The sequence below is a fragment of the Vipera ursinii genome (assembly GCF_947247035.1).
Source record: "Vipera ursinii genome assembly, chromosome: 11".
NCBI lineage: Eukaryota > Metazoa > Chordata > Lepidosauria > Squamata > Viperidae > Vipera > Vipera ursinii.
In genome coordinates this window covers 7557783-7678209 of record NC_139524.1, presented here as the reverse complement: position 1 = coordinate 7678209, position 120427 = coordinate 7557783, and the positions used below count along the sequence as shown (strand labels likewise).

At 42.7% G+C, this 120427-nt stretch overlaps 7 protein-coding genes across 9 annotated transcripts; 4 read left to right on the top strand and 3 right to left on the bottom strand.

Moving 5' to 3' along the window:
- Positions 1–913: 913 nt before the first annotated feature.
- Positions 914–10700, top strand: PDCD7 (programmed cell death 7). Of its 3 annotated transcripts, none has more exons than XR_014493525.1 (6): positions 914–1890; positions 4114–4252; positions 6712–6948; positions 7283–7370; positions 8446–8632; positions 10478–10700. XR_014493525.1 is itself a non-coding variant. In XM_083371357.1 (6 exons), the coding sequence occupies exons 1-6, from the start codon at positions 1132–1134 to the stop codon at positions 10129–10131; spliced, it is 1353 nt and encodes a 450-aa protein (XP_083227483.1). In that variant the 5' UTR covers positions 914–1131; the 3' UTR covers positions 10132–10418. The 3 variants fall into 3 exon arrangements, 1 of the variants encoding a protein (XP_083227483.1); XR_014493526.1 differs by lacking the exon at positions 10478–10700 and adding an exon at positions 10116–10418; XM_083371357.1 differs by lacking the exon at positions 10478–10700 and adding an exon at positions 10116–10418 and having other exon boundaries at positions 8446–8559.
- Positions 10631–30860, top strand: UBAP1L (ubiquitin associated protein 1 like). The gene is made up of 6 exons (XM_083371359.1): positions 10631–10830; positions 13203–13350; positions 17210–17971; positions 24836–25048; positions 28821–28922; positions 30648–30860. The coding sequence occupies exons 2-6, from the start codon at positions 13225–13227 to the stop codon at positions 30780–30782; spliced, it is 1338 nt and encodes a 445-aa protein (XP_083227485.1). The 5' UTR covers positions 10631–10830; positions 13203–13224; the 3' UTR covers positions 30783–30860.
- A 3328-nt stretch (positions 30861–34188) lies between these two features.
- Positions 34189–35900, bottom strand: KBTBD13 (kelch repeat and BTB domain containing 13; the record flags this gene model as incomplete). Its single annotated transcript, XM_083371458.1, has 1 exon — positions 34189–35900. The coding sequence occupies one exon, from the start codon at positions 35898–35900 to the stop codon at positions 34539–34541; it is 1362 nt and encodes a 453-aa protein (XP_083227584.1). The 3' UTR covers positions 34189–34538.
- Positions 35901–41215: 5315 nt separating this feature from the next.
- RASL12 (RAS like family 12) lies at positions 41216–59984 on the top strand. Its single transcript, XM_083371397.1, has 6 exons — positions 41216–41337; positions 46657–46783; positions 47420–47476; positions 52955–53028; positions 54400–54590; positions 58094–59984. Exons 2-6 carry the CDS (start codon positions 46666–46668, stop codon positions 58455–58457), a joined length of 804 nt encoding a protein of 267 aa, XP_083227523.1. The 5' UTR covers positions 41216–41337; positions 46657–46665; the 3' UTR covers positions 58458–59984.
- A 4203-nt stretch (positions 59985–64187) lies between these two features.
- On the bottom strand, positions 64188–67838 carry SLC51B (SLC51 subunit beta; the record flags this gene model as incomplete). Its single annotated transcript, XM_083370978.1, has 3 exons — positions 67461–67838; positions 66209–66299; positions 64188–64407 (listed from the first exon to the last, which is right to left on the bottom strand). The coding sequence occupies exons 1-3, from the start codon at positions 67654–67656 to the stop codon at positions 64188–64190; spliced, it is 507 nt and encodes a 168-aa protein (XP_083227104.1). The 5' UTR covers positions 67657–67838.
- A 10799-nt stretch (positions 67839–78637) lies between these two features.
- MTFMT (mitochondrial methionyl-tRNA formyltransferase) lies at positions 78638–87863 on the top strand. Its single transcript, XM_083371457.1, has 9 exons — positions 78638–78838; positions 80416–80628; positions 82504–82626; positions 83433–83535; positions 84102–84177; positions 84513–84604; positions 85699–85780; positions 86769–86851; positions 87290–87863. The coding sequence occupies exons 1-9, from the start codon at positions 78666–78668 to the stop codon at positions 87476–87478; spliced, it is 1134 nt and encodes a 377-aa protein (XP_083227583.1). The 5' UTR covers positions 78638–78665; the 3' UTR covers positions 87479–87863.
- Positions 87864–89687: 1824 nt separating this feature from the next.
- CILP (cartilage intermediate layer protein) lies at positions 89688–109856 on the bottom strand (the record flags this gene model as incomplete). Its single annotated transcript, XM_083371320.1, has 8 exons — positions 89688–92237; positions 93116–93273; positions 95543–95651; positions 97341–97655; positions 99570–99755; positions 102799–103068; positions 105613–105696; positions 109793–109856. 8 exons carry the CDS (start codon positions 109854–109856, stop codon positions 89923–89925), a joined length of 3501 nt encoding a protein of 1166 aa, XP_083227446.1. The 3' UTR covers positions 89688–89922.
- Positions 109857–120427: the final 10571 nt, after the last annotated feature.

Below are 120427 nucleotides of genomic sequence, written 5' to 3'. Positions count from 1 at the left end.
GCTTTCCATCGATTTCTGACCACATATTCCTGGTCCAATGTACAATAATGAAATTATGATACAGAGGCTATTTGTAAAAGATACTACTAGGTTTCCAATAGGGGAATATGGCTTTACATTTCAGATAACACGGTGCGGGAATGGCCATCAGCGCAGGATGCCAATTATCCTACAAACAAAGTATTTAGAAGATTGAAGATACAGCATAGCGGTCTGGCAGATGCTTGCAGTGGCGCTGTACCTGGTTTGCTGTTTTAAGGCAGGACAGTTCTGCTGTCCTGAAAAGCTATGTCACCTGGAACATGCATTTATGTAAATGGTTCATTGTATGTATGTGTTTGTTACAACAGATCCAGTAATTCCAGCGTTCCCCCTGGCCACGACTGAATTTGCAGTTAGGGATTACCCAAGCTGGTGGTGCCTGTGTCAAAAGAAATCCAGCAGAGGTTTTAAATAGTGAAATCTCTTCCTGCAAGAAGAGAAGCTTCTTAACCTGCTCTACTAACACTGCAACTTGGGAAGACTTGCGCAGGCTTCAGCTCTTATCAAAAGCTGGACTCCCTTGCTTTAAATCCCTGCCTCGCTGAGGGTGCAAAAGACAGGGAAAGAATTCCTTTCTCTTTACCAAACACCCATTCCTTTTTTCCCCCCATCTTAAAATGTTCTGCTTGAGGAATCAATGGAAAAAGAACACTTTGGTGATCCAGCTTTTCAAAAACAAAATCACCCAAACATCACCCAGATCCCAACCTGGGCAGGTCACAATTAATCCAAGAGGTTTTATACACTCATCTCGTGGCCATACGCAAGAAAGACTCTGCAACCTGGAGGCTACCAATGGGGGTGTGTGTCTTACTTGGCCCCGCTTTCCTTACGACCCCACCCACCCCTACCCCGCGTACTCAAAGGTGCTTCTTCCTCGAAAGGCAGCCAGACTTGGTTTTTTGCTTTGGAAGAGGTTTCGCTTCTTCATCCAAGAAGCTTCATCAGTTCTGGCGCAAAGCATCTCCAGCACCGAGAAGCTCCTCCTCCTGCTGCTGACGCTCCTCCCAGGCTGCAGGGGGCGCTGCTCTTCCCCCAGCCAGGAAGAGGCCTTGTCCAGAGGGGGCTCCTGCGCGGCCTGCTCTGATTATGGCTCAGCCGCCGCCGCCGCCTCCCTTCGGCTCGCGCTTCGCGGGGCCGCCCCAGCGCGCCGCCTTCCCGCCGCCCGCGCTCCCCCCGCCGGGGCCTTTCCGGGGCCCGCCGCCCCAGCCCTTCTCGCGGGCCCTCTACCCGCCGTTCCCAGCCGGGGGCCTCCCGCCTCCCGTGGGCCCGCCTTTCTTGCCGCCGCCTCCAACCCCTCAGTGGCCCCCGACCCTACCGGAGCGGCCGCCGTTGCCATGGAGACCGGAGGGCCCGCCGCGGCCTGCGCCCGAGGCCTCAGACGCGCCGGGCGACGAGGCCTGCGACCGCGACGAGGCCTGGCTGAGCCGCTTCGCGGCGCGGCGCCGCCCGCCCGTCTCCGCCGGGTCTCCCCGTCGGGAGCGCGGCCTGACGGCGGACGAAGCGGCGCGGGCGGCGGGCGAGGCGCTGCGGGCGTTGGCGCGCGTGGCGGGCCTGTGCGCGGCGTGGCGGCGGCGGGGCGATGAGGCGGCGCCGGGCGAGGTGGCGGCGGCCGAGGCCGGCCTGGAGGAGCTACGCGCGCTGGTGCGGCCGCTGCGCGATCCCGGCGCCTTGGAGCTGCTGCGGGGCCGGCTGGAGCGGGGCCGGCGGAAGAGGCTGCGGCGGAGGCAGCGGCGGCAGGAGGCCCGCGCCGCCCGGCAGGAGGAGGCGGCCCGCCGCGCCGAGCGTGAGGCCCGCGTCGACCTCTGGAGGGCCCGGCGGGCCCAGGAGGCGGAGGACCGGCACCGGGTGGGTCTGGGGGGGCCGACGGGGAAGAAAGGCGGTCACGGGGAGAGGGGAAGCAGATGGCAGAGGCCCTCCCGATGCTCTGCTTCTTTCGGTGCATGGATGCAGAGAAAATGCAGGCAGTCCTCGACTTACAACAGTTATAGCGGCACTGAAAGAAGTGACTTATGCCCGTTTCTCACACACACACACACAACCTTTGCAGCGTCCCTGTGGTCACGTGATTTACATTCTGATGTTTGACGACTGGCTCACATTTATGACGGTTGCAGTACGGGGTGGGGGGGGTCACCTTCTGCCAAGCAAAGTCAGCAGGGAAGCCAGTTTCGCTTAACAACCATGTTATTAACCGCAGTGATTCACTTAACAAATGTGGTAAGACAGGTCGTAAAATGTAGCCAAACTCACTTAACTTATGTTTACGTTTATGTTTATTGGACTTATATACCGCCCTTCTCCTGTAGGACTCAGGGCGGTTCACAAGGAATTTAAAATAACAATACACATTACCAAAGTTAAGAACAATTAAAATAATTAAATATATAACATAACATAACAAATGTCTCATTTAGCAACATAAATTCTGGACTCAATTGTGTAAGTCGAGGACTACAATACCTGCAGAGGTAGCCACTCTGCTGCTATCACTGCTGAACACCTAACCTAACCCACAGCCCTGTCTAATGCCTAAAGATATTAAACCATGTATTAGGGCTGTTATTGCTTCTATACTTCTCTTTCTCATTTTCCCTACTACCTTCTCCTATTGGCATCTTATGATTTATCGCTTGTTGTTTGTATCTTATGATTTGCAATTGTAACTAGGATTTATGATCTATAATTTACCACATTGTTGTTTGTATGTACAGTGAGGGCTTATGCACCGGAGACAAATTCCTTGTGTGTCCAGTTACACTTGGCCTACCCTTCCTCAATTTATTTATTTATTTATTTATTTAGATTTATATACCGCCCTTTCCCGAAGGACTCAGGGCGGTTTACAGGGTATTTAAAAGAAAATCAATACAAAAGTTAAAACAAATTTAAAAAGATTAAATGAAACCTTGAGAAAAAATAAAAAACCCAGTTAAAATTAAAAATTAAAAAATTCTCAGCCTGGGCCAGAGAGCTCGAAGAGCCAGGTCTTCAGGTCCCAGCGGAATGAATGGAGGTTGGGGGCAGTCCTAAGCTCCGCGGGCAGCTGGTTCCAAAGGGCAGGCGCCCCCACTGAGAAAGCCCTACCCCTGGGTATTACCCGCCGGCAATCTTTAACCGGCGGTACCCTGAGAAGACCCTCCCTGTGGGAGCGCACTGGACAAAGGGATCTTGATGCCGGCAGCATGTTTATGGAGCAATGGACAGTGAGTGCACACGCCCACTCTCGTATACACTCACCAGTGAAATATTTATAATTTTACAATACAGCTTATGATGACACCAGAGACTTGCTAATACAAGCATCTATGGTTTTGCCATGGCAATAGGAGCAAAAAAAAAAGAGTTTTACTGTATACAAGTAGTCCTCAATTCATCTAGTGACTGTTCTAAGTTACAGCAGCACTGAGAGGAGTGACTTATGATCATTTTTCATACTTATGACCGTTGCAGCATTCCCACGGTCAAGGGATCAAAATTCCCAGGCTTGGAAATTATGGTGATTATGCAATCACCATAAATAATGGTGATTGCAGTGTCTCAAGGTCATGTGATCGCCTTTTGCAACCTTCTGCCTGCCCCCAATGGGGAAGCCAGATTCAGTTCCCAACCTTGTTACTAACTTAGTAACTAGTGATTCACTTAACAACCGTGGTAAGAAAGGTTGTACAATGGGGCAAAGCTCATTTAATAACTTTCGTTTAGCAATGGAAATTTGGGGCTCAATTGTGGTTATAAGTCAAGGGCTATCAGTCTTTACTTATTTTATAAGTTGTCTTGTAAGTATCTCTTATAGGAGAAAGAAAAAACTGTAAGGTTTTTATTTCTGTGCCATTGAGTTGTACTTTTGGGGTGAAGGTAGCATGTGCCAGAGAGCTCTCAGTCGTCTGTTCATTTCTTTGCTCATATATTATCTTGAACTTCATACTGTGTTGCCGAGCAAGAAGGTTTTCCACAAAGGTTCCCCTTTTCTTGCCTTTTTGCGCCCAGCAGGCCCACTTTTACCTCCTGTTGGCAAGGTTTTTCTGTTTCTCCCTGCTCTGTTTTCTAATTTACATTCTTTTCATTTAGGAACAAGAACTTAAAGCTGCTGCCGATAGTGTGTTATCAGAAGTGAGAAAAAAGCAAGCCGACACAAAGCGGATGGCCGAAATTCTGCGTGGCTTAGAAAAGCTTAGGAAACTAAGAAAAGAAGCAGCAGGAAGGAAAGGTAAATTCTCTGGATTTTTTTTTTATTATCGTTCATAATCGTGACTGTGTTTTGCTTTGTGTTTTCTCCTTTTGGGCTACAGTACGCGGTGGCTCAGTGGGTTAGGACGCTGAGCTTGTCGATCAGAAGGTCGGCAGTTTGGCGGGTCGAATCCCGAGTGCCGCGTAGCAGAGCGAGCGCCTGTTGCTCGTCCCAGCTTTTGCCAACCTAGCAGTTCGAAAGCACGTAAAAATGCAAGTAGAAAAATAGGGACCACTCCGGTGGGACGGTAACAGCATTCCGTGCGCCTTTGGCGTCTAGTCATGCCGGCCACATGACCACGGAGACATCCTCGGACAAGCGCTGGCTCTTCGGCTTTGAAACGGAGATGAGCAACGGCCCCTAGAGTTGGAAACGACTAGCACGCATGTGCGGGGGAACCTTTACCTTTTTACTCTATATGGTTGGGAAACTTTGTGTGAAAGTCACAACATTTCTGCCAGTGGGTCTTTACATTGCTTTTTTTTTCTTGTTAAAATGTGCTTTATATATTAATTATCATTATAAATTTAGAAGACTTGCATAAAAAGTCATGCCAGTCAGAAGAGTATTGAAACGGTTGCTTTTCTGGCTTTGTGACTGTTTCCCTATAAATAGCTAGCATATTTCTGTGCAGGTTCTGTTTCCTGCCTGCCTGCCTGCCTGGCTTTCTTTCTTTCTTTCTTTCTTTTTTCTTTCTTTCTTTCTTTCTTTCTTTCTTTCTTTCTTTCTTTCTTTCTTTCTTTCTTTCTTTCTTTCTTTCTTTCTTCCTTCCTTCCTTCCTTCCTTCCTTCCTTCCTTCCTTCCTTCCTTATTTCTTTCTTTCTCTCTCTCTCTCTCTTTCTTTCTTTACTCACTCACTCACTCACTCACTCACTCATCCAATCTTGAAGCATAGAGGGTAAGAGGAATACTAGTAGTCCTTCACTTACAACCACAATTAGGATTGGAATTTTGGTTGCTAATCGGTGTAGTCATTAAGCGAGTCATAACATGACCAGACCCAATTTGATTACCCTTTTTACTGAAGTTGTTAAATGAATTACTGTAGTTGGCAAATGAATCCAGTTTCCCTTATTGACTTTGCTTGTTGGGAAAGTCGCAGATTGCAGTCATGTGACTGCAGGATGCTGAAGCATCGTAAATGGAAGCTGGGTGCCAAGAGCTCAGATTGCAAGCACATGGCCACAGGGGTGGTGGTGTAACTTTGAGGATGGGTTATAAGTCACTTTTTAATTGCTGCTGTAAATCACTGGTAAACAATCATAAGTGCAGACAGCCTGTTCAGTTATTCTGCTACAAATAATTGAAGAACTAAGAAGGGGTGGGGGGAAAAAATCCCAGATAGCATATTCACTTTTTCCAAGGTATTGATTTAAATCAGGGGGTTTTCAAACTTGGCCCTTTTATGACTTGTGGACTTCAACTCCCAGAATCTCACGTTGGCTGAGGAATTCTGGGAGTTGAAGTCCACAAGTCATAAAAAAGCCAGGTTTGAAGACCCCTGATTTAAATCAAATTCAGAAAGCTAGATGGGAAACAAAGTATGTTATTGAAATAAAATCTATTGCAAATGTGGCTCCAGACTCTATTAGATACGTGGTTACACCTGCCAGGTATCTTAGTCAGTTGGAGTCGGTAAACCACCGGAAAGCATTCTCGCTTGCACGGTGCCGTGCATTTCCATCGGCCATCCTGTACGGCAAGTACAAAAAGACACCACTGTCTGAAAGACTCTGCCCCTTGTGCCTCAGGAGAGGTGGAGACCATTGGACACATACTTTGATGCTCCTTCTACAGTGCCATTCGGAAAAAAACATGTCCTCCCCATAATTTATAGGCATCCTGGTCGTTGGGAAAGTATTTATCTCCAGTGGCTGCTTAAGGATGAGCAGGCAGAGATCACGGCGTGCAGGTGGCCAGATTCCGTGCAGCAGCATTGGGGATTCACCAGAAACATAAATAAGCATTGTAGATCTTTTTAATAATATTTTGTAATTTTATTATGTGTTTTATCCAGTTTTAGAGTATGCTCATTGTATTTTTATTGTCAGGCCAGTATGATTCAGTTTTCTGAAGATAGCTTGTATTTGATATACTGCCTGTAAAACTAGCCAGACCTTGGTCGCCTATTGATTGCATCATGGATTGTGATGTTTTGCTATGTCCTCTTGTGATGGTTCTGTTTTGTTTTATCTGGACGTTTGATTTATGTGTGGCCTTTGACTGTAATAATAAACTGTAAACTATTGCAAATGAGAAAAGACCCCCCTAAACCATAGAAATGTCCTTCTTAGAAAGAATTGATTTTTTTTTCCTTTCATGGTGAGGCCTAGCTTGATGGGATTTTAGTTTGGAAAGATTGAGAACTACTGGCCTATGACAACTGTGGGATTCTTCTGAAACAAAAAAAGAAAATAGCCTGTGTGTGTTTGGTGCAGGTGTTTGTCCGCCACCAGCTGCAGATGAAGCCTTTGAAAGTGAAGTTCAGAATTTAAAAGCATCGATTAAAAAACGCACTGAACTCTATGAAGCTGAAGAACGAGCTCTCCGAGTCATGCTGGAAGGGGAACAGGAAGAAGAAAGGAAACGGGAAATGGAGAAGAAGCAGAAGAAGGAAAAGGAAAAACTCCTGCAGCAGAAGCGCGAAATGGATTCCAAACTGTTTGGGGATCCAGGTAATTTTCAGAATGTTCATGCTTTATGCTTTGGGAGAAGGTGATTTACCCTTGAAATCCAGGAATGTTCTGTTTCATTTACGTAGCCACTTTGGGGTGGGAATAGTTACATTAAAAGTGTTTATTTTTATTTCAGTTCCAAACAGTAAAAAAAAAACTATTTCCCAAAATATTTATTTATGTAGTTCTTCTGTGTCAACACAAGAACTGGCTTACTGAATTTAAAATAAAGTTTCCTCCTAAAAAGCAACCATGGAGATCTATTCTTACAATTAGTGGAGGCTTTTATTTCTCTGACTGTAAAGATATCCTTACTTATTATTTATATTTTTAGAAGAATTTCCACTTGCCCATTTCTTGGAGCCGTTCACACAATACTATTTGCAAGCTGAATGTTCCTTGCCAGCTCTCATCCAGATCAGGTAAGAGTCATTTGTTAGTAAATAAAACAAATTGAGTTGCTGGAGTATGTTGTTTTACATAAAAGCCTGGGAATTCTCAGCTGTCTTGAATTCAGGCTGCCGTATGAATTCTTTGTTAATCCATTTGTTATAGATGTTTATGTCCAGTTGCAACTGTTAACTCTGCACAACTCAGATTGTATATCTGTCAGTAGCTGTGTAAAGCATGTTTTATTGTCCTATAAAGCTTTGCAACAAAGTTGTCTGCTGAGGATGCTGTAATGAGAAATAGTAAATTGTCAGAATGATTTATAGCCCTGTTTAATAAAACCTATTGAGGTTTTAACTAGATCCAGAATCTGGAATGAATGGAGGGAAAAGACAATTGTCCTGTGACTTCCTTCCCATCCAATTTCCTTGTGTGCTTCCTTTATTTCCCTTTAAATTAATTTTTGTGATATATAAACATTGTTCTAAGGAAAGATATAAACCCTGTCTCTAGCATGATTCAGCCTCTTTGGCTATAGTAGAACCGGTATTGGTGTCCATCACAGATCATAATCTGGAGTTTTTGATTCAACTCACCATCCATGCTCACCAGGTCCCTGAAAAACAGTGTTGCATTTATGCCATATACTGAGCTAAATTATTTATAAACCTAACAGCTGTATTTGCACAACAGCTAAGTTTGGCTAGTACTCTATGACTTGTTACACAACTGCCAGCCATTTAATTTATAGTGCAAATCCATAAAAGCAAGTTAACTCAGGAACAGGGTAAACCGGCTGTGTGAATCTCTTTTAATTAATCTACCTCACAAAATAATTGCGAGGATAAAATTGGAGTGGATCTAATCTGTACCGTTGCATGCTCCTTGAAAGAAAGATGGAACATTAATAGAATAGCTTTTTTAAGGGTCCCTTGAGTAGCCACAGTTCATTCAAATCACCTATAGCCAAGTTCCTACAATATTTTGTGCCTGTTTGTGAACTCTGTATTCAGCTGCAGTTGCCCGCGTACCTGCTTCGGGTGAAACAATTTAGACAAGGAACACATAACAGTGCTCAGTGTGTTGTCTTAACTTTTTCCATTAAAGGCACGAATGGGACCAGTACTTGGTGCCTGCAGCTCACCCTGAAGGAGATTTCATCCCACCAGGATGGGTCCTTCCCAGTCCTCCCTCCAATGACACGTGGGCCACTGCTGTCAGGTGAGGACTTTGAAGCACCATTGAAGACGAGACCCAGCACAATTTGCCAGTTTTGGAAGGCTGAAGTAACAATGTAAGAGTTCTTTGAGAAGACCAGTATTGTCCTTAAAGATGCTGTTAAAAGTATGGCACTGATACTTACAATAGTGCTTGCAAGTCCCCTCTAGCATCTGGTTATACTTCAGTATCACAGGATTTTGATTACGAAAGAAGTATCAATGAATCGCTGCTGTGCATGTATTGGCAGTTTGTGGGATAGGTCTATACTTTAAAATGATTTTCCTCAGAAATTTATCCGAGTTTACCTTAAATGGGATGTAAGTGCTACCAAATCAGTGGTGTAATCCCGGAGATAGAGAAGTAAGTATGCCGTGGATCTGCAGGGCGACATTGGCAAACAGAGGCCAGATACAAAGCTCAGCTTATCTATGGAGTTTATATAGTTCAGAGACCATGGAATTAATACATCAGCTAAATATTATTGTATGTGTTCTTAATGTAAAATAAACTGGGGGAACTCAGAATTCACTGCCCGAGGCAACATCAACATTCTTTGGAACAGTATCCAGATGTTCAAATATCCAGCTATCTTCCAAAACACCTCTGTGGTTATCTTGGCCTTACAAGTCAGGAATTAAATGAATTGACAGATGGGGCTGATAGTGCTTTCCTTTGAAGTTTGAGTGCTTGGCTTTCAAAAATTACGGCGCTAAATTGGAGTCGTATAGAGTGAATTAACAGTAGCTTTTCCACGTTGCCATAAAAAGTGCCTTTCATTTATACACACATACTGTATGTTACACATACTTAGGCGAGCATTTATTTTGTTTTGTTTTTCTCTTAAAGTAGGATAATTAGAATAGGAATATGAGTTAAAGGGTTTTTGCCTCTTTATATTTTTTTATTATAACATCAAAGCATAGTTTGGTGTTCAGGAAAGGAATCTTGAATTTCTGTGTAATCCTGCTCTCCTTTCTGTGTTTTAATAAACGACCCCTTGCCAGCCTAGTTTGCAACCCTAGTTCAAGGGCACATTTTCAGTTTAAATAAATGGCAAACTGTAGTTTGTACAGAAACATAAATCATTCCTTGAAGTGAAAGAATATAAAGAAGAACCAGAGAGGGATTTTGTTTCCTCTGAATTACTAGCTGTTCAGGAAATCTATATGTGCTTATATAGATTTTCTGTATAAAGTTGTTAAAAACAATACACATTCTGCATATATTCTGTGATTCATAAATTGCAAAAAAACTAGAAATTACTATTGTTGAACAAAATTATTCATACCAAACATTTCTCCACTGCTGAGCAGATGTTGGATATATTATACTCACTTGCTCCTTCAGATCTGTTTACTTCTGAAACACAAAGTCCTAAGCATTTAATACCAGTTGCTTTAGTTCAGCATTATTTATACTGGAAATACAATGTTCTCTAATCTCATACTTCTTCCTGTATTTCTTTAAAGTATATTATTATTATTATTATTATTTCAGTTTAACACATTTTATTTGTATAACTAAACCAACAAACCCTGTTGATCATCTTTTCTCAGACCTAAGAAAAATTGAAACCTGAGGCATGGCTGTTAATGGCATAAAAGAGCATGTTGTACCCAAATTGCTAGTACAAACCATAGCTTTTGTCTGGTACATATATGCAATAACTAGACTTGTTCAACTTTTGTTGCAAGATAATTGTCAAAAAATCTGCAAAGCATGGTTTATTGTCTTGTAAAGCTTTGCGACAAAGTATTGGAGATGCTGTGACGAGAAACTGTAAATTGTCAGAGTGACTTATAGTCCTGTTTAATAAAAGTATGTTGCCTTTTGTTTGTACTTAATAAATTATTACCATTTCACGCTTGTATCTGGCTTTTTTTCTTCTTCTTCCTTTGTGGCACGTGGGCACGCACAGAACGTTCAAGCAAAAGGCCACAAGATGCAGCAGCGGCTGCTGCTGGAAACAGAATTGTTGTGAATTTTTCTTCATAATATTACTGAAAATACGGAGCCCAAAAACATCTTCTCGGTTCCAGAAGTTTTCAGTGGAGACAGTCCTGATTATATGTTTTCACTGGGCACGGCAACCTATATATGGATTCTAGAGCAGATTAGGCTGCTTACCCCATTGGAAAACCTGACGACGGGCTTACTCAAGCAGCTCTAATCATTAGACTTGGCCAGGGCTCCCACTTCAACTGTGGAGGTCACAGCCAGCAAGACGCCTCTGTCTTCAACTGGCAAATGCCTTCCTAATTCCTTGCTAAGGTGAGTTTTCCTTTACCTAAGAAATAAAGGTGTGCAACATGGAAAGTTGAGTGTTAAGCTGAAGAAATAGATTGGGGTTCATAGGCGGGTGCTCTTGTGTGCAGACAGAGATGATAACATTTCTTTAAAGAATAATTTTTTTAGCTCAGGGATTCCAATCCTTACGAAATAATTTAATGTACTTCTTTATTATCAGTTGTTCACCAATGATATACTGAGCACTAAGTACACACACTTAGTAATTCCTTTCTCCACTCAATAGATTTCTGTGTCATTTTTTTCTCTCTTTTTGCTTGTATATTTCTTGTTTTTTTAAAAAAATATATATTAAGATATCTATCCATAGATATAGATATTAATAATAACATGTTAATATATTAATGCCACTTAAAACTGGCATTTTAAACTGCAATCCGAGATAAATTAATACACGCCTAATATTCGTGATCAATTCTGGGATCATATACTTTCTAGACCATTCTGGTATCTTCATAAAATCTAATATCTTTTGCCATCTAGGAATTGTTAAAATAGATTTTCAGTCTTATATCTTTCATCTTAATTCAAAGTGACAGAATAAAAGGATTCTATTGCCTCTATAGTTTTAACTGGCACTTTTAAATCTATCCATATTCAGCTGTCAATCTCAAAATTACTCTGGGGCAGTTTTTTCTTAACTTGATGCCTTTCACATCACTCTTCTTAGATGTTATGGGAACTGTTGTGCTGAGTTTGGAGGAAATAAGACTGCTTAATTCTGTTCCGTGTTGCTTTACAGATAAGGATATGAAAATACTACTTGTTAAATGTTTTACAAAGCAAAGTTGTCATTGTAAAGCAATTACAATATTTAATAGATACCCAGAAAGAGATTTCTGGAAATTGACAATTTTGTTTCATTGACTTGAATCTTTTATAACTTCCATTTGAAGTCATTAATTAACTGATTTTCGTGTCTAATGGTTCCTTAAGATGATAGTTGATTAACTCAAGATTGATTTTGTGTGCTATATGCATCTGAGTTAGGTTAATATATGGAATTCTCTGGACTTACGGAGAACTAAGTTCTCATGTGTTAGTTTCTTCTCATGTTGCAGAAGTAACTGCAGACCATGGCACATTAGCCTCTCTACTCTGAAATAACTGGAAATTGTATGCCATGCCAACAGCCTAGAACTTGGGAATGTCTAATCCTGGCTTGTTGACAAATACAGATGTGTTGCAGATGGGAAGGAGCTGTACACAACTTTTTCCTTTTGCAACATCTGTTTTTATATACCAAATTGTGAATGTGGAAACATAAGTACAGATGATCTGCAATGCAGCCTTAGTTGTAATTTCAGTCTTTATTTGTAAATTCAGTCCCATATTTCTGGTGGGAAACAGACCCCATTACCATACGTGAAATACATATTTTTTTAATTTTGCTTCTAAATTGAAATTTACAGTTAAACTCCTGACCAAAGCAAATAGATTGATGGAGGCTGTCATCCCTTAGCTGATTCAAGACGGGGCAAAATAAGAACATGATTCATCACTTCCTGCTTAAGTTTGTTCAGTCCCTCACCTTCACATGACACTTGGCTTAATAAGTCTCTTGTGTTAGAGCAACAGATGGCTTATGTTCTGAGAATGCGTGCAACAGGGCCACATATGGAGTGAATTAACAAAAGCATACGTGTAGCATGCTAAAGCTGTCCGTGGTCCCCCTAGCTTCCATGTTAGCACTAAGTGATTCAGTCTCCATATTAAACATCTGGCAGTAAGTCTCTATGGAGGCTCTCAGTCATTCAGGTCCTGGTTGTCCTAAAGGTGCTTTTTCAGGAGGCAACTGGACTTCCTTGTTTTTCTTTGAAGACATTTTGCTTCTCATCCAAGAAGCTTCTTCAGCTCTGACTAGATGGTGGGGAATGGAAGGATTGTTATTCCTTGAAGACAGCTGGTCACTAGCATTCTTTGCAGCCATTTGCACTTCAGTTGGAGACGTAGACAACGCAGACTCATCCCCAACAGCCTGCGCCTGTCTTCAACAGTGAAGGGACACAGGGCAGCTAAGAAGGCCCCCGCACACATTTGCACTATTCAGGTGACCCTGAGGACACAGGTAAACCTTGTGGCCTCAATGACTCTCTAAGAAAATGCAAATGAGCAGCTGTCTGCAAGGAGTATAAATCCTACCATTACCCCACCATCCAGTCATAGTTGAAGAAGCTTCTGGGATGAGAAGCGAAAAGTCTTCCAAGAAAAATAAAAAGTCCACTTGCCTCCTGAAAAAAGCACCTTTGGGAATGGCCGTAAGTCCTCCAATATAACCGGTATCAATTAAACGGGTCTTGAAGTGCTAAGTACGCCTTTTGATTTCTTTTCATTAGACTAACATAGTTCAGGGACGTAATGAGCTACTTGGAAGATGTGCCTTTCAGAGTGACCGTAAGCTTTGTGGATGATCCTGTGGGAGACGCCAACTTTGCTGACCAGATTGAGCTGCCCGCGTGTGCAGAGGTCTTATCATGCACAATGGTAAACAGATTGATTGCTGTAACTCCTTTCACTTACTATGCTGAAAACAATGACAAGAGCGTAGAATAAATGTTAACGTTTACCGGAAAAGAAGATCATCAAAGTATAATAGGGGGAAAAAAGATTGTAAGCACATTTGTCATACCAAGCTTCTCTTTCTTGTAAGTGTGGTTGACAGCTCTTGCTGAAGCCAATCCTTTTCCCCGATAAATTATGTGTATGTATGATATACGTTCATCAGAATCCGTGTTTCCCCATGGATCAAAACAGTTCATTTAACGAAAGCGTTTAATTGAATTAATAATTATTGTTTGCAAAAAAAAATATTGAGGGGTCCGTGGTACACTCTGAGCTTGGCTGTTTTTTGCAGACATTTCATGACCCAGCTAGGTAATATCATCAAAGCTAGAAGGCGCTTGTATATAAACAGCGAACACACCCACTCCCTTCTAGCACTGATGATGTTACCTAGTTGGGTAATGAAACGTCTTCAAGAAAACGACCAAGAGAGCACCACAGACCCCTCATTTCAACCTGAGCTACAAATTTTCTCCTTTATTGATACAATAAATATTCTCTATGCTGCACTGGATGGACACGGTCACACACTGCCATCTCCTTCCCCCCTTCCAGCAGAAATTGCAGCAAAGGAGAAAAGAAGAATGGAAATGAGAGCCAGTTTGGTGTAGTACTTAAGGTGCTGGCCTAGAAACCAGGAGACTGAATTCTAGTCTTCTCTTAGATATGAAAGCTAACTAGGTGACTTTGGGCAAACCCCTCTCTTTCAGCCCAAGCTACCTTACAGGGCTGCTGCGATGGGAAATATAGGGCTAGAGTATTAGGTATATTTGCTGCTTTGAGTTGACCAGTTCATATTTATTTCTTAAAACGTGAAAAAAAAAGAATCTACTAATAAATAATAAAAATGGGTTAAGGGAAAAGCCGTTTTGGTGTAGTGGTAAAAGCGTCATCTTAAAAACTGGGTGATTGTGAGTTCTAGTTCCACCTTGGGAATGAAGCCAGCTGTATGACCTTGGGCCAGTCACTCTCAGCCCTTGCTAAATAACAACACATACTTTCTCCATTTGTCCAAATTTACAAGCAGACAAATATTTTTGCTGTACATAATAGAAGTGATAATCTCAATTGATGTCTGGATTCTTGCAGAGCAAGCTTCGATCGTAGTTTGTGGGGTTGAAAAAGCTAGTTTGTGTTGGCTTGCCTTAAAATCAAGAAAAAGAGAGGCTGAATCGCCAAAGGGGAAGTGGACACGAATCTGTACAAACCAAAAGTGTTCTTCACAGCAGAAAGATTGTATTTCAACTAATCCTAAAAATGCAATTGCTAGATTACTATCAATGCTGTACATTTCTCTTGTTTTTTTTCTCCATTATACATGCAAGTCCATCTGCAAAGAATTAACTTTCTCCTGAGCCTTTTTGAAGTGTGTTTCCCTAGCAATCCATGTAGCACTTTCAAAATAAAATGCCTTTATTTCTAATTGTCTCTCTCTGTCTGGGAGTGGAAGTCCACAAGTCATAAAAGGGCCATGTTTGAAGACCCCTGACTTAAAAAGCAACCTAGAACTAAGGAGAAACTTCCTGACAGTTAGAACAACTAACCAGTGGAACAACCTGCCTCCAGAAGTGGTGAATGCTCCAACACTGGAAGTTTTTAAGAAGAGACTGGAGAGCCGCTTGTCTGAAATGGTATAGGGTTTCCTGCCTTAGCAGGGGGTTGGACTAGATGACTTCCAAGGCCCCTTCCAACTTCTTCTTCTTCTTCTTCTTCTTCTTCTTCTTCTTCTTCTTCTTCTTCTTCTTCTTCTTATTATTATTATTATTATTATTATTATTATTATTATTATTATTATTATTATTATTATTATTAAAACTTGGGCTTGAACATTTCAATACTTTACTTTTTCCTGTTGTGTTCTGTATTCAGAGCATTCCCACCATCAGAGGGCACCATTGTATTTTTGGAATAAGACTTCTTCAGAAATCATCTTAACATTCTTTTTGCTATTAAACTGTAGTGTAAATTTTCAGAACCCCTTTCCTTCTGTCACTTCGTGTGTTCATTTGCTTAGGTTTCTCAGGCTTCCTATTTAAAACACTCAAATCTATTAATGCACAAAATAGGGAAAGAATCGGTGTTTTGGATGGCCCAATCCAGTGGTGGGATTCAGCCAGTTCCCACCACTTCAGGCTAATTTTTTTTGTTGCCCTGGCCCAGAATGGACTTCCAGAAGCGGCATTCACACAGGGAACTGATTGTTCACATATCTGAATCCCAATACTGGCCCAATCTATTTTGTATGTTGAACTATGAGGGTGAATTTGCAGTTGGGAAAATATATACCGGTATTTATCTTCAAAGCGCCAACCCAGAAGAAAATCATCAAGTTGAAAATTGAGATTGAGTGGGACTTTATTTGAAGGCAGAGTTGTAACATTCAGGATTTGCTTTTCTAATAATAGACTACAGTCACACAGGGCAAAGGTACTTTGCAGAGGTACTTAAGTACAAAGGTTCTTTGTACTTCACCGTACAAAGGATAAACTTGAGTGGTTAAAATCCATTGAAAACAGCTGGAACACTTATTAATTAATTTAAAAAGGTTTCCTGAAGAAAAAGTCACTTTATTTTCTGAAAGAAGATTGAATCAAGTGGGAAAGGGGAACAATTCAGTAGCTATATGAATATCCAAATTCTGGGAGCTTTGCAATGATGGGGAAAAAATGACTCAGGTTTCTAAATGAAGCAGCTTTATTTATTATCATAAAAATACAGCTTCAGTATGACTACTTGATCCTGTGTTAGCATTTTACTTTTTCATATCTACAGTATTGGCAGCAGAATTCAATTTAGTCAACTTTAAATTTGCTTATGATCTTCTTTATAATCATTGGCTTAAGTTTGTCTTGGGCGGGATCATACCTACAATTCCACATTCATTAATTCATTGGATCCTTGCCTGCTTAAGAAATGTACGTACAGATAGAATAATTTTCAGATCGATTTTTCAATCTTTTCTGCGCCATAGCAGTTTATGGTGCTCATTATTTTACTCTTCATTAATATTTTTTAGAAAGTTTTAATATTTTCAGTAACATTCTAATCTGCCAATAGAATTTCAGATACTGGATGAAGTAGAACCATCTACGGTATTTCTCGACTTATTTACTGACCATTCAAAGTTACAACAACGCTGAAAAATGTGACTTATGACCATTTCTCACATTTACGACTGTTGTAGCATGCCCATGACCACGTGATCAAACTTCAGATGCTTAGCAACTGACTCATATTTATGACGGTCGCAGTGTCCCAGGGTCACGTGATCCCCCCTTTTTTTCTTATCTGACAAGTAAAGTCAATGGGGAAGCCAGATTTGCTTAACAACCGTGTTACTAACTTAACAACTACAGTGATCCTCTTAACGTCTGCGGCAAGACAGGCTGTAAATTGGGGGCAAAATTCACTTGACAAATGTCTCGCTTAGCAGCAGAAAATTTGGGCTCAATGGTGTTCGTAAGTCGAGGACTACCTGTACTTGGAAGCATCCCAAAATAATTACTATCGCTAGTAGAATTTAAGAGACATTTAGGTCTCAGTCAAAATGGTTGCTTTAAGGGTGGTGGTTGTTTTTTTAAAATCAAAGTCCTATTTTCAAGGTGACCCCCCCAATGGGTTTGATGGACATAGATAGTTTAGGATTTGGACGGAGTAAAGAGAAGCTCCAGATGTTGTGACACTGGATCTGGAGTTACATCATATATTCTGTCTCGTTGTCTTTACGTGTTTAGCTTGGCTGGGGAAGATGCTAACGTTTAATCTTCTTGCCTTTCGACAGCATGATTTTTCACTAGAGAAAAAGGTCCTCTACTGGATCGACTCTGCCTCACGGCAAGAGATCCCCTGGTTTAATGTAACTGCTAATATGTATCCCACGGCCCCTCCATGCTGGCTCCTGTTGGTGGACGCTAAAGAAAACGAGGCCATCAGCCCCAAGGCGACAGGTGGCAAATCCAAGGAAAGGACACCTATCCAAAGCTTTATGAATCTGGACACCGAATTTGAGAGGCTCCACCGCCCTGGGAGTGGAGGGAAGATGGCTGAAAGGGGGAATTTAGAACAATGTCCCGAGGAGCAGGAAAGTTCAGAAGGCAAGGAGTCTCCCTCAGCCACCTCTGAAAAACAGGACAGTGAAGCGCCGGTGCCTGGTGCTCTACTTCAGCTTTTCGATCTTCCCCAAAGCAGACCCAAGACATCACCAGGACATCTAAGTGGTGCGTCAGAAAGCGGTTGCCCGAGGTCACTTTGGGGCAAACAGAGGCAATCCACGTATTTTTTAAGCAACGTGAAGAATGAGTTGGAAGGCGCCAAGAAGAAGCTGATGGCCATCATGCATCCCTTGCACCCAACCACCACAGACTCTGCCTTGCTTTCCAAGGCCTTCTCTCTCCACCAGCACTCCAGAAGCAGCAGGAGCTTCAGATTCGGACCCGGTTCCCCACCTCGCTTAGCACAGACTTTAAACCCCACCCCACCAGCTACTTCCCTACATTCAGCAGGGCTTATCCGTCCCATCCAACACCATAAACCTACCGTGGCCGTAAGTAAGAATCTTTCCTGTCTTTTGTTTTTCCCTTCTTCCTGAGTCCTGCTGTTATAGAATTACAGGATCTGGGAGCTGAGCATCTGTCCTCCCCCATCTCCCCCTCACTTTATGCTTTTCATAAACCCTGCATTTAAAATGGCCTGATTTGCAAAATGGCTTGCGGGCCCAGCTACGTACAAGGAGCCCTTGACTTACAGCCATTTCTTTGGTGACCGTTCGAAGTTACAACGGCGTTGGAAAAAGTGACTTATGGCCGTTTTTCACCCTTACGACCGTTGCAGCATCCCCCGGGGTCAAGTGATTAAAATTCAGATGCTTAGCAACTGACTCGTATCTATGATGGTTGCAGCATCCCTAGGGGCACGTCATCACCTTTTGCAACCTTCCGACAAGCAAGGGCGATGGGGAAGCCAGAATCACGTAGTAATATCTGTGGCAAGAAAGGTCATAAAATGGGGCAAAATGTACTTGACAACCATCTCACTTAGCAGCAGAGATTTCGGGCACAATTGTAGTCGTTAAGTTGAGGACTTATCTGTATTCCAGTCTCTGGCGCAATTCAGAGGCGGCAGTTTTAGCAGGAAGTCAAACTACACAGAACAAGCAAGGCAACCCACGTCATTACAGTCGTTAATCAATTAAAAAGAAAAGAAATTCCAAGATGGCAATATAAGAATCGTAATAAAACTTAATCATAAAACCAATCTGGACAAAGTACAACATGTTTTACAAGCAGTGAAGGAAAGCGCAACCGCGTTCAGAGAAATAAAATTGCATTGATAGCCAGTGGCAACTGAATGAAATGAATCCAGGAGGCCTGCAAATCTGGCTAGAGAGGCAGTTATTAGCAGCAATCAGTCCTTATAATAAGGACAACATAGTGAAACGTGGCTTAATATTTGAGCAATTCCTCCACCGCAGGTGCTTGCTCTTTATTCCAGTATACCTTGTGATTTCTGTGAAAAACAGCATAAAATAAACAAATCTGTACAAATTGGCAAGAGCGAAGCCTAGTTGCAAATATGGACATCAATTGTTTGATTTCTCCAGCCTGCTGAATAGTAGCCAAATGCATTAAATGTTACAAAACGCTTTAAAGACAGTGTAAGAGAAACGTATAGGGCATTCTGGATTATATGCAGTTGTCAAACAGTGTTGATCAACACGTGTGCATGAACGAGCCAGCTCGTAATTCAGACACTTAAGTTGAGATTGTGGCTAAATCACAGCCCAATCCAGCGTCGCTCCTATTACACAAATGCACGGTTAACTGGAATCAGAATGTCTTGTTTTGTACTAAAAGGGGATCTGCTTAAAGCTGAAAGTGGCAATGTGAAAACCAGTGATTCCCAGGCTTGAAAGGATCATTGTTTAAACGTCTCAGCGGCCCAAGGGAGATACCAAATATCCACGAGCTTGGCAGCGCAGGAGGAAGAAACTTAAAAGCTGCAGGATAGACATATGAAAATTCTGGTCTCTTTGCACTGATATGGGCAGTCAGCCACTGTGCTATGGCTTCGTTCTTCTCTGCAATATAAAAAAAAATTTTTTTAAGTGATCTATGGCAGTTTTCTGAAAAGTCTAGCCAAGAGCTGACTAAGGATTAAGTGTCTGGAGATCTGTAGTTTACTTTCTAGCCTGGATATGGAATCTTGAGTATTGTATTAAAAAGGTTGAGTGTTACTGACTTGGGTATAGCATAAAGGCAGAGATGGGCAACCTTTGTGGGCAAATATAGGGCATTTCAACCTCACAAAATGACCACTGGCTTTGACTAGTTATAAAATACCCACTTAGCAAAAACCTACTGGTGAAGCTGCTGTCTACAAAATGTTCTAGCTCTTAAAATATATCACATTGCCTTGTTGTTTGAGCTAAGGGTCACTTTTTTATGGCATTTGTTTAAATGGGTGAGTGGCTGAATAACTTAGCGGTTACATTATTGTCCTTGGTCTAGGACAGGGGTAGGCAACCATGGCTCTTTTATGACTTGTGGACTTCAACTCCCAGAATTCCCGAGTCAGCCGGCTCCTCAGGAATTCTGGGAGTTGAAGTCCACGAGTCATAAAAGAGCCAAGGTTGCCTACCCCTGGTCTAGAAGGCCAGGGTTCAAATCCCAGCTGCTCCTTTTCTCTGGAAGTTGTGGGTGCTCCATCGCTGGAGGTTTTTTTAAAAAGAGACTGGAGAGCCACTTGTCCGGAATGGCATAGGATCTCCTACCATGGGCAGTGGGTTGGACTAAGATCTCCAAGGTCCCTCCCAATCCTTCTATGTTCTGAATATGAACGTTGTTTGAAGATGGCTTCTTTCTTTCCTGCATTCCAAGTTATTTTAGTTAAAACCAATGAAAAGAAATTGAAGTCAGTTCCACTGGTGATTGTGGACAACTGGCCTAGACCAGTGGCGTAGCGTGGGGGGTGCAGGGGGGGCCGGCCGCACCGGGCGCAACATCTGGGGGGGCGCTCCGATCCGAGCCGCCAGGTCACCGCCCACTGTGGAGGGGGGGTGCAAATTACTTGCCTTGCCCCAGGTGCTGACAACCCACGCTACGCCACTGGCCTAGACTGCTTCATTTTGTACGCTTCCTTATTATATATGCATATTGTGGGTTGATTAACACACGGTAGGGAAGGATGAGAATTTGTAACATATCATATCTAGTCCCGATGAATGCCATTCAAGAAAAAAACATTGTCTTTTGGTCTTTTCCTTCCTGTTTTCTTAAGCCATTAATGAGGAGTTGATTCTGCCATGAATGAGCGGCTGTGGAATCATCTTTATCCCTCAGCCTTTATCCTTCTCCGTTTCCAAAAATCCACAAACGAGATAAGCTTCAAAGAGGCTTTATGTTTTGATGACTTTTTTCAGCATCTTGGGGAAAAAAATGAAGAGCTGATTGGGCAACTGCTTCCTTTTCCTTACCTCCTTGGTTCCTCCAACCCAGATACAGGGCTTATTCTTAATTTATGCCTGGAAACAATTTATGCAACACATCAAATTTTTTTATTTTATTTATTTTAATTCCATTTATATCCCGCCTTTCTCCGAAGACTCAGGGCGGCTTACAAGCTTAGCAGTAGCCTTCATTCTATGTATACAGTATGCCTGCTTGTTAGGGCTTTCACACCTCCCCCAAGCGGCATTATTACAAAGTCAGCTTATTGCCCCCAACAATCTGGGTCCTCATTTTACCTACCTCGGAAGGATGGAAGGCTGAGTCAACCTTGAGCCTGGTGGGACTTGAACCTGCACTAATGGCAGGCAGCTGGTGTTACTTAAGGAGGCATTAGGAATGGCTTTGACAGCCTTGAGATGGTCTTGATTTTAGTTCTATCCAAATTAACATCTGTACAATATTTGAAACTTTCTCCCTGACAGTGCTGAAAGCTCTCTGCATATGCTAAAAATTCTGTTGGAAAATAGAACATAGAATAATAACAGGGTTGAAAGGGATCTTGGAGGTCTTGCCCTATCCTAGTGGTCCCCAAAAATTATGGTGTGGCGGCCCGGGGGGGTGGGGAAAAGGTGAACTGGACTGCCACTTGTGCAAGTCAAGTTACACGCATGTGCTCTGGCCCGCTGCTCACATACATCCAGCTCCATGCGTGCACCAAACAGGCCAGGGCACGGTAAAGGACCGCAGCCCAAGGGTTGGGGACCCCTGTCCTATACCATTCCAGACAAATGGCCGTCCAATCTCTTCTTGAAAACCTCAAGTGATAAAGCACCCACATCTTCCACTGATTAATTCTGGTCACCATCAGGACATTTCTCCTTAATGCTAGATTAGATCTCTCTTTAATGCTCTTCCACTTCTTGTCCTGCCCTCAGATGCCCTCAGAGAATAAGTCACCCCCCCTTCTCTCTAACAGCCCCTCAAATGCTGGAGAGGGTACTATCATATCACCCCTAGTCCTTCTCTTCATTAAATTAGACATACCTAGTTTCCTATTAAAAGGGACGTGGTGGCTCAGTGGGTTAGGACACTGAGCTTGTCAATCAGAAGGTCGGCAGTTTGGCGGGTCGAATCCCGAGTGCCGCGTAGCAGAGTGAGCGCCTGTTACTCGTCCCAGCTTCTGCCAACCTAGCAGTTCGAAAGCACGTAAAAATGCAAGTAGAAAAATAGGGACCACTACGGTGGGAAGGTAACAGCGTTCCGTGCACCTTTGGCGTCTAGTCATGCCGGCCACATGACCACGGAGACGTCCTTGGACAAACGCTGGCTCTTTGGCTTTGAAACGGAGATGAGCACTGGCCCCTAGAGTCGGAAACGACTAGCACGCATGTGCGGGGGAACCTTTACCTTTACCTTAGTTTCCTATTATCTTCTCATATTACGATGACATTTCATATCCCCAAGGAAAGTAGCTTAATTCTCTGTAGGTTATTTAGAGGGAGGCAAGAGTTAAACTAGGGTGGCTTAAGGTAATATAAACATCATTTGTATGGTGCCAAACTATTGGACTCTTATCAGTTTAGCAGGAAGAATGAGTGGGATGGAATATTTTAATTCTATCTAAGTCCCATCTTTCAGAATTTTTTGTTTTCATTTTGCCGGGGGTTTGTTTCATGTGGTTTTGTCTGATGAGTATCTGGCTGCATTGCTTATTGTTAATGTGAACCAGGAGCTGTTAACATTTAGAGAAGAGTCCCACATATTTTGGGACGTGACTGCCAAGCTTCAATATACATAAACAAATTAATGTTTCAGTCCCATAATATAAATAATATGTATGAGATGTATTTGAGAGAGGGAGGGAGGGAGGGAATCTAAACATGTGTAGAGTTTGCATTTTAAGATTTGATTTGGGTGAATGTCCTTGGCTTGCTTTCTTGAAAGAACACGGTTTTGCAAATTCCGCTCTGTAAAATTCTTCCTCTGTTTCTCCCTAGTGTGTATTAGAAATTTGAAACATGTTATCAGGATAATCCATTTGTCTATGTGTGTTTCCACCACCCAGAAACATATCATATAGACAGAAAGGGGAAAAAGCTTAGAAATTTATCTCATCCACAAAACTAATCTTAGATGTTGGTTGAATTGCTTATTTCTCTTTCTTGCCCCTTTTTCACAGAAAACTCAAAGTACTCTAACTCAAATGCACATATCAGCAATCCATTGCTGCAAGCCAGGTATATACTGTATTTGTCCTTCCAATGTTGTATAATAATTATTTTGGCTGTGTCCCATGCACCAAAGAGCCACAGTTCTTGATGTCTTGATAGATTCCAAAACATCACAATTTTTTAACCAACCAAGATTGATCTAAATTCTTGTTAGCAATCCTGTGGATTTCTGCCCAAAATGTAACAACAGTCAGACATATCCAACTGTATAAGTTAACGTTCCAATGTCTCAGTTGCAATTCCAGCAACAACTCTTGAACATTTTTAGAGGTATCCATAGCAAATGAAATAGAAATTTGTATTATATTACCCGCTTGTTTCATAAACCTTGCTGTATAAATTCAGCAATGATGGAGACTAAATTTGCACTTTGGGCTCCAGCCAAGTCAATTTGGTAGATTTAGGAGCTTGGATGGGATGAAATTAGATTAATGGGTAGAATCCATTAATTAATAAATTAGTGGGCGGAAGCTTGTTAAAGGGAGATCCAACCTAGAAGTAAGAAGAAATTATCTGGCTGTGAGAACAATTACAGGTGGTTGGTTTAGTGACCAATTTTCACAGTTATGATCTCCGAAGAATCCCCAAGATCACCTTATCAAAATCCAGATGCTTGGCAACCGGCTCACACTTACAACCATCGCTTGTGCCCCAAGGTCACATGATCGCCTTTTGCAACCCTTTTGACAAGCAAAGTCAATGGGGAAGGAAGCCAGATTCACTTCACAACCATGTTACTACTACCTTATCAACTCTGCAGTGATTCACTTAACAATCATGGCAAGAAATAGTCGTAAAACAGGGAAAAACTCACTTAAGCAATGTATCACTGAACAACATAAATTTTGGATTCAGTTATGGTCGTAAGTCAAGGACTGCCTGTCACCAACAAAACAGCTTGCGTCCAGAGGTTGTGGGTGCTCCATCACTGGAGGTTTTCCAAAACAGACTGGACAACAATTGGGTGGGATGGTTTAAGGCTCCTCATTGAGCAGGGGGTTGGACTACAAAACCTCTGCGTTCCCTTCCATCCCTCTCGTTCTATGTTCTGTGTAGATGTCCACCAGATAGTCCACACACAGACCAAGAGCAGAATCACCCTCCCATTTTTTATATACATGCAGGCCAAGCGCATCCACTGCTTGGAACAATATCCCATGGCTATCATAGCCAGAGATAGCCTAAGAGGGTTTGAATGATGATTAGAGAAAAACAGACATGGAAGGACTTGACCACCATCTGAAAGGGGAAAGTTTCCCGACACCACGTCAAGCATATCTTCCAATGATATAAAGATGTCAGGGGGTTTTTTAAGTTCAAAGTGTCGACGTTTTATTTCCCAGGACCCAGCTTTCTTGTCTTCGTTATTGTTTTACCAGCCTTTGTCATCTCCTTGGAAACATAACAATTTTTATTCCAAATCAGGATTGGTTCTGAATCAGCTTCAGAGAAACAGAAATGAAAACAGGATGTTAATAGGGGTGGGGGTGGAGTGGGGGAAGAGTGTTCTAACTATGGGAATTTTCCTGGCTCACTTTATGGCTGGCCTAATTTAATTTTAACATGATGAAGACTCGAAGCGCGCGCTGCCTTGGCATACCCACAACACTTGCCCGTATTCCAGAGGAGAACAGAATCCTTCTGAAAAGCCTCAGGAAAGAGCAGACGGCTAATAAAGATCTCTCCCCGGTTAACTGACATTAAACGGCTTTATTTTATTTTATCTTTCAGGCTCTCAGCCCGTATTCCTGCCTCCCACCCGCTCCAGGGACCCAGCAACCTCGGTGTCCCCGTGGAGCTCGCCCTGACTACACCACCACCGATCTGCTCTCGGTGCTGAGCCAAGAGGAACGCCAGTTGATCGAACCGGTTGTAGCCTTGGGCTATCCGATCCGCCGAGCGATCCTCGCTCTGCAGAAGACGGGGAGACCAAACTTAGGCCAGGTCAGACAGAGCTAGGACTGGTTTCTCTTCCCAAACAGGGGACACGTGTCCTCTCCTGGTGGCGCAACACGATTTCCAGAAGGCTATCGTGGGGGGCACCTGATTGTCGAAAGTGGAAGGAATGAAGCTCTGCAGAGGCTTTGAGGGTTGGGTTTCCCTTCTCCAAATAAGAACGGGGCAAAATTCCCCCCCTCAAACGTGGGGAAGGTGCTTTCAAAGTGTCCAGGTCTAGGAGAAGACTTTCCTCGGAAAGCATGACTACATTAAGTGCTGGTAGGGTGGGAGCATCCCTTTCATGTATTTTTTTCTCTCTCTGGTACTCCCTTCCTTGCCCACCCAGATTCTGGAGAGGCAGATCCTTCTCCTTTTTTTATTTTTTGCTGGTGTTTTGATACAGATATTTGAAATTGGGCTGAGGTGTACATATGGCTTTAGGGCAGAGTAAAGAATGTTTCCCTCCCAACCAAAGTAAAAGTAAAGGTTCCCCCGCACATGCATGATAGTCGTTTCCAACTTTAGGGGCCGGTGCTCATCTCTGTTTCAAAACCAAAGAGCCAGCGCTTGTCCGAGGACGTCTCCATGGTCATGTGGCCGGCATGACTAGAAGGCGCACGGAACACTGTTACCTTCCCACCATAATGGTCCCTATTTTTCTACTTTCATTTTTTGTGTGCTTTCGAACTGCTAGGTTGGCAGAAGCTGGGACGAGTAACAGGCGCTCACTCTGCTACACGGCACTCTGGAGACACGGGGGAGGGGGAGGCAACGTTGCTGGCTCTTTCTTGAAAGATTTGATGGAGTAGTTCTTAGCCATGGAAACTTATTTGGGGTAGTCCGTTTTCTTCATCCTTGGGGTTAGATACCATCCGAGCTGCCTCAAAATAACAGCAACAACCACAGCAACACTCCAAGCATATTGGAGATGCAATGCAACCAGGGGTGGGGAGGGTAGTCAACAAAGATGGCAACTTTGACCACACAATCCAAACTCTGCCCTTTTTTACATCTGCTCCATTGTAAAAAAAAAAAAAGAGTGGGGTTTTGACCGTGTGCTGGTAGCTACCGTCTTGACTTTTTGGACTTCTTCCACAGCCGCTTCTGCTTTGCCACCCAAAGAATAGTGAACTATAATATTGGCTGAGATGGGCAGCTATAGAAATTAAATGAGTGGATTAATTAATGAGTGAAAACCTCGAGAACAGAAATCGTCGATAGGTCATTCTATTTTGGTAGTGCAGTTTTATGCCAGACATGCATACTGCACCACCAACTCCGGTCAAGCTGGATTCGGGTGATTTACAACAATCAATATGTGACCAACAATAAAATAACATGAAACAAATAGCATAGTCAAAAGCACAGCCAAGAAACATTTTGAGAGGCTCTGGGGCTGGGAAGGTGGAGATCGAAGCCTGCTCTTTTCCTTGGTGAAGATGGTCAATGATCTTTCATTCAAGGGAGCAGTTTTTATTTACAAATACTTACTTACAAAACAAATACTTGCATATGAACCTGCATAAACCCCCAAATCTCACCTTTACCAGGATCATTGTTGTGATTACCTGATTTGCATGTGTGCCTATTATTTATGTTAACAACTTCTAGAAGGGCAGAAATTTCACCCAGTTTCATTTTACCTTCTGCTACCGCCCAACAAAAGGAAAATGGTTCAAGGTCAGAAGATTTTGACCCCATCACCATTTGCATGCCCCCCAAAAGGATACCCATCCCTCTTAATCAAAAAGAAATATGAAAATAATATTGCAATTAAAGGAAGGGATAAAAACTAAGCTAGCTGAACGATTGTACACTTCGGCTGTATTAAAATTTCTCCTTAGCCTTTGAATAATTGTTCCTCTCTAATATCAACATCATTTATCTTCCATAGTTCATATTTGGAAGCTATTTGTTTTTATTAGCTTCCATTTGAACCCCAGGTTTATCTCCCTCGACAGCCACTGAGTTTAAGGCTGATTTTTAATCCCCAGTTCCCCAAAGGAGACACTTGTGCGCTTGCTCACAACTTTTTCACCAATTTTGGGAATGAGGGTGGAGTTGAGTGGGAGGGCCTATGGCTAGGTCCCTTCGCTAGCTGTACCCATTTCTGACCTGGAAGAACGTTCTGTTTCCACGAAAATGGGTTTTTAAAAATAGGATGGAGACTTTGGCTCACCAATCACAGATTCCCAAGGGACAAATGGATGCCGTGATATTTAAAGGAGAATGCTTTGGAGAACTATGCAGTCAGTTCTCCAAGAGTAAAGTCAAAAATAATCCTAGTCTGTCTTTTCCATGACAAGAGTCCCTTTCTCAGACTCATAAGAAGGGGACTTTTGTTTGGCCCCAATCTCTTCTCCCAAGGTGCTCAGTTAGTCTTTCCTGGATCTGGAGAGTCATCTAATCAACCAAGCAGCCTTAGCATTTTTCTGAGACCTTTGCACTGAGAAGCTGAAAGAGTTTGTGTCTGCCTTTACAGGAAGCAGCGATTAGATTTATATCCCTAAATGTGCCTGTCTTCAGATTCCTCACACATCAGCAGACATATTTGGACCTTAGTCCATGTGGGCGAACCTTGCCAAACACGGCTTATTCAACAACTGAAGATTAATTTGACAGAGGAGTACAGCCTGTAATGTATGAATAGCCAAACTCTTTCAGGCATTGTGTCGTATTGCTGCACCATTTTAAAAGCTTCGGCAAGCTTCTCCCTATTGTTGCTCCAGTCTTTTCCTCGCCTGTTAAAAATGTTACGTGAAGGTCAAATGTTTACTTTACGTGACACCGCCGCCCCCCCCCTCGGTGGTGAAATCCTGGAGCTTTTCTTCAGAAATTCAAGGCTTAGAAATGGTTTCTCCATTGCCAGCCACGAATTGTGTCATCTTGAGTCTCCCGGTTCTGACATTCTGCCTTCAAGATAGATAACATTCCAAAGGTATAATGTCCTTCATATTTTTTTTTCTGCCAAAACAAGATGAAAGAGGCCACCTTGAAGCCTAGAAAGAAATGTATTAGTTGACAGTTGTAATCGTATGCGTGAAGTTTTTTTTATTTTTTATTATTAATTTTCTATTTTTTTCGATGCGTGAAGTTTTGTTCTAAGTCTTGTTTCAAGTTATCCTCTTAGTCCTGGGAAGAAGCCCAGGGTAGCTCACTTCCAGAATTATCGCCAAGGAAACCATAGGGCTTAGCCAAGCAGTCTACATTGACTTGGAAGATGGAAAAAAAATAATGCTCCAGAAAAAGAAGCGTTTTATAGACATTAGAATAGATTCCATATACAATAGAAGACAATCTATGTGTAGCTCGGGGTTGAATTCTGGGGTCCTTGGTGCTCTCTGAATTTGGTTGCTTTTCTTTGCAGGCATTTCATTACCAAACCAGGTAACATCATCAGTGCTAGAATAGACAGCAAACTCCAATCCCTTCTAGTACTGATGGTGTTACCTAGTTTGGTAATAAAATATCTGCAAGGGAAAACAAGCTTATAAGAGCACCAAGGAACCCAACGGTACATATATATACTCAAGCACGGTGGCATAGGAATTAATCAGGAATGTTTTAAAAATGTGAAAGTGACCACTAGCTGCATTGGAAAAGACTCGTTGAGTACGACGTAGCGATTCTGCATCCGTGCCCCCAAAATTCTTGATGGTGACTTGACGGACTTTTCTTTCTCCAAAGTGGTGGGTTTGCGTGCATACTTGCCTTTTTAGTCTGGGAGAATTTGCTTTTTTAATCAAAGCCTTTAATTTCTTCTGCTTTCCCCTAACAGTTTCTCAGTTATCTTAGTGCCTGCGACAGGCTTCTGAAACAGGGTTATGAAGAGGCCCAGGTTATAGAGGCAATGGAAATGTTCCAGAACTCAGAGAGAAAGGTGAGAGCCCAACTTTGGTTGGAAAGTTGATCAAATTCCTTTGCTTACAATGCGGTATCAGTCGAATGAATGATAAAAATGGCTGTCTCCACCTGCGTGGAGTTTGTGGTTTTTTTCCCCCCTATGTGTGTGAACGTCATTAGCAGTTGATAGAGAGCATAAAAACCTAACACAGACTAATATGGAGGGGAAAAGGAAGGAAGAAAGAAAAGAAAGAAAGAAAGAAAGAAAGAAAGAAAGAGAGAGAGAGAGAGAGAAAGAAAGAAAGAAGAAAGAAAGAAAGAAAGAAAGAAAGAAAGAAAGAAAGAAAGAAAGAAAGAAAGAAAGAAAGAAAGAAAGAAAGAAAAAAGGAAGGAATGGAAAGAAAGAAAGAAAAAGAAAGAAAGAAAGAAAGAAAGAAAGAAAGAAAGAAAGAAAGGAAGGAAGGAAGGAAGGAAGGAAGAAAGAAAGAAAGAAAGAAAGAAAGAAAGAAAGAAAGAAAGAAAGAAAGAAAGAAAGAGGAAGGAAGGAAGGAAGGAAGGAAGGAAGGAAGGAAGGAAGGAAGGAAGGAAGGAAGGAAGGAAGAAGGGAAGGAAGAAAGGAGGGAGAGGGAGGATCTGCATAGTTTCTAATTCTGTTCTGACAGTGATAAAGCCAAAATGACTCACAATAAGAGTGATGACAAAACAAAACTAAAAAAGCAAAGAAAGAAAAACAGAACACAACCAAGTATGAACATGCAAGAAAATCAGCCTGACTAGAGTTGGGAAGAATTTGAAATCAATTTTTTTAGAAGAAATGGCCTTTGCCTTCAGGTTAGAAGGCAATGAAGCGGTTTTTTCTAGCTCCTGGGCAAAAGGCTTGAGGGTGGCTTTCAGTGTCACTCTCTGTGAAGATCTAAAGGTAAGCCCCTCCCCCCTCCAAAAAATAATAATAAGAAGAAAGCCCCAAGTGGACTTTCTTGGGGGGGGGGGGTTCTTCGAAAACTTCTCATCCAAGAAGCGAAATGTTTTCAACAACAACAACAAAAAACCCCGAAGAAATTCTCCTTAGCTTTTGGGGGGAAAAAAACACACTTTTGAGACAACCCTGGCCTAGAATGATTGAGTATCTCCATAGACATCTAAAAGTAGCAAGTGGCATTAGGAAGACTTGGAGGGGATTTCTCTCCCCATCATTCTGCAGCCTCCCAGGCTGCCCAGACTTTTCAAAATGCAAAGTCCTTTTCAAAGGACTGCGGGAGAACCAATTCCAAATGTAAGGAAGCTGCAGGCTGCAGGGAGAACTAACAGCCTGGAGATGTCCCCAAGTTGAAAGCAAGGTCCCTTTTTTTTTTTAATGGGAATGCTAGAAACACAATGCAGGAGTTTGGAAGCGGGTGGGAGGGGAGGAGGGGGGGAAGAGAGGGGAAAAACCCGACACAACTTGCTAAAAGCCACGATGTTTTAGCCACAATGTGGGCTCAGCGTTTTTCCCATGTTTGCTTATTGATAATTCACTGACATTAACAGATCAGTTCGCTGCTTTTTTTAAAAAAATATGATATTTCAATACGGATTGTTATTCTTGGCAAGATATAGCCCCCTAGGTTCATATTCTTGTTATTCGGAATCCTGAAGGCTCTATTCCTCATGATTTTTATAAAGCTGGGCTTCTTTCTTAACGGGAGTTTCAGAACACTTGTAGAAACGTGCGCTTCCTTCCCACCGTGGTCTCACGGTCCCTTGTGCTTCCTTCCCGCGACAGGCAGCAGAATTTCTTCGCCTCTTAGCCCAGTTCGATGACATGGGCTTCCGACAAGCCGACATCAAAGAGGTCCTCCTGTTGTGTGAAAACCACCGAGACCGGGCCCTGGAGGAGCTCATGACCCAAAGCCAATGACAGCAAACCAGCATCCTCCCCGCCCTTCCCCTCTCCTCCCCTCCTCAAACGAGTCTGTAAATATTGTATTCTCTCCAACCTTTATCTTAGGATTCTCTTTAATCACCATTTGGAAAGCCTTTGTGATTTGATCTAAGCTTTTTTTTAAAAAAAGCTCCTTGTGATTGAGCCAACCCTGGATACACATGGGGATGTACAAGCCAGCCTGGATGACTTAATTCTAGTTGGTTCATATAGTGCCTGAAAGGCTTTGTTTGTTTATTATTGTTGTTGTTGTTGTTATCATCATCATCATCATCATCATTACTATTATCAAACATTTTAAGCTGACACTTTTGACATTTTTAAAACAACAACAACAAAGTAAGGAACAAAACCAGGTGAGTTGTAATCGTTCCCAGCAGGGCCAATCAGAATAGAGCTGGAGAGGGGCTTGGAGGTCCTCTAGTCCAACCCCCCTGCTCGAGCAAGTGCCTCTGCGCAATTTTAGACAAGGGGCTGTGCAGTGTCCTTCAAACACTCCAGGGATGGAGCACCAGAGGTGGTTTCTTACAAGCGCAACCTTCTCCCTGTGATATTAAGTTTTCCGCTAACGTAGATGAAATGAGATGCTTTGATTTGTTTTGTTTACTTATTAAATTTGCAGGCCACCTGTCTCGCCGAGAAAGGAGACTGTGGATCTTGGATCATTTCACAACGTTGCAATATTTTCCCGTTTCTTGGGCAGTGCTCATGCTGGGCACTTAATTCTTCTATTTAGAATCATTGGGCTAGAAGGGTCTTCTAGTCCAACCCCCTGCTCAAGGCAAGAGACCTTATACAAGGGGTCTTCAAACTTGGCCCTTTTATGACTTGTGGACTTCAACTCCCAGAATTCCTCAGCCAGGCACGTGTGCCTGGCTGAGGAATTCTGGGAGTTGAAGTCCACAAGTCATAAAAGGGCCAAGTTTGAAGACCCCTGCCTTATACCATCCTGGTCAAATGGTTGTCCAGTCTGTTCTTGAAAACCTCCAGTGATGGAGCACACACAGCTCTGGAAAGCAAGCTGTTCCACTGTTCTCACTGTCAGAAAAATCTCTCCTTACTTCTAGATTGGATCTCTCTTTAACAAGCTTCCACCCATTACTTCTTGCCCTGCTCGCTGGCGTTTTGGAGGATAACTCAGTCCCCTCTTCTTTGTGACAGCTGCTCAAGTACTGGAAGACAGCTCTCGTCTCCCCCCCCCGCCCCCCCATTCCTTCTCTTTAATAGGCTAAGACATACATATTTCTGTTGCAAGTCCCACGGAAGTGTTTCACGCTGTGATTAGATCCCTCTCACCTCCAGCCTACGACTCCAGTTTTACCCTTGCATCAGAAGCTGGCAGAATCCACTGTGTCCTTTTAACAAGACCGTCTGGATTGAACAAAAAATCATTTAGTGCAAAAGAATAAACCCTGCTCAAAATTCCTCTCCAAATTGGCTCATTTTGAAACTTATTTTGAAATCATTAGTCCCCTACCCAGGGCCTATTTATAGCCTGCCTCAGCTTTAATTGCTGAGAATATCAATCCTATAAACACATACACAGATCTTGTTTATATCACCACAGGAAACAGGGGTTGCTAGCTGAAGGAACAATCTTGGCAAGCGTTCCCCAGCTCCATGCAAGGGCAAGTGTTTTCCTCCGAAGGCCCGAGACTTAAAATACTTCACATTGAACTGAAGTCCAACACACTGCATTCAAAAGGAATAAAACCAGGTTCAACTTTCCCTAACGTTTAGCAGGTTTCTTCCTGGTACACTTTTAATTATTATTATTATTATTTTAAAAAATAGTATTTTACATTTCCTGTGCTCCGGTTGAAATGCTCGAAACACGCCCTGCTCTAAAAGCAGGGTGCTTAATGTTGGTGCGATTCAGTTGGTGAGAACCCAGAGCAGTTAATCCGTCTCGTTTTTCAGCAGATGCAAAAGACATAGAGAAGGTCCCAAGTTCAAGCCTCCAGGTAAGAGTCGGGAAAGTTTCCTGCCTGTGACTGGAAACAGCTGTTTCTTCTGCTGAGACAAACAGATCCGTGAGCTGCAAAAGGCACTTTTCTCCCCGATTTAGGATGAAATAGGATGAAGCTATTTCATCCTTCCGTTCGGAGAACACACCAAGAGAGATTTAGCCTGTCCAGGAAGAATGGTCTCTTCTCTGCAAAACTTATTTAGCGCTGTGGAGGAGGCCTCATCCTCAGTATCCTTCAGGGGTAGAAGATATTTCGGGCAGGCAAAAGTCTCAGGATCAACTCCCAGCATCATTGGCAGCATCTGGAAATGTTCCTTCTTGAAGCCTCCGAGACATTCAGGGGGTGACATAGAGGGACCTGCACTGAGAATGCGATTTATCCAGACCTAGGGCATTTCCTATGCAACATCTCCACTGGGTTTTGCACTACATGCTAAATGGAGATCAGTAGTTTTGGTTCAGTGTCCTGGGTACCCACCATAGTGCAGAATGAACCTGGCTGTTGCCTTAAGCAAAAAAAAAAAAGCTTAAAATTCAGATAGGACACAGGCTAAGGAAAGAGAACTGCATCTCTACCCGTGTTAACCAGGGTTAATTTTAGCTTCATTTTTTTTAATGACTCGATGAGTTGTACAAATCCAGCCTATTTGTTTGATTTCTCTCGTGATTATGCATGTCTAGAAAATGGATTAAATCAACAAGCAAATTAAATGTATTGCCTGAGCCCAGTCAGTGTTAGCCAACTTCTGCTTGCCAGGTGATGGGGCTAAACCAGGGGTAGGCAACCTCGGCTCTTTTATGACTCATGGACTTCAACTCCCAGAATTCCTGAGTCAGCATAGCCGAGGTTGCCTACCCCTGGGCTAAACCAACATGGCCAAAATTTCAGGAGACCATATCCTAAATGTACTAGATCCCCATTTCTCTTTTTTCCATATTTCCCCTCCGGGCATCCCTAGCTTTCTGATGGATTAAAGCAGTGGTGGCAAACCTATGGCACGTGTGCCACAGTTGGCATACAGAGCCCTCTCTGTGGGCACGCGCACCGTCGCCCCAGTCCTAGGCCTTCAACTGGGTTTTATAAAACTTTTTCACTTTAGGCCTCCACTGCTGTGTGCAAAAAACCCCAAAAATGTTCAATCGATTCAATTTCAACTTCGTGCGGGGGAAAAAAATCTCGCAAACTTGGAATTGATTGATTGAACTTTTTAGTCCCACCCAGTCTGCCGTTACTACCGCAGCCACGCCCACCCAATGGGCATGCCCACCCGGCACCCGATGACACATAAGTCCTTCGGGAGAAGGGCGGTATAGAAATATTAATAAACTAATAAACTAAAATAAGTGGGTTTTGGGTTGCAGTTTGGGCACTCGGTCTCTAAAAGGTTTGCCATCACTGGATTAAAGGCTTTTTCTGCTTATAGGTCTGTCCCATCTACTACCTCTACCAAGGCCTGGCCTGTCAGAATAATCTTATTGCCACTAAGGGGTAGATGAAACCTTCATTGCTCACCATTCATACAGCCTCAAGCCCAGCTAAGTACCAAGAAGACAAGACCATGGTTTCTGGTGCAATTGCTGAAGTTTGCCCTAAGTATCTTCTTGGGACTTTCTTCCCTTTGCATGAACCATCATGATCCTATAATGGTTAGATCTGGCTGTATCACAGGAAGTCTGGAAAAATTAAAAAGCGGACTATCCAGAAAAGTCCAGATGTGATGCCAGATGGCCACCGCTCCATAATCCACGGAGCTGCCAACGTTTTATGTCGCAATACTGTGATCTGTTCTCGGAAACCTGAGAAGGAAGGTTTGCAGAGATCCACTTCTTGGGAAACCAGCCTTCTCCTTTTTGAACTTCCACGTGCTGTCCTCTATGGTGTACAGCAAAGTCAACATCTTGTTGACCGTATAAACCGTGTCCCCCTTGATGATGGCAGTGAAGAGTGCTCCTTTGCTGTTCATGTACTGGCCAGGTAAAGATGTCCATTGCATCGTACTGAGATTGAAACGGTCTATCATACATCGCAGGAAGTCATCGAAAGGCCCATTGCGCATGATGTAGAGATTGTCCCTATGAGACACCATACAGTGGCCGTAACTCTGAGGCCGAGTCAGGGTCGATATGGGAAGCCATTCATCCTTCTGGGGCAGATACTCGTAGATGATTGTGGTGTCAAGAGGTTTCCATAAACAAACAAAGATCCGTCCCATGGCTTGGGCACAGGGTACAGCCGCTGCCGCTTGGGGCAAATCCGACAGGAAGTCCCACTTGTTGGTGGATAGATTGAATTTTTCTACTGATTTCAGAGGTGTCTTCTCAAATTCACCACCAATAGCATAAAGAGTATCTTCCAGGGCTGTCAAGGTGATATCGTACCGAAGTTGCTGAGGGCTAGAAAATTGACTCCAGAGGTTGGTTACTGGATCATAGCAGAAGCTTTGGTCCACCACCTGCTTGTTATACCCGTAGACCCCACCCACAATGTAAATTTTGTTATCTAGGGTCGTCATGCCAGCTAGAAAGGTGCTGGCAGTGAGTGGCAAATAAGAAAGAGTCCTCCAGGTGTTGGTTTCCTCCTCCAGGTAGCAAATGGATCGCGAGACGTCCTCCAGGAACTCGAAGGTGGGTGTGTGAGCTCCCACAGCCACAAAGCTACTGGGGAGAAGAGACTCGACATAATCCAACAGATCCGGAGAAAGGCAGTCCAGATATTCCTCCAGATCGGAATAACTATCTCTTATGTAGAGGGCAGCTTTATGGAAAAGGTCCAGAAGGCCGAACATTGCAGCAGCTTGGTACAGGATGATGCAGTTGTCAGAATTGATGGACACAATCAGGTACTTGGCCAGGGCTTTTACCTGCAAGAAGGAGGCACATTCTACCGCTTTGAGGTTCTCCTCACAGCTCAGCAGTGGACATTCCCCTTCCAGAACTTTTAACAGGATGCAAAATCCAGCGGAACTCAGATTCCTGATCTGGATCTCCTTTTGAGTGCTCTCCTTCATGCCGGACTGGAAGAGAGCACGGAAATATTCGCTGTGTTCCACCAGAAGATCCTTGTCCACTGAGAAAAAAGTGTCTTCCACCTGGATCCGGACACGATCCACAAGTTGTGACTGCATGGCTCTGTTTTCTTTGCCAGGATTGTTTCCTCCCTAGCCCATCCACCAGCGTCTTGCCAGGGATATAGCAGCGGTCCCTGTTAACTTCTAACCTCCTGTGCTGGCTTGAGCGGCTAAGGTATGCTTGCACGCTCTCTATATATAAATACGTCCTGCTAAAGATAACTGGTCTCCATGTGACCAGAGCAGCCAGCAACATGAGCAGGATCAGATCCTTCCAATGCATTTTGCAAACTGATATCAGCAGCATTTCTTTGGTTCCGTGCAAAGGAGAGAGAGAGGCTGAAACAAAACAAAAGAAAGACAACAAAACGAAACTCTCTTTCGATCAGACAGATCTTCAAAGGTCACCTTCGACACAAGGTGATTGTGACGCTGAGCACAACGGCCCTCCCTGCCTCTAGAATGGGGGTGCCCCATTTTCTCTGGGGTACAAGGGCACCTGGCTTGTGGATGGAATGCCAGGGGCCACACTTTGAAAGTGATGAGACAGTGGATGATGTGGCTGGGACAGGACAAACCCTACATTTGATTTCCGTTGGTTTACGCTCTAGCTGAGGTTCAACTTAAATTTCTTTCCGTATCCAGGCACATATTTAATTATTTCTTCTCTCTTTCAGGTCAAACAATTGCACATTTGATATAGCTTTTGAGGATCAGTGGGGGCTGCACCTTAGTCTGGAGCGGCAGGAATTTCCAAATGAGGTGACACTTTCTCTTGCAGCCTTTGGCGGTTGGAGAGGGTCCTTCAAGAATTACACAGGGCAGTGTTTCTCAGCTTGGCAACTAAGGCCGACGGACTTCAGCTCCCAGAATTCCCCCACCAGGTTAAAGTTGCCAAGGTAGAGAAACATTGGGTCAGAGGAGTCTAGGATTACATCAAGGGGTGAGTACATCTGGCTTCCAGCTGATAACAGGAGATTCAGGCGCACCAAGGACTGCAAGGGCTTTGCAATCTGTTCCAGGAAGGCTTATTCTCCAGAACTGTTTTGTTTTTGTTTGTTTTTTTATTGTCAACTATTTTAGCAGTTGAGCAGCACCAGGGAAGTGCTGGGGGGGGGGGGGAAAGTCAAGATGGCAGTAGTACAGTCAAAGCTCTTCTTGTTTTTTTACATATGTCATATGCTCTTTGGTTGCACCATCACGGCCCATTCTGACTTTTTCCCCCAACATCCTATAGAGGCCTCTGTAGGAGAGAAGGGAATGAGTTTGTCTTCTGCAGGGCCTGGAGGAAGAGCTGCTACCAAGATATACAACACTGGAGTGGACCCTGGGCCAAGAAAGTAACTTGAGAAAACATCTCACCCGGTTCACAGTTCCCATAGGGATAAAGGGAGGGAGAAGGAAGCACATTCAGACTTGCAAGATTCTGTGATGATGATGATGATGATGATGATGATGATGATGATGATGATGATATCCATTCAGTCTTGTCCGAATATTGGCAATTGTGTGGGCCAAATCTCTCCACATCTTCCAATCTTGCACTACTTCTTTGAGTTGTTCTATGCTCGGGCTGATCTCAGCTAGGATGGTGTTCTTTGGTGGCCTGGTTTCCTTTTACCACTAACTCTTCCAAACATAATTGCTTTCTCTGTTACTGTGGTTCTCACATACTGTAAAAGTACTCCAGACCTACATAGCATTGCTTGCTTAGCCTGTCTACCTTGCAGGGCTGGCATTGAGTGAAAAAGTGTTTCCAAAATGCAAGAGCAGGGATAAGAATAGAATAGAATAGAATAGAATAGAATAGAATAGAATAGAATAGAATAGAATAGAATAGAATAGAATAGAATAGAATAGAATAGAATAGAATAGAATAGAATAGAATAGAGCTGGAAGGGACCTTGGAGGTCTTCTAGTCCAACCTGCTGCTCAGGCAGGAAACCTTATACCATTTCAGGCAAATGGTTTTCCAGTCTCTTCTTAAAAACTTCCAGGGTTGGAGCATTCACCACTTCTGGAGGCAAGTTGTCCCACAGGTTAATTGTCCTAACTGTCAGGAAGTTTCTCCTTAGTTCTAGGTTGCTTCTCTCCTTGATTAGTTTCCATCCTTCGCTTCTTGCCTTGCCTTCAGGTGCTTTGGAGAATAGCTTGACTCCCTCTTCTTTGGGGCAGCCCCTGAGAGATTGGAACACTGCTATCATGTCCCCCCACGTCTTTCTCTTCATTAAACTTGGCATCTACTGTAAACTTTAGACTTCTAAATCGAAAGCCTCTCCTGACTGAACCTTTGTTCCTTGAGCCTTACAAAGTGCAATATAGCACAAAGCGAACACCTAAGAGTAGAGGTGACCTGGGTGAACCAGCTACCCTTCGGCATCTTCTGCCATGATCGATTTCCTTGGTGAAGCATTTTGGCTTAAGGAAGAAAGAAAAGCAAGGGACCAGAACTTGAAATCTCCTGCCCAATCGCTCTGTGCTGAGGGTGCAAATGAATCAACTGTACTTCATTTTTTTTCCCACAGCGCTGTTTTCCCTACATTTCCCCAAACTCTCATTGCATGGAAAAGATAAAGTGTTTCTGCTTCGTCCCTTTCATACAAGAAAGTTTGAGGGTTGCAACATGAGCACACACTCAGGCAAATCTTCCAGGCTTGAGCCTCCTGTTTAGGAGGATGGACGTTTGCCAGAACCCAAGTTTACAAAAAGTAAAGTGCAGTACAGTGAAGACCTGTTATTTTCTCTCGTCCCATTTCCCATTTGGATCTGCTTCCACGTAACTTGTTTACTCTGAAACCCATCGGATTTCATCACTCCTTTATTACAGATGTATATGTGTGTGTGTGTGTGTTTCTGTGTGTTTGTGCACACAGTAGCTCATGTGTATGGAGCTGTAGTCAGATTATCTGAAGAAGCCGCTACCCAGGTCAAAAGCTGTCCCTTAAAAAAGGTAAGTGAATAATGCTCAGGATCCTGCTGAACACATGAAGTTGTTCAGAGATGAAAGAATTCTAGCAAGTATTCTTTTGGCATTGGATTTGCAGTTTTTGCCCCAAGGAATTTGTGGCAGGCAGAATGAACACATAAAGTCCAAATAGAATCTTCCTTCCTTCCTTCCTTCCTTCCTTCCTTCCTTCCTTCCTTCCTTCCTTCCTTCCTTCCTTCCTTCCTTCCTTCCTGTGTCTCCTTTCTAACTTTTACAATGTCTACCCTATAAATTTGGCTGCAATATTTCTTTTTTTGGGCTCCTTTTCCCTCCTGGAGTAATTGCGACCTGAATTTTTGAGGGCGCTTGCCTCTTTAACATAGCTGTATGTAGGGGGGGGGGAAATGCACAACACAGAATCTAGTGTTATAATGCCCAGAAAAAGCCTCCTGCCAACCTGAGTTGAACTTCTAAAGTTTCATATCTGCATGAGTCTCGGTATGTTTTGCAGAAAGCAGCTGCCAGGCTGCAAAGCAATGCAAGAGAGCCTTCAATGTATTTTTCATTTAGAAGAAAGTTTGGAGTTTCATACAAACAGCCCTTTTCTGTAACAACATTTCTCCTCTCCCTGCAGATCGTGAATATAACAAAGGCAGTCAGAGAACCCAACATCATTACTGCGTGCCATAAATCCTACCGTACTAAATGGGAATTATGGCTAAGTCAACTTACTCAAAGCCTTGTCATGAGTCCACTATCCTCAGCCTGAGAATTGTGGCGGTTAACACATCTCGAAAGTAGCAGATTAGGTATTATGGTTTTAATCGTTCTCAACAGAAGGATTTCTCAGTCTAGTTGATCAACAGGACTGCCTGTCATGTTTAAACAGCCCAGAGGCAGAAAGGAAAAAATAATAATAATACACAAGTTGGTCTGAAGCACACTGCGTTGGATTCACCTTCGAACATCTGCGCTTTCTGGGTAGAAGCTCCATGTCCTTCCATGCCTTCTACCCTGGGTTTATCTCAAAGTATCATCTGGCTAGATTCATACAAACAGCCAAGCGAAGAACAAGGAAATGGCAGAGTGAATGTCCCATGGGTGGTCTTTTCAAGAGGCAACTGGACTGTGTTTTTGCCTTGAAGACATTTCACTTCTCATCCAAGAAGCTTCTTCAGTTCTGGAACTGAAGCCAGAACTGAAGAAGCTTCTTGGACGAGAAGTGAAATGACTTCAAGGGAAAAAAAACCAAGCAAAATCCAACTGCCTCTTGAAAAAAAGCACCCATGGGACAACCGTGGCCTGAATGCCTGGAAATCTCCATAGATATAGTAGATGGATTCGTGCAATTTCTGAGCAATCATGTCATTTGCTAGGGTGTGGATTAACCGGTTAATTAACCCACTATAGTGGTTTCTCCACCATGATTTATGTTTCAGTGTCTTAAGGTGAATCCAGTCCATTACAGTTCGTTCAGTACAACACAATTAAACAAACAACAGCTTGATGTGTTGGCTGAATCCTACCTCTTACCCAGAATGGTGAGAAATTGATCTTGGTTCTATCAGAGATGGTGGTCAAATATTTTAGGCAAGACCTTCCACTGGTGCAGGACTGAGGTCATTTTAGGACCTTTAAGGAAACCTCTTAAATGCCAAGTTCCTCCCTTTGATTGTCAATGTTTGGAGGGGTTCTGGGTTACACACAAGACTTCAGGGTCCTGCATCCATCCCTAGTCTCGCAAATTCAAGATCCAGGCTGGGGTGGGCAGTGAAATTAGAGAGGTGCCAAGTTAGGTGTCAGTCCAGGTCACTAGCGATTGTCTGAAGATGCCAAATATGGTGCCCGCAATGCCTCTTGAAAGAGATGCTTCTTGATGCCTATATTTATCCCAAGAGCAGGATTAGGCTGGTCGTCGCCCAAAGTCTCCTTCCCAGAGAGAAACCTGCACCCCTTGCCCATCGTGGGGCAGCCACTGGGCCAGTTTTTAAACTGGTAGCTTTAGATCCCCAGACAAGCTAAAGGAGATCCAGGACCGATTTGGAGCTCACTTTTTTTCCCACTAGAAGAATGAAGCTAAGAAGCAGCACTTTTGCGTTTGCTTTTTCTGCTTACACACACACACACACACACACACACACACACCTCAGGCCTCTGGGCATCCTTGACGTGCCCCTCCCCCCTCCTCCCCCCAGCAAGAAAGGCCTTTGCTTCTGCCCTGCCCTCTTGTTGATGGGAAAACGTGTCCGTCCCAGGCCAAAAACTCGGCAGCCGCTTTCCTTACAAGGAATTTGGCTGGAGCTCAGCTGGCAAAGACGGCCAGGGACTTCTCTCCGTTCTCTGCCTCATTCATTCAAGTCAGATCCAGGGGACCAGCAGCTGTCCAGAGCGAGTGGTTGCATCTCCGTTCTCGGCTGCAGAGACCTGGCTTCTTGCTTGCTTCTTCCCCTAACTCGGTCACCAGGAATTGTCTGGCAGCTGGACCCAAACTAGCCTGGATGGATGGACCTCTAACCTGGCCTGAATTTCTCCAGCGTTCTTCGATGGGGCTCCTAGTATAACCTGAAGGTGAGCTGGTTCGTGGCAGTTAAGACTCCGGAGGAAATAGTTCCCTTTTGAAGGTAGCAACGGGCATGGTTCCACTGACTTTGAAACAGGCTAAGCCAACCCTGGTTGCGTGGGGATCTTCTGACTCATTCTGCTCACTAAAGCCAGGGGCATCAGCCCCAGCCTTGTAGCTGTGCAGCATCCCAACTACAGGGATGGGTGGAAGAATTCTTTTTGGCTGTGTCTTCAATGATACATGGTTAACTAAGCTTACTAATTAACATTGCCTCCAGGGCCTGCACAGCACACTCAGCTACCAACTAACAATAAACCTGGATTCTTCTAATCTACAAGACTACAAATATAGGCTGGCTGAGAGAACCCAGCCAAAATATAGGGGCATATCCTAGTAATGCTTACAGGCTGGGTTTTTGCCCAGCAGGCTTGCCCATGTTTACATTGGCTTAATAAATCCTATTTTATGGATGTGCGTGACATCCTAAATCCTAAACAGACCAACTTTGCACAAGATGCCAGGCTGAATGAGACTGGCTAGTTTGAGGTTCACAGTGTTGTGAGAATTCAGCCAATCTGTATTTGATGGGAAGGCATAAGACACTAGTTTTGACCCAAGAAGCACAGAAAAATGTGTTTTATAATATTGAGAGGTATTAGGGACACAACTGCTCTTTTTTATTTATTTTTATTTATTTTAATTCCATTTATATCCTGCCCTTCTCCGAAGACTCAGGGCAGCTTACAAACTTAGCAGTAGATGTTAGATCTATACCATATTTTTGGTCTCTGTGTTTCCTCTGTTTAATTCCAATGTACAAGTCTGTGTGAAATCCATGCTGGATTCACACGTTATTCTAAAGTCTGTGCTATGGAAACTCAGCTGTGACGGTTTGCAAATTTGTACAAGCCTGACCAGCTTTTCAAAAGAGGAAAAAGCCCCCCTTCACACACACACACACACACCATCTTCAATATTTGAGACTCACATGGATCAATTTAATCAAGGCAAGAAAAATTCTAGGAATGTTAATCCCAGAGTCATTCTGAGTTTCATCCACGGCCATCTTCTCGTCACTGGGCCACTGACTGCAACAGGCACAAAATAAGTAGACATACAATTAAATGTTCCTTTTATGTTGACTCTAATCTAAAAAAGAAACTTTGTTTTATTGATGGGGAAATCTGCTCCTAACCTGCCTTTGAGTTTCCTGGGTATGTGTCAGGACCCACTCCAAACCACGTCTTAGGAAGACAAAAACTCAGTTCTAGTCCAAAAGGAATTTTTACTAGGACATGCCTGGTTGTGGAAATACAAGACAGGACCTGGTATTGTTTTACAGATTGAAACTTTATAAAGTGTTCCCGGTTCAACCCCCCTTCCTGCAACCCCATTTGGTCAGCCCCCCATCATTTTACTTCATGTCATCCCTTTCGTGGGAAAAAGGGAACTTCGGATCTTTATGGTTATTGCCTTCTTCCTCTACAGATTCAAATGGAGACACAGGCCAGATGCCTTCTTCCCTAACCCTCCCTTTTGATCCCCCCAGTTCAAAAGGTTTCCTTGGTCTTTGAAATAACCTAAGGCAGGCTGAATCCACATCCACTCCTCCTTCCTCGGGAGATGGCAAAATCCATGGGGGGGATAATGTTTTAAACATACATTTATGAATGTGATATAAATGGATTCTGACAGTATGGTTCTTGCAGGTATAAAATGAGAGAATGAGGCAGAGACGGTGTGGAGGGAAAGATGCTTGACTAGGAGTGGGCAGATCCAGATGTTAGTCCTTTCTCAGCCCTGGAAGACTGGTGGGTGACCTTGGGCCAGTCAATCCCTCTCAGGTCCTAAAGCCTATGCAGTCCATTGGAAAAGGTGCTAGATTAAGAGCAGATAGATTCAGATTCTAGCTCCTCTTCGCTTATAGAACCTCCCTGGGGAAGTTGAAAGCAGATGTTCTTTTAACTCAACTTACCTGGATGGATGTTGTTTGTGGAGAACAAGCTCTGTTATGCTTAGGTCAAAGTACTAAATAAAAATACGATGCTATGAAGTTGACAAATCTTGGGGGGGGGGCTAGGTTGGCAAAGATCCCCTAAATCTTGGCTTCCCCAACTACTGTCAAATTAAGCCAACTGGTAAGGATAACACAACTCACCAGACTATCAGCTCACTCAGATTTGCATTATACACTAAGCAAAGGGTGTCCAACCTTGCCAACTTTAAGATTTGTGGACTTCAGCTCCGAGAATTCTGGGAGTTGATGTCCACAGGTCTTAAAGTTGCCAAAGTTGGACCGCCCTGCATTAAGCCATGGTTAGCTGTCCAGATTTTAGACTAGCATGTTGTATAAACATGCTGTTTAACCCTGAAGGATTCTTACCTTTGATCTTCAGTAGGGCATTACTTGAGTTACACGAAGTCCGGCTCTCTCTTTCTGTTTGGTGTGACCTCCCTTGCCCCCCCCCCTCTGCTGGCCTATCTTACGTACAGTTCAAAAGCCCTTCTGACTTCTGTCCTGTCAACAAAATGTGTTTATCCCAACTCAGGGCTCTCTGAATCAAAAGCAGATGTGCTAAAAGGCTTAAAGCAGAAAAGATGCACATCGGTAGCTCAGCTCTAAACAGAGCCCCATTCCAGGCCTGGATTAACAGGCCCTGGAATTTAGTTTGACCCCAAATATTCCTACACTGTCTTTAAAGGAAGCAGCTGAACCCTTCTACTAGTTGTTTACAGCAGTAGCATTCCATGCAACCAAACCATAAAATTATAAAACAGCAAACAATGATACAGGTTACAAACTCTAGAATTATTATTATTATTATTTTTAAAAAAGCAGCCTCCATGTTCTAAAATCGAAAACTGATTGCTGCTGAATCCCATTCAAGAGATGAAAAAAGCAAACCAAGCATCTGGGCCTGTGCAGAGTCCTGATCACCACCCATTTTGTGAAAAGGCTCTGATTCAAAAGAATGATGAGTTCATGCTGTTCTCTGCTGCCCAGAAACGTTCCCCCCCCCTTTTGTCAAGCAGATGGGGTTGATTAGGAGAAGCCCCATTTTTCTCAGAATAAGAGTTGGAAGAGACCTTGAAGGTCATCTAGTCCACCCACCTGCTCAGGCAAGAAACCCTACACCATTTCCAACAAATGGCTGTCCAGTATTCTTAAAAACCCTCAGTGTTGGAGCACCCACAACTTCTGGAGTCAAGTTGTTCCACTGATTAATTCTTCTAATTGTCAGGACATTTCTCCTTAGTTCTAGATTGGTTCTCTTCTTGATCGGCTTCCACCCATTGCCTCTTGTTTTGCCTTCTGGTACTTTGGACAATAGGTCGAACCCCCTCCCCTCCCTCTTCTTTGTGGCAGCCCCTTAGATATTGGGACACTGCTATCATGTCACCCCTAGTTCTTCTCTTCAGTAGACTAGACATGCCCAATTCCTGCAACCGTCCTTCAGATGTTTTAGTCTCCAGACCCCTAAACATCTTCTCAATGATTATTCTTGGAACTTGGAAGTATCATTGGAACTTGACCAAGGTTGGGAACCGGATTTGGCCTTGATGTCTCACTGGGCAGAATGATGTCAGAAGCGGTCCCTTTCCATTAGGTTGCAACCCTGACATCATTATGGCTGAGGAATTCTGGGAGTTGAAGTCCACAAGTCTTAAAGTTGCCAAGTTCGAAGACCCCTGTTCTATGGGCTTGTCTCCTCAACCTGGTGGGACCAAGAGCATTCCTCCATCTGAACTACCCCATCACTGATGCTCCAACAGATTCTGTTTGGGGTGCCAGCAATGGGAGAAGACCTGCCTCTTACTCTCGGAGGACTAGAACTCAGCCAAATCACCATTACCCAACAACAATATTTATTTACAGAAAGGGCGCAAGACTAACTTCTCAGGAATGGGGGGGGGACTTTAAAAAAAATTACTTCTTGCTCTTTGAGTCCCAGATATCTCTCGATCTCAGTTTTCAGGCAGAGAGCGGCTTCTTCAGCTTCAAGAGGACAAAGTGAAAGTCGCTGGAGAGATGCCGTTGTTTTTTTTTTTAAGCCAGACAGCTGCTTCCTTTCGTCGGAGCTGGCAACATAGCTTGTGTCATCCTGTCATTTGCAGAGTTTGGCTTATGGTATTGGGTGGTCTGTAAACCAAGATATATAGTTCAGTTATTTTAAGGTACGAGCAGAGACGTTTTCTTAGGTGTGTGAATACCTTTCTCTTTCTATTGCTGTGTTCAGGTTGGGGAAAAAAACCTATAATTTTGTCTTAAGTCACTGGTTATGTTCAGAAATTCTGACTCATTTCTGGCTAGGGAGAAGAAAACATTTACCCAAATGGCTGAAATTTCAGTTGACACTAAATTCCCTCAATTATTTATTCCGTGCCTGAGTCCCTGCATCATGTTAAGCCCATTTTGTTCAATTCTAAGATTTTTATTTATTTTTTAGTAAGAGAGTCCAGGAGGAAGGCCAGATTGCCCATTAGGTCTGTCTGTGGCAGTGCCACCCCATCCAAAACCAGACACGATAGGATTTTGCCAAAATCAGAAATATTTCATTGGAGAGAAGTGCTAATGTGCCATTTTAATCTGTGCAGTGGAACTGACAACAAAAGAAAAGAATAATGGAATAACAACTTTGGAAGGGACTTTGGAGATCTTCTAGTCCAACCCCTTGCTCAAGCAGGAGACCCTAGACCAGGGGTAGGCAACCTCAGCTCTTTTATGACTCATGGACTTCAACTCCCAGAATTCCCGAGCCAGCTTGGCTGGCTCAGGAATTCTGGGAGCTGAAGTCCATGAGTCATAAAAGAGCCGAGGTTGCCTACCCCTGCCCTATACCATTCCAGACAAATGGCTGTTCAACCTCTTCTTAAAAACCTCTGTTCTACTGGTTAATTGTTCTCACTGTTAGGAAGTTTCTCCTTAACTCCAGGTTGCTTCTCTCCTTGATTAGTTTCAATCCATTGTTTTTAGACTTGCATTCTGGTGCTTTGGAGAGTAGGTTGACCCCTTTTCTCTGTGGCAGCCTCAAATATTGGAAGACTGCCATCATGTCACCCCTAGTCTTTCTCTTTGTTAGACTAGATATAATCAGTTCCTGCAACTGTATATTTTATCCTCCAGTCCCCTAATCATCTTTGTTGCTCTTCTCTGCACTCTTTCCTATCGTCTCAACATCTTATTCGTGCCATAGTGATGAAAAACTGAACACAGTACTCCTAGCGTGGTCTTACTAAAGCAATACAAAGCTGTACGCTACATGGGATCTTGACATTATGCCCCTGTCGATGCAGAATTATTCATTGTTGGGTTTTATTCGCAGAGTTGAAAGATGTCTTCCATGTTTGGCAAACCACGAGCTGTGCCCTGGGCGAACGAACGCCACCTCCCAAGCCTTCTGCAGGAATGCAATGTGGCCATTCTGGGCTGCCAAGGATCTGGAAAATCAGGTTAGGAGATGAGACTGTTCCTTCTGGGTCAGCATCTCAGTCTTCATGCGCTATTCTGAAGATGGTTCATTGTAGCTTTGCCTATCCTTGTCCGCCATTTTGCAATTTGGACATGTGGAAGGAAACGCAACACATCTTGAGAAAACCAAATTGAGGTGGCCTGGATATCCAGGAGAGGACATTGCCTCTTCATCTTCTCTTAAGTAGACCTGGTATCTGCTTATCATTAATTTAATTAATCATGGTTTTCTCAATTAACTTGATTGTCTGGGCTGACGAAACACACTGGATAAGGTTAAAAACCAGCGCCCTGAATTAAACCCTGAAGGAAACTGGCAACCAGTGCAGCTTGCTGAGCAGAGGTGTAACTTGTGCAGTTCTGGGAATAACAGAGTAACAGAGTTGGGAGGGACTTTGGAGGTCTTCTAGTCCAACCTCCTGCTCATAACTGCCCACACCATCACATTTTGCATCAGGTGAAGCTTCTGGATATTCTTCGCGGCCTGGGGCTTTGCCAGGGAAGAATCTCAAATTAGTTGAAGGAGAAACTGATTTTGCAAAATAAAATTTTTTAAAAAAATCTTACAGTTGGGGAGAACCTACACATAGGAAGTAACCCTCTGTCTTTTCTTGTAGCACTAACGGTGAAGTTTCTTACCAAGAGGTTTATAAGCGAATACGACCCTAATCTGGGTAAGTCTGAATGTGGCTCCTTTCTCCCTCCATGTTGCCCTGTGCAATCTCAACTCGCTCAGGATTTCCTGATAGTTAGTTTTCCATACCAACTAAACCCAAAGTTACTTTTTCAAGAGGCAACTGGACTTCGTTTTTCTTTGAAAACGTCTTCAAAGAAAAACAAAGGAAGTCCAGTTGCCCTCCTGAAAAAGCTCCTTTGGGTCAGACCATGATGGCTGAGAATCTCCACAGACATGCCAGCTAAACAGCTTTGGACCAGATTAGCTTCTGATCCCAGACTGAGTCAACCAGAGCCTGCCATCTATTCGGAAAACCACCTACAATCCACGTTTAATCCAGAGGACTCACACTTGAAAGGTCCGTTCATTCCTGTGAACAGAAACTGGAAGTTGGGATAAACAAAGAGAGATTTTTCAGGTTGATTATCAGTAGGTTAGGAAAATCCCACTTTGGGTGGAAGCAAATGGCTCAAATCCAGAGGCCTTCAGCAACCACCCAGCAGACCCAAAGCAAAATGCAGGGTAGGGCTGGGAAGAAAAAGCAATCCTGCTAGCAAGCAGAAAAACGGGCCCCACTTCTTGGGTCCCTGGAAGACTTCAGCCCCCTTTAGGAGTTGTGGTTTCCACCACCCCTCCACACACACACACACCCCAAACATACTGCAGGGTATTTTAAGTTCTTCCAAGTTCTGCTTGCAAATATGTTTCGTGGCTGTTTCAAAACAACTTGCCAAATTTAGAGCACATACCGAGGAAAGTAGAGATGAAAAACACTTGATTGCCTAGTAGGGCAAGGAGAGGCTTCTGGACTTAAAAGACTTCCAGAAAGTTGATGAGCTGTGATGCAGATCTCTTGTCAGCCACAAATCCCCCTTGAAACGGCAGGGAGCCAAGATGAAATGAAGACCTAAAGAGCCGATAGTTAAAGGGACCTTAAAAGTTTTCTTTGCTGTCCTTCTCTTCGTCTGGTATTTGCTTCCTGGATTTCTGGGTGATGGAAAACCATAACAGAATAACAGTGTTGGAAGGGACCTTGGAGGTCTTCTAGTCCAACCCCCTACTCAAACAGGAGACCCTATGCCATTTTAGACAAATGGTTGTCCGGTCCCTTCTTAAAAGCCTCCAGTATTGGAGCATCCACCACTTCTGGTGGCAAGCCGTTCCACTGGTTGATTGTTCTCCTCAGCTCTAGCTCCTTGCTTCTCTCCATTGCTTCTCGTCCTGCCTTCAGGCACTTTGGAGAATAGCTTGACCCCCTCTTCTTTGTGACAGCCCCTCAAATATTTGAGCACTGCTATCATGTCACCCCTAGTTCTTTTCACTAGATTAGACATACCCAATTCTTGCAACTGTCCTTCATATACTTTAGCCTCCAGACCCGTAATCATCTTTGTTGCTCTTCTTTGCACTCTTTCCAGAGTCTCAATATCTTTTTTATATTGAGGTGACCAAAACTGAATGCAGTATTCCAAGTGTAGACTTACCAAACTATTATAGAGCAGTAGTAGGGACGCGGTGGCTCAGTGGGTTAGGACGCTGAGCTTGTCGATCAGAAGATCGGCAGTTTAGCGAGTCGAATCCTGAGTGCCACATAGCAGAGTGAGCACCTGTTACTCGTCCCAGCTCCTGCCAACCTAGCAGTTCGAAAGCACATAAAAATGCAAGTAGAAAAATAGGGACCACTACAGTGGGAAGGTAACAGTGTTCCGTGCGCCTTTGGCGTCTAGTCATGCCAGCCACATGACCATGGAGACATTCTCGGACAAGCGCTGGCTCTTCAGCTTTGAAACGGAGATGAGCACCGGCCCCTAGATTCGGAAACGACTAGCAAGCATGTGCGGAGGAACCTTTACCTTTACCTTTTTATCACTTCTTGTGATCTTGATTCTATCCCTCTGTTAATACAGCCTAGGATTGTATTGGCTTTTTTGGCAGCTGCAGCACATGGCTGGCTCATATTTAAGTCCACTAGAACTCCAAGATCCCTCTTGCAGTTACTGCTGTTGAGCCAAGTTTCACCTAGTCTGTACCTGTACGTTTGGTTTATCTTGCCTAAGTGTAATAGTTTACTATTGCAATTAAATGGGGGCATTTTTATTCTCTGCAAACCAGCATTGGAACCACACTGCTTTGCCTTGAATTCTAAAACTCTGTAAACCTGTCTGTATTGGGCATGGATTTTATCTCTGCTCTGAAATGAAAGTTTGATTTAAAGGAGGCACTAAGCAAGAGATGTCAGTATCTGCTTTTTGGAGGAGGACTGGGTGTGAACTCAGCCTGAGTGTTGTTTTAAAATCCAATCCTGCTTAATGGGATCTTAGATTTATGGTCTAATTTTACTGGACCATTGTGAAATGGTGGCTGAAGGATTGAGTCACTCCGAAAGTAGTGTTTAAGTTTAGAAAAGAATTAGTAACTGAGAATATACATGTCACACTAAACTATCATATAATTTCTTTGCTTTTTGTGCCAACTGAGTTAAATAAACCTATTGTAGCATATCACAGTGTCTAAACCAGGATCCCCCAAAGTGGCCAATATTAACCCCCAAGGCTCTATGAGACTATCCAAGGTCAAGATTATTACAGTTGGTCACCCAGTCAGCCAGGTTTCCTGCCTAAGCAGGGGGTTGGACTAGAAGACCTCCAAGGTCCCTTCCAGCTCTATTCTATTCTATTCTATTCTATTCTATTCTATTCTATTCTATTCTATTCTATTCTATTCTATTCTATTCTATTATTATTATTCTACATATTTAGACTGGATTTGGCATTTTTATCCATCTATCAAGTTCTTCTCAAGGACCTATGATAAACAAGATGTGGTTGTTTGATTGTGTGGTTAAAGGTATCCGTGAAGACCCTAATTTTCGATGTAAAGCTGCCTTTTGCACTGCACTGATGATGACTTTGTCAGTGCTGATGGTGTTCTAGTAGTGCTCCAGATCTTTTGAGATTGCACCCAAGGGACCTATCACCATTAGGGCTATCTTTGCTTCTTTGGCCACAGTTGTTCCACTTCTATTTGCAGGTCTTTGCATTTTATTATTTTCTCCCATTTCTATCTCTGGCCTAAACAAAGAAAAAGCAGGAGACTGGTTGGATTTGCATCACAGACTTCACTTCCTTCCTGAATTAACATATTTTCTTCCTTTGCACAATCAACTGAACCAGCCAGCCATAGTGGATTTGCCCCCAAGGATAAGCCACAAACAACCCATCTGTGGTTACAATTAAACAAGCTTAGCTGGTTGAGACAAATTCCCTCTTTATCTTAACTTGCCTGGTTGCTTTAGGAGATCCGTGATCCATGAAGGGAAGGTGACATAGATCAAGGGAATCATACTATTGTGGCCAACAATGTGATTTTCTTTTCTTTTCACTTCTCCCTCTTTCTGAGTGGGTTGTGCAAACCCATCCCTTGAAAGAAAACAAAGAGAACTTTGAGATCAAATCTTGTCTTGGAACCCTGTTGCTCTTTTAGAACTCTGTGAGGTTGAGGGTCACTATTTTTTGTTTTCTGTAGGTTATAAGTTTAGTCTTTTCAAAATAGGGTTTAAAAGACCCTGGTCTGAAATCTTGAGGACCGCCTGCTTTTAGTGTGAGCAACACTGAGTAAGATGGTGTGATGCTCAAATGTCCCATTTCCTGGGTCCCCAAAGAGATCAGTGTCAACGTGGCTTTTAACCTATCCATACAATCAGCTAATGACCCTAAGGATGGGGTTTCCTGTGGGAGCTCTGGCACAAACTCAGTCCAAAAATGACCACTTTGAAAGGGGTAAAAAAAAACACCTGTGCTGCTGTGCACTGATTTGTTATATGCCACCTCTGCAAAAGGCAGGAGTTCGGTCCAGTTAGTCGGCTGATAATTTACATAACAGTCCAAGTATTGCTCTACTAATGAATTGGAGCGATCAGCAGGTCCATTGGTACTCGGATGATAGGCAAAATTAAGTCCCTGGAAGGAGCCTATCATTTCCAAACTTCCCGCCAAAACTTTGCAGTGAATTGCGCTCTCCCCCCCGCCCCCGCCCCTGTCCAAAATAATGTGCTTCGGGACCCTATGTAATCGGTAGATGTGCTGCACAAACATCTTGGCTAGGGCCTGGGCTGAAGGAACAAGGGTTTGGTGGAGAGTTGACACTGGACAGTTCCAGGTGACAGTGAATCAGTCCTGACAATCAGTAGCAACAATCATACGACATGCAATCTTTTCATTCCCAGAAAACCCAGCGCTCTGCCAGTGAGCTAGACCAAGATTGTGATTTGATCTACGGCATCTGTTTCCGTTTGTTTTCTGTTTACTGGCGCATCCAGGGAGAACTATGAGCAAGAAGTCAGACTGCTAGGAACTTCATCAATCAGCAGCAAAGAAACTGGGGTATAATTGTGTTGGAAATTCTTGGCAGGTAGCTGTTTTGAGTCATATCCAGAAATTGAAGAATGACAGAGAAGGCTTTCAGGGAGGGCACAGAAGAATAAATTCTGGATCCTTTTTTTTTTTTGCAAGGATGTTTTCCGTTCATTAAGCATACTGAGATTTCTTTTCCAAAGCTGTAGCTTTCACTGAGAAGGTTCCTGTGACTGAACTAATTTGCTGTAATCCTTGAATTACGACCACAATTGAGCCCAAAATTTCTGTTGCTAAGTGAGACATTTGTTAAGCGAGTTTTGCCCCCATTTATGTCCTTTCTTTCCACAGTTGTTAAGTGAATCACTGCAGCTGTTGAATTAGTTACACGGTTGTTAAGTGAATCTGGCTTCCCCATTGACTTTGCTTGTCAGAAGGTTTCAGATGTGATCATGTGATCCTGGGACACTGCGACCGTCACAAATACGAGTCAGTTGCCAAGTGTCTGAATTTTGATCATCTGACCATGGGGATGCTGCAACAGTCATAAGTGTGAAAAAGAGTCATAAGTCACTTTTCCCAGTGAAGTAACTTCGAACAGTCACAAAACAGACAGTTGTAAGTCAAGGGTTATCTGTATACAAAATAAATTACCGTAAGCAGGCAATATTTAAGCAGGCAGCATTCAATAAGAAGTAGCAATCTAATTTCCACATTCCTTTTTTTTTTCCTTTGAACAATCAGTACAAAAGTGACCGGATGATGGACAAGCATGCGATTTGTTTAACATTGACTTTTTATTATTTTAATGTTTAAAAATAGGTTGCAGGATAAGGCCTTGTTGCTGTCTGCCACCTGTGCTCAGACATGAGTTGAGCAATAATTTCCAGGGAATTTGCTTGGATAGTTGGAGAGCTTTCTCAAGGGCTTCTTGACTCAACAAGACGTGCATGCATTTTGTTCATTTCAATCCAGGGGCACCCTAGAAGGACTGTTGCTCTACACGAGAAAGATGAGTAACGATCGGCCCCCTCCTCTGAGGGGCACAGCTTAGTTTAGGTGGTAGAAAAATGTTGGCTTCTCCCAAAATGACCTACCAACTTTGTAAACCATTTTCTTTGCAGAAGACACTTACGCTTCGGAAGAGATAGTAGACCAACGACATGTCTTGCTCAAGGTGATGGATACAGCTGATCAGGTATGTCAGTGAAAGCTCATTCATCCAGGCCAAAAGTATCTTGAAAAGGTTAAAATCATGGCAACGGGAGTAAAGTTTGTTAATCTGAGATGTTTTGTTACTCATCCAAGTAACCTCATCAGTCAAACTTTTAAAAATGTGAGGGGTCCTTGCTGCTCTCTGAGCTTGCTTGTCTTCTTGCAGACGTTTCATCACCCTAACTAGGTAACATCATCAGTGTTAGGAGGAGTGAAGTTTGTTACCAGTTTATATTCTGGTGTCTTGCCTGTCTGGGTGGGTGGGGGCTGTCTGAGAGACTCTTTGGTTGGGCTGTTTACTAATGGCTGTGTGGCAGTGTCCTGAGGCTGAATATTTGCACCTCAGGGTTGCAATGAGGGGTCCTTGGTGCTCTATCAGCTTGGTTGCAGCCAAGCTTCGAGAATGTCAAGGATCCCCCCACGAAAAGCTTTCACAGTCCTGGGTTAACTAGAATACAGCTAGTTGTGATTCAGTGATTCCGTATCTACCTTGCCTTCTTTGCAAATCACCCAAGTGCTTGAGTGATGTATACAAGGTGAAAAATGTGCAGTTTTGTAGCAAGTGGCCAGGATCCATGAGTTTTTGCCCTAAACGCAAAGTTACAAGTAACGATGGGACCTAATAGTCCATCTCTGAGTCGTGGCATTTTTCTCATTTGACTTTGTCAATGCAAAGAGCAAGACTAAGATATTTTATTTTCATATTATTTGCTTCTCTCTCCCTCTCTCTCTCTCTCTCTCTCTCTCTCTCTCTCTCTCTCTCTCTCCCTCCCTCCCTCCCTCCCTCCCTCCCTCCCTCTCTCTCTCTCTCTCTCTCTCCAGATCAGCTTACCTAAGAATAAGCCCTGCATTCTTTGGAGTTTGGCAGTTTCATGTGTCTCCTGCTATCTTCTAGAATATTTCTCAGGAGGCCAGAGTCAAATAAAGGGAATTGTGTTTTGTTTAAAATGGAAAACAAAGTTTCTTTTAATTAAAATTAAAGCAGAGTTGCAGCTTAAAAGGGTAAAGAGCGGAGAAGGCATGCAACTCCCCTCTCTTATTGGAAGATCAAAATACACTGATTTGAGATATGATCAAAAGTTACTTGTGGCTCAAGGCAACACACTTCACTCCTTTCATCAAAACTCAAAATGGGTGTTTAATGCAGTGCCAAGGGCAGCGTCCAACTGTTTTGGGTCCAAAGGGGCTTTGAAACAATAGATGTCTGGAGAAGGAACTGGGCCTCCTTTGGCCTTGCTACATGTCTCCCCCAGTTCCATTTTACCTTCATTCCTGCCAAGATGAATGTGTTGTTTGCTGTTAAATGAGGGGGATGCTGGGCCTTCTAACCCATTCCCACATGCTTCTCTGTCAGGACATACCAGTGAGCTGTGAGAGGTATCTGAACTGGGCCCATGCCTTTCTAGTAGTCTACAGCATAGACAACCGGAAGAGCTTTGAAGGATGTCAGCAGTACCTGGATCTCATTGCTCTCCACTTGAAGAACATGTTCCATGAATCTCCAGTTCTCCTGGTAGGGAACAAGCTGGATATGGAACAGTACAGGTAAGGAGGTTAAGTGCTCGGCCAAAGGAGGGGGGTGGATTGATTCATAACACTGGGGAAATGGGGCATCGTGTAGGAGAAGAGCAGACAAAGCTGTAGAAGGATGGAGTTAAGCACATCATCAGCTTGGAATCATTACATTGCCACAAACAGTCCAAGTCCAATCCCTCTTGAATTCCGTGGACCCTTACCTGGCACCAATTTAGTACTGAACTTGAGTTGACTAGATTAACGTCAGGTGCAAAGGATCAGGACCATAAGTTAAGTTGCAGTTCAGACATTGATCGCTCAAGCCTGTCTACAAGAATCTAGTCAACTCAAGTTCCGTGATAAATTGGCACCGGATAATGGTCAAGAGAAGGAGGGACGTGGTGGCTCAGTGGGTTAAGACACTGAGCTTGTTGATCAGATGGTTGGCAGTTTGGCGGGTCAAATCCTGAGTGCCACGTAACAGAGTGAGCGCCTGTTACTCGTCCCAGCTTCTGCCAACCTAGCAGTTTGAAAGCACATAAAAATGCAAGTAGAAAAATAGGGACCGCTCCGGTGGGACGGTAACAGCGTTCTGTGCGCCTTTGGCATCTAGTCATGCCGGCCACATGACCACGGAGACATCCTCGGATAAGCGCTGGCTCTTCGGCTTTGAAGCGGAGATGAGCATCGGCCCCTAGAGTTGGAAATGACTAGCACGCATGTGCGGGGGAACCTTTACCTTTACCTTAATGGTCAAGAGAATTCAAGAGGGGTTGGAATGAAACCATTTATGGGAATGTAACAACTCTAAGCTGATGGCATGCTTAACTCCATCTCCCCAACTCTGTCTGCCCTTTTCCTACACACCCCCTACCTCTCTATTCCTTACCTTCCGGTCTCTAGGTTTCTTCTCAGCACAAGAATCCAGGTTGACATGAATTATTGGATTCTGAAACTATTTCCCAAATGGGGAGGGGGTTGTCTCAGCGAAGGATAGAAGAAAGATTTCAAGGGGAAAGGAGGAGAAGTAAGCAAACAAGGGAGGAAAGGAAGCAAACCTGTCTGTTCCAGTTTGATTTCTCCTCCCGGATTGCTCTTTAACCTCTTGGGGGAAAACGGTCTTGTTTTGGTCACTTCAATCCCTTTTTTCAGCTCACACAGGGTTGTTGACTGAGCAAGTGACTGTGGTCAGGAGCATACGCAGAGGGTGAAGAAAGTCAACATACTGGCTGCAACTATCCTATCAAAGCCCGGATGCTTTTTACATACGTTGCAAAATAACGTTGATGCTTTGGGCAATTGCAGCTGCCATCTTGATGTTTTGGATTGCCCACCTCACACAGTGAAACTTGGTTGGGGTGGGGGTCCTACATCATAAAAGGTAAAGGTAAAGCTTCCCCCGCACATGCGTGCTGGTCGTTTCCAACTCTAGGGGCCGGTGCTCATCTCCGTTTCAAAACCGAAGAGCCAGCGCTTGTCTGAGGACGTCTCCGTGGTCATGTGGCCGGCATGACTAGACACTTTTATGTGCTTTTGAACTGCTAGGTTGGCAGAAGCTGGGATGAGTAACAGGTACTCACTCTGTTACGCGGCACTCGGGATTCGATCCGCCAAACTGCCAATCTTCTGATCAACAAGCTCAGCGTCCTAACCCACTGAGCCACCTACATCATACTGAGCTACAAAATCATATCAAAGCAATATCAGCTGTATTCTTAAGTGTCAGAGCAACGTGACCTACTCAAACTCACACAGCTGTTGACATACTCTTTCTCCCCTCTTGGGCAGGTCTCCCCTTTCTAATCTCTTAAGAGTCATTTCTGCTCCTAGGGACTGTCTTTATCCACAGTCATCCCCAGCCTGACTCCTTTCAGACTCTATGGGGACTCCAACTCCCCTAATTCTCAGCCAGTATGGAGAGGAAGGGAGAGAGAGAGATGGCTGTAACAAGTACAGCGACTCCTCTTCATTAAAATTAAGTTATTTCTTGAGACCAGACTTTACTTTGGTGCGTTAGATGAACTGAAATTGGTAGAAATAGGAAATTCAACCCGGGATCTCACTTGGATATTAGTCTAGCATGTAAACTTAAACTCTTTTGGAATCTTCTGTGATGGTTCATGCTATTACAGCTCTCTTGTTTGCGTATCCTGTTTTATTATTTTAATCTTCTTACCGCTAGATTGGAATGTAAGCCTCTCAAAGTCTTGCTGGATTGGAGTGTCCTCTAAGCCCCAGCAAATACACACGCAAAGGCTAGAGGACAACCCCTGTGTGCCTTGGGCTCACCAGACCCAAACTAGTTGACAAAATGCATGGCTAACCAGCTGTACGGGGATGGATATCTTCAGATGTCTTGTATTGGCAGGCTGGCTTGGAAAGAGCAAATGTTAGCAGTAGCACTTAGACTGATATTCTGCTCCATAGCATTTTACAACAGGGGTCCCCAATCCCAAGTCTGTGGACCAGCACTGGGCCACGGCATGCCAGCAACCAGGCCATTCAAACAAATGAAGCCCCAGGAGGCATCAAGAAAAAAACCACTCCCCCTCTAGTCAGTGGAAAAACTTTCTGCATGAAACTGGTCCCTGGTGCCCAAAAGGTTGCTGCTAAATATTGCTAAAATATTGTTTATTTTTTTTAGTGCTTTGCATCTGGCAACTAAGGATCATGGGCCAGTTCCTTGTATTGCCTCTTTTCATATGGGATTTGTTTTGTACTTGGCTTTTGAGGGAATACCACGTGGGTTGCTGGAGCAGCTAACGGCTCTCCAGCAACCCAGACTACAAGTCTCCTGTGCTGCAATTGGCTATCTCCAGGCGGCAATGGTTGATTCAAACCTATTGGCTGCCGCCTAGGGGCTAGACTATGTATTGCGGCTAGTTGCAGCCATTGCCTCAGTACAGTCATTGCACGAAATAAACGATGAGTTACCCTGTACTCCGTTCCGCGTCTTCATTCCTGCGCCAAAGAACCCGCTATTTAACAGGATGTTTCTAGAATAGAATAGAATAGAATAGAATAGAATAGAATAGAATAGAATAGAATAGAATAGAATAGAATAGAATAGAATAGAATAGAATTGGAAGGGACCTTGGAGGTCTTCTAGTCCAGCCCCCTGTTCAAACAGGAGAACCTATACCATTTCAGACAAGTGGCTGTCCAGTCTCTTCTTAAAAGCCTCCAGTGACGGAGTACCCACGATTTCTGGAGGCAAGCTGTTCCACTGGTTAATTGTTCTCACTGTCAGGAAATTTCTGCTTAAATTTAGGTTGGATCTCTCCTTGATAGGTTTCCATCTATTACTTCTTGTCTTGCCCACAGGAGCTTTGGAGATAGGTTGACCCCCACCCCCTCTTCTTTGTGACAGCCCCTCAAATATTGGAAGACTGCTATCACGTAAACACCCCCTCCCAGGCATTGATAGGGGTGACATGAATCAGGAGATCACATGAAGCCATAATACAGCATGTTGGGGCATTGCAAGTGAAGCTAACATTGCAGTGATGTTCTATCCTGGCTTCTTCTTCCAGACAGGTCACCAAAGTCGAGGGGATGTCTCTTGCCACCAAGTATGGCTCCTCCTTCCACGAAGTCTCGGCATGCCTGGATTTCGAATCTGTGCAGCACATTTTCCACGAGGCGGTACGGGAAGTGAGGCGGGAGGCGGAGAGACCTCTGGCAGTCCGGCCCTTGTTCATCATTGAGGAGAAGCCTTCAGCTCACCTGGCCCCAACCACCACCATTGCCTCCACCTACAACTCACTCTCCACTGTCAACTTCAAAGAGGTCCCTTCAGTTGCCCGGGCCAAGCTGGTCACGGTCAAATCCTCAAGAGCTCAAAGCAAGAGGAAGGCTCCAGCATTAACTTTGCTGAAGGGGTTTAAGATATTCTAAGCAGAGATTCTGCAGAGCCGCTGCAAGGCAGAACAGGGAACAGAGTTATGGCTGGAATGGGTTGGATCCCCAAGCAATGATGGGGCCAGATTTGAATATCCATTTCCTGGCCTTTCCTGCAGTCCAAGTGGCTGGGTAAGAATGCAGCAAAGCATTCTGGGGAAAAGACCATGACTTGACAATGGACAAACTATGGATGGGACCACCAGGTGGAGAAGGTGGTTCTAAACCTTTTTCTTGGTCATAAACATGTGACGGACCCTGCCACATGCTGCTTGAGCAATCGGTGGAAGAATCTCATAGAAAGAGTTTGCTCTTGAAGTCTTTTCTTGGGACTGAATAGAGATTTGGGAAGAGAGGCTACAACCAGCCAAAGAAAGGATTCTACCATGAGAAGACATAGAACATAGAATATCAGAACTGGAAGGGACCTTGGAGGTCTTCTAGTCCAGCCCCCTGCTCAAGCAGGAGACCATACACCATTCCAGACAAGTGGCTGTCCAGTCTCTTCTTAAAAGCCTCCAGTGATGGAGGAGCCACAACTTCTGTGCCACTGGTTGATTGTTCTCACTGTCAGAAAATTCTATGTTGCTTGTCTCTTTGATTAGCTTCTATTTGTTCTTTCTTGTCTTGCCTTTGGATGCTTTGGAATTCTGGACACTTGGAAATTTGAACATTCATACCCAATCCATATTTTCCATGTCCCTAAGTGGTTAAGAAGGACAGGAAGGCCTGGAGGAACATTGTCCATAGGGTCGCGATGGGTCGGACACGACTTCGCAACTAACAACAACAACAACAAAGTGGTTAAGAAAACCACACTCCACGTCATGCTTTCACCAACATTCTTTTCTTAATTCCTAGTTTAAGTTCTCTTCCATCAATAACAGGAAGGTGGTTGGGAAAACAAAACCACAGAGCTTGTTCAACCCAGGGATGAAATAATCCATGGAGCTTACCTTTCCCCCTCTGCTTGGATGAGCATTTTGTAGAAATAAAACAAAGGCAGGACAATAGGGGAAAGAACAAAGTGGACAAATGCACACAGAAGCCTCAGCAAGACACAGCCAGAGAATGTGACTGTGAGCACCGATAATGGGTTTTGTGACGATCCCCTTGCATTGACAAAATGTAGATTGTATAGATGCACAGTGCTCTCTAGTGTTCCTGGAGAGTTAATGGAACTTTTTTCAGTCCTTTGTCCTTTGTGCTAATTTCTCCTAATCAACTCAAATTGATTTGTCCTAATCACTTGTTCTAATCAACGCGAGAAGAAACTTCCTGCATTGAATCAAGATCCATGGTCAGGCATGGGGCTTACTATTATGGAGCCCATGAGCACTAATTTGCACAAATCCTGTCTTGGGCACAGCAAGCTCAGTTCCCCCTGCCAATCTAAGACAATTCCTCTGAACCCCAAATCTCACCCTTGCACAACAAGTGCCAAGCATCCTTATTTTTGTGGTAAATGTTAACCAGCCGCAGCTAGTTAAACAAACCCTAGCTAAAGTGACTGCTCGTGTAGAAATTCCACCAGTGTCAGAAATATAACAGGACACAATACCAGAACATGCAAGCCGGGGAAGCAAGACAGCTATCCTAAATTGGGAAGATCACAGGTGTGGCATTGCAATAAAGCCCACCTTGATTGGGGGGGGGGGGTTGGTGATGCAGGGTATAAAAGAGGCACTATCATGGGGTTGTGCGTGGCATTGTGCAAATTTTGATATACTGCATCCCTACAGAGACGTTAGTTATTTCCCAATGAATGTGTTGCTGGGCATCACAGAAAAGACAAAGGAATCTCCCTGGTTTTCATTGGGAAGAATGGCATATCTAGAGATCCAGCAGCCTTTAAAAAGCCTTTTTAATGGACTTTTGCTTGGATTGGCGGCAAAAAATATTTACCTAGTTTCCTTGGAAGTCTGCGCCTTAGAGAAGAAGAAAAAAAACTAAAACTTGTTTGTCTGATGTACTTCAGCCCTAAAATTAGGAGTAGGGATGATTACAATCAACCAATATAAATTCAGTCATGGGGCAGATATAATTTCAGAGGATGTGGGACATAGAATAGAATAGAGCTGCAAGGAACCTTGGAGGTCTTCTAGTCCAGCCCCCTGATCAACCAGGAGGACCTACCATCTCAGACAAGTGACTGTCCCAGGGGTAGGCAACCTTGGCTCTTTTATGACTCGTGGACTTCAACTGGCTCAGGAATTGTGGGAGTTGAAGTCCATGAGTCATAAAAGAGCCAAGGTTGCCCACCCCTAGCCTCTTCTTAAAAATCTCCAGTGATGGAGTGCCCATGATTTCTGGAGGCAAGCTGTTCCACTGGTTAATTGTCCTCACCGTCAGGAAGTTTCTGCTTAAATCCAGGTTGCTTCTCTCTTTGATCAGTTTCCAACCATTGTTTCTCATCCTGCCCTCTAGAGCTTTGGTGAATAACATGACACACCCCCCCCCTCTTCTTGGTGGCAGCCCCTCAAATAGTAGAATGCTGCTATCATGTCTCCCCTAGTTCTTCTTTTCTTTAGACTAGCTAAATCCAAGTCCTGCAGCTGTTCTTCGTATGTTTTAGTCTCCAGGCCTTGGATCATCTTGGTTGCTCTTCTCTGAATTTTTTTCCAAACTGTCAACATCTTTTTTCGTGATAAGGTGACCAAAACTGGCTGCAGTATTCCAGGTGTGGTCTTACTAGAGCTTTATAAAGCAATAATAATATTTCACGTGATCTTGATTCTATGCCTCTGTTTATACAACCCAGGACTGTATTAGCTTTTTTTTGGCTGCTGCTGCACACTGCTGGCTCATAGTCAAGTGATCATCCAACAAAATGAGTTTCAATGTGGAGAAAAGCAAAGTCTCACATTTAGGCAGGAAAAACCAAAAGTACAAATGTGAGACTTTGCTTTTCTCCACATTGAAACTCATTTTGTTGGATAGGGCCCATTGTTCAAGTTTGTCAGGATCTTTTTGGATGCTGAGTTTGTCTTCTGGGGTGTTGACTACTCCTGCCAGTTTGGCGTCATCTGCAAATTTGATCCCTCTTTCTTTCCTTCCCTTTTTTTTTACACATATGAAACAGCCAACACCAGCCATGATAATCATTCCAGAGAATTCAGAGGATTGAAATCAAGACAACTGGAGAATATCTAGATTGGTCTGAAGTGCATCACAGAAAAGACGAAGGAATCTCCCTGGTTTTCATCAGAAAGATTGGCATTATATTACATAAAGATAGATCTAGAGATCTAGCAGCCTTTAAAAGCCTCTCAATGGACTTTGGCTTGGAGGGTGAAAATATTAACCTAGTTTTCTTGGAAGTCACAGGGCTGCTCAAATATCATCCAAAGCTCTCATCATAGCCGACCCTCTCCCCGTCCCTTTTCAAATTTTGGAGACTCCAATTGCCTCAAACTATTATTTACTGTAATCCAGCTAAAATCGGCATAAAAAGAACAGACCAGTGGCGTTCACCGAAAAGACCCAAATAGATCAAGATGAGGGCTGGGACTGCACGATCAAATTCCACCCTTTTCAAACATGCAAATTGCAAATGATCTTTCGATACAGGACAGGTAGTCCTCAATGTGGTAACCACAATGGATCCCCAAATTTCCGTTGTTAAGCGAGAGTGTTGTTTAATGAGGTTTGCCCCATTGTACGGCCTTTCTTGCCACAGTGGATAAGTGAATCACTGCACTTCTTAAGTTAGTGTCCACGTTGTTAAGGGAATTCGGCTCTCCCCCATTGACTTTGCTGGTCAGAAGGTTGCAGACGTGATCACATGAACCCCGCTAGGCTGCAACCGTCATAAATATGTGTCAGTTGCCAAATGTCTGAATTTTGGTCATGTGATGGTGGGATGCTGCAAGAGTCGTAAGTGTCAAAAATGGTCATAAGTCATGGAGATTCTCAATCATCCAGGTCATAATTGCTAAGCACATTGATTTCTGCTTTAGATTGTAAGCCGCCCTGAGTCTTTGGAGAAAGGCGGGATATAAATGGGATTAAATAATAATAATAATAATAATTGTCCCAAAGGTGCTGTTCCCAAGGCAACTGATTTTTGCAAAAAAAACAGCCACCTTTGGGACAGTCATATGTCACTTTTTTCAGTGCCATTGTAACTTCAAACGGTCACTAAACGAATGTTGTAAGTGGAGGACTATCTGTAGAATGGAATGGGATGGAATGGAATGGAACGGAACAGAATAGAATAGAGCCGGAAGGGACCTTGGAGGTCTTCTAGTCCAGCCCCCTGCTCAAGCAGGAGAACCTATACCATCTCAGACAAGGGACTGTCCACTCTCTGCTTTAAAAACCTCCAGTATAGCAAGTGCTGAGGAAAATCCTTCAATAAATGGGGAAATTCAAGTCTGCGTTTACTTTTTCATTCTGCTTCTGGGCCCAACAGTAGCTTTCCTTCTCTGGTTAGGATTTGATCTGTTTTGATCTCTACGATCCTGAAATAATTTTACACCATATGCACAGATTTACATTTCAACTATTCCAGGCACCATCCCTATATTGCATGGGCTTGTAATTCTTAGGTTTACTTAGGTACATTTCCCATAGAAGAGAGTATCTGTACTCAGGGTGGAATGGTTGGGCTCTGAGGATCCACTGCTCTTTTTTGTTTGTTGGTTTGTTTGCAGACATTTCATTACTCAGCTAGGTAATCAATGGGGAATGATCGGTTTATATACGTACTGTACATGTTGGCTGGCTGTTTATATGTTTTTTTTAAAAAAAAAATTCTACACCTATCACTCTGACATAGCTTCTTTGGGCGGGGGGGAAAGTTGATTTTCAAGCCAGCAAATATATAAATTAGAGTTGAATAAGGCATTGAAAGGCCTGGGTTCAAATGTTTTCACGTCAAAGACCCTGAAAAATAGAGTTCAATATTTCTTAACTGGAAGGCGGTGTGTGTGTGTGTGGGGGGGGAATGATCTTTAATAAAGAATTTTCTCCAATCTAGAAAACTCCCAATACATACTTCACCCTTCCTACCTCTGACATTCTCAACTAAAACCCCTCTTGAGTAGGAATTTCGGGAGTGACGGACCCACCTGATTTGCAGAGCACCCCGTGAGGGAACTTATACTTGACAGAATCAGTGAGAGTCAAAATCAGGAGACTTTGAACTTCTTTCCAGATAATCTGATAGATTCCTTGTAGGTTGGCGCAATACAGCAAAGCAACTACCTTCACACAATATCCTTAATTGGTTCTTGAATTAGCACTTTTTCTAGGTTCACACACAGCTCAACTCATTAAGGTAGGTTGGCGTTGTGTGTGGGGGAGGTCTCCTCAAGGATGGTCAAGTCAAGACGGTAACTCCAAGTGTGGAACTGAAGTTCTGGCTGCTTTGAGGGGCCTGTCACAGCTTTGTTTGACCCCCGTGAACGCTCTGATGACACTACACTAGGACACAAACAAAACCGATCCAGGTTAATCCTAACGGAAACCAACTGAGCAGGCTTAGCAGGTTGTGAAGCCACTAGGCCAACCTAGCTCAACATGTCGTGTGAAGACAGCTGGTAGATGAATTGATTGGGGGATTGTTTTTCTTGTACAACTCAATGGCAGCCAGTGTGGGGTCTGCTTTTTGCTGGCTTTTTGATTCCGCTGAATGAATTTGGCTTTGAGACCCACAGTCCAAAAATGTCAATAGTCCAGAAATCCTCACGGGTTTCATAAAAGCCAGAATGTGGATATTAGGTGCTACGCCTCTGCTTCATTGGGCTCAGCATACAGCGATGAGATTTTCCCATCCTTCCACTCTACCATCACTTCTCCCATGTTTGGTGCTTTGGGAAGCAAACTGTCTCCAGATTGATCCGAATTCTCTTTGTTTAGCAGCAGAAAGGCTTGCTTCGTTTCTATCTCATCAGGCGGGGTGGCTTCATAACCGTCTTTGTGTAGGTGAAGGAGTTTCTGGTTTCTGCGGAGTGGAGAAAAAATAATGTTTTTTCAGCCATCTGTTTCCGAGTGAAACCCTCCAGATACTGTATGATAGCGGGCAGTTCAGGGAGACCAAAGAATCGCTCAAAATAAGGATGTAAAGACATCAACCCTGTTTGGGGAAAGTTTGGAAACCAAGATGGAATGAACCAGGCTCCCCTAAGCCTAATCACATGACAAATATAATATTGGCTTGCTCTTTGTGTCTATGGAGATTCTCAGTCATCCAGGCCATGGTTGTCCCAGAAGTGCTTTTTCCAAAAGGCAACCAGACTTGGTTGTTGTTATTGTGTTCCCCTTGAAGACGTTTCACTTCTCATCCAAGAAGCTTCAGAGCCGAAGAAGCTTTTTGGATGAGAAGTGAAACATCCTCAAAGAAAACAAAAGACAAAATCCAGCTGCCTTTTGGGAAAAAAAAAAGCCCTTTTGGGGGTTTGCCCTTTGTGTATGTGTGCTTTTGAGTTAATTTTTGACTGTCTGACAACTGCCTGGGCTAGTCCCTGCAAGATTTCAGAAGTGGCTTGGCATTGCTTCCTTCCTAGGGCTGAGAGAAAGTGTGTAGGAAGAAAAGTCTCCATCATGGTTCCTCCAAGCGGGGAATAAACATGGCAACTGCTTTGGGAAGAAGGTTGTAGTTTATTGCAGAGGAAAGGCAGACAGAAAGATGGATCCAACAGAAAAAGAAGGACCGAGCACATGTGGGTAGTGGGTTTTTATACCCCCTGGACTCTATTGTCTGGAGTTATTTCCTGTTTCAAGCTTTGTATTTCCTTTGTCAGGTATTCTGTCCTGAGCCTAGGTGTGCCACTCTAGGATTCTTGCTGGTTGTCTGTCCCAGCCCACCTCCCTGGGGCAGGGGTATGTAGATTTTAGAAGTCTGAAGTCTTCTTAGCTTCAACCTCCCTGAACGGTTTACATCTGCATTTCTATAGAGTAGGTTTCCGCTTGGGGGAGGGAGACTTGGGGCTACTAAGAAAACCTGGGCATGCTTTTTCTTGTCTCTTTAAGATCCTTTGAGGAAATATATTTTCCTGCCCTTCCAATATTTCCTTCTCTGGGGAACTGACTTCCCACAAGTGACTGGCCCAAGGTCACCCAGCTGGCTTTGTGTCCAAGGCAGGACTAGAACTCACAGTCTCCCAGTTTCTAGCCTAGTAGCTTTAGGCCCTACACTAAACGGGCTCAGAAGAAGCTGAACGTGCATCTTTGACTGGATTCCTCTTAAACTATAACTTTTCATGCTTTCTGGGCAAAGAAGTGGCTTGAAGACGAGGTCTACAGGGAAAGCTCAAAGGTGTTTTCTTCAAAAGGCAACTGGATCGTTTTTCCCTTGAGGAAGACTTTCCAATCCTTCCATTGGCCTCACCATCCTGCCAGAACCGATGAAGCTTCTTGGGATGAGAAGCAAAATGTCTTCTTCTACCAGCTGCCTTTTGAAAAAGCATGTTTGGGAAAATGAGGACCTGGATGACTGAAAATCTCCACAGATGTCTGCAGTGAAAATCAACACAGTTGGCCAGGTTAGTGCAACTAAATTATTAAGAGAACTTGCAACTTTGTTTGCACAAGGTACCAAGTTTTGCTTGAGTTAACCATGGTGGGTTTTGTGCCTTGGTTTTTTTTCTGCCATCCTACTGTGTTTGGTTAAGTTGCCGTTGAATACACCGGGCAAACCCAGAAAGTGGGTTCGTTTGGCAACTAAGGAATCCTGTATTCAGAGGTAGAGAGGCATGCCGGGTGCCAACCAAGGGTTACCGCTCCAAAATATGACTTCTTCATACCTGTTGGCCCTAATATTTGCTCCCAAGAGGACCACACCAATGAGTAGAACAAGAACCGAAAGGCCCAGGATAGAGTAATTCCATGCAGATGCTGAAAGAGAAAATAATAAAATTCATGTGGATGGGTTAATGACCTTGGCTTATTGTCCAAGTGCTCAAGAGATGCTTCTCATGTCCAGTTTTGTCCCATCACCACTAGGGAGATACCTCAATAGGGCATCTGTGGAAGGCAAGGAGTTTAAAAAAAAAAAGATGGAAACTGCAATCACAACATTCTGGGTTCATTACACATCTGCAGGCATCACGTTGACTTTTTTGATTTGCTCCTGTAGAGGAACTAAACAAAGCTGGTAAAGGAATAACAGAATAATAGAGCTGGAAGGGACCTTGGAGGTCATCTAGTCCAACCCCCTGCTCAAGCAGGAGACCCTATACCAGGGGTAGGCAACCTGGGCTCTTTTATGACTCATGGACTTCAACTCCCAGAATGCTGACTCAGGAATTCTGGGAGTTGAAGTCCATGAGTCATAAAAGAGCCCAGGTTGCCTACCCCTACCCTATACCATTCCAGACAATAGGTTCTCCAATCTCTTCTCAGCTTCTGGAGACAAGTCATTCCACTGGTTACTTGTTCTTTACTCACTGGTGAATTGTTAATTGTTAGCAGATAAGAAACACCCAATGACATTTCAGCCCTGGGAAAGGAGGGAATGCAGGAAGGAGATTTGAAAGAACCCCACCCTCATTCCATTTAGTATAAGAGGGGGGGCAGAGGGAAACTCTATTAGGCTTTCAAGATTATGTTATTATACCCTAGAACCATAACATAAAATTCTTGCATTCCTTCTGGTGTCTGTTTCCTGACCTGTCCTAGCGAAGGTCTGGATTTCTCCTTGGTAGTTCCTTGATTAAGAAAGTACCAAGGAGAATCAAGGAAACCACAGCACTGGCAGGGCAAGCTGCTATATGTAAACAGAGAGCAATCCACACACTCCGCTGCAGTGATGGTGTTACCTAGATGGTGAATGAAAAGTCTGCAAGAAAAGAACCAAGCTCAGATGGCACCAAGGACTTCCCACTTCAACCCTGAGCTACGGAGATTCTTTTCTAGGAGAGTTCCTTCATTTTCATGCCTTTTTAAAGACACCCGCCACGCTCCCCACAGCTCTCCTACTCAAGATCCAAAGCCTGAACTAACAGGACTCAGCCTAGTCCAAGCAAATTCTGCAGTTAACCCCTTGAAAGGACTTACGGTCTTCTCGTCGGAAAAGCCACAACATCTCCTGCAGCATCTCTGGAGACAAGGGGTCTTCTGAAAGGTTGTCAAGTGCTTCTGAGTCCTTCTGGGGCTGTGAACTCATCCTAGCCAGGACACCCAGGTCTGTGTTCAATGCTAGGTTAGAAATCAGGAGACAGTGAGTATTGATGGCGCTACTATGGACACACATAACATGCCAGTCCAGGCTAAAATGTGACAGGGTAGGACGGGGTAGGACAAGCAACCCAGCGGTTACTTTTGCAGATTGTTCCAAATGAGCTACCTCTTTAAGACCTCATATGTTTTATTTAATTGAACACTGCCCGTTGTATCAACATTCAGACTTAGCATCTTGCTGAAGCTGGCAGGCTAAAGTAAGAGTGATCTGCTTTTGAGCTCTGAATTATCGTCTTAATAAAACTCTCTCCTTAGATAAAGAGCCTCGTGAATCTATCTATGATTTATGAGATTCCTGAACTTTGAATAGCTCTGTGAAAATGGAGCAAGCCTGGCAACAATACTGGAGGAGGCCCTTCCTGAAAAGCTCTTGCTGGGGGTGAAAGAAGAGAGCTGTGGCTTCGGAGACAATCCAGAGCTGGAAAAGACAAAGGAACGCCCTTGTGCATGATCCAAAGGCCTTGGACAGTGACTCAGATCGAGCCAAGGTGTCCGAAACGTCCCATCTCGGCCATGCTGATCTGTAGACTGCTGAATAGACAAGCTACTGGAATTAGAACATAAGAAGCTTTGGGGCAGAGCCTGTGGGCCACAGGGAGGGAAGAGAAAGGCAGGTGATCTAGAAGGAGTGGCAGAGCCTGGAAGGGGGGGGTCAAAAAAGGCATCAACCTGGAGTCACTGCACCACCACAAGTGGACTAAATCCAACCCCTCTTGAATTCTGTGCACCCTTATCTCCTAGCAGGTGCCAATCGTTAGTTGAGAATATTCCTGTGTATTGTCATGAGTAGCAATAAATCAATTTAGTTGGACCTTCATATGAGTGGATGTGATTGTTTGCACCTGATATTTGTACGGGAATATGGAGATGGCCTTGAAGAAGGTATGCAGGAGCTATTACCGTCTCTCTCTCTCTCTCTCTCTATATATATATATATATAGATAGATGATAGATAGATAGATGATAGATAGATAGATAGATAGATAGATAGATAGATGATAGATAGATAGATAGATAGATAGATAGATAGATAGATAGATAGATAGATAGATAGATAGATAGATAGATAGATCTCCATATGAGGGGTTCTTGGTGCTCTCTGAGCTTGCTTTTTTTTCTTGTAGACATTTCAATACCCAAACTAGGTAACATCATCAGGGTTCATGATGTTACCTAGTTTGGGTAATGAAACATCTGCAAGAAAATCAAGCAAGCTCAGAGAAGCACAAAGGACCCCTCATTGCAACTCCTCAGTTCAACTACAAATATTCTCCTTTATTGGCTTATGTCTCTATCTCTGTCTATCTATTTATCTACCTATCTACACACAAACACATACATGCATACATTCATATATGCATACATACATATATGCATAAATCAGCTTGGCCCAGGAAGGGAAGAGAAAGTGAGAAAGAAACTCAAGAATTGTTTCCCGGCCTGGCCTATCTCAAAAAGACAACGGTGGATTTAGTTTTATCATTGTTTTTTTTTAAAAATGCTATTAATGTTTATTGTAGACTATGTTTGGAAGGACTCCAAGGATTGCAAAGTACAGGCATGGGGACCACAGGATGTCCTCCCCTGCCTTCCTCAGAACAAATTGCAAACACACAAATTGTGGTTGTCATCTAGCTCTATTAAGGTGTAAATATCAATTAGTTCAATGAGAGTGAACACGCACATTACCTAAAACAACGGTTTGCAATAGCAGAAGGACAATGACACTTGTATTGAAGAAGAGACTGTGCAATGCAAGAATTAGCACAATTTCATCTTTTTTCCATCTTTTTTCTCCCAACACACTCTAGCAAGCCTAAAGGCTGTGTGATTCTCTTAATGGGAGGGTGGGATCTCTTTGCTCTTGAATAATATTCCTATTTAATCATCACACAAAATGTTCACTCCATACTCAATGATAAAGCCATTGCGAGAGGATGAGAGGGCAAGTTGACCTTCTCTTCAAAGAAAAGTGGAAAACATGAGTTTAAAAGAGAAAAGACGGGGGGGGTGCGGAAATTTGGCAGAGAAATATACATTGTAGTCCAACTGTAGTTAATATTAGAACAAATTTTGTCCGTGACTCTTTGACCACTGAGAGAACGACAACAACAAAAATTCTGGACTTCTGCATTTACATAACACATTTCATTCATTCATTCCCTAAACCAGGGGTAGGCAACCTCGGCTCTTTTATGACTCATTTTCCCCAGCTCCCTGGAGTGGAAGAGGAGAAGCAAAACCAGATTTGCAAAATACGGTTACTGTAGTAAAAAGGTAAAGGTAAAGTTTCCCCCGCACATGAGTGCTAGTCGTTTCCAACTCTAGGGGCTGGTGCTCATCTCTGTTTCAAAGCCGAAGAGCTAGCGCTTGTCCGAGGACATCTCCATGGTCATGTGGCTGGCATGACTAGACGCCAAAGGCGCACGGAACGCTGTTACCTTCCCACCGGAGTGGTCCCTATTTTTCTACTTGCATTTTTACGTGCTTTCGAACTGCTAGGTTGGCAGAAGCTGGGACGAGTAACAGAGTAACACTCTGTTACGCGGCACTCGGGATTCGACCCGCCAAACTGCCGACCTTCTGATCCACAAGCTCAGCATCCTAACCCACTGAGCCACCGCATCCCTTATTTACTGTAGTAGCCTATGTCAATAAAGATGAGTCTTCCTGTGGGGTTCGCTTTCCTGATCTGGTCTACTTCATAGGGCTGACACTAATACAAAACAGCGAGCTCACCATATACCAGGAAGCATAAGGCTGTCCAAAAGATCCCCATGACGATTTGAAGCGCCCTTCAAGGGGAAACTCTTCTTTGAAAGGATCCTTCAGTGGAAGCTAGGAAAAGAGAAAGCAAGATACTTAGTCCTGAGATTGGTGTGCCTGGCCAGAGGTCAGTGGTTCTTGACTTAATTCATTTTCCAGGTATCAGATAATGCTATTACCCTAACAAAACACACACACACACACAGAGAAAGAGAGAGAGAGAGAGAGGGAGAGGGAGAGGGAGAGGGAGGGAGAGAGAGAGAGAGACAGAGAGAGTTTTATATGAGGATCTCAGCAGTGGCTAATCCATTTTGGATGCTCAAATTAAGTAATTAAAACTGTTCCTTTGAGGAGGAAGAAGAGGAGGGGGATGGGAAAGGAAAAGGGAAGAGAGGAGGAGGAGGAGATCCAAGAGAGGCTGTAAATAGATGTCTTTGTAAAAATTAGAATTTTAATAGCATAATTTTATATTTTTTAAATAATGTAAAATACACACTAAAATAAAATAATATGAGAGAGACCAGGTGGCATACCTGTAAGGGGTCAAACAGGTCAGTCTGATGCAAACTGTGTTGTATTGACACAACACAACCACATGCATTACAAAATGTAATATGCAATCCTCTTAAATATTCTCTTAAATGTGGTTGGGGGGGATCCCTTTGTTCTTGCAGTCCAATGCTGCATTTGTTGTTGTTGTTGTTGTGTTGAAAGCCTGCAGTCCACCACACCTGAGTCAAATTTAAAACTAGAGCTTCCTGATGATGGTTGAAATAGGCTGCAATTCAGCTACCTTTTATTTATTTTTTTCCTTTTTGTTACAGTACTATAAATCTTGTTAGATTGCATTGTTTCAATACAGTGATGTTTATATGATATGATTAGTGAAGATCGGCATTCCGTTAGATAGCTTAAAGCATTGAAAATAGAGAAAGAAAAGAGAAAAAAGTATCAATATTAATTATAATTTAGGATGCCCATATGGCATGCGTAAACAATTCAGCTATCTTTGAAGAGAGATTAGTGGCATGATCATCTAGTAGAAAACATAACATTTCCTAAGTTACTTATCTGAAATCGCATAGGTTCTCCTGTTGAGCAGGAGGCTGGGCTAGAAGACCTCCAAGGTCCCTTCTAGCCCTATTCTATTCTATTCTATTCTATTCTATTCTATTCTATTCTATTCTATTCTATTCTATTCTATTCTATTCTATTCTATTCTATTCTTTCATAATTCTATTCCATTCCATTCCATTCCATTCCATTCCATTCCATTCCATTCTATTCTATTCTATTCTATTCTATTCTATTCTATTCTATTCTATTCTATTCTATTCTATTCTATTCTATTCTATTCTATTCTATTCTTTCATAATTCTATTCTATTCTATTCTATTCTATTCTATTCTATTCTATTCTATTCTATTCTATTCTATTCTATTCTATTCTATTCTATTCTATTCCATTCCATTCCATTCCATTCCTTTTCAGGCAGACATAAACACTCAAGCTATTACAGAAAGGATAGTGCAAGAATCCACCAGCAAAAGTTTCATCTGGGCTCAAGGAATGGGACATCCACAAAAGCATCAGAAAAGTCGAAACAGTGGTGATGGCAGGGCTATCAAAGCCCTGTCCCTTTTGTAAAGTGTGTCCCATATAAAGTCTAGGTGGGGTTTCAATCATCCAGCCAGAGCCTCCATCTTAACTTTTTAATGGCTTGGCTATGCAACCCTGATTGTTAGCAGCTTATCATGACATGTGGGCAAATCCAACAAACTGTGGTTCACTTGACCTTTTCTTTGGGTTTGTATGCACAGTTCATGGATTTTTTGAAGATTGGCCAATCCCTGGCAGCTCAGCCCTTATTAGCTGGCAAATCTGTGCCCTCAGAATAACATAGATGGAAGGGACCTTGGAGGTCTTCTAGCCCAACCTGCTAATCAAGCAGGAGATCCTATATCATTTCAGACAAGTGGTTGTCCAATCTCTTCTTAAAAACCTCCAATGTTGGAACACCCACAATTTCTGAACCCAGGCTGTTCCACTGGTTAATTGTCCTTGGTGTTAGGAAATTTCTCCTTAGTTCTAGGTTGCTTCTCTCTTTGTTCAGTTTCCATCCATTGTTTCTTGTCTTACTTTCTGATGCTTTGGAACACAACTAGACATACCCAATTCCAGCAACCGTTCCTTATATGTTTTAGCCTCCAGTCCCCTGACCATCTTTGTTGCTCTTCCCTGCACTCTTTCTAGAGTCTCAACATCTTTTGTACATTGTGGTGACCAAAACTGGATGAAATATTCCAAATGTGGGCTTACCAAGGCATTATAAAATGCTATTAACACTTCTCTCAGCTACTGATCAGCGGGCAGTTTCCTGCATGCCTTGACCACATGGTATCCTGAAAAACTCTGAAATAGAATCTTAATTGGTTTTTAAATTAGAATCAGAAGATTTTGGAGAGAGAAGGGATGAGGAGGTGGCTGACCTGAACATGAGGCTAAAAAAATTCCGTATACATGCAGAGTCAAGATTGGCAGCAGCTTGGGATTGAATATTTAACCAGTGAAAATTCTCAGGACTGTCTTTATGCTCTGGGTGCAAAAAAACCTTTCTATGGGTCCTTTTCACAGCAGCAGTTTCTGAATATAACTCTGAGCCTTCCTCTCTTAATGGCAATGCAGGGGCAGGTCCATGGGTATTGGAATCCAGCAACAACTGGCAAGATTGAAGTCCTATGCCCATGATTTGTAAAATTGCCTTTTTTGAGAGACACACACACAGAGAGAGTAACGTTTTAAAGTCTTGTAGAACTTTCACCCAGTTAATTAACTTCCCTGGCTAGAGGATACCTTGAATTTAGCCCATACCCAAAGCAACCGAAGGATGGCTTAGCAAAAGCAGTGTGCCAACCATCTATCTGTGTTGAAATATCTACCTGCCGAATTAGAAAATGGGTAACAGAAAAGGAGGAGGAAAAGGAGGACAAGAAGGAGGGGGAGGGGGAGGGGAAGGAGGGGGAGATGGAGAAATGCAGAGAAGGAGATAGACAAGGAAGGAGGGTGGAGAAGGAGGGTGTTTGAAGTTGCTTTCTGGCGATTGCTTTAGGAGCAATTCTTTCCGCAGCTGGCAGTTTTCTGCTCTGAGTGAGAATTCTGCCTGGGATGCCTTTCAAGGACACTCCCCCCCCCCTGCCCTGCGCCCCTCAGCTTTTCTGTCTGGGCATGAAGCCATAGGTCCTCTCTGTCAATGACCTCTGTAAACTCTTTCTTGCTACATTCCTCTCCTTTACCTTCTTTGCAACCCAAAGTTCAGATTGCATGACTAAAAGAATGACCCTTGGACGAAAACCAGAATCAAAAGAGGTACGGTACATGATGTTCTCTCTATTTCCCGCCCCCCTCTTTTTCTGTAAGTATAGCTCTAATTCATGCATTACTTCATTGCATTTTTATAGCACTGTCATCTGCAAGGATGATGTTCAGAGTACATTTTACCCTGAATATCCGCCCCACTGGTCTCCCTCCGCAGCCCATAAGTTCATATCCGGTGTAACACAACACAATCAGGCAAAGAGCTGAAGAGACAGTATACATTTTGCTGAGTGGCAGTATACAACATGATTTCTCTTAATTTTGGTGGTTTCCCCCCCCCCCCTGGCTGAGCATGTAAGGCAGACCCCACGCTTGGCTTACTTCTGATTCAATATGTTGCACAGACCTGAAAAACCAAACATCAAGCAAGGTTGGCTGTATGAATGCACCCAAAAGTTATTAGTCTTGATTTATCCTGCCTCCCTGTGTTTCCCTGAGGGGCACGCTTCATTTCCGTACACAATCTGACTCTGCTCTGCAGCTTCTTCCTGATAGAACTTATGTTCTCAATGTATTTCCTTCCTTAATAGGCTTTTTGAATGGAGCAGAAACATGAAAGAAAGAAAGAAAGAAAGAAAGAAAGAACTCAACAGAAGCAGGAGATCAACCACAAATAAGTGGAAGGCAGTGATTTATCCATTTCCCCCTTGAACAATCTGAAGATGGTGAACTGTGCTTATCCAGGTGCTTACCTGGTCTTTCAGGCACTTAGTTGATGCTTATTAGTATGCCTTGTACCTATTTCTCCTCTAAGGAGCATGTACTGAAGCACACCAATGCATGTGCAAGCAAACACAGGCATATGCCCTAGGGATTAATCTGAATTTGAACGGAGACAGATTCCACCAAAGTTACAAAGTCACAGACCCAATGGAAGGGCAGGAAACCAAAGTATTTCCAAGCATGAGCAGTGAACACAAAAGCTCTTATCAGCACTTTTCACACATCTGGCTCAAATGTTACACTTCCCTCTCCCCTCTCTTTTGAAATCCCCATAAACTTTCTTAGCTTCCTTTTGCTCTACTTGTCCAAACCTTAAGAAGAAACTTACCAAAACATGCGTAGCTTGGCCCAGATGAATGGAAGGCAGCAAGATGTGATCCTCAGCGTTGGAAGACTGTGTCCCTGTGCAGCATTCAGAACATCTGGCAGGTTGGGAGAGCCGTCGCATTCACATCTTCAGATGCCGTAACTAATATGATGCCGTCATTCGTTTCCCTCCCTTGCAGCTAAGAGAACTTGTAATCCAGGAAAAAGGCATTTTCAAAGTCTTTACACCCGTCCACACCCACGCAACCTCTCGCCAAAGGTGAGTGAACTTTTTCCCCAATCAGAGCTTCTTGGCTGCTTGTCAAAAGGGAGACTCGTGATTCTGTCTTGGTCCAGAAAATGCCACACACAGAAAAGGCCATTCCTCTTCTGAAAGTTTTTCTTTAATTAACACAAATGCCATTATTTCCAATGACATTTTCCCAGGTTCACAAAATGAAAGCATACCACCAGTCAATAGCTAGACACATAATCTCCCCAATGAGACTTAGTTCCATTTCTCTTTTAAGATGCTCCAGAACAAGACACTAGATTTTATTTGACAAAAATCATCTCCATTTCTTTAGAGACATGCTCTCTCTTTCTGTCATCTTTCTATTTCCAGCTTTGGCTCTCTCTAGCTGTCACTCAATCCATCCAGTATTTTCCATGGGTGTATGGGTATGTTTGTGTGTCAAACTAATCTGTTTGATGAAAGCAGCACTGTGCCATCACAACACAATCCCGACTCTTTTTGTACATGCCACCATGTCCCAGCATGTCCAAAGAATGGAATCGCTTTCATCATTTTATTTAAAGATGAGTCACCTTGGTGAGATGGGCAGGATAGAAATTTAGTAATAAATAAAATAAGAAATAAAGCAATAATCATGCATCTATCTATTGTAGGTCTCTATTCCTAACCAAAATGATGCCAAAATCCTGAAAAGTTCGTTGTGAAATCACAGTGCAAGCTTCATTAGTTTGTACTTGCATCATAAGTGCATAAGGGATAGTTTGCATCATGATGAAGGGATGATATTTCATCATTTGTCTGTTTTCCAATGAAGTTTTCAGAGTGTGTCCCTCACTCAAAAGCCAAAAATGGATTTTAGCCTTCAAAAATCTATAATTTTTGCATTGCAGCTGCCATCTTAACTTTTTAGACCACTAGCTGCTGGAACTTCGGGCAAGGAGTATGAGTAATTTCATGCCAGCTTCAAGAATGGTGCAGCGTATTTCATTCAGTGGGATAGATCTGAAGAGAAGCAGAAGAGGACCAAGAGGCCTTTTTTAAAGGCTTTCCTTTAAAAAAAAAAGGAAGCTGGGCAAAAGAATTTCCCTGCTATGCTTTTCATGACTTGATAGGACGAGGCCACTGTGCAAAACAACCCTCAAAGATTATATTCTTTTGCTGAATATTATATATTCTTATTTCTGACTCAAACTGCCAATGGGGTAATCATGACATCAGCATAGAGATACATTTATTTATTTATTTTATTTATTTTTGGGACTTATATGCCACCTTATCTCCCGAAGGACTCAGGGTGGCTAACAACAATAAAACACAATAATACAAATGTTAAAAAAGATTAAACTAACGTGCCCCAATGATAAAATGATAAAATATTAAAAATATTCTATTTAAAAATCCCTATCGTCAGTCCAGGTCAGCCTGATGGAAGAGAAGTGTTTTGAGGTCGTGACGAAAGGACCGGAGATCTGGGGCCATCCGGAGCTCAAGGGGAAGTTGGTTCCACAGGGCTGGCACTCCCACAGAGAAGGCCCTACCCCTGGGGGTCGCCAGCCGACATTGTCTAGCCAACGGCACCCTGAGCAGGCCCTCCCTGTGTGAGCACACCGGGCGATGGGAGGTCGTTCCTGGCAGCAGACGGTCCTGCAAATATCCCGGGCCTAAGCCATGTAGGGCTTTATAGGTAAGAACCATCACCTTAAATCTCACCCGGAGGACAACCGGTAACCAATGTAGCTCACGCAGGAGGGGTGTAATATGGGAGTATCGGGATGCTCCCATCACAACCCGTGCGGCTGTATTCTGCACCAGCTGGAGCCTCTGGGTGGTCTTCAAGGGCAGCCCCATGTAGAGAGCATTGCAGTAATCTATACGGGAGGTAACGAGTGCATGAGTGACCGTACATAGAGCATCTCGGTCCAGATAGGGGCGCAACTGGTGCACCAGGCGAACCTGGGCAAATGCCCCCCTGGCCACAACTCCTATGATCTTCAAAAGTGAGTCGTGTATCCAGGAGGACGCCTAAGTTGCGTGCCCTATTATAATATTTTCCCCTGATGAGCTACATTCTCAGCTCATTTTATCTCCTTCGAGAATACAGGCAGGAGGTTATATTCATTTAGATTCATTTCTCCTATTTTTTTTCTCAGATCAGCAATCAGAACCTGCTACAAATTCTGCCCTGCATTTCATTATTGCTTGACTAAGCAGCAGGAATCATGCCAAGAATATCTTTGGAGCTTTTATTTCTGTCCACTTTTGCCCTTGAGATGCCTCAGAAGTGCAATCTGAATTTAGTATATTTACTTTGGTTTATCAGTCCTTGAAACTGTTCTTTTTTCAGGGTCTTTAACCTAGGGTTCTTGGTTACAGAGTAACTAGGCTTGTAATCATATATGCCTCACATTCAGTAGCCTTTATGTCTGAGGATGCAAGTCTAGGATTGCACTTCGGGTCACATCTTTTCACATTAAAAGTTATCTTTTTAAAAAAGAGAAATCTACATTAATTCATTTTTTTTTCTTTTATTAGTTTATAACCTAAGAGACATTGGATTTCTATAATGGAGATAAGCAAGAGTTTTGAACTATAGTTTTATAATGCACTCCTAGGTTACAAGGTAATTTAAAACAATGTCAAAAAGCAGGACAGGATTTTTTTTTAATGCTTTAAATTACATATAGTTCCCAAAGACCTGCAGCCTGATCATTTTGTTTTAGAAAATAATGTAAAAAAGCAGAGATAATAGAATCTTAAAGTTTGCAGTTATTACTCTGGTTCTCAATTCCTTATCTGCACGAAACTTAAAAGCAGGAGTCCGTTTAAAACAGACCTACAATTTAAATGCAGGTACACCAAAATTAAACACAGGATAGATAAACATAATATCTACCCCTCTTCAAGATTCACCATAATCATCACTGCAATCTATCTAAATCAAAGTGATTTCTTTTTAAACTGGAGGGGGGGGGTGGAAAATCAAACCCTTTGTTGATGGAAGAAAATCCAAATGCTGCAAACTATTCCTGCAAATTGTTAAGCTTTTAGGAAGAAACAGCAGATATCATCCCTCTCCCAGCAAGCATTCTCTGTTGAATTTCTGCTTGTAATGCAATGCAACAGTTAGATACAGCTTTCTCCCTGTTGCAAAGAGGCATTAATACTCTAGCTGGGTTCCCATCATCGTGCTAAACGATAGCAAGTCTTCCGTTTGCAGGCTAAACCCCTTTCCTGCTAACCCTGGTTAGTTTATTTGTGGCTCATTGTATTTATTGGGTGAACGGTAGCAACTGGTGCATAATCTTTGTGGGAATCGAGAAAAGTCACTGGATCAAGCGAGTTGTCTGAACGTGGCTGCTTTGACGCGCAACTGGACAGCCTTCCTTAGCAAGGCTCCAGAGGTCGCCATGGATACGGCGAGCCCCCGGTTGCTATGGCTACCCGACAAGCCCTGGGCTCGAGCAATCCCAGAAGCCCTCGCGGCGAGCACGCCTTGGACTACTACGCTCAGGGATGGAACGTCGGCAGGCTCAAACTCTTCTACGTCATCAGGGCGCGACGTCGAGCCGATCGCGGAAGCGGCTGCCGGGGCGGCGATGAGCGCGCGGTTCCTGCGAGCCTGGCGGGGCGGGTGGGGCCGGGGGCGCGGGAGGGGCCACGCGACCCCCGCGGGGGAGGCCCCGAGGCGCGAGAAGCCCCCCTGGCGAGTCCTCTTCTTTGGCACCGACCACTTCTCCGCAGAGATCCTCCGAGCGCTCCAGGCCGCCCGGTGGGTCTTTCGGGTGGAGCAGCCCAAGGGGCGGGGGGGGGGCGGCGAGGGAATGAGAAATGGGGAGGGGGAGTTGAGGGTCACTTCAATCTCGGGGTTCCCCCCCCCCACACACACCCCTTTGCAGCTGTCAGAGCTGTGGACTTCAACTCCCAGAATTCCCCAGCCAGACATGCTGGCTGGGGAATTCTGGGAATTGAAGTCCACACAGCCCAAAGGTGCTTTTCCAAAAGGCAACTGGAATTTCTTGTTCTTTTTTTTCCCCCTTGAAAACGTCCAGGAAGACTTTGAAGTAGTTTCTTGGATGAGAAGCGAAACGTTTTCCAAGAAAAAAGAAAGAAAAGCAAGAAAATCCAGCTGCCTTTTGGAAAAGCACCTTTGGGACAACCGTCGCCTGGATGCTTGAGATTCTCCATAGACAAGAAGTCCACACAACCTCTGACAGTTGCTGAGGATGAGAAACAGTGCTGCAAGCCGTTGAGTTGGTTCAACGGCATAGGAGTGCCATGACCTTGCTTGGCTTAATACACCAAAAAAAATCTCCCCCGCCCCCTTTGTTCTTAAACGAGTTTATGAATGGAGAGCAAATGAGAGGAATCGATGGGAAGGTCCAGGCATGGGGTGCCATATCTGCAACAGGCAGCAGTCCCTGACCAACCAGCTCCTATTAGCCCAGCGGGGTTGAAGTCAGCCAACACATGACTTGAGGCTGAGATGGGAGGAAAACAATATCAAAATCACTTAGGCTTTTTTTGCTACTCTTGATTTGGGAGGTGAGCTTGACCGAAAGGAGATGTTAACTTTGGGAGTTCCAGGTGAAAGGTGACTGCACATGGACTCTCGATGTAAATTTTTGACAGGGTTCAACACCTATTGATAAACCACTTTATTGGTTGGATTTTTGAGTTGGTGTTTCTTTCAGTTAGGCAGGTAAGCCTTATAAAACATAGCGTTTTCCTGAGTGAATCCATCGATCAAGTTGTGATTTATTCAGGAAATTGGTTAAGCACACAAGGTAGTGATGGATGATTGCATAAGAAAAGCTTTTCTTGGCTGTATCTGAATCTAAGCCGCTGACTTAGACCTGACAGAGCTGATTATCTATAAATCCTACTGTTGGCTGATTTAATTGGCCTGGGCTAGAAGGTTTTCTTTTGTTCAACAGCCTTGACTCTCTTCAGTTGAAGATGTTTGGTCCAGAACTTAAAATCGTGCTGGAAATTTGAGCTGGAAACCCTCATGTACCTGAAGAGCAAAGGCAATATGAAAGGGACAGAATTACAGGGGACTGACTCATAGGAGAGCATAGACAGAAAAAGAACTGAAATTAATTCTGGGGAATACTTTCTTTAAATATAGAAATGCCATTAAGACCTAGGTCTGGGTAATGGACCATTTAAGGTTCCCCAAATTTCCAAGTGAATACATAAAGGTTCCTAGGATAAGCACTTTATTGTGATAAAATGAAGCTTCCTGTCTTTCTTTCTTTGGGAATCTAAGTATTAAAATAGTACACTTAACATTTAAGTCTTTTTAAAGGATGTCCATGTCTTGTTTTTGATCCCCTGCAAGGGCAGAGTGCCAAGACCAGACCACCTGGTGGATCACCTGGAGGTAGTGACTCTGCCACCCAGTCACTCAAAGGTACTGCCTGTGAAGACGTATGCAGAGCAGTTTCATCTCCCTGTCCACATCTGGCCTGATGTAGGTGCATGTGAGAATTTTGACGTTGGTGTGGTGGCATCCTTTGGACGTCTGCTTAGTGAGGACCTCATCCTAAAGTTCCCCTAGTAAGAATTATCACAAACACCCCCCCACCTATTCATTTTCTTAGTGTATTTCTCACGCAACTATTTCTTACTTTTACATTAAAGGAAAGGCTGCCTTCTATAATGTTTGATTATATACAGGGGCGGAAGGGCCAAGTTCCTTATAACAATTCTCATTCACCTGAGTGAACCACGCCTGTGCTTACAATCTTATTTCAGCTTTCCTTTGCTTTGTACACCTGCAAAGGTTGTGATTGCTAGGATTGGTTGCAAAGTTACTTTTTCATCACCTTCATAACTGTGAATATTCTCTAAACAAGGTAAAGGTAAAGGTTCCCCTGCACATGCGTGCTAGTCGTTTCCGACTCTAGGGGCCGGTGCTCATCTCCGTTTCAAAGCCAAAGAGCCAGCGCTTGTCCGAGGACGTCTCCGTGGTCATTTGGCCGGCATGACTAGACGCTAAAGGCGCACAAAACGCTGTTACCTTCCCACCATAGTGGTCCCTATTTTTCTACTTGCATTTTTACGTGCTTTCGAACTGCTAGGTTGGCAGAAGCTGGGACGAGTAACAGGCGCTCACTCTGTTACGCGGCACTCAGGATTTGACCCGCCAAACTGCCGACCATCTGATCGACAAGCTCAGCGTCCTAACCCACTGAGCCACAAAGCATTGGCTAAATTAGGACTATCTGTAATTTATTGCAGTTTACCACAAGGTCAAGAAATACATGCTAGTGCATGCTGCAAAATTGCTCTGTTTTGTTTGTCTAGCGTATGGCATATCATACATGGATAAGCAACATAGATTAACATTTTACCTAGATTAGTAAAACATAGTAAAATATAAATGTTAAAAAGATCTCTGTTCAAATACCAATGTCCAGGCCATCTAACCACTGAAGCTCAGCATTGTTTATATTTAAAAAAATCAGATACTGGACCGGTATGTGTCCTCAACTTACAGCCAGTCACAATGTGAGCTACAGTTGGATGTGGGACCCCCACAGTAACACTGAGGGAAGGATACCATGCCCCATTTATACAGAGAGTCCTGATAAACGCTTTGTGAGGTGTGAATCCTATTCAGGATTGTCCATTGCTGATGTAGTTCAAGGCCTGGCTCCTTTGACATTTTGCTCAGTTTGACCTCTTGCAGCAATATGAATAGCTAAGTCAAGATGTCATGATTAAGCAAAGCTTATGTGATGCCTGAATTAAAATTCCTTGCCTGTTGCTGTCCATAGAAACTGAAATCTTAGATCAAGGTTCTTGACTTATAATTTGGGCATTGTTTGGGAGCAGTAATCTCCAAATTCTGGTGTGAAATACATTTATCTTTTGCATGCAGTTCATAAAAAATAAACTAGACATTGCAACATTCTAGCATAATACTATATGTCACTGCAGTCACACAGATTTCAGAACAAGATTTAAAAATGATAAAAATGAGGTAATTGATTGGTTATAGCAAGATGCCCAAAGCAGTGTTGGCTGTGAATTAAAAGGAGTTGGTCAGAGATATATTATAAAGTAATAAATTATAACTTACAGAATTATAATTCAAAAACCTGGTTGGCTGCACTTTGGAGAAGGCAAAGAATTGCATTGTAGGTTTTCTTGATTTGTAGAATCGCGTAGCTTTTTTACATTGTCTTTTTTTGTGCTTTAGTTATATTGAGCATTGAGATATCAGTAAAATAAACACTGTCAAAAATTACTCCTCATTTCTACATTGCATTAATATATTGTGCTTATTACATTGCTGAATTTTTAACTTATTGTTTTATCATAAAAACCTCTGGAAGTCACTTCGAAATCCAGCGGCATAACAATACAATAAATGAAAATGTTACCGGATTGCGAGTCTTGTTCTAATTTCCCAATATTTTGACACAGTGGCATGCTGAATGTCCACCCCAGCTACCTTCCGCGGTGGCGTGGCCCTGCACCCATTGTCCATACCATACTTCATGGAGATACAGTAACCGGGGTCACAGTTATGCAGATCAGACCTAAGAGGTACGTTGGCTGTTTCATTCAGCATCCAGTGCAAAACACCTGGCTGTGAGAATTATTAAGCATGGAACAGCCCACACTTCTGAAGTTGTGTGTGCTCCATTACTGGAGATTTTCAAGAAAAGATGGGACAGCCTTTTGCCCAAAATGGTTTGAAGATTTCTGCACAAGGCATGAGATTGGTCTAGAAGACCTCCAAGGTCCCTTCCAATGCTATGATTCTAAGATTCAAAGCTCATTACTAAAATCCTCTTTTTAACAATTGTATCAATGCAGCAGTTCGGTTCTCTGTCCAGTCTCTCCACTACCTCTTACTAGGTTTTTAAATCCCATGTAGAATCTGACAAAAAGTATATGTCAACGCTGCTGACATCGGATGTTTTTGCATTGACAACAGGTGGAAATGTAGCCATCTTTTCTCTTTCGCTTTTAGAGTTAGATGATGCTGGGAGGGGGGGGATGTGAATGAGAGTCCAGCTAGACATAACAACACTAAACTTAGAGTGAGAATCAAGGTTACTGAGCCCAGAGCTGATAAAGAATTGACAGGCTGGAGAGCTGGAGAGGAAGCCCGTGTTTCAAGCTAATTGGAGAATGTGATTTATGACTGTTAATTGGAGGAGGAGAATTGTGCTTTGATACTATGTGCCCTGGGGAGGGGAATTCAGTTTTTGACTTCGATTATGTACAGCCAATTTTATGCTATTTGAATAAAAGATCCTTTAAGGTAAACGATGCCTCAAAGTTCTTTTGAAGAGTTTCATCTGTCGGAACCGTGACAGCATATCTGCAATATGTTTTATTTCCAGGTTTGATGTGGGTCCAATTATAAAACAAGAAGAATTTGCTGTTCCACCCCGTTGCTCAGCAAAAGAACTGGAGCCATTGTTATCCAAAGAAGGTGCAAGCATGGTAAATGAATACCTTTCTTTAATCACACTTAGCCCGGTGAAGACACTTGTGGGAGATACAAATAAATGCCAAAAAAATGTATTATCAGTTGGAAAGCACCTTTTCTAGGCCCATAGTAATTTTCAACAGTCATTAAGCAAGCGGTCTTAAGTCAAGGATTATCTGCAATTAAATCTGAATCTCTCCCTGAGAACTTAAAGAAGTTGGAATGCATAGACTGGTGTTTTTCAAACTTGACAACTTTAGTGTGTATGGATTGCAGCTCCTAGAATTGCCTAGCCAGGATTGGTGTACACCATTCTGATAGATTTATAAACGCCTTGCTATAATACAACTGTAATACAACCTGGATAGTTTCTGAAGCTATTTCACTGGTTATAGCCACCTAAAATACAAAAGTCCATAAGTTCGATTTCCAGCAGAGGGTTTGAACCTCGTAGAATAAGATCTGGCTACCTAAATCTGACAATTCCTAATAAAGATGAAACTAGTCATGGCAATCCCTGTTGATTAGAAGGAGAATCTGTTCTTCATTATACACATTCTGGACTTTTTTTTTCTCTCAGCTGATTGCCGTTTTGCAAAACTTACCTGAAAGTTTAACCAAGAAGAAAGAACAACCCAAAGAAGGAGTAACAAATGGTATTTATTGCAAGTTTCATGTGTGGTGTAGGTATTAATTAGCTATGATATGAGCCATTGCTAAGTAAACCGTCGTAATACTTTTCCCATGATTCCCCTGCCGTCCTTCCTATTAAACTGTAATTAAGTTGAAAACTTGGCAGCCAAGGGTTAATTTTTGAGAGTACCAGGGAAGCCGAATGCCCCTTAATTTGAAGAGGGAAAAAGAGGGAACATCTATTAGTCAACAGAAAAGAATCGCTTCTAAATGTTACTGGGACCCTGGAAAAGAAGATTTAAAATGTGTAAAGATGCAGGGCCAAAAGAGGTTGCTTTTCTTTTATTTTCCTCTAAAGCTCCTAAAGTCACTGTTGCAATGAGCTGCATTCAGTGGGAAGAACAAACTGCTGAGCAGATACTAAGGAAGCACCGTGCCTTAGGAGCCATGGTAAGGTCAGCCTCTCAGAGAAGAGATTGCTTATCAATAATAATAATAATAATAATAATAATAATAATAATAATAATAATAATAATAATAATAATAATAAAAATACAAATAAAAAGTTGGGAGGGACCTTGGAGGTCATCTAGTCCAACCCCCTGCTTAGGCAGGAAACCCTATACATTTCAGACAAATGGCTGTCCAGTCTCTTTTTAAAAAACTTCCACTGTTGGAGCATTCACAGCTTCTGGAGGCAGGTTGTTCCACTGGATAATTGTCCTCACTGTCAGAAAGTTTCTCCTTAGTTCTAGGTTGCTTCTCTCCATGACTAGTTTCCATCCGTTGCTTCTTGTCCTGCCTTTCAGGCGCTTTGGAGAATAGCTTGCCTCCCTCTTCTTTGGGGCAGCCCCTGAGATATTGGAGCACTGCTATCATGTCATGTGATATATTTAAATTCAGAAGTAGCTTTTTATAAAAAAAATAATCATATTTTCAGCCCTTGAGTTGGTGGTGGGAACAGAATTATATATTCTGGAATTACAGTGTAATTTTTTTAAATAGGCAAATATTGCAGGAATTTTTTTTAATTTGATGGATTTAATTTTAATGTGATGAATAAAATGAAGTATGCATCAATATAGGCCCTACGAATGAGTAAGAAGAGCTTGAGTTCCTCTTACTGAATTCTGAGTTCCTTCTCAGAATTTAACTTGGCAAAGACAAAACGCAAATTCTTTTGGTTCTGCTGTGGCTCCTTTCCAATTAAAATGCAGTTGAAATACAGTATCTGGTAGATTAGCTTCCTACTTAAACCAAGTTCATTTCAGCGTGTAAAACGTTCACCTTTGTCTTTCCTTGGGATTGGAAGGAAAAACTGGCCTGGTTCTTCTAGCCAGGAATGCTGGCTGAGGAATTCTGGGAATTGAAGTTGACAAGTCATAAAAGGGCCAGGTTTGAAGACCCCTCTTCTAGTCAGTTAACTGTGACATAAGTGGAAATTAGATTCTCTTCTGGCATGTGTTCTAAGTGAACGAAAATAATTTAACTGAAATGTCTGTGACCTGCAACTATATAACTTACACCGTGCTGTATGTTTTTAGATGCCTCTAAAGACGCTATGGATGGGTTCCAGTGTAAAGCTGTTGGACTTTGAAGAAGTGGAAATGCTACCAGATTTTACTGGTACTTATGAGAAACCCTTAGCACTCTAATCAAGAGTATCTTAATAGTGGCAGTGTCTAAATAACAATAGATGGTCTGTGAAACAAAACTGAACTCTTTTTTACTTCTTCTGTTGCAAATCCTCTTTTTTTCTTGTTGGAATCAGACTGCTTAAGTGTATTCTTATTTCTAGGAACATTGATCTGTAGAAAAATGTGGCATGAAAAGAATTGCTCTCTGTTTGATACCTACAAAGAAAAGTGAGGAATATTCTCTTGGTTGCCCTCTGTGATGATGTATAGGAAATTGAGAACATAGAATAGAATTAGAATTAGAATTAGAATTAGAATTAGAATTAGAATTAGGAATAGGAATACGAATTAGAATAGAATAGAATAGAATAGAATAGAATTCAGAGTAGAGTAGAATAGAATAGAATAGAATAGAATAGAATAGAATTCAGAGTAGAATAGAATAGAATAGAATAGAATTCAGAGTAGAGTAGAATAGAATAGAATAGAATAGAGAAAAGAATATAGAATAGAATACAATTTAGAATAGAATACAATTCAGAATAGAGTATAATATAGAAAATAGAACAGAACAGAATATAGAATATAATATAATTCAGAATAGAGTAGAGTAGAATAGAATATAGAAAAGAATATAGAATAGAATTCAGAATAGAGTAGAAAAGAATATAGAAAAGTAAATAGAATAGAATAGAATAGAATAGAATAGAATAGAATAGAATAGAATAGAATAGAATAGAATAGAATTCTTTATTGGCTAAGTGTGGTTGGACGCACAAGGAATTTGTTTTCGGTACATAAGCTCTGAGAGTACACACAAGTAACAGTGGTAATCATATGTTCGATCTTTTGTTTTATTTAAGCTAATCAGCCTTCCCCTATAAGAGTTAAACCAAATATAATTTTCGTAACACTTTGGAACTTGTATTTTACTGTTGCAGAGGCAAGAATGCCCTGACTGTTTATATGTTCTACAGATAAAATTGTAGCTGAGAAAGAGGCGATTCCAGGGTTGGTGTTGTACCACAAACAATTAAAGATCCTGGTGATACGGTGCAAGGTAAGTTTTTGTGTGGAGGTGTGATATTCTTACTCCTTTTCAAGGCAGAAAGGCTCTCAAAATGTGTGCCCTTTCAGTTTCATTGGAGAGATGGAGGAAAGAGAATGCCAGTCAAATGCAGCCTGTGTTGTATTTCTTTGGTTGCACCGTCCCTTCTCACAACTGACAGCAACTAACTGTTAGTACTGAAATCTTATCACCTTAGTCCCCTAGTTCTCCTCTGAAGAGTGTCCATAGGTTTTCTAAGTTGCCCTTTACAAATCAAAAAGGTTTTTTTTAAAAAAAAAAAATTGGAATCTTAACAATGCCAGGATGCTGGATCCCATATTAGATTTCAACTAAGCTGCTTGCAACGGAATCACTCCTGATGGGTTTGCAGATTTTGCTCAGCTTTTTGTGGGTATGTGTGCATTCTCTCCCCCTCTTTTCGCTTTCTAGGAAGGCTGGGTTGGAGTCAAAACTATTATACATAAAAAGAAATTGACAGCAACCGACTTCTACAATGGCTACTTACATTCTTGGCCACAGAACAATTCTCAAACAGCTCTCAAGAATTGCCGGTTTCAAACACTCAAGCCGACCCAGGTGAAAAAGAAGTTGAAAGGTTCACTGAAATATGCAGAATAATTCTGAAACAATTTTCAGTAATATGTGAAAGTACCAACTCTGTGTGAAGAGGCAAGTTGGAAACGTCTCATCCTTGTGTGAAATTTGTCCTAGAACTGACTGACAGAAAACAGCGATGGAAGAAAATAAATAATGGCAAAGACAATGCTATGCAGACGATATTGTGGAGTGGATAACACAAAGGACTAGTAACCTGAACAGTGTGTTTATTCTTTCTATTTAAAGCTTCAAAACACTCTAAGCCTTGCAAGTCTTGATTTTTCAGGAACTGTACTTTCCACTTCTGGATCCATCTTTTTCCAGCTTAAAATACAGTTGAGCAGGATTCACTAACTTAAGGACACTTGTTGTATTATTGGAAAAATAAATGATTTTTGTACATGTTTGCGTTGGTGTGCCACACAAATCGTTGCCATGGCTGATATTTGAGAATGCTGACTTGTGTAATATAATGTAGAAATCTGTTCCTAATGCTCTTCAGAATCCAGAATCTTCAAGATGAGAATCAAAGAACTCCTGGTAAGTAAAGTTACCGGTAATTGAAGAAAAGCTAAGAGTTGTAGTCAGTGGGGATAGACAAGAGTAGGCACACACAGCTGTACACAGAAGTGTTATTCATTCCTCACCAAAATCTCCTTTCGCAGCTTTTTCCTGCCCTATCTAATGGGCTGCCCTTAGTGGCAACAATTTTTGCAAGGGACAGAATTGTTATTATGTTGTTTTTCACTTGCACCCACAGTCCCTGTTGCAATGAAACCACTACCACCCATCTAGTGATAAATATTTAAATATTTACAGTTCCAGTATAAATTCTTACAGTGTGCAGGAATCTTTATCCCCTACAGGTTAAGAATTTAGCAGAACAAAGCTTTATCCGTCAACAAGTTTGCATATATTCCTTTATTTTGCATATTCTTTCTCCCATCCTTTCTGCTAACATTCTATAACATTTCATCGTTTACAGAAATACAGGCCCGAAATTATATAAATAGATTAATAATGCTTTGGCCTTTTTTTTTAGGAATAGGCCAGCAATATTTTTAAGTATCATATTCTAAAACTGGTGCTGTTTCAGATCAGCAAATTTTAACCCAGAAGGCCTGGGCTGAAGTAGAGGGAGCCATCCCTATTGACAGATACGTAGACAGGTGAAAGCATTTGCAAAACATTGAAAAAAATAAAGCAGGTAAATTTATCGTCTTTAATTTTATTGCTGAATTCAAGAATTTCAGGCAGTAAGTCATTAATGCTGCACCTTTCAACTTGTTAAGCCAAAGCCAAAGAAATAGCGTTGTGGTTTAACGTAATTGTAAACCCAACCAATGATGGTTTATTCAATGTAAAACAAGTTTAGCATGCCATTGAGGAGAACCCAGCCCTGGAGGTGCTTTGATTCTCCAGAAATCATGGCTTTTAATAGCCCAAATGCAAATGACTCGATTTTATACAGGTATTATTAGCTACCAGCTGCCTATTTCTTTTTTTAAAGAAAATGTATAATTTGAATGCCTCCAGTCTGGTACAGCTGATCCTCGACACAACGGTGGCCAGAATTTCTACTTTATTTTATTTTATTTATTTTATTTTATTTTAATTCCATTTATATCCCGCCCTTCTCCGAAGACTCAGGGCGGCTTACAAGCTTAGCAGTAGCTTCTAAGTAAAGCAGCTGTTAAGTGTATACCTCCGATTTTATGACTTTTTTGCCATGCTTGTTCGGCGAATCACTGCAGTGGCTTAATGAATCACGTGATCAATAAGTGCATCCAGCTTTCCCCTGCCCCCCCCCCTTGATTTTGTTGTTGGAAGCCAGCTGGCATGGTCGCAAATGGCGATCGTGGTTCCCGGGTGCTACAACCATTGCAAATACATGCCGGTTGCCAAGCGCTTGAATTTTGCTCACACGACTGTGAGGATGCTGCTACAGTCATAAGTGCAAGGACTTGTGAGGCCCGTTGTAACTTTGAACGGCCGCTAAATGAATGGTTGTAAGTTAAAGACTCCCCACATCTTCCTGGTATGAGGGGACAACTTCCATGCTACTTGGGAATTAATACGATGGAAGTCAACACATTTGGATGGTGCCAGAAGGAAAACCTAATCTGATTCATCATTGGCTCTTTGAAGATGCTTCTTGCATGTCTCTGAAGGCCAATGAAATCCCTTCAAGGACACGCAAAGCATTGCATGAGCAGAACCTTCCCATACCCATCAATATTGGCAAGGATTATCTGCTTTTTTCCACTTTCTTTTACTTGCTTTTTTCACATTTACCGTTCCCCCCCCCTTTTCTTTGTCTATATTTCTTATTGCATGTGCAAAACCGTTTAGTAAAAACTCTTAAAAAGTATGGGCAAGGACATTTGTTGTCTCTAGTTCATGAATTAACAGGAGGGCCTGGGGTTCTTGCAGAGCTGCCCTTCAGGAGCAAGGGATACCAAAGCTTACTGGACTTTTTGTGTGACTCTATGCAGAGGAATTTCACTTCGTCTTCTTAGTCCAGTTCTCTCTCTAGAAGGGCTTGCTGGAAACCGGCTGGGCACGTTCCTTAGAGACTGGAACGCGTTTTCTCGAGTGTCTTTTTCGTGACAATTGAACGTTAAGGCTATGCCCACGTTGCTCTTCATAATTCTTGAAGAGCTATCAGATGTCCCATCAAAACATCGTCCCAGAGCTATTTCTTTGGCTGTCCGAGGATCTTGATCAGTCACGGTATAGATCCCATAGTTGTGACCGAGCGGATCGAGAGGAGCCAACATGGTATATTGGCTGGAGTCATTATTCACTGCAACTGGGAGGTGGTTTACCAGATATTCATGCAACATGTTGTTCACGTTCTCCCTGTAACAGCTGCCCTGGGGGATGATCTTCACCAGTGTCCGATCGACACGTTCTTGGTCGTACAGCATGCCACTGCACTTGAATTCTAGACACGCCGTTGAAAGGTTAGGCTGGTCCAGAGCACGGATGCTCCTCACATCTCTGATGCCGTACAACTGGCCGACAGTCCATGGATGGGTGCCCCCTGTGTTGCGAGATCTCACAATCACTTCAAGGGGCCCGTTGATCCTCACTTTAATATAACACGCCCTGAATTCCATTGGCTTGGGCCACCAAGCCAAGTAATCTTCTGTCCAGTTCACAGGGTCATCTTCATTAAAAGGAATGGTGTTGTAGTCATATTTGTCTCCTTCCACTCTGTAAAACCTGAAGTGAGCCGCGGTGGGGAGAGCAACTTCACATTCGTGTAGCTTTTCGTAAGGATATATGGGACCATTGCTCTCTCCAGCAACGTTGGGAGTAGGCTTGGCCATGCTGATCCTGAATGCTGTTTTCTTCACGTTGGGATCCAGGTGATCTGTTCTTCTGTACTTGAGCTTGTTGAGGTACGGTTGTGGCACTCCCACAGTAAAAGGGTTAAGCTGGGGAGAGGAGGCAACCGCTTCAAGTTCTTCTGCCCCGAGACTAGCCATGACGTAGGCACTGTAGGCCTCTGGATTTTGGTCATCACAGAAAGCTGAGACACAAACGCCACTAGAGCCAGTGACGGCACTGTCAAAGCGTCCCCAAGCTCTAGGGTTGGTAGAATATCCTGGGGTTGGTTCTAAGTTGATAACAGAAACAACCACACCTGCAACCTGTTCACTGGGCAGGTATCTCTCGCTTCGGTAAGCACGCACCTTGATGTAGCACCGTCTGTTTTCAGGAACATCCAAGTTGAAAAGCCTCCTTTCTCGTATCTCCATGTTGCCCACCAGAAATGTCCTCTCCTCTCTCTTTCCACGCCTGCTGTGGTCCAATTCAAAATCCCCTTCTTCCTCCCACAAACCTGTTTGCGGATTCAGAGACCAAAGTTTCATCCCTTGCAGATGCTCTGGCATCAGGATCTGAGCAGAGTCCAGGTGGATCTTCACTTGGCCTGCATTGAGTGATTCTTTGGCCGTTTCGTCCGTGAAGTCCATGGAAAACATGCCGTACGTCCGCAGAGGAAGCATGTCCCCTTCAGCATCTACAAAATTCAAGTCAGACTGTGCCGTGGCTGCACTGGAGACATTTCTGGGGTCCAGGAAAGTCACGCTGGCTTTCACTTTCCCCGCGTAGAGTTCTCCATTCAGTCTGTAAAACGTATTGGGAGGAATTTCGAGTTGAGCTACTGGATCTTCTCCCTCCATTTCTCCCAAGGAAATCATATTGGTCTCCGTGGATTCTAGTGTGACCGGTGGCTTTTTCCTTAACATCCTGATCTCGTGGAAAACCGCCCCACCATTTCTGTTGAACGGCAACACCTTGGTTGTGTTTACAAACTTCTGCAGGCGGTCCACAAAGGTGAGGACCAGTCTCTCCATGTTTGGGGGCACTTGCACAGAAAAAGTGCCCTTGTAGCCCGTCATGCTGATCCTGTTGTTCCCCACATAGATGTGACCAAACCGCAGGGGCTCTCCCGTATCAGAAGCCACAGCTCTTCCTCTCACGGTCACCTTGACCTCGGTGCACTTCTGGCAGCCACACTCCACAGTCACCTTGACGGGAAGTGCATAGCCGGCACATGTGATTTCTCGTGTTTCCATCTTGGAGACCCCACAACAGTAGGCAACAGTGTCCTGGCACCAGAAATCCTCGCGTAACATTCCGGAGCACGTAGTGGGTGAACATCTTCCAACGTCGTAATAGAAAGGATTGGTTGAGTTCTGAACGCAATCGTGGGGCAGTCGGATAAGATAACTCTCAGGCCTGGAGTCGCAGGGTGCTTTGTCCTTTGCTGTTAAAACCAAATTCCATATGTTACTATCAAGTTGTGCCCATTTCCCTGGTAGAGTTGTCTTAAAGCAGGGACGGGCCACCTTTTGATTGGTGGCATGTAACTTTTTACAAAGATCCAGTGCTTTTTTTGTAAAAGAAAAAGGTGCCGGAACTCACACATCTCATACAATCCGCCTTGCCTACCCTACAAGGTTCCATCCAAAAAAGGTGCCGGAACTCCGTTCTGAGCGTTCTATGACAAAAAAAGCCCTGCAAAGATCACAATGCGGAACAGGAGGAGAAGGGGGCAACTTCATGCTTTGAGGCAAGACCAGGACTTTCTGATTTTTCTAGAGGGAGAAATTGGGCATCTTGAAATTTTTTACCCCATTAAAAAAAATGCTAAGCCCGGATGGAGGGGCGGAGTGACCATCAGTTTTATTTACAATCAGGCTGCCTCAAAAGAGGAAAATCCTTTTATCCACCCCAATTTAACCCTGGTTCGAGTCATAAGAAAAGTCCTCACCAAAGTAGAACATACAGGTAGTCCTCAGGTTATGACCACAATTGAGCCCCCCCAAATTTCTTGTGCTAAGCAAGACAGGTTTTTTTTACGACCTTTCTTGAAACACTTGTCAAGTGAATCCCTGCAGTTGTTAAATTAGTAACACAGCTGTCAAGTGAACCTGGCTTCCCCGTTAAATTTGCTTGTCAGATGGTCACCAAAGAGGATCACGTGGCCCCGGGACACTGCAACAGTCATAAGCACATGCCAGTTGCCAAGCATCTTGATTTTGATCATGTGACCCTGGGGATGCTGCAACGGTCATGTGAAAAGTGGTCATAGGTCACTATTTCCAATAGCGTCCATCTGAGGTCATCCCCCAAACAGCTCACCTGTGAGAGAAAGGCTTGCGCTTTGAGACTTGACCGAACCGGCTTCATTGCTGGTCTTACAATAATACCGTCCGGCTTGGTTCATCTTCAAATTCTTCAAAACCAAATTGCTTTTGTATTTATAGAGGGCAGGGTCCAGCAGCGTATCGTTGTGGAACCTATAAGGAACATCAGAGTAACAACTGAGAAACAAAACTCTTTTGTTTCTAGGTGTCTAACAGCAGAGGATTTGCAGAATTATTTTCCATTATTCCAAACGTGGACAAAACGGCTGGGGGAAAAAAACCAGTTCTCTTACTAGACAAGTTGATCTACAAAGTTCAGTTAAGGCAATTATTCCCCATCGGGTCAACCTCAGAAGGCTGGGCTTAAGTGCAGCTGCTCGGGAGGTGGGGGGGAGGGGTGACAGATTTGGGATGTAGCCATCCCCTGCTCTCTACAACAAGGCATTGCAACAATATTGTAAATGCACATCTCTTCCAGATTTTGCCATCTAATTTTGCCATCTAATGTCCAAGTCCAAGAAGGACTTCCACGAAGAAGACAGGGTCAACCTTTTTTCCCCAAAGCAACAGAAGGCAAAACAAGAAACAATGAATGGAAACTAACGGAGGAGAGAGGCAACCTGGAATGAAGGAGAAATTTCCTGACAGTGAGAACAATCAATCTGTCGAACAGCGAACAGCTTGCCTTCAGGGGTTGTGGGTGCTCCATCACTGGAGGCTTTTAAGGAAAAACTGGACATCCACTTGTTTGAAATGGTATAAGGTATACACCTTATACTAGAAGATCTCTAAGGTCCCCTCCAACTCTGATGGTAATGATGAAAGGAAAGAAAATAGGGATGGAGTCCAGTAGAGATTCAGATATTCCATGAAAGATTAAAATACCAATCTGGAAACTGGAATGGAATGGAATGGAATGGAATGGAATGGAATGGAATGGAATAGAATAGAATAGAATAGAATAGAATAGAATAGAATAGAATAGAATAGAATAGAATAGAATAGAATAGAATAGAATAGAATAGAATATATGGAATGGAATGGAATGGAATGGAATGGAATGGAATGGAATGGAATGGAATGGAATGGAATGGAATAGAATAGAATAGAATAGAATAGATGGAATGGAATGGAATAGAAGAATAGAATAGAATAGAATAGAATAGAATAGAATAGAATAGAATAGAATAGAATAGAATAGAATAGAATAGAATAGAATAGTAGGAATGGAATGGAATGGAATGGAATGGAATGGAATGGAATGGAATAAAATAGAATAGAATAGAATAGAATAGAATAGAATAGAATAGAATAGAATAGAATAGAATAGAATAGAATAGAATAGAATAGAATAGAATAGATGGAATGGAATGGAATAGAATAGAAGAATAGAATAGAATAGAATAGAATAGAATAGAATAGAATAGAATAGAATAGAATAGAATAGAATAGAATAGTAGGAATGGAATGGAATAGAATAGAATAGAATAGAATAGAATAGAATAGAATAGAATAGAATAGAATAGAATAGAATAGAATAGAATAGAATAGAATAGATGGAATGGAATGGAATAGAATAGAAGAATAGAATAGAATAGAATAGAATAGAATAGAATAGAATAGAATAGAATAGAATAGAATAGAATAGAATAGAATAGTAGGAATGGAATGGAATAGAATAGAATAGAATAGAATAGAATAGAATAGAATAGAATAGAATAGAATAGAATAGAATAGAATAGAATAGAATAGTAGGAATGGAATGGAATGGAATGGAATGGAATGGAATAGAATAGAATAGAATAGAATAGAATAGAATAGAATAGAATAGAATAGAATAGAGCTGGTAGGGACCTTGGAGGTGTTCTAGTCCTTCCTACTGCCTTCAACATGAATGGGCTTCAGATCCCAGCATTCCCCTGCCAGCCCATGAGAATGCTGGGAAAGTACCCAGGTTGATGTTCCTCACATGAAGATGTTGCTAGCTTTGTACCATTTGGAACTATAGATAGTCCTCAATTTACAACCATCGGTTTAGCAACCATTCAAAGTTACAAGAGCCACTGAAAAACAGTGACCTACCATCCGTCCTTGCACTTACCACCATCGCAGCACTCCCTGAGGTCATGTGATCAATTTGCAACCTTCTCAGTTGTCTTCTGACAAGCAACGTCCATAGGGGAAGCCAGATTCACTTAACGACGTTGTATTTTTTATTCTATTTTTACTTAAAAATTGCAGTCATTTGCTTAACAGCCCCGACCAAAAAAAAGATTGCAAAATAGGACATGACTCACTCAGCCGACCTCTTGCTTGACAATGGAAATTCTAGTTCCAACTGTGGCCGTAAATCAAGGATTATCTTTAATTTAGGAAGCAATCAGCGCACATCTCCTCCTGCAATCCCATTTTATTTTCTTACCACAAATATCTACCAGGTGGTGGATTTCCAGTGGCATGACAACAGAACGACACACTTTGGCCTTCCCTCCTCGCTTTGTTTTCTGGGTGCGTCGCCATGTATGGTTTTTCTGAAAGAGAGAAGCATTTGAACCCTCACCCGTTGGAATGGCCAAGCTTGGCTGACCTCCATACTTCCTTCTTACTCATCCGGAAGAGCCTCTGAGATGGACGTATGGCAGTGTTTGTTCTGAACCAGCCCGCTACCGGCCTTGTAATAAGGCAAACCCCTATTTAATCAGTAGAGACTGGAGAGCGTCTGAGGCTGAGAAGCGACTGCCAAGATTTATTACACGAACAAGAAACAAAACACTGGAACTTGAATCCTCAAGCAGAAGGGTTGCTTTCAGCAACCAGCCCCTCCCCAAACACTCCTTTTATTTACAAATCAGGGCGTGGCCTCCCTGTGCCTCCTCCCGAGGAGTCCCACAGCCTTTCTCTGTTTGGTCCTGCTCGACTGCCTCCTGCGTCGGGCGTCCTTGAACAGGGCCAGCTGTGGGTCATCATCTTCCGCACTATCAGGCTCACGCAGCTGAGAAGAGGGCCCCGGCTGGGAACTCTGCCAAGCCTGCAAGCCATCATCAGCCGGTTCGTCTCCCACACGGTCCTCCTCCCCCTCATCTGAGTCATCCGACACATCTGAACCGGCTGCCGAACCCACAGGCTGGCCCTGAGTCACAACAGTGTTGCCAACCTCGACCCCTTACAGAAATAGGGATTTCAGTGCCTGGAACTCCCCACCAGCGTGATCCTTGCTGAGAATTTGGGAGTTGAAGTCCACATGTCGACACGGAATCCAGGTTGGGGGAAGGATGACTCGATTCAATGGGCAGCTGAATCTTGCTTCAGGCAAGATTCATAAAGGCAGCAAACACACCTAAAAGTCCTTCCTCTTTTTTTTTTTCTTCCACAAAGACAACAACCCTGTGAGATGGGTAGGGCTGAGACAAAGATTTTTGACAGATCTGCTCTCTGCTATTAGAACATAGATTAATGAAGAATAACAGAATAACGAAGTTGGAAGGGACCTTGGACATCTTCCAATTCAATCATCTGCTCAAGCAGGGGACCCTATATTATTCTGGACAATTGGCCATTCAGTTCTCTTCTTGAAAACCTCCAGTGATGGAGCATCCATAACTTCTGGAGGTGGGCCGTTCCAGTGATTAATTGATCTCACTGTCAAGAAGTTTCTCCTTAGTTCTAGGTCAAAGCTCTCTTTAATGAACTTCCACCAGTTACTTCTTGTCCTGACCTCTTGCGCTTTGGAAAATAAAATCTCCTCTGTGACAGCCGCTCAAGTATTGGAAGACTGCTATCATATTCCCCCCCCCCTAGCCCCTCTCTTCTGCATAATCATGGCACATGAGCATGCACTGTGGGGGCAATCTTGATTACATGTGTTCTGTAGAAGATGTGGTCATGCACCATGGTTAGAGCTAAGGTGGTGCAGTGGTTAGAGTGGAGTACTGCAGGCTACTTCTGCTGACTGCCGGCTGCCAGCAGTTTGGCAGTTTGAGTCCCACCAGGCTCAAGGTTGACTCAGCCTTCCATCCTTCCAAGGTCAATAAAATGAGGACCCAGATTGTTGTGGGGCTATATGCTGCCTCTGTAAACAGCTGAGAGAGGGCTGCAAAGCACTGTGAAAAACACTGTGAAGCGGTATATAAGTCTAAGCGCTATTGCTATTACAATCCTATGGAACCCCGGGACTCATGAAATCTCTTCTGCCACTGAACTGGGACCCAACGATTCCTTACCTGCTCTTTTCAAGTAGATATGAACGGCCGAGTAATTTTCAGCGCTCTCTGACAAAGTGATCACATCTGTCACGTACTTGGATTTTTTAATTTGTAGTGTGGTTTTTCCATCAGGGCACAGGCCAGGAACTTCAAATGCCCCATTGTGGTCTGACTCTGTTAAGAACTTTGATGGCTTCGCTTGCAGATAGAGGCGGGCTCCAGCTGCCCGGGCACCATCTTGAAGGGAAACGGTGCCACGGAGTAAATGGTCTTGGCAGAAACATGCACTGCAGTCGGCATTCTCCCAACCCCTGGAGCAAGTCATGTTGCAAACTGAAATGTGTAAGGAAAGCATGAGTTACTCCAGATTATTATATATATATATTGCCTCTTTCTCTGTAAAATCAGCCAGGCGAGGAAGAAGAGCAAACAAACCAGTCATTTTTCACCAGTGAATCTTCTAGAAGGGTTTTTTTTCTAAACCTCACAAAAATTCACAAAAGGTCTCAGCAATTCTGCAAGTATAATCAGTGTTGAGCTAGAAAGGAGAGGACATTCAGAAATAATCTGGAGAGCCACAGGTGAATTGATCATCTTAGTGAGGGGTCTCCAATCTTGGCCCCTTTACGACGTTTGGATTTCAATTCCCAGAATTCTGGGAGGAAGATGATAAGATAAGATAAGACAAGACAAGACAGGATAAGATATAAGATAAGATATAAGATACAAAATAGATAAGGTAAAAGGTAAGGTAAGGTAAGGTAAGGTAAGGTAAGGTAAGGTAAGGTAAGGTAAGATAAGATAAGATAAGATAAGATAAGATAAGATAAGATAAGATAAGATAAGATAAGATAAGATAAGATAAGATAAGATAAGATAAGATAACCTTTATTGTCATTTTTTTTTACTGTGGGCACAACGGCACACATCAAAAATGAAATTTAGTTGCCCAGTCTCAAAGTGGAACCCATACATGACACACACCTAACCATACTATATACACATATTTATTTATTTTATTATTTTATTTTATTTTATTTTATTTTATTATTTTATTTTATTTTATTTTATTTTATTTTATTATTATTTATTTTATTTTATTTTATTTTATTTTATTTTATTTTATTTTATTATTTTATTATTTTATTTTATTTTATTTTATTTTATTTGACTTATATACCACCCTATTCCCATAGGACTCAGGGCGGTTTACAGACCCACACCCCTACATATACCTAACAAATAAATATTAAAGACTGTCCATCTTGAATATATAACGGAAGCCTGAGAGTTCACAAGGTTAACGCTGTATGGAACAAAACTGTGGCTGAATCTGGATATTCTGCTACGGATACCGTGATTCCTCCCAGAAGGTTACAAGGAAAACAGGTCATGAAGAGGAAGTAAAGAGGCCAAGGTTTAGTGTTAGTGTTAGTGTTAGTGTTAGAGGCTTAGTGTTTCTCAGCCACTTTAAGATATGTAGACTTCAACTCCCAGAACTGAAGAACGGCTGGCTGGGGGATTCTGGGAGTTGAACTCCACACTTCTTAAAGTGGCTGATGTTGAGAAACGCTAGTTTAGCTGATTTAGCTAAAACAAGAGATGCCCCCAATGAATCATGCAGAGGGAGAGGAAGGTGTTATGTCCAAAAGCTCGATCTTACTGCAATTCTGAAAATATCAAATACATTTTGAAGGCAGTGTTCGCTGTGGTGCCTATCTGAATCACCCCAAAGCAATGAAAATATTCATGCTCTCCCACAGCAGAAGGTTATTATTAAATTAGGCTGCAGCTAGGAATTCAAAAACATTCCTTAACTTTTCTCCTCTTAGGCATCCTGTTTAGGAGAGGAGAAAAGGAGGGTGACTCCCCAACCACAGTTGTAGTCCGTCGAACCTTGTAGGTAATCCAGATGGCCACAAGGTGGCAACAAGCTGCAGTCTTTTTGTACCTCTTTGCTGCCATCTTGTGTTTGCAGCTAGATGTACTCACCCTGCACAGACCTTTCTCCAAGGGCTAATAATCAATCATGGTACGAGCACAGTTGGCACAATCTCTTTTCCGCTGGGTCCCCCCCAGATGTTGCCACCATCTTATCTTCAGCCCCTGAGTGAGGCAGGCTTAAATCCTCTTTCACTTGCCCAGAAGCTGCTCCCCTCTTTTTCTACAGCAGCCCCCCTTTAGATGCCCTGGCTCCATACATCTTGTTAAACTCAATTTCACAGTCATCACGTTCTCGGAAAATACCTGTGCAAGGGGGTCCCAGACAACCCCTCTCTTCCTCACGGACGTCCTTGCAGCGTGGATCCATGAAAGTACCTGCAAGGCATGTCCTTCTCCGAGTCTGCACCCCAGCTTGGTCACATTTTCCAGAACAGGGGCTCCATGTTGACCACGAAGACCAAACTGATTTGGAATTGCCAGCCGAAAAGCCTCGGAAGAAGACACAAGCCAGCAGCTGTCTTAAGAGGTTGAGCAAGATGAGTCAGAGACAGGGCTTTTTTTTGTCATAGAACGCTCAGAACGGAGTTCCGGCACCTTTTTTGGATAGAACCTTGTAGGTTAGGCAAGGCGGGTTGTATGACGTGTGTGAATTCCGGCACCTTTTTCTTTTACAAAAAAGCGATAGATAGATAGATAGATAGATAGATAGATAGATAGATAGATAGATAGATAGATAGATAGATAGATAGATGGATGAGAGAAAGAGAGGAGAGATGATAGATAGATAGATAGATAGATAGATAGATAGATAGATAGATAGATAGATAGATGAGAGAAAGAGAGGAGAGATGATAGAGATAGATAGATGGATAGATAGATAGATAGATAGATAGATAGATAGATAGATAGATAGATAGATAGATAGATAGATAGATAGATAGATAGATGATAGATAGATGAGAGAAAGAGAGGAGAGATGATAGATAGAGATAGATAGATAGATAGATAGATAGATAGATAGATAGATAGATAGATAGATAGATAGATAGATAGATGATAGATAGATAGATGAGAGAAAGAGAGGAGAGATGATAGAGATAGATAGATAGATAGATAGATAGATAGATAGATAGATAGATAGATAGATAGATAGATGAGAGAAAGAGAGGAGAGATGATAGATAGATAGATAGATAGACAGATAGATAGATAGATGAGAGAAAGAGAGGAGAGATGATAGAGATAGATAGATGGATAGATAGATAGATAGATAGATAGATAGATAGATGATAGATGAGAGAAAGAGAGGAGAGATGATAGAGATAGATAGATAGATAGATAGATAGATAGATAGATAGATAGATAGATAGATAGATGAGAGAAAGAGAGGAGAGATGATAGATAGAGATAGATAGATAGATAGATAGATAGATAGATAGATAGATAGATAGATAGATAGATAGATAGATAGATGAGAGAAAGAGAGGAGAGATGATAGATAGATAGATAGATAGATGAGAGAAAGAGAGATGATAGATAGATAGATAGATAGATAGATAGATGAGAGAAAGAGAGGAGAGATGATAGATATAGATAGATAGATAGATAGATAGATAGATAGATAGATAGATAGATAGATAGATGAGAGAGAGAGATGATAGATAGATAGAGAGATAGATAGATAGATAGATAGATAGATGAGAGAAAGAGATGAGTTGATAGATAGATAGATAGATAGATGAGAGAAAGAGAGATGATAGATAGATAGATAGATAGATAGATAGATAGATAGATAGATAGATAGATAGATAGATAGATAGATAGATACAGGGCTTTTTTTGTCATAGAACGGTCAGAACGGAGTTCCGGCAACTTTTTTGGATAGAACCTTGTAGGGTAGGCAAGGTGGGTTGTATGACATGTGTGAGTTCCGGCACCTTTTTCTTTTACAAAAAAAGCACTGGTCGAAGAAGACTTGAAAAGCAAGGCTAGAACTGAACGACCTTCTTCTTGTGGAGTGAAGAATCTGGTGATGGCTTCTAGAAGCAGCTTCACTGCTTCCCCACCCTGATCGCAAGGTGTATGATGATGAGCTGGTTCGCCACAGTGAACATTACAAAATTGTTTGTCCTGGGTAGCTGCAAACTATCATGGGAGCCCTTTCAGCGTGACAGTGACACTCAAGTTTGTTGGTTTTGCCTGATGGTGTGTGTGCTCTTTGCATTAACATTGATGAAGAATTTAATTTAATGTGTTCAATTTGGCACCGAATGAGCATGTAACTGAAGCCCTGCCTCTTTTTAAACATGCAACTTGATTTTTTTTGTTGTTTACGTCTTTGGAGATGCCTTGACCTCTTCATATTTTTAAAGCTAAACTGAATAGGATAACCACATGGCTTTTAACGGGTTGCCTGAGTTTAATTTTCCAGAGCTTTAATAGTCTCTGCTTGCTATCAAGACTGGCAAGTGAGATCTGCTTGACAGATCAACTTCTACTCTTCTGTCCTGGAGATGAAATTTCTCTCCATGCCAGTTGTTTAGGTGTCATGCTAGTTTTCCTGGCAAAGTCAGAGCACAGGCTAGCTGTGATACAAAATTAAGTATGTTTTGTGAATGCAGTCAAATGCTCGCATCTTCCAATAAAAAATGTCTATAGCTCAGGGCTGAACTGTGGAGTCCTTGGTGCTTTCTGAGCTTTGTTGGCTTCCAGAGGTTTCATGATACAACAAGGTAACATCATCAGTGCCCCATCAGTGCATCTTCAGGTGACAATAAAGTGACAATAAAGTTTCTATTCTATTTTATTCCATTCCATTCCATTCTTTTGTAATTCTATTCTATTCTATTCTATTCTATTCTATTCTATTCTATTCTATTCTATTCTATTCTATTCTATTCTATTCTATTCTATTCTATTCTATTCCTCCAATATTTATTCTATTCTACTCTATTCCATTCCATTCTTGTTCATTTATTCTATTCCATTCCATATTTTCTATTCTATTCTATTCTATTCTATTCTATTCTATTCTATTCTATTCTATTCTATTCTATTCTATTCTATTCTATTCTATTCTATTCTTCTGTTCTATTCTATTCTATTCTATTCTATTCTATTATTCTATTCTATTCTATTCTATTCTTCTGTTCTATTCTATTCTATTCTATTCTATTCTATTCTATTCTATTCTATTCTATTCTATTCTATTCTATTCTATCCCCTATTTGGATAATAAAATGTCTGCAAGCTATCAATCAAGCAAATGTTTCATTACCCAGCTAGGGAACGTCATCAGTGCTAGAAGGCAAACCCCACTCTCTTCTAGCACTGATGATGTTACCTAGCTGGGTAACGAAACGTCTGCAAGAAAGCAACCAAGCTCAAGGAGCACCAAGGCCTCCACTAGCATCTTCCTCCCAAAATGCGGCTCAGATCTTCCTCCTAGAGATCCCTTGCATCGACATCCCATAGTATTGCCTTTCTTCTTATTTGCACCCCTCCCCTCCTGAAAAATTAAACAAACCTCTTACCTGGAGGACAGAGAAAACGCACGGCATAATTGAAGCATGTTTGCCCCAGGGGCTGCTCCTTATTCAGGCACCAGAACCCTTCATGGACGCTGGAGTGGACCACCTGACCTGAACTGGCTGCGGGGACCCAGTCAGTGGTCCGGGCTTCGAGGCGGATGGGTCTTGGACACACCCTGCTCGGGTAATAGAAGCGAATGGCATCCAGGCGCTCGTAATCACCGTTCCCTCCGGGGTGATCAATGTTGAACCAGCTGGTCCACATTTCTTGGTCTGAAGCAGAGAGAAAGATGAGCTGCAAATTGTACGGCCACAGAAAGGGGGAATGGTCACCTTTATCAAGTAGACCAGACAGGAAACAGACAGGCCATAGTACAGGCAGTCGTTGACTTACAATCGTTTGTTTAGTGACTGTTCAAAATTAGAGTGGCACTGGAAAAAGTTTCCCCTCTTCCATTAAAACATACGAAGAACAGCTACGGGACTTGGGTTTGGCTAGTCTAAAGAAAAGAAGAAATAGGGGAGACACGATAGCAGTGTTCCACTATTTGAGGGCCTGCCACCAAGAAGAGGGGGTCACGTTATTCTCCAAAGCACCAGAGGGCAGGACGAAAAACAATGGTTGGAAACTGATCAAAGAGAGAAGCAACCTGGAATTAACAGTGAGGACAATTAACCAGCGGAACAGCTTGCCACCAGAAATCGTGGGCGCTCCATCACTGGAGATTTTTAAGAAGAGTCACTTGTCTGAGATGGTAATATAGGTTCTCCTGCTTGAGCAGGGGGCTGGACTAGAAGACCTCTAAGGTCCCTTCCAGCTCTATTCTATTCTAAAGGGACTTATGGTTTTCACACAATTATTGCAGTGTCCCCGTGTCAGGTGATCAAAATTCAGTTGCTTGGTAACTGGCATTTGTTTGGGACAGTTGCACTGTCCCGTGGTCCCGTGATCAACATCTGTAACCCTCCCAGCTGGCTTCCCACAACCAAAATCAAAGGGGGAAGCCAGGTTTGCATAACGGTCACATAATTTACGTAACCACTGCAAGGCTTTGCTTAACAGTTATGACAAGGGTAAAAAAAGATCATAAAACAGGGCAAAACTCACTTGATTGCTTAGCAGTGCAAATTTTGACCTCGATTGTGGTTGTAAGTCAAGGATGACCTCTAGCTAAGTTTGCTTCATTGCAAAGTTACATTAATAGAACCTTGCAATTCTCCCACCATCTCCTTTACACTTGAAGAAAACTAGGGAAGGTCCCTTATGAGCAACTTGCCCCACCTATTATCCAATTTCCTGGAATTTCTGTTTTTGCCACACTGATTTCAAGCACTCAAAGTAGTGGAGAAAGAAACATAAGATTAAATAACCTTTATTGTCCTTTTTTACTATGAGCACACTGGCCCATGTTAAAAATGAAATTCTGTATGTATACACCACATACACACACACACACACACACACGCACACACTACTTGATAAGATTAAAAACGCAAATCCCAGGCATATTAAAATTAACAAACTAAGCGAACACTGGGATGGAATAAGAAAAACTAAAACGGTTTTTATTGTTAAAAGATCAAGCATTCATTGGCTAACTGCCAACGTCCTCAGGATGGAAACGCTGGGCTGGGGAGATCGCGTTTATACTGTTGGTGTCTGCACTCCACTCATGGTCTGTTTGCTGAGGTCGGCCGTATTTCTTTGAGATGTTGCGCATCCATTTTTGGGGAATGTAGTTGTCTCTGGGTGTCTGTTGTCAAAAGTGGATTGTTGACAGTTCCGTGTGTTATAGCCATAGCTCATTGCTCGTGTTCCTATACCAGAGGTTCTAAATAGTTAATATATATATTAATCACTGTCCATCTTGAATACATAACGGAAGGAGGAAACTTGAGAGTTCACAAGGTTGATGCTATATGGAATAAAACTGTGACTGAATTTGGATGTTCTGCTTCGGATACCACGAAGCCTCCTCCTCCCAGAAGGTAACAAGGAAAACAGGTTGTGAAGAGGATGTGTAGCATCCCAGACAATCTTGTGGACCTTGCTCAAACATTGCTTATACGCCATGTCCTGGATGGAAGGGAGTGAACTGCTAATAATCTTTTCTGCCATCCTCACCACTCTCTGAACCACCTTCCTGTCCAAAGCAGTGATGCTTCTAAGCCAGACTGTGATGCTGTATGACAGGATGCCCTCTACAGAAAGTGGTCAGGACAGGAGAAGGAAGATGTGCTTTTCTCGTGCGACACAGAAAATACAGGCGCTGCTGTGTCTGCTTCACCAGTGTCTCGCTGTTGAGTATCTACACATTGATGTAGGATGGAGTCAGGAGAAACCCTGTTCTGTCCACAGCATTTGTGGTTAGGAGACCCTGTGTATTTCACTCGGGATGGGGATAAAGGCTGCACACAGCTTTTAAAGATATCTTTGATTTCAAACACTTTGTGTTTGTGGCAATTCATCTAACATTAATCTTCAGAGTAAGCTGCTTGGTAAACACTTAGCAAAGCTGAGAGTCCCCTTTGGGATTCACGATGTCAGGCAACGTCTGCCTTATAAACTTGGACAAAGATGCTGACAACCCAGGTAGATGTAAAAGTTTTAACTTTTAGCAGAAGGAGTGCTAGCCAGAATGAATTAGGCTGCAGCTAGGATTAATCTGTTTTCCATTATCTAAGAGTATAGAGGCAGACTGATAGGATCTTTCATAAATTAAGCCATTTTAAATTTTTTTTTTAAAAAAAATAGCAGCCATATGTCATCTTAATTCTTTCTTAAAACAGAACTGCCTGGAGTGGAAAATGACTTACTGTCTGAATTGTGTTTGGTCAAAAGGCTGTAGGGTTTTCGTCCAGCGGCGATCCAGCGAACTGATTGTTTTAAAATCCGTTCACCTTAGGGAGGGAAAAGACAGAAAGCAAAATAAATGCTGAAAAAGTGAAAAAAAGAGAGAGAATAGGCTGTTTTTAAAATCTGGCTTTCCCCCAATATGCTGAGGCCAAGAAATTAGGGTGAACCCAACACGTAGGCTAAATAAGATACGTCATTTGTTGTCCATCTTGGCACACTGAATATTGTTTAATCAGTGTCATTGTTTTTAGAGTTGGTTTAATTTTGGTTTAATTTTGGCTTTCTGTGTTAATTTAAAAAAAAAAACTAACTCAGTACTATTCTGAGTTGCGAAAATGAGATGGGGTGGGGGAAAATATAAATTGTTTAAATAAATAAACTAGCTCCAAGCCAGCAGCATTTGTAGGGGGGTTGAATTCTGCAAGATGGTAGGCACAGAATCACAATGGCAGCCTCTCATATTTTATATGTGCAGGTGGGCTTCAGTTGCATCACCCACCATAATCACAGATTTGGAAGGAACCTTGGAGATATTCTAGTCCAGAGGTTCCCAAACAGGGGTGCGAGACAATATTCCAGGGGGTGCAAAAACTTGGCTTTTCAAAATTACAGTGTATATGCATAATTCGTTGCTGTTATTTTGAACTTTTGTAAGGGGTGCGAGAATAAGTCAGAAGCGTTTCAGGGGTGTAGGGTATAGAAAAGGTTGGGAGCTGCTGTTCTAGTCCAACCCCCTGCTCAGGCAGGAAACCTTATACTGTACCATTTCAGACAAATGGTTGTCCAGTCTCTTCTTAAAAATGTTCAGCATTGGAGCACCCTCAACTTCTGAAGGCAAGTTTGTTAGGCATATGGTGTTAGCCTAATGTTGGGTTGAAAATATATTAACCATGATATTATGTCTTTAAGATGTTAATTGGCCAATGGGTGTGTAAGTGTTCTCATGGTCATAAGAGGGAGCTAGTAACGTAGCTTCTTTCTCTCTCTGAATTCACTGCTCTCTACTATTACTGTTTTTGCTCTGTGATAAACCTGAACTGTGTATTGACCTCTGGACTGGTAAGAAGACTTTGTATTTTGGATTGCTACTTGGACTGTTTATTTTTGACTGTGCATTTTTTTATTTTTACACCACCTCAAAAGTAAACTACTTTTTGCTTTTACAACTCAGTGTACTCTTGTGGTTACTGTGTGACTCTTACTGCTCTCAGTACCCTTCCTTGTCTGTGCAACTCTTTGGTAGCACAAGGAGACCTCTGCACAACAAAATCCTTAACAAAGTTGTTCCACTGGTTAAATGTCCTCACTGTCAGCAAATCTCTCCTTAGTTCTAGGTTGCTTCTGTCTTCCATCTATTGCTTCTTGCAATGACTTATATCCTACATATATTTTGACCTATCTCTGCATTTATCCATATAGGGGTAATATTCAGTTATATTCATACAGTTTTCTTGATGGCCTAAGGCAGGGGTAGGCAACCTTGGCTCTTTTATGATTCATAGAGTTCATCTCCCAGAATTCCTGATCCAGCATGGCTCAGCTTGGAAACCTCTCCCTTTTCCCTCAGCATGTCTGGCTCAGGAATTCTGGGAGTTGAAGTCCACAAGTCATGAAGGAGCCACGGTTGCCTACCCCTGGCCTAAGGGAAGCAGTTTGGCATTCCTTTTTCTGGGAAGAACTGAGTTGTAAACTATTTTTCCATCACTGCGGCTAAAAAAAGAGGCATTTTATAAAACCAGAGTGCAACCTAAAACATTGACCAAAAAGCTTTACGGTCCAATCTGTTTATCTCATTTTCTCCAAATAAATAGGAAGGTTTGGCTCCAGTAGCTCTGATATGAGTTAGAGACTCCTCTGAGGTTTTGGCTGGTAGGGAAGTACTGGGCAGGAACAGGTCCAGTTGCAAGTCCCACATCTATGAAGCAGTGGTGGGATTCAAATATGTGAACAGCCAGTTCTCTGTGTGGATGCCACTTCCTGAAGTCCATTCTGGGCCTGGGCAACAAAAAATTAGCTACCGGTTCTGTCAAGATGGTGCGAACTGGCTGAATCCCACCACTGCTACGAAGTGTACAATACACATTAATCATTATGGAAAAATGTCGTGCATCTGGTGGCTAAGACTTGTTTTGGCCCAGTCACAAAAAAGCAGACCCATGGATCGGTTTCAAGCTCTCTTTTCCTAAATCCTGCAAATGTTTGAGAAGATAGGTGTCATCCAGTAATTATAATAATGATGTAATAATGACAGGTAATTCATTAAAATAATAATCAACCAAAGTTAGTCAGTGGAAAGGCAGGCAGTTCAATACAGATTGAAAGTGTACATCTATGATGACCATATTTTCTTGGAAAAAAATAAAGGATTGGAAAAGGAGCAAATCTGAAACAGGTTCATAGGAATAAAGAAATGTTTATGTTTCTAACTCTGCTTTACAAAGGGAATTTCAGGAGCGAAACCTGGAAAGATTTTACAAAGCTATGTATTCTAATAAAAACATATAAAATCAAACAGCTTATGTAAATTTCCTTTAAACAGACAAATCAATTTGACTATTTTTCACATAAATGTGAAAGACCAAGCATTAAATTGTACTATTTGCATGGCAAAAGTTCAAACACCAAAGTAAAAGACAGAAGTCCTTTTAACTAAAGAGACATAGATTATATTCAAGCAACGTATTTAACCAAATTAATAAAAAAAATGTGACATGCGCCCAAAATATTAAACTTGGTTAGTTTTCCATCTGGGTTGTCTTTATAATATAAAAATGAAAAGATGGAAAAAAATATGTTTCCAGATGATTTAGATTTAACAATACATTAAACAAGTGGGCTAATTTTATGCTAATATTATATTAATAATTTACAGATTTTTTCCTTTCCTTTCTTTTAAACATTCATTCATTTTATTTGTACCATATTCTATAACAGAATATATAGAAACATCTGGACTTCTCTTTTGGTGACTTAACATATCTCGTGAACCCAGCATTTCTGGCTTATTTGTGCTTCGTTGTGAATCAGAAAATAGATTGAATGTATTGTTTGGAGAGAAAAAAAAGGGGGGGGGATATTTTTAGTGTTCCCAATCATGGAAAATCAGTGCAACAACCACTCAGGAATTTAAAAGTTAGTCTGAAAAAGTCATAGGTTGGGCACTTGGTCTCTAAAAGGTTCGCCATCACTGCCCTACACCATTTCAGACCAATGACTGTCCAGTCTCTTCTTAAAAACCTCCAGTGTTGGAGCATTCACAATTTCTGGAGGCAGGTTGTTCCACTGATTAATTTTTCTGACTGTCAGGAAATTTCTCCTTAGTTTATGTTTATGTTTATGTTTATGTTTATTGGACTTATATACCGCCCTTCTCCCGTAGGACTCAGGGCGGTTCACAAGGTATTTAAAATAATACAAATTACAAAAGTTAAAAACAGTTAAAATAATTAAATTTAGTCCTTGAATAACGTATAAAACCCCTGTTAAACTCCAATTAAAACCCAATTAAAATAAAATTAAAATTAAAAATTCTCAGTCCTGTCCAGAAAGCTCAAAGAGCCAGGTCTTCAGGTCCCGGCGGAATGAGCGAAGGTCAGGGGCAGTCCTGAGCTCTACGGGCAGCTGGTTCCAAAGGGCAGGCGCACCCACAGAGAAGGCCCTCCCCCTGGGTGTTACCCGCCGGCAATCTTTTGCCGCCGGCACCGTGAGAAGGCCCTCCCTGTGGGAGCGCACAGGACGAAGGGAGCTTGATGCCGGCAGCAGGTGTTCCCTCAGATATCCTGGACCCTCGCCATTTAGGGCTTTATAGGTCATCACCAGCACCTTGAATCTCACCCGGAGGGCAACCGGGAGCCAATGCAGCTCGCGGAGCAGAGGTGTTACATGGGAGTATCGGGAAACCCCCATCACAACTCGCGCGGCTACATTCTGCACCAGCTGAAGCCTCCGAGTGGTCCTCAAGGGCAGCCCCATGTAGAGAGCGTTGCAGTAGTCTAAGCGGGAGGTCATGAGTGCATGAGTGACTGTGCGTAGGGCATCTCGGTCCAGGTAGTTCTAGGTTGACTGGCTCTGTGACAGGTGATCAAGTGTGTAAAGCAACCCTACCATTTTGAACATCTGAGGAAGGTCAGCCATGCTCACCAGAAATGCAGGCAACTGCAAGAAGAAGGAAGGCAGGCAGAAGCTGTCTCTGTGGTTCAATCATCCTTTAACTCCCGAACAGGATTCTCAGACGCTAATTTCCAAGCAGATCAGACGGATCTTGATCATCGGGCACTCTGGTTTTAACGTCTCCTTGGGCTTCCAAATGGAAGAACAACCTGGGAAGAAGAAAACAAGACACATTTTACCTCAGTATGGGCTCGGTCTGGAAGGATTTTGCTCCCATTTTCCTCTTAACTACTCTCTTGGGAGTAGGCAAATTGAACAATGAGCTCATGACCTCAGGGAGTCTTCTTCCTTGAGCGTGTCAGTTGGACATGGTACCAACTCTTAACGTTAGAAAATGAGTTGTCCAGCCCTGGTTTAACTTATGGGAACAAGGGGAAATGTTTTCCCCAAACTCCTGACATTAACTGCGTCAGGATAAGAACAGAGATGCTTGCAGAAGTCCTTGGTCCTGAGGCAGTCCTACAAGCCTGACGGTGGCTCTCTCTGATCTTCCTATCACACGATAAAAGGTAAACACAGGCAAATGCAAATTCTTTCTTTGCGATTTATATAGTTACTTCACGGTTTAAATACACCCACGTTTCATTCCATGAAGGCTAAATTGTATGATGAACGGTTGAGGGAGCTAGGTGTATCTAGCCCAGGGGTAGGCAAACTTGGCTCTTTGATGACTGGTGGACTTCAACTCCCAGAATTCCTGAGCCAGCACAGCTGGCTCAGGAATTCTGGGAGCTGAAGTCCACCAGTCATCAAAGAGCCAAGGTTGCCTACCCCTGACTAGCCTATCGAAGAGACGGATTGGGGTGGGAGACATGATAACTGCCTTCCAGTTCTTGAAGGGCTGTCACAAAGAAGAGGGGATTGACGTAGTCTCCAAAGCACCTGAAAGCAGGACAAGAAGTTGCGGGAGGAAGTTTGTTAAAGAGAGATCCAACCTAGAAGTCAGGAGAAATTTTTTTGACAGTGAGAACAATTAATCAGTGGACTACTTGCCTCCTGGACGTGTGGGTGCTCTGTTGCTGGAGGTTTTTTTTAAAAAAAATTAACTAAAAAAACCATTTGACTGGGATGGCGGCACAAGGCTCCCGCCTTGAGGTGTCTTCCAAACCCTCTGATTCTATGTTCCATGTAACTTTGTCTACATGCTTCAGCTCCGGTCTTGAATCTCTTCTGCAGATTGTCCTTTCCTATAACCCCGTAGGAGATCCCTTTGGAGAAGGATGAACCATCTCCAGAACCAAAATGATTCAGGAATGAAGAACTGACCGGACTGTTTTGTATTTTTTTTCCCTGTTAAGATGGAACTTACTTTGAGGCATAACTAAGAAAAATATAGCTTGTCCCTGCCTCCATCCAATATTATTCACAACCAGATAGGGATCTAGCCAAAAATGGGCATTTTGATCAAAACACCCACGGTCCCTCTCCACTCCCACTCAAGTTCTCAAGATCCAGATACACCTCCACATAAAGGTAAAGTAAAGGTAAAGGTTCCCCCGCACATGCGTGCTAGTCGTTTCCTACTCTAGGGGCCGGTGCTCATCTCCGTTTCAAAGCCGAAGAGCCAGCGCTTGTCCGAGGACGTCTCCGTGGTCATGTGGCCGGCATGACTAGACGCCAAAGGCGCACAGAACGCTGTTACCTTCCCACCATAGTGGTCCCTATTTTTCTACTTGCATTTTTAACGTGCTTTCCAACTGCTAGGTTGGCAGAACACCTCCACATACGATACTGTAATTTTCATTTAATTTTGGAAATAAATGTCTACTCTTTCTTTTGTTTTTTATTTTTTTAAATAAATTGTCGTTGAGGGTAGGACTGTTACTAAGCTTTATAAAAGAAGCTGGAAGAACTACAATGGCATCTCACAAGCCATTTCACGTGGCATTGTCTGCATGTTTTTAAGCCTCGCATCATACTGATTAGGACTAGAAACATTTTATTTCACAAAATGAACGGCATAACCTCTAGAATGCCACCTTCTATCTCCAGTGTCAGATTGCAAAAGATGATATGTCGGTTTGAAGAACAGGATTCACTCGGTAACTGAATTGGAGGGAGGGATTCGCAGTTAATCATAAATTAACCAAACAGGCATATTCTTACACTGTGTTTAAATTACTACACCCCCACAATTTAAAATGTACAATATCATTGCAAAGTCTTTTTCTGACCTGAGTAAGCCTGTTGTGTGAATTGGAATAAAACCAAGACTTGTTCAGACTAGGATATTTCTGAAAGACACATTTGAAGCTGCAATTTAAGTAAGATTGAAGAGGCATGAAAGTGCTTGTAACTAAATACATACATATGGACAAAACATAACTTGCCAGGGTGAGGACATTTAAACACATACATTCACACACACATATATGCACTATTTGCAATTTGATAATTCTGGGAACATGTCAGGAACATTATGCACGGGAGAGAGAATATGTGTGTGAATTTTCCATCTGACTATATATTTCCATGGGTCCAAAATTTGGACTGGGATATATCTAGAATTGGAGAACCAAGTAAAAAAAGACACAGTTGGACTTCAAAGTATCGAATTAAACATATTGTTGATTTTTTTCTCAATGTACGGTTTACCTCTCTTAGGCTAGCCTTTGGTTTTTGCACTCTGACAGTGCATCCCTCCTCAAAAATAAGGATCAGGCACTTTGGGGCCATTTATTCCTAGATCTATGTCTTTTCAGAACTGCAGATTTAACCTTTTTTTCCCCTCTATGATGTGCACTGTGAAAAATATGTGCCACACTGTGCCTTAGCGGGAAGAATAGAACTAAATTGCCTTCATGATAGGAACAAATTAGAAACCATTCTTTCATCCCGGTTATTCCTCATAAGTTTCCCATTCAAGATATGGTAAAATAATTTTTTTTAAAAAAAAATCCATGTGTTTGAATCTGCCTTCAAACTGCTTCCCATCCAAAAAAATACACTACTGTCCTAACCTTCTGCCCAGGCTGATAAAGCACCGTGCAAAGGGTCATTTCTTGCCCTGTGTTACCTGTAGAGATATGTCTGCACCTCCCCAAACACCTTCCTTAAATAAACACACAATTAACAATAATGTTATACTCTGCCTTTGTTTGCAAAAAAAAATAAAAAAAAGTTACACTACAGCATTACCTACTCCAAGTAACACTGGCAGTCATTAGCCTTCATGGCTGCAAATTGTGTTGTTCCGTTCAGTTGAAATCTAGGGATTCTAAATTGTAGAAAGTCTTTAAGCTTACCAACTTTTCCAGTCTTGTCTGAAGTCCCGTTCAAGGCATCTGTTTTCAGCATTTCCTAAAGGCGGGAGGGTCCCTTTTATAGCGCTGCTTGGATTTCAGGGGGGGTGGGGTGGCACTGAGCCAGACAGATGGAAAACCTGCTTTGAACACAAGGAAACCAGACCCTGTATAAATGCAAGGGAGAGAATGGGGAGTCAGGGATACATATATACATACATACATACATATATACATATATATATATATATATATATATATATATATATATATATATATATATATATATATACACATATATATATACATATATATATATATATATATATATATATATATATATATATATACACATATATATATATATACATATATACATATATACATATATATACATATATATATATATATACATATATATGGATCCTTGGTTTTTCGGGCACCCGCGAAAACCTCAGAAAACAAATACATATATATACATATACATATATATATATATATATATATATATATATATATATATATATATATATATATAAAGGGAACACTTAAACAACACAATGTACTGTATTTAATAGTAGGATGTCTTATTTTCTGATCCCTTTATTTTTTGAGCAGTGTGTGTGTGTGTGTGTGTGTGTGTGCACAATTAAAACAACTGCACCCATTGGTTCTCACAGTGGGAAGCCCCTCTTTAGGAAGAATGCTGACCACCGAATTGGAAAGACTGTAAATTATTTATTTGATGTCAAGTTCTGGAAAAAGAAACCAATCTCCATGTTGGAGGAATTGCTTGGAAAGGAGGGGGGTCCATTGTGCTCTCCGAGATTGGTGGTTTTCTTGCAGATGTTTCATTTACCCAAACTAGATAACGTCGTCAGTGCTAGTAAGAAGTGGGGCTTGCTCAGAGCAAACGTTAATGATGTCCCCTAGTTTGGCAATGAAACGTCTGCAAGGAAACCACCAAGCTCGGAAAGCACCAAGGACCCCATAATCCTCCTCCTCCTCCTCCCAAAAAAAAGCGTAAAAAAGAGCGAGGAGGTCTAGCACAGTCAGGCGGTTAAGATTCCGTTATCAGAGCCAATCTCAGTAAAAATGGTTTTAGCCTTTCGGTAATTTTCTGGTCTGGTCTGGTCTATTTGGTGGGGCTGACAGTCATTCAGTTGGGCAACCTCCCTAAAGCATACGAGTTCCTGCTTACTTCTCAGCCTTTAATTATTAAGATTGATTGATTGGATCCTCTGGCAGTCTTTGATATGAATAGAATAGAATAGAATAGAATAGAATAGAATAGAATAGAATAGAATAGAATAGAATAGAATAGAATAATGAAATGGAGAATAGAATAGAATAGAATAGAATAGAATAGAATAGAATAGAATAGAATAGAATAGAATAGAATAGAATAGAATAGAATAGAATAGAATAATGAAATGGAGAATAGAATAGAATAGAATAGAATAGAATAGAATAGAATAGAATAGAATAGAATAGAATAGAATAGAATAGAATAGAATAGAATAGAATAGAATAGAATAGAATCTGGAAGGGAACTTGGAGGTCTTCTAGTCCAACCCCCTGCTCAAGCAGGAGGACCTATACCATCTCAGACAAGTGACTGTCCAGTCTCTTCTTAAAAATCTCCAGTGATGGAGCGCCCACGATTTCTGGTGGCAAGCTGCTCCACTGGTTGATTGTCCTCACTGTCAGGAAATTTCTCCTCAATTCCAGGTTGCTTCTCTCTTTGGTCAGTTTCCAACCATTGTTTCTCATCCTTCCCTCTGGTGCTCTGGTGAACAACCTGGCCCCCTCTGCCTTGTGGCAGCCCCTCAGATACTGGAACACTGCTATTCCTAAGAACATCTCCAGATTTCTACTCAAAGAACTCTTATCTTCTTCCACTCTTTCTCAGTGTCCAGATTTCACAGCTATAAAAAACATTGCGTTAACCTTTCCAGTCTTCGCTTTCATCATGAGGTCCTTCCTGATCTTGTCTAAAGTCATCATGGCCTTCCTCTGCAGGATGAAGACCTGATTCTATGAAAGCAAAAGCAGCCAGTAGTTCATTTGGGTAGTGTTTTCAGCATGAGTTGGAGGCAAGAATACAATTTGGGAAATATATCAAGTTCAGAGCTACTCCTGTTTTTTAAGCTTTCCAGCTCGGCAACGAGATGAGCCAAGACAAAGGGAAAATTGTTTGCTAAGTTAACACAGACGTATAATAGCTAGCCTCTAATTGCATATATTTGCACAGTAGAAGAACAAAAACAGATGAGATCATTGGATTTTACTGAAATAACAAAAAGGAAAATGTGGGCTTCTTTGGCATTAAAAAGATCTCCTTAGGGCCCTGAAAGGCAGACAGGCTCCCGTAATTGTGTCTTAAGCAAATGTTCTTATGGTCTAACTTCTCTAAGGGGCGGTAAAGGTGAAGGTGAAAAGCTGTGACATGATAGCACTGTTCTAATATTTGAAGTGCTGCCACAAAGAAAAAGGGGGGGGCAACCTATTACCGTATTCTCCAAAGCACCTGAAGGAGGACAAGAAGCACTGGATGGAAACTAACCAAGGAGAGATGCATCCTGGAACTAAGGAGAAATTTCCCATCAGTGAGAACAATCAACCAGTGGAACGGCTTGCCTCCAGACGTTGTGGGTGCTCCAACACTGGAATTTTTAAAGAAGAGACTGGACAGCCACATGGTGTAGGGTCTCCTGCTTGAGTAGGGGACTGGACTAGTAGACCTCCAAGGGCCCTTCCAATTCTGCTATTCTGTTTTATATTCTGTTATAAATGAACCTGTACGGTATATGCTGAGTCCGTCATCTCCTCCCAGTTTGTGGAGAAACATGCTGTTCTTCATACGAAAGGACTATGTAGGCGATGGAAAAGAAGGCAGAGAAAGTAAACTCCAAAATATTGCCACAAAGAAGAGGGAGTCAACTTATTCTCCAAAGCACCTGAGGGCAGGACAAGAAGCAATGGATGGAAATTGATGAAGGAGAGAACCAACCTAGAAATAAGTAACAACAATTAATCAAGGGGTTGAAGACTTCCAAGGTGCCTTCCAACTCTATTATTCTTTTATTTCTCAGACATTTTTGGACACTGTCCAGCTTCACAGTCTTCTGTAGTGAGGTTTTTTTTTACTCCTTGGACATGACTTGAAGAGAGAAAGTACATGTGAGTGATTTTGAGTAGGGAGTATAACCTAAAAGAAACGAATGAGGTAGTTTAATCAGAGAAACCATGACTTCATAGCTAAGAACATACATATTCTGCTCACCTTTGGAAAGATCTGGACCAGGTGTGTCTGATCTGCAGCCCATGAACCACATACAATCTCTGGGGAGGTAATAATGCAGCCCCACAATATCACAAACTTTTAACATTATTACGTGCATTGATATACATTAACTATATTAATATAGTTTATATGTGACCCAAGACAATTCCTCTTTACTCAATGAATTCCCACATCAAGAGGATGCACAGTTTTGGGAAGGCTGCATAGCACTTTCCTTGATTGACTATGTACAATATCTGTCTTCTCCCTCTATATCAGGGGTCCCCAATCCCAGGTCCGTGGACTGGTCCCAGTCCATGGCATGCCAGCAACCGGTCCATAAAAACAAGCAAATTCCCATCTGCGGGATGCAGGCAGCACACAAAACCATGCACCTTCCAGTCCACGGAAAAACTTCTCACCACGTAACCAGTCCCTGGTGCCCAAAAGGTTGTGGACCTCTGCTCTGTATCATAGCCAGCTCCTTGTTCTTCTCTTCAGAAGAACCCATTGTCCATTGCACAACTGGCCAAGTTCTTCATGCAATCGGGCACCTATAGGTCAGGCTCAGGCACCATCCCAGCCAAGAGTGAGTCATTTCTTCCTCCTTTACATAAGAGGACATTTGATTCAGGTTGGTTTGTGGAGACCCATGACCTGTAACCTCTGCACACATGACATCATCCGGCTTCTCTAATAATCTCTCCCCTCCCTGTACCGAACAATGTTGGTAGTCTGTGGTTTCTTCCTAAATAGAGCAAAGCAACTGTAATTCAATTTCGCTCAGGAAGAAATGTTATTTTCTCAGGCCAAGATCCCATCTGGCACATTTCTACTGGGAGGGATGGCTGACGTTCACGTTACAACAGGATGAATGGAGCCTACACAACATGTCCTGCAGAAGGATCTCCAGGAACCAAACGGGAACTGTTCTTTCTTCCTTTACAGTTAACTAAGCTTCACCACAGCCTTCCAAAGCTAGGAGTCCTCCCAAGGCATTGGACCATAACTCCCATCATCCTGTCAGCAGGAACCTCCAGTGTTCACCAAATAACATAATAGAGTAATGACAGAGTTGGAAAGGACTTTGGAAGTCTTCTAGTCCATTCTCCTGCTCAAGCAGGAGATCCTATCCCATTTCAGACAAGTGACTGTCTAGTTTCTTCTTAAAAATCTCCAGTGATGAAGCACCTACAACCTATGAAGGCAAGCTGTTCCACTGATTAATTGTTCTCACTGTCAGGAAGTTTCTCCTTAGTTCCAGATTGGTTCTCTCCTTGATTAGTTTCCATCCATTATTTCTTGTTCTGCTTCAGGTGCTTTGGAGAATGGGTTATTAGGAATAGTGAATAGCATAGTCCCATTTAGCTAGAAGAGGCTTGCTCTGCTTACCTACTCAGTATTTGAGATATTCCTTTTGTTAGAGTGTTCTGACACCTTTCAGATATTTGGACTATAAACCCTAGTTTTGTGGGTCTTGTGTTCCAAGATATCTGAAGGACAAACAGTTGCCCCAATATTCTGGACCCCTACCAATCGGGTTTCAGGCCCAGGTACAGCACGGAGACGGCATTGGTCGCTCTGGTGAATGATCTCTGGAGGGCGCGGGACAGGGGATATTCCTCTGTCCTTGTCCTATTAGACCTCTCGGCAGCTTTCGATACCATCGACCATGGTATCTTGCTGCGGCGTCTCAGGGGATTGGGAGTGGGAGGCACAGTTCTTCAGTGGTTCTCCTCCTATCTCCTGGGACGCTCGCAGTCGGTGTTGGCAGGGGGGCAGAGATCGGCCCCTAGGTCTCTCGTTTGTGGAGTTCCTCAGGGGTCGGTTCTCTCGCCTCTCCTGTTCAACATCTACATGAAACCGCTGGGTGAGATCATTCGTGGTTTTGGAGTTGGGTATCATCAATATGCCGATGATACCCAACTTTTCTTTTCGACCCCAAACCACCCCAGTGATGCCCTCGCTGTGATGTCCCGTTGCCTGGAGGCGGTTCGGGTCTGGATGGGGAGGAACGGACTTCAACTCAACCCTGACAAGACTGAGTGGCTGTGCATTCCGGCATCCCGGGACATTCAAAATGTTCCATCTCTTTCTATGGGGGGTGAGCTCTTACCCCCCGTGGATAGGGCTCGCAACTTGGGAATCCTCCTAGATTCACGGCTAACCCTGGAAGACCATATAGTGGCCGTGACTAGGGGGGCTTTCGCCCAGGTTCGCCTGGTGCACCAGTTGCAGCCCTATCTGGACCGGGATGCCCTGTGCACGGTCACTCATGCGCTTGTGACCTCTCGCCTTGACTACTGTAATGCTCTCTACATGGGGCTTCCCTTGAAGACCACTCGGAGGCTCCAACTGGTACAGAATGCGGCCGCGAGAGTTGTCTTGGGAGTTTCCCGGTACTCCCATGTTACACCTTTGCTCCGCGAGCTGCATTGGCTACCAGTTGTCTTCCGGGTGAGGTTCAAGGTCTTGGTTATGATCTTCAAGTCCTTACATGGCATGGGTCCGGGTTACCTCAGGGACCACCTGCTGCCGGCGTCAACTCCCCTCCGCCCTGTGCGTTCCCACAGAGAGGGCCTCCTCAGGGTGCCTCCGGTCAGAGAATGCCGACTGGTGGCCCCCAGGGGGAGGGCCTTCTCTGTGGGCGCTCCGGCACTTTGGAATCAACTGCCGGTGGAGCTCCGGATGACATCAGACCTCCGAACCTTCCGTCGCGGCCTGAAGACCCATTTATTCGAATTAGCTGGTCTGGCCTGATGGGGGAATATGGGTTTTTAAAATAGTTGTTTTTATTATTGTATTATTGTTTTTATTTGGGCATTGGTTTAATCTTATTTTAACTTTTGTATCGTAATTATATATGCCCTGTGAACCGCCCTGAGTCCCCAGGGAGAAGGGCGGTATATAAATTAAATAAAACCTAAACCTAAACCTATTCAGAACAAATGGAAATCTCGTTTCTCCCAATTCAACTTTTACAAAAGGGGAACCCCAAAAAGAATTTGCTACATGCATTCAGCTATAGTCAAGCACCCTTAAAATTAACTGAGCATGCAATGTAGTTAGGTTAACTCCTCATTGATATTCCAGATAGCAAGAGACTTCTTCCAAGCCACATAATTGTGCAAAGCTCTAGTTTAGATGTGATCTTTTATTGTCTTGTGATCATCTCCTTGGCAATGGCTTTCTTGCAGCGGTTTATTTTCTTCATTTTACTTGTAAGGCAAATCAAAGAGTTAATAAAGACATACAGTATATATGCATCCCAATAAAGAGAAGGGAAGACCCAGTAACAAAGTCTTCAGTTTTACCATCAATTGCCACATTTTTATTTATCTATCTATTTTTGCAACAGGTTTCACCAGGTCTGTAAACTTCCAATGAGGTCATCTAACTTTCCCCACCAGGAAACCCTCCATTTGCAAGATTATGCTAATCCCTGATATGCTACACTTTATTGATTAGGTAATTGACAATATCAAACATATGAAAATTTCCTAAGTATAGAGAGAGAACTCAACTCGTTCTATGCGCGCTCTAGGTAAAAGGTAAAGGTTCCCCCGCACATGCGTGCTAGTCGTTTCCGACTCTAGGGGCCGGTGCTCATCTCCGTTTCAAAGCCGAAGAGCCAGCGCTTGTCCGAGGACGTCTCCGTGGTCATGTGGCCAGCATGACTAGACGCCAAAGGCGCACGGAACGCTGTTACCTTCCCACCGTAGTGGTCCCTATTTTTCTACTTGCATTTTTACGTGCTTTCGAACTGCTAGGTTGGCAGAAATGCGCGCTCTAACCAGGCTCCAATTATACCTGGTCCACAAAACTAATCCCATAATTTTGGACTTATTGATGTTCAGGTATTGAGTGTGCAATCCCAAAGGTGCTTTTCCAAAAGGCAATAGGACTTTCTTGGGTTTTTTTGTCATTGTTTGTAAAAAAAACAACATTTCACTTCTCATCCATGAAGCTTCTTCAGTTCTAACTGATTAGGAGTGGGGGATGGAAGTATTTAAATTATAAATCCTTCCATTCCCCACCAGTCAATTAGAACTGAAGCAGCTTCTTGGATGAGAAGCA

Bases quoted from the DNA above. Each gene is read 5' to 3' on its own strand.
- PDCD7 (XM_083371357.1), top strand. From the start codon at position 1,132: ATGGCTCAGCCGCCGCCGCCGCCTCCCTTCGGCTCGCGCTTCGCGGGG. The intron at 1,891-4,113 runs GTGGGTCTGGGG...CTTTTCATTTAG, and splicing joins AGGCGGAGGACCGGCACCGG to GAACAAGAACTTAAAGCTGC. The intron at 7,371-8,445 runs GTAAGAGTCATT...TTTCCATTAAAG, and splicing joins CCAGCTCTCATCCAGATCAG to GCACGAATGGGACCAGTACT.
- UBAP1L (XM_083371359.1), top strand. From the start codon at position 13,225: ATGAGCTACTTGGAAGATGTGCCTTTCAGAGTGACCGTAAGCTTTGTG. The intron at 17,972-24,835 runs GTAAGTAAGAAT...TTTATCTTTCAG, and splicing joins ACCATAAACCTACCGTGGCC to GCTCTCAGCCCGTATTCCTG. The intron at 28,923-30,647 runs GTGAGAGCCCAA...TTCCCGCGACAG, and splicing joins TCCAGAACTCAGAGAGAAAG to GCAGCAGAATTTCTTCGCCT.
- RASL12 (XM_083371397.1), top strand. From the start codon at position 46,666: ATGTCTTCCATGTTTGGCAAACCACGAGCTGTGCCCTGGGCGAACGAA. The intron at 53,029-54,399 runs GTATGTCAGTGA...CTTCTCTGTCAG, and splicing joins TGATGGATACAGCTGATCAG to GACATACCAGTGAGCTGTGA. The intron at 54,591-58,093 runs GTAAGGAGGTTA...TTCTTCTTCCAG, and splicing joins CTGGATATGGAACAGTACAG to ACAGGTCACCAAAGTCGAGG.
- MTFMT (XM_083371457.1), top strand. From the start codon at position 78,666: ATGAGCGCGCGGTTCCTGCGAGCCTGGCGGGGCGGGTGGGGCCGGGGG. The intron at 85,781-86,768 runs GTACTTATGAGA...TATGTTCTACAG, and splicing joins AATGCTACCAGATTTTACTG to ATAAAATTGTAGCTGAGAAA. The intron at 86,852-87,289 runs GTAAGTTTTTGT...TTCGCTTTCTAG, and splicing joins TCCTGGTGATACGGTGCAAG to GAAGGCTGGGTTGGAGTCAA.